Genomic DNA, 144,179 nt, shown 5'->3' on the forward strand with positions numbered 1-144,179 from the left:
GCGCAGTCCGGACCTGCCAGTCGGGGAGTTGCAGTGCGGCGCTACTGCAGTCGGGTTGGAGCAGCAGTGAGGTCTGCGTCGACATGGCTCGCCCGACCGTTGCCGCCACGCATCACTTGAGCCGGGCCACGGTTTTGGTGGATCGTCCGTCGGTCGTCCTACCGGACGCCCCTTTTTGGCTCGCCGGTCGTTCATGAGTCGGCTGTGTGTGTGTGTGTGTGTGTGTGTGCATCTACTCCCACTTTGTCTTCGTGCGTGCTTAGCTACTGTTGGGCATCGTTGAGCTCCTCGTGCAAGAGTTTGTCAGGTTGTGTGTGTAGTTGGCGTTATTTCCACTGACGACTATTGTAGATGTTGTAGGCATTCTGTGGGTAGTCGGTCGGTTGGTGCGGATCAGGGAGGATATCTCTGTGCGGTGCAGTCGGCTGGGTCCGCTGTTTGTCCTTGCACAGTCTCGGAGCTTGTGTGGAGCTGTCCGATGTCTATCTCAAATCCTGTACCATGTCCGTGACACTCTGTCCTTTGTTTCTCTATAATACAAAACGTGTTGCTCTTCACTGAACTTTCGCGACGTACTCCGTTAATCCTGTCTGGTATAGATCCCATACCGCGCAGCAGTACTCCAAAAGAGGACGGCACAAGCGTAGCATAGGCTGTCTCTTTAGTAAATCTGTTACATCTTCTCAGTGTTCTGCCAATAAAACTCAGTCTTTGGTTCGCGTTCTTCACAACATTTTGTATGTGCTAGTTCCAATTTAAGTCGTTCGTAATTGTAATTCCTAGGTATTTAATTAAATTTACGGCCTTCAAATATGACTGATTTGATGTGTAACCAAAGTTTAATGGGTTCCTTTTAGCATTCGTGTGGATGACCACACTTTTCATTATTTAGGGTCAACTGCCAATTTCCGCACCATATAGATATCTTTTGTAAATAGTTTTGCAATTGGTTTTGATCTTCTGATGACTTTACGAGACGAAAATCGACAGCATCATTTGCAAACAACCTAAGACGCCTGCTCAGATTGTCTTCTAAATCGTTTATAAAGATAAGGAATGGCAGACGGCCTATAGTATTACGTTGGGGAACACCAGAAATCACTTCAGTTTTAGTCTATGGCTTTCCCTCAGTTACTACGATCTGTGACCTCTATGACAGGAAATCATGAATCCAGTCGCATAAATGAGACGATAATCCGTGAGCACACAATTTGATTACAAGTCGCTTGTGAGGTATGATGTCAAAAGCTTTCTGGATATCTAGAAATAAGGAATCAATACTACTCATCACTTCGTGTTAGTAATAAGCTAGTTGTGTTTCACAAAGCCGTTGCTGGCACATAGTATGCTCCTCGTGAACAGCTCATCGAGCTTAACGTACCCAGGCGACTGACGGATCACCATCAACAGTTTCATATGCCCTCACTACTTGAGACACTGTGGAGAGGTTTGGGATTTAATGGAGGAATTTCACACAAAGACGTGATCAGGAACCTTACTCTGCTATCTCTCCTTCCTTTTTCGGCCGAATATGGGCAGTGAAAATTTCATCCACCACCAGGATTCGAACCTTCTCTTTCATTTCCTGAGTGGAATGAAGTATGATGCAATGCCCTTAGCCACACGTACTACAACGTCGTGTGCAGCTTAAATATCCTTCTCATTATAGATCAATAAAAATAATTCTCTGCAGCAGTTGCATTGACAGGTGTCATTTGAGTATTAATCGATTGCACAATAATGTCATATCTTTACTCTCCGGCAGTTACATGTGAGCGAGCAGCGATGTTGTAAGCTATATTTCACGCTTAGGTTATCATCTTGGGTGTGCGTGGTGGCGCAGTAGCAGATAGTGGTTAGCTGTATTAAAGTGAGGAAACGACTGTAATGCTATGTTTCAAATGTAAAGTCTCAATTTATCGAAGTGTTTAATTAAGATGATTATGTGATGGTAAATGATCTGAGAAGCGTAATGCAATCTTTTATTTACGTGAAGAGGAATTATAAGGTAATTTTTTTGAAGTCACACTTTTATTATTGCAGCGCCGTTTTTTACATACCTTCCTCTTACAATTTTTTAATTGATCATGGTTTTTTCAAAAGTAGGAAAGGAACCAAGTTTGTTCTGAAAATACCTCGATTTGCAACTAACACAGGACTCATTGCATCTCACGAGCGTCTTTGTGTAGATACAGTAATTTGCAACTTTAGCATAGCGGAGCGCAAGGCAGAGCAGTACTGCAACGCGTTATCCAGATTTTGGCAGAATAGAGGTAAGGACTAAATCTTTTGATGTTTCTTGTATTAAATTAGGGCCAACTTATGTCAATGAGAGACAGATTTTTCTGTGTTGTGTATCAATTTTAGTTTTGGGATCTGGGATCAGTTTTGCAAAACTAATTATTGTAGGTTTTATGTTAAAGTTCATTATTCAGGTAGTTTATATTGCTCATAATTCTTGCAGTCGGATTATTCAATTTACCAGTGCTAAAGGCTTGCCTTCTAATTACGACAGTTCAATTTTCTATTACGATTCAAATACTTCAGCACATCTCTTATTGTTCAAAACAGAATACGTCAGTCATATTTATTATTTAACGAGAACTTTCAACATGTTGTGTTTGTGTGATCTTCCACTGAACTGATTTCACGTCATTGTTGCAAAGCAGTTTCTGGAATACTATAATTAAAACGCATTCTCTGCCTTCCTTATTTGCATTACTGCTTCTTAACGGAACAGCAAATCAAGTCATCTTGACAGTAAAATTAGTAAATAAACGAGAATCTGTGACACAAAATCACATATTAAGAAAGACATAAGAAAGAGAGAGAATTTCTTGACTGGTCTGAACGTTTCTATTGTTATCGAAGAGTTACAACACAATTAAAACGTAATGGAGTTCAGTCAACGATGAAGATGAAGATATTACCCGTCTGGAGTTAAAGCCTTTCCCCTCATAAAGTAAAGGTTATTTTATCTCACAGTCACAGTGGGCTAATACAGGGTATGAGTGCACATATTGTGATCATTATTACCTTAATATGTACCCACTTGAGTGTGTTATTTGTTTTCTCTGTACGTAACAGTGTTCCCACAATCATGTCACATACTTCACTGCTTTATGTTTTCTGAACAGTCCTAACTGCACCACCCACTGAGTGGACTACGCCTGTCAGTACAGACTGACCGTTTTCCTTCCACGTCTCCACACTTCAACACCAGACCTGCTGCCAAGGGGAATACTTGGTGGTACTAACCAGTGTAAAACCATAGTACTACCAATAGCTATAATTATTAGTCTGTAGCTGAAGTAAATACTTATGCAGTGTCGTTGAGCACACCGTCCTCACTCACGAATAAAAGTATCTGCACTGATACCCCTAACACGTGTATATAAATGTTTTTTTCACTCTTTCTTTGAGACTGAATGTTACAATTCTTGAAAATACCTTGACAAAAAGGAGATGAATGGTTGCTATGCTAGGTAAAGGCTACCATACCACTGCTAAATTAATAAATATGTCTTCAAATTTTCGTTCCTTCCGCTGTTCGTTATGCTGTGTTGCGATTCTGCGTTGGAATTCCAAGATCTCTGGTTTTTTCCCGGCTCATTACATACTAGACAGATTCACCAGGTAGCCAAATAACCACACAGTATTTTTTGATAATAAATCGCTTTGCGTCCGGCCGTAGCACCTGTTGGATATGAATGCGCTGAATCGCCGTTCTTGCCATGATATGATAGCAAGGTTTCCTCGAAGCCATCGCCATACTTGATTGGCTGTGCGACGTGTCACTCTGTGTGTTAAGGTGTCTTTTTGTTTACATTTTCCACAGATGGGCGAGTCGATTAGGTGAACAGCGTGTAGCTTCCTAGGCAACTTACTGGATGCCGCGGATACGCGGTGGCTTTGCTGACAAGTAACAGGAGACGCGACCGCCTTCACCTTCCGCCGACGCGTAGCGCGTCAGGGAGTGTAAGGTGACGGCGACGTCTGCACGCGTCACATCCGAAATTGCACCCCTTCCATGTTTTCGGTGTCGCAGTATCAGCCCGAGGCTTAGCAGAGACCTGTAGTAGGGGGGAGTACGCCGCGTCCTGCGATGATAATGGGAACGGAATAAGCCACGAATTTTCACGATGCATTCTTTATTAGGCATTTATACACAGTTGGCGACACGTGAATGACAGGTTACGAGGGTGGCGTCGTGTCGGCGTTCTCGAAGTCCTCCAGAGGGACCGCCCTCTCCTTGTAGATCTGCGCCATCACCGGCACCGAGGCCTTCGCAGTTCTGGGCCGCTCTGGATCATCGTAGTCCACGGAGTACAGGCCGAACTTGATCCTGTGGAGACAGTAATCCATAAACAGCCACTGGAGGAAGCCTGGACAGTTGACAGTCCTCTTAAATAGCAATAACAATTGTCTGGAAGTAAATGAAACCAACAAACACAAAATATCATTGTCGTGACGAAAAAGTTGTAAATTTGTTCACGCTATATCAACCAGGATAAGGTCTGTGACTGTTTTACAAATTTTCGAAGCCACCTTTCTTTCTTTCTTAAGTCTGACACGCCGTGTTTCTGCATCATAGTGCCATCATCAGGTGCACATTGACTAATTATAAATTATTTTCTTTAATTGAATTTGAGATGGAGTGACTTTTTTACTTGACAAAAAATTTTCTATGGTCAAGATCGCATAAATACTTCTTTATTTTAGACAACCAGTTTCGACAGGCTTTGCTGTCATCTTCTGGTCTTTTTACAAAACGTGTTCGTTGTTAGTTGGAACCTCAAGCGAAGTTATCGTATTAGTGGATAGGTTTGTCAGTTAAATTCAAATTCGAGTACTTTAGGTCAAGAGTGACCGTGACCGGTATAAGTATAAGCCGGAGCTACAAATTCCTGTAGCTAATAAATCCACCTAATGGTGGACGTTTTACAGTCCTCCCAAACACGTAGTTTAAAGTATCGTTTCATAAATGTGAATGTTTACAGCAGTTTGTATTAACTGACGCAATTTAATTTATTTTGTATTAAATTTGCAACGAGAACGATGTGTTACTCTTAATTTTTTTTAAACGTTTTTGTTAGTGTTTTAGTGAGGTAATGGTGTCGACGTTTCTACCCAGAAGTTATTGTGAAGTTCAGTACATCATTTTGTACTTTCGTAAGTTTACTTCGTTTCAGTTAAGAGCTACAAAATTACAGAAGGTTGTATTGTAGGTCACAGTAAACTTCTGGGCGGTATCTCAGCCACGTAATGTCACTGGAAGGCCTTTCAACCACAAAAACATGGCACTCATAACAGACGTAAAGACAGAATAATATCTGATGAATAGATACACATGATGATGGCAGCCTGTCAACGAAAGGAGACCATTCAAATTAATATTTGTATTAAAACGTGACAGAACTAGAAAAATTTGTTGTTTGCAAAAAAATAATAAGTCTGCCAGCAATGCGCCTGCTACCTCACAAGAAGAAGAAGAAGTAGTAATACAAGAAGAAGAAGAAGAAGAACGTGCTCTCTTTGAAAGTGTTAGATTTACTCGTTGGATGCCAAAGAGTATCAGTCCTCGCCAACTTCAAATCGTTCAAATGGTTCTGAGCATTACGCGACTTAACGTCTGAGGTCATCAGTCGCCTAGAACTTAGAACTAATTAAACCTAACAAACCTAAGGACATCACACACATCCATGCCAGAGGCAGAATTCGAACCTGCGACAGTAGCGGTCGCTCGGCTCCAGACTGTAGCGCCCAGAACCGCACGGCCACTCCGGCCGGCTCTTCGCCAACTGTTGAGACTGTTAAAGAGTGTTAAAGTTCTCAATACAATTCGCAGCTGCAAGACGAAATTCTTCTTGTTGGTGGTGTCCTACAGCTGTCGCCGCTTCCCACATATGTGTCGCCAAACGTCTCTATCAAGCCATTTTTTCCTCATCCTCTTTTGTTTCTCTTCTCTCCGTCGCCTCTCGGATATCCCTTAGACACCTTTCCCGCGATCTTTCTCTTCTTCTCCTTCAAAAAGATTGCCGTGAAAGTGCTCTTTTTAGCAGTCAGTCTTCTTCCATTCTTTTCACGTACCCTATTTATCCTAGCTGTTCTTCTTCTATTTTATCCGTAATACTGTAATCGGTATTTGTCATTTTTCTTACTTCTGCATTTCTTACGTGGTCAAGTGGGGAAATTCTAGATGCTCTCCTCAAGTAGTCGATTTCCAAAAACTCGAAGTCTCTTTTAATTTCTTTCTGTGACTTCTCAACATTGACGTCTACACCTACATACATACTCCGCAAGCCACTGTACTGTGCACGACAGAGGGTAGCACGTCCCACTACCAGTCATTTCCTTTCAGGTGTTCCACTCGCAAACAGAACGAGGAAAACAAACTGTCTGTAGCCGGCCGGTGTGGCCGTGCGGTTCTAAGCGCGTCAGTCTGGAACCGCGAGACCGCTACGGTCGCAGGTTCGAATCCTGCCTCGGGCATGGATGTGTGTGATGTCCTTAGGTTAGTTAGGTTTAAGTAGTTCTAAGTTCTAGGGGGCTGATGACCTCAGCTGTTAAGTCCCATAGTGCTCAGAGCCATTTTTTTGAACCAAACTGTCTGTATGCATCCGTAGGAGGCCTAATTTCTTTCATCTTATCTGCGTGTTCCTTATCCGAAATGTATGTTGGCAGCAATAGAATCGTTCTGCAGTCGGCCTCATATGTCAGTTCTCTAAATTTCCTGATTAGTGCCTCACGAAAAGACTGTTGTCTTCATGACAGGGATTCCCATTTTAGTTTCCGAAGCATCTCTATAATAACTGGATGGTGATCGAACCTACCGGCAACAAATGTAGCAGCCCATATCTGAGTTGCTTCGAGGTCTTCCGAGCTGTTGCGGATGCCAAACACTGGAGTATTACGCAAATATGTGTCGCACTAGTGTTCTATACGCGGAGTCCTTTACCGCTGAACCACACGTTCCTAAAATTCTCTCTATGAACCGAAGTCGACTGTTCATCTTTCCTGCTGTAGCCTTGCTTTGCAACGTTACACCTTGAAATTTTACCGAAGCGACTGTGTCAAGCAGCAGACAACTAATGCTGTCCTTGACCATTATGAGTTTGTTTTTCCTACTACGTTAGATTTTTTCCTACTCATCTCGTTGACTGACACTTTTCCACATTTAGAGCTGGCTGTCGTTCGTCACAGCAACTAGAAATTTTACGTCCTCCCACAGTCACTCAACGACAGCACCTTCCCGTACACCCCAGCACCATCAGCAAACACACGCAGACTGCTGCTTAACCTTTCCGCCAAAATAAAAGCTGTCCCATCACACTTCCCTGGGGCACTCCTGAGTGTATCCTCGTCTCTGATGAACACTCTCCTTCGAGGATAACGTGCTAGGTTCTGGTACTGAAGATTGTTTAAGAAGTGTTCGAGCCACTCACATACCTGGGAACCTAATCTGTACGCCCGCATCTCCGTTAACAGTCTGTAGTGGGAAACCGTTTCAGATGCTTCTCGGAAACGTGGGAATATGGAATCTGTCTGCTGCCTTTCACCAAAATTTCGCAGTACATCATATGAGAAAAGGGCAAACTGACTTTCACCCGAGGGTTACTTTCTGAAACCATGCTGATTCTTGCACAGAAGCTTCTGCATCTGAAGGAAATTTACTGTACTGGGAACTGACAATATGTTCAAGAATTCAGCGGCAAAGCGCGCAGTTTGTGTATTTTTTTACCGTTTTATTTCACTGTCAGACATTTGCGGATCCCCCCCCCCTTTTTTTTTCATCAGGCTGCTGATTGGTTTGATTCGGCCCGCCACGAATTCAGAGTAGCACTTGCAACCTATGTCCTCTACTATTTGCTGGATGTGTTCGAATCTCTGTCTTTCTCTACAGTTTTTGCCTTCTACAGCTCCCTCTAGTACCATGGAAGACATTCCCCCATGTCTTAACATATGTCCTATCATTCTGTCCCTTCTCCTTATTAGTGTTTCCCACATATTTCTTTCCTCTCCGATTCTGCGCAGAACCTCCTCAATCCTTACCTTAGCAGTACACCTAACTTTCAACTTCTCTTCTGTGTCGGTTTCCCACAGTCTATGTTTCACTACCATATAATTCTGTACTCCAGACGCACATTCTCAGAAATTCCTTCCTCAAATTAAGGCCGTTATTTGATATTAGTAGACTTCTCTTGACCAGAAATGCCTTCTTTGCCACAGCTAGTCTGCTTTTGATGTCCTCTTTGCTCCGTCCATCATTGGTTATTTTACTGCCTAGGTAGCAGAATTCCTTAACTTCATTGACGTCGTGACCATCAATCTTGATGTTAAGTTTCTCACTGTTTTCATTTCTACTACTTCTCATTACCTTCGTCTTTCTTCGATTTACTCTCAATCCATACTGTTTACTCATTAGACTGGTCATTCCGTCCAGCAGATTATGTAATTCTTCTTCACTTTCACTCAGGATACCAATGTCATCAGCAGATCGTGTAATTGATATCCTTTCACCTTGAATTTTAATTCCACTCCTGAACCTTTCTTTTATTTCCATCATTGCTTCCTCGATGCACAGATTGAACAGTAGGGGCGAAAGGCTATATCCTTGTCTTACACCCTTTTTAATACGGGCACTTCATTCTTGGTCTTCCACTCTTATTATTCCCTCTTTGTTGTTGTACATACTGTACACGACCCGTATCTCCCTATAGCTTACTCCTGTTTTTTGTTTGCAGAAGTTCGAACATCTTTCACCATTTTATATTGTCGAACGCATTTTGCTGGTCGACAAATCCTATGAATGTGTCTTGATTTTTTCTTTAGTCTTGCTTCCATTATTAACCACCACGTCAGAATTGCCTCTCTCGTGCCTTTACTTTTCCTAAAGCCAAACTGATCATCTAGCGCATCTTCAATTTTCTTTTCCGTTCTTCTGTATATTATTCTTGTAAGCAACTTGGATATATGAGCTGTTAAGCTGATTGTGCGATAATTCTCGCACTTTTCAGCTCTTGTCGTCTTCGGAATTGTGTGGATCATTCTTTTGCGAGAGTCAGATGGTACGTCTTCAGACTCACGTATTCTACACACAAACGTGAATAGTCGTCTTCTTGCCACTTTCCCAAATGATTTTACTAATTCTGATCGAATGTTATCCACCCCTTCTGCCTTGCTTGACATTAAGTCCGCCATAGCTCTTTTAAATTCTGATTCTAATATTGGATCCATCTTTTCTAAATCTACTCCTATTTCTTCTTCTATCACATCAGAAAAATATTCCGCCTCATAGAGGCTTTCCATGTATTCTTTCCACCTATCCCCTCTCTCCTTTGCATTTAACAGTGGAATTCCTGTTACATTCTTAATATTACCGCCCTTATATGTCGCCGAAGGTTGTTTTGACTCTCCTGTATGCTGAGTCTTTCCTTCCGACAATCATTTCTTTTTCGACGTCTTCACATTTTTCCTGCAGCCAATTCGTCTTAGCTTCGCAGCATTTCCTATTTATTTCATTCCTGAGCGACTTGTATTTCTGTATTTCTGAGTTTCCCGGAACATTTTTGTATTTCCTCTTTTCACCAATCAACTGAAGTATTTCTTATGTTACCCTGTTACCCAGTTACCCAGTTACCCATGGATTATTCGCAGTTATCTTCTTTGTACCTATGTTTTCCTTTCCAACTTCTGTGATGGCCTTTTTTAGAGATGTCCATTCCTCTTCAACTCTGCTGCATCCTAAGCTATTCCTTATTGCTGTATCTATAGCCTCAAAAAACTTCAAGCGTATCTCGTCATTCCTTAGTACTTCTGTGTCCCACTTATTTGCGTATTGATTCTGCCTAACTAATCTCTTAAACTTCAGCCTACTCTTCATCACTACTATATTGTGATCTGAGTGTATATCTGCTCCTTGGTGCACCTTACAATCCAGTATCTAATTTCGGAATCTCCCTCTGACCATGATGTAATCTAACTGAAATCTTCCCGTATCACCCGGCCTTTTCCAATTATACCTCCTCCTCTAGTGATTCTTGAACAGGGTATTTGCTATTACTAGCTGAAACTTGTTACAGGACTCAGTTAGTCTTTCTCCTCTCTCATTCCTTTTCTTCTATTCCTTCCTCTACAACTGCATTCTAGCCCTCCATGACTATTAGATTTTCATGCCCCTTTATATACTGTATTAAGCTTTTAGTATCCTCATGCACTTTCTCCATCTCTCCATCTTCAGCTTGCGGCGTCGGAATGTATACCTGAACTTTCGTTGTCGGTGTTGGCTTGCTGTCGATTCTGATAAGAACGAATCTGTCACTGAATGGTTCACAGAAACACACTCTCTGCCATACCGTCCCATTCATAACGAATCCTACTCCTGTTATCCCATTTTCTGTTGCTGTTGATATTACCCTATACTAACCTGTCCAGAAATCCTTGTCTTCTTTCCACTTTACGTCACTGACCCCTACTATATCTAGGTTGAGCCTTTGCATTTCCCTTTTAAGATTTTCTACTTTCCCTACCACGTTCAAGCTTCTGACATTCCACGCCCCGACTCGTAGAACGTTATCCTTCTGTTGATTATTCAATCTTATGGTAACTCCCCCTTGGCAGTCCCTTCCTGGAGATCCAAATGGGGGACTATTCAGGAATCTTTTGTCAATGGAGAGATCATCATGATACTTCTTAAGTTACAGGCCACATGTCGTGTGGATACACGTTACGTGTCTTCAATGCAGTGGTTTCCATTGCCTTCTGCATCTTCATGCCACCTTTAGGGGCAGTTTCCCACCCCTAGGACAAGAGAGTGGCCTGAACCTCTGGCCGGCCGGGGTGGCCGAGCGGTTCTAGGCGCTACAGTCAGGAACCGCGCGACCGCTACGGTCGCAGGTCCGAATGCTGCCTCGGGCATGGGTGTGTGTGATGTCCTTAGGTTAGTTAGGTTTAATTAGTTCTGAGTTATAGGGTACTGATGACCTCAGAAGTTGTCCCATAGTGCTCAGAGCCATTTGAACCATAACCTCTGTCCGCTCCTCCGCTCTCTTTGACAAGGCCGTTGGCTGATTGAGGGGTGACTTCTTATGCCGGATGTCTTCGGCCAGCAATGCTGACTATTCATCAAAATATAAGCAGCGACGGGACTCGAAAGAAGGACCGAAAACGTTTAATGGTGTATCAAAGACGCTGCCCCTAGACCACGGGTACCAGATGTTGAACATGTATCGATCACTATATAATCGAAAATTTAAACAATTTTTGCATGAAGTTGATGTAGAATAGGGAGACATATTCCATCATTCCGAATTTCGTTGGTTGAGTGGAGGAAAATGTTTAATTCGTTTCTTTCCCCTTAGAAATGAAAGTTCCAGGTTTAAGAATAGAGAAGTATAATCGGATACTACGGAATTTGAAAATAAACTGAAGGATTCACTTTCTTAATCGGAACAGTATTTTTGACAGGTTCTATAAATGTGATTCTTCAATTTCTCCAGGCGTAGTTTACGACGAAATAAATCTCGGGTGAACGGCCTGGTATGAGTGTGCATAGGACACCATATTTCGGCAATCGGCCACGTTGTCATCATCAGGTGCGCTGATGTACTGACCGGCGGTGGGCCGGCGCCAGGTAATATGTGTCCTATGCACACTCATACCCGGCTGTTCACCCGAGATTTATTTCGTCAGGTTCTACAAATGATTTAAATAATTAGAATTTTCGTTCGCAAGGAAAGAAACGCACTATTTGTGATATGTTAATGGATATTAATGGATTGCGTTGAAAACTTACGTTGTTTGAATTACAGCTAAGCGAGGAAAATTTATATTATTTCCGGAGTTGCTGAGACTCTGTGAATTGAAGCAAGAATACAGGGAACCACAATTTTCAAGATTTACTTCTATATTTGTTGAAGTCTTCAATGACTCTAAGAGCCGTTTTAAAGATTTTAAATGTATAGAGCCGGATATCAATTTCTTCGACAATAAAATTAAAACTACCCTTGAAAGTTCTAAAAGTAATCTTCAAGGAGGAGTTTGCAGGTTACTGAATGCTGTCCAGAACAAAACTAAATGCCAAAATTTTGTAATTATGCCACAAGATCGGTAATCAAAAATCAGAAACTTTGCTCTTAAAATAAATACATTTTGTGATCAACATACATTTGTGATGGCACATTTTATTCAATGAACTATATGAAACGTGCTTTACGCAATGTAGTGTCCAGTGATTCGTCGTAACATCAGCTTCGTTTCGTTACAATGGAAATTGCAATGGAATCACAGAACTTTTCAAGACCATGCTAAAGATACCTAACCTAAACATTTAAATATCTCATTAATGTAAGTATAAGAGTTTGAGATACACAGCTTAATAAAAATCAGTATTTTAGTCGTGTATGTCTTGAGTTTGAGGGGGAATCACTCACTGGAGGGGAATGGCCCGCGATCCTCGCTTTGCCGGGCCCCATGTAAACTGTGACGTCAGTTTCTCATTTTACAACGCCGACAGACTGGATGTACTCACGTGTATCCATTCATCCACTCCAGATTGTCCAGCAGGCTCCAGGCAGTGTAGCCAATCACTGGGACGCCGTCATCGTTGATGGATCTTAGGAGGGCGGAGAGGTATCCCTGTAAGCATCGACAAATTTGCTCGTTTCCACTCTGACTGAAGCAAACATGCATCTTAGAGTCTCAACGCTAAGGCACGTTATAACAGAAGAAATGTCAGCACAGTGAAAACATGCTTTATCATCCATGAACTTATCCAGCTGGTTACAGGGTGATTGAGGAGCAGTGGCATGGAAGGAACACTCAGTTTAACTTAGCTCCCAGAAATGTCTAGTCGTTTCCCAATATTGTTTCTACCGGGTCAACATTTACCCTTTCTAGAGCATTTAAATAGCCTTCATCCAATACTGCTTTCTATGAATCAGTATGAACTGAGTCGCAGAAGTACTTGTTGCCCATGGATTACGGCTTTTTCACGTTCCGTCACACGTGTAACGTGAAAATAATGACTGCTTATATACGTCTGTGAGTGTACCATCATGTCCTGTATTTCCTTCACAATCTGTGAGGGAGTGTAACCTGCTGGGCTGAACATTATACACTCCTGGAAATTGAAATAAGAACACCGTGAATTCATTGTCCCAGGAAGGGGAAACTTTATTGACGCATTCCTGGGGTCAGATACATCACATGATCACACTGACAGAACCACAGGCACATAGACACAGGCAACGGAGCATGCACAATGTCGGCACTAGTACAGTGTATATCCACATTTCGCAGCAATGCAGGCTGCTATTCTCCCATGGAGACGATCGTAGAGATGCTGGATGTAGTCCTGTGGAACGGCTTGCCATGCCATTTCCACCTGGCGCCTCAGTTGGACCAGCGTTCGTGCTGGACGTGCAGACCGCGTGAGACGACGCTTCATCCAGTCCCAAACATGCTCAATGGGGGACAGATCCGGAGATCTTGCTGGTCAGGGTAGTTGACTTACACCTTCTAGAGCACGTTGGGTGGCACGGGATACATGCGGACGTGCATTGTCCTGTTGGAACAGCAAGTTCCCTTGCCGGTCTAGGAATGGTAGAACGATGGGTTCGATGACGGTTTGGATGTACCGTGCACTATTCAGTGTCCCCTCGACGATCACCAGTGGTGTACGGCCAGTGTAGGAGATCGCTCCCCACACCATGATGCCGGGTGTTGGCCCTGTGTGCCTCGGTCGTATGCAGTCCTGATTGTGGCGCTCACCTGCACGGCGCCAAACACGCATACGACCATCATTGGCACCAAGGCAGAAGCGACTCTCATCGCTGAAGACGACACGTCTCCATTCGTCCCTCCATTCACGCCTGTCGCGACACCACTGGAGGCGGGCTGCACGATGTTGGGGCGTGAGCGGAAGACGGCCTAACAGTGTGCGGGACCGTAGCCCAGCTTCATGGAGACGGTTGCGAATGGTCCTCGCCGATATCCCAGGAGCAACAGTGTCCCTAATTTGCTGGGAAGTGGCGGTGCGGTCCCCTACGGCAATGCGTAGGATCCTACGGTCTTGGCGTGCATCCGTGCGTCGCTGCGGTCCGGTCCCAAGTCGACGGGCACGTGCACCTTCCGCCGACCACTGGCGACAACATCGGTGTACTGTGGAGACCTCACGCCCCACGTGTTGAGCAATTCGGCGGTACGTCCACCCGGCCTCCCGCATGCCCACTATACGCCCTCGCTCAAAGTCCGTCAACTGCACATACGGTTCCCGTCCACGCTGTCGCGGCATGCTACCAGTGTTAAAGACTGCGATGGAGCTCCGTATGCCACGGCAAACTGGCTGACACTGACGGCGGCGGTGCACAAATGCTGCGCAGCTAGCGTCATTCGACGGCCAACACCGCGGTTCCTGGTGTGTCCGCTGTGCCGTGCGTGTGATCATTGCCTGTACAGCCCTCTCGCAGTGTCCGGAGCAAGTATGGTGGGTCTGACACACCGGTGTCAATGTGTTCTTTTTTCCATTTCCAGGAGTGTATTTACGGTTCTGTAAAACGTTTTTTGTGAGACATCAGGACATTTAATCTGGTGTTTGTCATTTCTGATTTTTCGCTGTTGCAACTGAACTCTTCCGTAAGAGTCATATGTGCACGTAAGTTTTACACATATTGAGAAAGGTCGCTCCAGAATTCGATACACCGAGCGAGGTGGCGCAGTGGCTAGCACGCTGGACTCGCATTCGGGAGGACGACAGTTCAATCCCGCATTAGGCCATCCTGATGTAGGTTTTCTGTGATTTCCCTTAATCGTTCTAACAAATGCCGGGATGGTTCCTTTGAAAGGGCACGGCCGACTTCCTTCCACGTCCTTCCCTAAACCGGTGAGACCGATGACCTCGCTGTCTGGTCTTCTTCCCCCAAAAACCCAATCCAATCCAGAATTCGATACTGTGATAGAATGGATTTGTTACATATGAAGAACGGCAAAAGAGGAAAAAGATTCCAATAACGCACCTACGTGAAATACACGTTTAGCGATACATACAGGGAAAATGAAAACTGCAAGACTTGTATATTTTGGTTAACCGATAAAGAGACACACACAACAGCAGACCTCTGGTCAGAATGACCACATCACAGTCTTAGAGCTGGTAAGAATTTCTTTCTCAGAATGTTCTTGTAGTAGTGAGTTGTTGGCTGGCCTTTCTCTTGAACGCTTCTGTTTGAGTGTAATATGGAATACCGTAAAAGTGGCGAACATTATGTCTGATGTATTACTTTGTGACAACAGAGTACTCCAACTGAAGAAATAGCTGAGTAGGGGAACAGGAAATCAATTAGGTGAGCCTGGGTAAGTTAAAAGAACCAGGGCTGTGGGCGTAAAGAACCCAACAGATGACGATTGGGTAGCTTCGGAAGGTGAAGCAGCAAAAGCAGCAGATGATTACAAAAGGAAAAAGATAAGAGCCGGAACAAATGGTTGTTTAATACACAAGATATTGAATTCAAATGAGAAAATAAAGAAAAGTAAAAAAAAAAAAATGAAGCAGTCAAGAGAGAATCCAGAAGTCTTAAAAATGAGGCTAAATGAAAGTGAAAAATGACAAAGCAGGAATGGTTCGAGATGAAATGCAATTGAATCTGGCGGTACTGAGGAAATCGAATCAGGAAACAAGACACTAAATGAAGTAAGGTAGTGTTGCTGTTGGCGCAGCAAAATAGATGGACAAGGCAAAGAGGTTGTGAAATGTAAACTGACAAAAGCCGGAAAAGCATTTCTCAAAAAGAGAAATTTGGTAATACTGAATATAAATCAAAATGTTGGGAAACCTTATAGCAAAGTATTTGATAGGTGTGAAACTCTGTATGGAATTAAAATCTACACAATGATTACTTTAGACAAAGAGAGAAGTGGTGCTGCAGAATTACATGAGTATATCACATAACTAGTCTTAATGAAGAAACATGTAACTGGGAAGACAACGTTTTTACGAAACTAAACTAGAAGTCATCGGTTGATTAAGACCCACGTTATAGAAATATGATGGAATGGTTCGTTTCGTAATGGACGATTACAGGGTGGGTGTTGGCAGTGTGTGTGTGTGGGGGGGGGGGAGGAGGACGTTATAGATGCAGACAAAAGCTTGACTGCAGCAAGGAAGCTCAAATGGAGATAAGTTGCAATAGTCACGCAGAGATGAAGGGGCTTGCACTGGATAGACAAGCACGGAGGACAGCATCAAACTCGTCTTCGGACTGAAAACGATACAACAACGTCAAAGATGACCATTTGTTACAGATTTACGAAACCGCTTCTATGTTCGAGACGAAAGTCACGGGATAGCGATATGCGCAAATACAAATGGTGGTAGTATTGCGTACACGAGGTATAAAAAGGCAGAGCATTGGCAGAGCTGTCGTTTGCGCTCATGTGATTCATATGAAAAGGTTTCCGACGTGAGTATGGCCACACGACGGGAATTAACACGCTTTGAACACGGAGTCGTAGTTGGGGCAAGGGCATATGGGACATTTCGGAAATCGTTAGGGAATTCAGTTTTCCAAGACCAGCAGAGTCAAAAGTGTGCCCCGAATACTAAATTTCATGCATCACCTCTCACCACAGACAATGCAGTGGCCGACGGCCGTCAGTTTACGCACAAATTAATATCGGACGTACGATGAACGCACCTGTTAGGATAGGGCGCCAAAATCTGGCGTTAATGGGCTACGGGAGCAGACGACCGCTGTGAATGCCTATCCTAAAAGCACGACATCGCCTGCAGAATCTCCTCTGGGTTCGTGACCATATCGGTTGGACCCTAGACGACAGGAAAACCGTGGTCTGCTCAGAGGAGTACGGCCTTGTCGCAGTGGTAACACCGGTTCCCGTCAGATCGCCGAAGTTAAGCGCTGTCGGGCTGGGCTAGCACTTGGATGGGTGACCATCAGGTCTGGCGAGTCAGTCCTTGTGAGGCAAACTGAGGAGCTACTTGACTGAGAAGTAGCGGCTCTGGTCTCGTAAACTGACATACGGCGGGGTGCTGACCACATGCAACTCCGTATTTGCATGTAGTGACCGCTGTGGCTGGGGATGACACGGCGGCCGGTTGGTACCCTGTGCCTTCACGGAGTTTTCGGGTGAAGTTTAGTTTAGTTTTGATCGGATGAGTCCCGATTTCAGTTGGTAAGAGCTGATGATAGGGTTCGAGTATGGCGCAGCCCCACGAAGCCATGATGTCAACAAGACACTATGCAAGCTGGTGGTGGCTGCATGATGGTATCGACTGAGTTTACGTGGAACAGGAGGGGCCACTGACGGGCAGTGGTTATGTTCGGCTACTTGGAGACCGTTTGCAGCCGTTCTAGCACTTCATGTTGCGAAGCTACGATGGAATTTTTCTGGATAACAATGCGGCACGTCACTGGCACAAAATTCTTTACAATTGGTTTGAAGTAAGTTTTGAACAATTCGAGCGAATGATTTGGTCACTCAGAGGACCCAACACAGATTCCATCAAACATTTACGGGAAGTAGTCGAGAGGTCAGTTCGTGCCCAAAATCCTGCATCTTCGCAATTGTTGTTGTTGTAACCTTCAGTCCAGAGACTGGTTTGATGCAGCTCTCCATGCTGCTCTATGCTGTGCAAGCTTTTTCATCTCCAGGTACCTAATGTAGCATACATCCTTCTCAATTTGCTTAGTGTATTCATCTCTTGGTCTCCCTCTACGATTTTTGCCCTCCACGCTGCCCTCCGGTGCTAAATTGGTGACCCCTTGATGCCTCAGAACGTGTCCTAACAACCGGTCTCTTTTTCTAGTCAAGTTCTCACACAAATTCCTCTTCTCCCCAATTCTATTCAGTACCTCCTCATTAGTTACGTGATCTACCCATTTAATCTTCAGCATTCTTCTGTAGCACCACATTTCGAAAGCTTCTATTCTCTTCTTGTCTAAACTATTTATCGTCGATGATTCACTTCCATACATTGCTACACTCAATACAAATACGTTCTGAAAAAACTTACTAACGCTTAAATCTATACTCGATGTTAACAGATTCCTCTTCTTCAGAAACGCTGTCCTTGACATTGTCAGTTTACATTTTACACCCTTTCAACTTGGACTATCATCAGTTATTTTGTTCCCCAAGTAGCAAAACTCATCTACTACTTAAAGTGTCTCACTTCTTAAACTAATTCCCTCAACATCACCTGATTTAATTTCACTACCTTCCATTATCCTCGTTTTGCTTTTGTTGATGTTCATCTTATATCCTCCTGTCAAGACACTGTCCATTCCGTTCAACTGCTCTTCCAGGTACTTTGCTGTCTCTGACAAATTACAATGTTATCGGCAAACCTCAAAGTTTTTATGTCTTCTCCACGGATTTTAATTCCTGCTCCAAATTTTTCCTTTGTTTCCTTTACTGCTTGCTCAATATACAGCTTGAATAACATTGGGGGTAGACTACTTGTCTCACTCCCTTCCCAGCCACTGCTTCCCTTTCATGCCCCTCGACTATTCTGCCATCTGGCATCTCTACAAAAATAGCCTTTCGCTTCCTGTATTTGATGCCTGCCACCTTAATAATTTGAAAGAGAGTATTCCAGTCAGCATTGTCAAAAGCTTTCTATAAGTCTACAGATGCTAGAAACGTAGGTTTGCCTTTTCTTAATCTATCTTCTAAGATTAGTCGTAGGGTCAGTATTGCCTCGCGTGTTCCAACACTTCTACAAAATCCAAACTGATCTTCCCCAAGGTCGGGTTCTACCAGTTTTTCCATTCTTCTGTAAAGAATTCGTGTTAGTATTTTGTAACCGTGAATTATGAAACTGATAGTTCGGTAATTTTCACATCTGTCAGCACCTGCATTCTTCTTAAAGTCTGAGGGTATTTCACCTGTCTGATACGTCTTGCTCACCAAATGGAAGACTTTTGTCATGGCTGGCTCTCCCACGGCTATCAGTAGTTCTAATGGAATGTTGTCTACTCCCGGGGCCTTGTTTCGACTTAGGTCTTTCAGTGCTCTGTCAAATTCGTCATTCAGTGTCTTCGCAATTGTGGATGGCTATGCTGGATGCGTGGCTCAACATTTCTGCAGGGGACCTCCAACGAATTATCGAGTCCATGCGACGTCGAGTAGCTGCACTACGCCGGCCAAAAGTATCGCCGACGTGATATTAGGAAGTAAACCCAGGACTTTTGTCATCTCGGAGCAATTTCCATTTCTGAGTCGGAAACGCTCCTCTACAGGAATCAGTGCGGATTCGTATGGATGCTTCATTTTGTGCAAAAAGCTGTGCTGTAATGTAACGAACAAATAGTGAAGGCAAACAGCCCTGACACCGAGATTCTGTCGAATTGAAAAAAAGTCGTGCCGACCGTAAAACGTAGCACTGCAGTACTAAATGAAACCTCGTGCAGTAACGAGCACTTCCGAGAAGAACCGAACAAAGCCGAGACGGGCGGAGCCTCTCCGCTGCCCGCGCGCGACTCTCACATTCCACTAGCGTGCAGCTTAGCGTCCCGTCGCCGACCCTGGTCTAACAACACCAGTTTATACCAGCAACTACTGCAAGGGCAGCAGTGCACTGAAAAGAAGGATCAAGCTGTATCCAGATGTTTTACAGTCCGTGCTACACAGAAGAAAGGAAATGGCAGCTTACCCTGTAGTAGTGGATGCGTGCCGTGTCGTTCAGAACGCCGGGCGGGTCGGACCATCCGTTCTCGGTGATGAAGAACGGATACCCGGGGTATGATTTGTGCAGCCAGTTGAGCAGCTTACGCAGACCCCACGGTATGTCCTGCAACGAGTTAGAAGCAGTGGAGTTTACATTAGTAACAGCAGTCTCTAGAGGGCGTCTGTTACTAGGTTCGGATACACCATCACGCAATTGCTGAAGTGGTGGCCTTCGAGGGTGGAAGTGTGGTGAAACATTGAAAAAACAAACTCTAAAGTATGCTTAGAAACAAATACATGATGAGACATTGCCCATTTTAGTTGAGTCGAGAGCAGTCATTACTCAGTGATCTTCCTGTTGATGTTCGTCCTTCATTTCATATTGGCTGTATTTGCCTCTGCACTTTGACGTCTGACTTTGACTCTGTTGTCAGACATATCACCTACAACTGCCCAACATCAGCCATTCCGCACATGCCGTTCCGGGGTTACGATGAAATCAGAACAAATTTTTGATTTCATGGAGTGCAAACGATGAAAATAATATGAAATTTAAAACTTCCTGCCAAATTAAAAATGTTTGTCCAATAATATTTTTTACAGACTGACGATTGTTAATATATTTAGTGCCCATTTCATAGGGTTCAAGCTGATCTGGTTTTTGATTCTTACTTACAATTTGTTTTTGCGTAACCAAAATAGTATTCATTTGTGTACTATTTAAAGGTCTGAAGTCCTGGAGCTGGTTTAACTTTATCACCATTATACCGAACTACTGCGACGGTGATCCATCCATTACCACACATCGCAGAAGCAACGTTGGTAGAAGTGAAATTAATTACACATACACACAACAAGAACGGCCCTGCAATATAAATTGAGCTGTAGTAATCTCCAAAGCGTAGATAGCCTTGTAAACAGTCATGCGCGAATGTCTCCCAAATCTCCTGTAATGGGGCTACTCTTCGAACTACACACGCACGCTGCGAGCTATGTGACACGTTGCATAATTCTGCTGGTAGATTCAATCGTGCCGAGGAAAAATCGACTGGTTATGGGGTGGACATAGCCCCAAAGGATAAATGCATACCTGTGTTGGTCCATTGCGCCTTCCATAATGACGAGATGGCCCAACCAGACCATCATGTTGCCTCCTTCTGCTTGTAACCTTGGGAGGTGGCATGCCTTTACGATGCACACAGGATTTACCACCTCATATTTATATCTTACTCTGCGTAATTCGATTCGAGGAAGTATAGCCAAGTATGGTCATTACAAGGCTAGTATTGAGAACTCAGAAGATACGAATATTTTCCTCTCTAATCGCATGTGATGAAAAGTTGCTATTCCTTCACACGCGGGCTTCCCACACCCCGTCTCTCGTCACCCGGGTGGTCCAGTGAGAGGCATGTTTTGCTGATCTAGAAGGGGTTATGCCGACGGGTGTGAGGGAGCCGAGTGGATGCTTCCAGACGCTGACATTGTCATAAGAGCTGGGGCGACACGCCCACAGGGGCTTGAAGGAGTGGCCAAGGGTTAGAGATTCCGTTACTTCGCAGAAACTTAGTGAAAACTCTTTCTGACGGGCTACGAACTAGGCGTGGGAATGACTTGTGCTCCCAGGCAGTCTTGGCGGGCAAATTCCCGCGTTTTCTGTAAAATCATAACTGTGATTGGCTTGCCCAGGGGATAGCTCCGTGACGTAGCAAAATCGGCGAAGAAATTGGCGCCAAGTGTCTCCATTGGTGGAATACTAGTGCTCCAGCTATAGAGTTGAATTGTCCACAGTTTTTCGAGTTGTTGATTGGCACGTTTAACCACGGCCACTGTGGTGGGGGCGGTAAAGTTACGTCTTCGGCTTGTACGGGTGCTCTTGGTGGAGTCGGCTCTCGCCTTTCGGTCGGAGTAGGCTACAAGACTGATCTCTCGCTGCTCTGGACAGCCTGCCTTCCGTTGCCTGTCTAATATACTTTCATTTAATTGTAACTGTTTGACGAAGTTGCTGAAGTTTCGACTTCAACGTAACTTTCCGAGTACAGTTGGCAATTGAGCGTTCTGCTCACAAGCAGCCTATGTTGTCCGTCTTAGGCATTTTCGGCTAAAGTTGACTGTATCGGAGCTACTGTGTGACTTCGCTTGTTAAAATCAATCACTGTACTGTCAGTGATTGTGTGGCGAGCCTTCTTCGTCTCCCTCAGAGGCGCATTTGTATTGATAGGAAGTATTTAGTCTGGAACAACCAGACCAGGATAATTTGTTTCGCGCTATACTCGCGACATTATCATCACCACGACTGGACGTCGAAGCAACCAGCCATCGCCTCCGGTACGCCAGATCGTGTCCTCGCAGTTAAGAAGACAGCTCGGTAATGTATGTCCGCAGCACCGGCAGACTAGGGAATTTTGCTATGTGATAATCAGAGTTCAGCAGAGCGCGCCTGTTCCCGTCTTTTCTAACGTGGTTCTGTCTTGGGTGTTCACAGTCTGAGTTCTCACTAATGTAGCAGCAATTAATGTTGGGTTGGCTGGGTGTTTCTCTTAAAATTTGAGTTGCAAGGAATTGGCTCCACATACCACTTGGTCATAAATGTCACAAGCTAGTCTATGGACAACTTCACTTTCACAGCATTTATTTGAGCAACCAATTTGACGTATTGTAAATGTTTCATGTGTTTTGTTTATCTAAAAAATGGCTCTGAGCACTATGGGACTCAACTGCTGTGGTCATAAGTCCCCTAGAACTTAGAACTACTTAAACCTAACGAACCTAAGGACATCACACACATCCATGCCCGAGGCAGGATTCGAACCTGCGACCGTAGCGGTCGTGCGGTTCCAGACTGCAGCGCCTTTAACCGCTCGGCCACTTGGGCCGGCTTTTTGTTTATCTTTTTGAGTTTAGTTATAATAAATGAAACTTATTTTGGACAGAACGATCATTCTGTAGATAGATAGAGCAACCCTTTGATTTCTCACTGCGCTAATGAAACTTTCCTTTATCAAATTTATTTCTGTCAAATTAAATTATTGCAGGTGTCAAACTCTTTTCTACTCCACTTGCAGGGTCGATTGCAGTCAGTTCGCGTTTCTTCTTAATCCATGTGCAACAGCAAAAGTCGGAGTTAGAGAAGGGAGGGGGTGGGGAGGGGGCTTAGAGCAACATTTCCATATGAAGATTCTAGAAGAATATAGTGTTAAATACACTGCTAGCCCCGGCACCTCGCACCCTCTCGACTGTTGTTGCATCGTGTTTAGTTTCACACGTCTCACGCTGTACACGCCAGCAGCCATCTGCCTGATGGAGCATAGAACGTGATTCATCACAAAGGCTCCGTGTCGCGATTCTGTGGACATATATTTGTGGTATTGGGATGGAAACCAGCCTTCGTTGTCGACGCACAGCAGTCAGCATGGTCGCATGAGCCAGGTGCCCGCTGCGGAGGCCCGTAACCAGCGATGTTCGCTGAACGGTCGTTGTCATCTGGGCGGCCAGTTGCTCAATAGTCGCACGTATGTTCTCCCGTACACGTCTCTGCAACCATCGTTCATCCTCGTCATCTGGGGATATCGCCATTTTACCATTCACGGTATACTTCAACCACTGAAGCACGCGAACAGTTTACAAACATAGCTGTTTCGGAAGTGTCTCAACCCACTGGCCACAAGCCAATGATCATGTCCTTTTCGACGTCGGATAAATCGCTCCCTTTCCTCGTTACGACGGCTGCACTGTTTTCCGAGTCCAACCAACACGCTTTATATACCCTCCACTGCTAGTGCTGCCAACTGCCGTATATGAGTGCTTATTGAACGATGACGCCGAACATAGGTGGTGGTCACATTAATTTGACTGGACGCTGTATCTCCTCTAAGAATATAGGACATCTTTTTTTTTAAATACCTCATATCAAGCAAACTTACCGATATCCAGAAGCTGGTGGGGTATCCCTCGAACATGGAAGTGACGACACCAGAGTCGTAAGTCTTGGAGGGTTCGGAGCCGCTGCTGCCGGACGTCACCAGCGAGGAAGAGTAGTGGTTAATCCCGAAAAAGTCGGCAGTGCCTGTTGAAACGACGTCGGCGTCAGAGAGATCAAAATCAGTCGGCATGTCAAAACTGGCAGCAGAACCGGCTGGTCTCCTGTCTCTCAAGTAAGTACTGAAATTATCTCTCTCCTAAACTCCAGAAGGCTATTGGGATGCTGAATTTCGTAGGATATCTGACGATGTTTCTCACAGAAAGGTCATTTATTCTGAACAAGTGGGCGAGTGGCAAGCGTGGCGGATTTTCGTTGAAAAATTGTAGAGTGAAACACTATAGAGACAGGTTATAATACTTTCTCGCTGTAGGAATTCATGCAGTCCTCCGTAGCACAAATCAGTGGAGATTCTTCATTGAGACCTCGACAAAGGTGATTCTCGGTGTTCAGCGGTAGCCCAGACGGCTCCCTCCAGGAAGTGCGAGTCGGGAGGAAATGGGAACGCGACCAAATCATGGTGACAGCATATAAGGACATCTTTCTCTTTATTTTTCTTGGACATATGCATTGTATAAACTATATTCTCACAACTGTGTAGTAACAAATTACATGGAACCATTTTAACAATTGTTAAGCATTCAATTCGCTATAACCTCAGAGAAATCTTTATATATTATGTTCATTATATTATTTAAAAAAAGTATTAACAACTGTATACCAATAAGACTGTAACAATGAGAAGTCTTTGCTATTTGATTCAGAAGCATACGACACACCTTACATTTCAAGACGGTGGGTTACTCTGTACTGTTAATGAAATAAATAAATAATAAATAAATCCACACAATACACCAAAAAGCAAGTAACTGGTGTTACTGTTGATATCACATCCCTGTCCCATTACATTCTAGACTATTTAGCAAACTGAGGAGTGAGTAATCTACAGCTACCTGTATACTCTGTAAGTCAAGTTGCGTGCTTTGTGGTGGAGGGTACTTTATATACCTTTCTCACTCCCCCCGTTTCCTAATTCAGTCGCGAATAGTTAGAGGGAAGAATGAGTGTAGGCGCTTCCGTCTGGAACCACGCGACCGCTACGGTCGCAGGTTCGAATCCTGCCTCGGTCATGGATGTGTGTGTTGTGCTTAGGTTAGTTAGGTTTAAGTAGTTATAAGTCTAGGGGACTGATGACCTCAGATGTTAAGTCCCATAGTGCTCAGAGCCATTTGAACCATTTTTGAAGAATGAGTGCCGGGACTCGTGAGTGTTCGAATGTCTCTAATTTTATCTTCATGGTCTTTTCGCGAGACGTGCGTACGAGGAATAAATATATTGGCTGACTCTTCCAGAAAAGCAACATTAACAGTAAACTACAGCATTATGCAGAACGCCTCTCTCGCAGCATCTGAGCATCTATGTGACGCTTACGCGCTTATTAAATGAATCTTTAACGAAATCTATATCTGCATCTACATGGATACTCTGGAAATCACATTCAAAGCAAAGGGCTTGAAACACTAAGTTAGGGAACGCCAGAAATCCCTTCTGTTTTACTCGATGACTTTCCGTCAGTTACTATGAACTATGACCACTCCGTCAGGAAATTACGAATCCAGTCATGTAACTGACACGATATTCCATAAGCACGCAATTTCACTACAAGCCGCTTGTGTGGTACAGTGTCAAAAGCCTTCCGGAAATCCGGAAATACGGAATCAATTTGAAATGCCTAGTCAATAGCCTGAACACTTCAGGTGAATAAAGTGCTAGTTGCGTTTCAAAAGAACGATGTTTTCCAAACCCGTGCTGACTGTGTGTCACTAGACTGTTTTCTTAGAGGTAATTCGTAATGTTCGAACTCAATGTATGTTCCAAAATCGTGCTGCATATCGAAGTTAATGGTATGGGCCTGTAATTTAGTGGATTACTCCTAACACCTTTCTTGAATATTAGGGGTATGGATCTTTCGTCGAGCGAACGGTTGTAAATGATTGTTAATATGGAGCTATTGCAGCAGCATACTTTGAAAGGAACCTAACTGGTATACGGTCTGGACCAGAATATTTGCCTTTATTGATTTAAGTTGATTCACTACTCCGAGGATATTTACTTCTGCGTTACTCGTGTTGGCAACTGTTCTTGATTCGAGTTCTGGAATATTTACGTCGTCTTCTTTTGTGAAGGTATTTCGGAAGGCCGTGCTTAGTAATTCTGCTTTGGCAGCACTGTCTTCGACAGTATCTCTATTGCTACTTTTTTTATTTACCTTATTTCCTCCATAAATTCTATGTGGTATGGATCCTGTACTGACTACCAGTATTCGTTGGTCGAACGACGATTTTGTAATCTACCTCCTCTGTTGATGAACTACATGTCCTGATGATTCTTTCAATGAATCTCGGTCTAGCATCTGCGTTTCTTTCGGTCAGTTTTACGTGACCGTTCCTCTTCAAATCGCTCTTGGCGTGCTCAGAGTCCGTGGAAGTGAAGCAGGCAGTTAAGTCGTGTAGTCGGTGTACTGGAGCGTACAATGAAAACAATCAGTCGTGTGTGTCAGAATTGTGATCTGCAGATCTGTGGAGTGGCTTTGCGATAGTTTACACAACTGTAAGCCGCATCAACGAAAGTTTGGTCGTGGATGCAAGAATTTCCAGACAAACTGTGGTGACGTAACTGCGCTACAAGTGCATGTGCATTAATTATCTTGATTATTAGAGACGTGAATAAATTGTGAAATATTCTTTATCACCATCAATTACGGCTGCTTACTGCTGCAAGGCAAAAACTATTGGTATATTCTCATATTTAATAATGTAAAGGGAGTAACAGTCATATATATGTGCAAATTCCGGGATGGCTGCTTTGAAGGGGCACGGCCGATTTCCTTCCCCACTCTTGACACAATTCGAGGTAGTGCTTCGTCTCTAATGACCTCGATGTTGACCGAACGTTAAACTCAAACTCCTTCCTTCCATTCTTTTTTGAGTTGGTCACTATTTACCAAACGATATAGCGGTATTAATGGCCACAATGGAAAACAAAGGTTTGGCTTTGTCGCTTAGTAACTTTCCGAATTTAAATCAGTTTACTCTAAAATATTCAAATTTATCTCAATTTTAAATACTAATTTCAGATCAATACTTCAAACAAAATGGTTCAAATGGCTCTGAGCACTATGCGACTTAACTTCTGAGGTCATCAGTCGCCTAGAACTTAGAACTAATTAAACCGAACCTAAGGACATCACACACATTCATGCCCGAGGCAGGATTCGAACCTGCGACCGTAGCGGTCGCTAGGCTCCAGACTGTAGCGCCTAGAACCGCACGGCCACACCGGCCGGCGCTTCAAACATGGTTGTTGAAAATCTACATAATAAGCGTCTTGATGGAACTTCTCTCTTTCAAGGAATTTTGCTATGATAGAAGAAAAGTTTCCATTACAGTAATTCTGTTCATTAAAATGGTAATTTACAGGATTTATCCCTCAGCACTGGTGTCCGTTCCGGTTGTATGTAAAGTAAGCAAGCTCCAAACCGTAGTCAACACTGTCGCTGTAGCATAGCAATGATAATGTTACCGATAATAGTGTCACTAAAGAGGAGTTACTAAATGCAGTTTTCCAAAATTCCTTGCCAAAGGAGGCGGAAATTTAGAATTCGAATCAAGAACTGCGGCCAACATATCCTTGGTATAATGAAGCAACTCTAATAATTTAGTACTGGCAATTCCTCCGACCCAGACAGAGCACCAAGACTTGTTTCCGAGCATGCTGATATAATAGCTCCGTAATTAACAATCAAATATAGCTGCTCGCTCGACGAAGGATATATACCTACAGACAGGAAAGTTGCGCAGGTCACGCCAATACTCAAGAGAGTAAATAGGATTAATCCGCTGATTTCCAGACCCATATCACTGATGTCGATTTGCAGTGTCATTCTGGAACATGAACTGTATTCGACAATTGCGAAGTACCTCGAAGGAGACGATCTATTAACACACAGTCAGCACGGTTTCAGGAAATATCGTTCTTGTGCAACACAACTGGCTTTTTATCCTCACAATGTGATGAGAGTCTTCGACAAGGGATCTCAAACTGGTCCCATATTTCTAGACTTAGAAAGTGTTTTTGATACAGTTCCTCACAAGTGGCTTGTAATTAAATCATTTACCATGGTGTATCATCCAAGTTGTGCGACTGGATTCGTGACATCTTGTGAGAAAGATCACAGTTAGTAGTAACTGATGGAAGAACATCCAGTGAAACAGAAGCGATATTTGTAGTGCGACGGGACGTTAAGTGCTGACCTCCTCCTCTTTTGGTGGTTTTGGGAGCTGCGGTGTTCAGTCTCGCTACTAAACCCAATGTTCACCAATCCCTATGTCCGTTTTGATGCCCGTAGTTAGCTCAGGATTATTTGTTGCTAAGAGGTCAAGACTGTTTTCACAACCTTTTACTATTTGAGTCGGCTCATGAACTAATTGTTTCAAATACTTTTCAGCGATTGCGTCTGGTGCGTGTTTGAAATAGGATTCAAGGTTTCTTTGAAACTTTCATAAATGGTATAGTTTGAGTTGGAAGGTCGGTGAAAGGGTCGATTTATTCTTTTTTCTGTTACCAACAATAATTTCTACCCATACTAACTCACAGGAACTATCTGCTTCACCTATGCTACATGATAAACCACTTCTAAGAGCAACAAACACGCCACTGCCAACTGCATCTAACCTATCCTTTCTGAACTCCGTTAAATCCTTCGCAAAAACTTCGACTGAACTTATCTCCTGCTTCAGCTAGCTTTCAGCGGCCATAACGAATTGAGCATCGGTGCTTTTTATTAGTGATTGGAGCTCTGGAACTATCACAACACAGCTACGACAATTTACAATTGGTATGTCGACGGTTCCCGTATCTGCGTTCTTCCTATGTTTGACTTGGAGCCTTTGATACAGAAGCCCTTTCTGTATTTCCCCGAGACCCTATAACCTAAAAGAACCACCCAGTCCATGTCACACAGCGCCCCTAACATTGTTGCCGCCACCTGCTTGTAATGGCCTGCTGACCTACACTACTGGCCATTAAAATTGCCACACCACGAAGATGACGTGCTACAGACGCGAAATTTAACCGACAGGAAGAAGATGCTGTGATATGCAAATGATTAGCTTTTCAGAGCATTCACACAAGGTTGGCGCCGGTGGCGACACCTACAACGTGCTGACATGATGAACGTTTCCAACCGATTTCTCATAACCGGCGTTGCCTGGTGAAACGTTGTTATGATGTCTCGTGTAAGGAGGAGAAATGCGTACCATCACGTTTCCGACTTTGATAAAGGTCGGATTGTAGCCTATCGCGATCGCGGTTTATCGTATTGCGACATTGCTGCTCGCGTTGGTCGAGATCCAATGACTGTTAGCAGAATATGGAATCGGTGGGTCCAGGAGGCTAATACGGAACGCCGTGCTGGATGCCAATGGCCTCGTATCATTAGAAGTCGAGATGACAGGCATCTTATCCGCATGGCTGTAACGGATCGTGCAGACACGTCTCGATCTCAGAGTTAACAGATGGGGACGTTCGCAAGAACACAACCATCTGCACGAACAGTTAGACAACGTTTGCAGCAGCATGGACTATCAGCTCGGAGATCACAGCTGCGGTTATGCTTGACGCTGCATCAGAGACAGGAGCGCCTGCGTTGGTGTACTCAACGACGAACCTGGGTGCGCGAATGGAAAAACATTTTTTCGGATGAATCCAGGTTATGTTTACAGCATCATGATGGTCGCGTCCGTGTTTGGCGACATCGCTGTGAACGCACGTTGGAAGCCTGTATTCGTCATCGCCATACTGGCGAATCACCCGGCGTGATGGTACGGGGTACCATTGGTTACACGTCTCGGTAACCTCTTTTTAGCACTGACGGCACTTTGAAAAGTGGACGTTACATTTCAGATGTGCTACGAGCCGAGGCTCTACCCATCATTCGATCCCTGCGAAACACTACATTTCGGCAGGATAATGCACGACCGCATGTTGCAGGTCCTTTACGGGCCTTTCTGGACACATAAAATGTTCGACTGCTGCCCTGGCCAGCACATTCCCCAGATCTCTCACCAACTGAAAACGTCTGGTCAATTGTGGCCGAGGAACTGGCTCGTCACGATACGCCAGTCACTATTCTTGATGAACTATGGAATCGTGTTGAAGCTGCATGGGCAGCTATATCTGTACACGCCATCTGAGCTCTGTTTGACTCAATGCCCAGGCGTATCAAGGCCGTTATTACGGACAGAGGTGGTTGTTCTGGGTACTGATTTCTCAGGATCTATGCACCCCAGTTGCTTGAAAATGTAATGACATGTCAGTTCTAGTATAATATATTTGTCCAATGAATACCCGTTTATCACCTGCATTTCTTCTTGGTGTAGCAATTTTAATGGCCAGTAGTGTATTTAGCGGAACCGAACCCCACCACCCTACTGTGCAAGTCGAGGAATCCGCAGCCTACACGGTCGCAGAACCATCTGAGTCTCTGATTCAGACACTCCACTCGGCTCTGTACCAGAGGTCTCCTACCGTTCCGTTGCATTTCGTTCAGTGTGAAACGGCCTTAAAAAATAGCTGCTGCCCATAAATATCTTGCAAGTTACGGATCGAAGAGGAAGTTGTGGCAGTGTGACGTGGCATTGCACTCACCCCTGATCAGGTTGACCTCCGCTGGGGAGAGCGTCGGCAGGCGTGACCTCGTGCGCCCCTCCTTCCTGCTGTTGGCCGCCACCCTCAGCTTCACCACCTCTGGGAAGTCGCCCTCCCTCGAGAAGATGGGGTGGGCCCACAAGCCACACTGCAAACGTAAGTGAACGCCAACACTTGTCATTCAAATCGCAAGATCCAATGTCAGTTACAATAACACAAAGTGCATTAAATGAGTTGCTCCAATGAGACTACGAAACAAGAAGAAAAGGTGTGAGGTATCACAAGGCTAGTACCTGCAGACTGCACAGAGCTCCTTGACTTACACGTGAGAATACCACTGCCTGTGCACAAACCGCTAGAAAGCTAGGGAAGCACAACAACTAAATCTGTATGACGCAGAATGTATTGAAGAGAATATTCAGGATGACACAGACAATCGAAATGCATAGTGGCAGCCACGTAGAGTTGGCAGCATTGCAGAACAGTGACTTGGCACTGGAAACAGTGTCAATATTTACTAATCAAGGATCAGTGGGACGGTGAGAAGTGTGCTTCTGCCATAAAAATATTTTACATAAACAATGGTAGTTTCGAAAGTGCATAGAGGAAGTCCGAGATTTTTTTCAACTTGGGATGTCATGGTCGCGTTTGCTCGAAAGGCCGTATAAAAACTTGGATTAAAACTGTTCAACAGTCTGGACATGCTCAAAAAACAAGAGACAGAGAGGCAGCGCTCGTACTGCACAGAACATCGAAGCTGTACTCGTTTCGGTCTTATGTACCCCAGGGCGTTCACTTCGTAAACAAGCAGCTGTGGGCAGAGTGTTCCAAAAGAGTGTCTGTCAAATTCTCCAATATGATTTAAAATGCCTTCTGTACAAGCTGCAGATCGTATAACAATTGCAGGAGAACGATTACCAGTTGTGGTTACAGTCCCGTCAGCAAATTACGGCGAACGTAAACGAGAACACTGAATTTCTGGACAAGCACCGTATATCAGATAAGGCCCATTTTCATCTCACAGGTTACGTAAATAAGCAGAATTACCGTTACTGAGCATGCAGCAACCGTAATGAAGTTCATGAAGGCCCTTTACACGTCAGCATAGTGACACTAAGGTGTGCAGTTTCATCACATGGGGTCATAGGACCTCACTTTTTCGAAAATGAAGAGCGGATTACGGTGACTGTCACTTCGGATCGGTATGCTGAGATGTTCGGTCTTTTGTTGTACTTGCACTGAAGAATATTCCACAACCTCACAAAACCTGGTTACAACAGGATGGATTGCACACAGCAAGGCAATCAATGGCGGCTGTGCGATAATTCTTCAGTAACCGTGTAATTCTCAAGTTTCTGTGACGTTCTCTGGTCCCCAAGATCACTGGATTTGGCCGTTTGGGATTTTTCCTGTGGGGCTACCTTATGAGTCAGGTCTACACGGCATGGCCAAGAACACTCGATGAACTGAAACATGGAATTGAAGACGAAATTCGTGGTAACCCAGGGCCACTTCTCATTATCTACGAAAGTGTAAAAAAAATTTACATCTTCGACTAGTAGTATGTAGAGAGGGCTCCAGGCCCTATCAATGAGCGGCAGAACAGGTAGTCTGGGAGACCATTTTCTGGTGGCAGTTATGTCTCTATAGCTGGGGCGAATTCTAAAGGCCCCCATACACAGGTGGACGAGACCGCCAAGTGGGTCTTCCCCAACCAGTTTGTCTGCAGGTAACGATGGATCCAAAGTAGGGGCCATCGGTTCGACTGGTGGGCCCCTACCTGCTAGCCCTGACCGCCAGCTGCCAGCACACACACACCGTCACTGCAGACAGGTATGACCCATCAAGCAGTCGCCGGAGTCCACACACAGTCAGAGGGGTCGGCGAGCATGTCGGCGAACTAGTTGGCAGACCAGCTGGGCTGTGAATGGGCGTCGTAATAGGCGTCCACCCCATGGGGGGCAGAGCCCTTACCTCTTTGGCAGGTCGGTTCTATCGACCACACCGCTTTGTCACTGTGGCGCGGGGCAGTCGTGTGCAGCTCCAAGTCTTCAAAATTGCGTCTTGCCTCTGGAGCAGAGCGGGACTTTCTAAATGGCTTAGTTTGTGAACAAAGCTGTGAGCCCAGTCAATACGAAATAAATTCCCTTACAAGCGACCATCGCTGTCAAAAAGAGCCTCTTGTTAGTATGCTTCAGCAGCAGGTCTTCAGAGAAAACGGGAGAAAGTCGTCCTAGCAAAAGATACAGTCTCACTGCTTACATAGGATAGCTGTCTGGCAGTTATTATTAAAATACTTTTTTTTCTCCTTTTCTAATGGGAATAGGATTGGAACCATCCAGATGCAAAACCACACAAATAGCAGATTTATTTCTCAGGACATGGGAAATCGCATTATTGGGTGGCCTAAAAAATATCCCAGTTATACAGGGTGTTACAAAAAGTTACGGCCAAACTTTCAGGAAACATTCCTCACACACAAATAAAGAAAAGATGTTTTGTGGACATGTGTCCGGAAACGCTTAATTTCCATGTTAGAGCTCATTTTAGTTTCGTCAGTATGTTCTTCCACCTACGCTCAATGGAGCACGTAATCATGATTTCATACGGGATACTCTACCTGTGCTGCTAGAACATGTGCCTTTACAAGTACGACACAACATGTGGTTCATGCGCGATGGAGCTCCTGCACATTTCAGTCAAAGTGTTCGTACGCTTCTGAACAACAGATTCGGTGACCGATGGATTGGTAGAGGCGGACCAATTCCATTGCCTCCACGCTCTCCTGACCTCATCCCTCTTGACTTTCATTTATGGGGGCGTTTGAAAGCTCTTGTCTACGCAACCCCGGTGCCAAATGTAGAGACTCTTCGTGCTCGTATTGTGGACGGCTGTGATACAATACGCCTTTCTCCAGGGCTGCATCAGCGCATCAGGGATTCCATGCGACGGAGGGTGGATGCATGTATCCTCGCTAACGGAGGACATTTTGAACATTTCCTGTAACAAAGTGTTTGAAGTCACGCTGGTACATTCTGTTGCTGTGTGTTTCCATTCCATGATTAATGTGATTTGAAGAGAAGTAATAAAATGAGCTATAACATGGAAAGTAAGCGTTTCCGGACACATGTCCACATTACATATTTTCTTTCTTTGTGTGTGAGGAATGTTTCCTGAATGTTTGCCCGTACCTGTTTGTAACACCCTGTATACGTTTGTTTTGGTTGACAAGTACTGTTTATTATTACTCCATATAATGGGTGTCCCTTTACAGAATTGTCAGATCTGCAGCGAAAAAGCTAACATTAGAATGGATGGAACAGACTTTTATAAAATAACTATGTTGAGAATAATTCTAGTGATACATAAGTTGAATTACATGCCTAATGGGTACACAGCATGCATCACCACAATTACTCCAGATTTGTTGTTTTATGGAAGTCTGTTCTGTCTATTCTAATATTAGCTCTCTGTACAGCAGATCTGATGACGGTGTGAAGTGAAACACGGTGTATGGCGATACTATAAAAACTATCTTATCTTAATCTTTCCCTGCAAATTGACTTTTTATACTGTTCTCGGGTGTCCAGCTGGGTACAGCCGCCCTTGTAACACGATATTTCCACGGCGTACCTTGCCGTCATCTTCAGGTGATACGTTTAGATCGAGCGTCTGCGCTGTATACCGCCTGCTGTGTAATCTGACCGCTGTCCACTCCTTCCCCCGATGCCCGGTCGCACGCCGCATCCGACAGAGCGGTGGGGTGATTGAATCACCGACGGCTGGGTACGAACCCCTGACGCTCAGTGCTTCTGTAGAACCTGTCGGGCGTGGACGTGACTCTCGGCCAATGCTGTGATTTTAGTTTGCTGAACGCGCGGTCCCGAGCTCTGCTTAGGGTGTGGCCACTGTCTCTCTTGATTAACCCGTCGATCACTCCTATGTCAACAGCCTCCTTCCGAGCGCAGTCCCAAAACGATTACGCCTATCTTCATAGTTCCCTTTCTTCACACTTTATTGAGTCCCCTGTAGCTATGCAATGTTCTGCAACCGCAGATTTTGTTGCTTGCTTAACGTCGGCGTGTTTTCCACCTTCCTTGCATCTTTCTTCAATTGTCAGCACAGTCTGCCTGACGGGTGCCTTGTTGCATTTACACGGAATACGGCAAACACCCGGTTTACGGTGCACCAAATCGTCTGTCATCGTACCTTATAGTGTTGATCGTCGGTAAAGCAGATGCCAGACTGAGATTCATTGGAAGAATCCTAAGGAAATGCAATCCGAAAACAAAGGAAGTAGGTTACAGTACGCTTGTTCGCCCACTGCTTGAATACTGCTCAGCAGTGTGGGATCCGTACCAGATAGGGTTGATAGAAGATATAGAGAAGATCCAACGGAGAGCAGCGCGCTTCGTTACAGGATCATTTAGTAATCGCGAGAGCGTTACGGAAATGACTATGCAGGAGAGACGCTCAGTAGCTCGGTACGGGCTTTTGTCAAAGTTTCGAGAACATACCTTCACCGAAGAGTCAAGCAGTATATTGCTCCCTCCTACGTATATCTCGCGAAGATACCATGAGGATAAAATCAGAGAGATTAGAGCCCACACAGAGGCATACCGACAATCCTTCTTTCCACGAACAATACGAGACTGGAATAGAAGGGAGAACCGATAGAGGTACTGAAGGTACCCTTCGCCACACACCGTCAGGTGGCTTGCGGAGTATGGACGTAGATGTAGATGTAGATGTAGATGTACGTGTTTTCGAAGGTGGGCCGAAGGCTGACTTAATGTTACTTCGAGCCAAGATTCTGCCGATTTTGTTCGATACTTTGTTGGCGTATGGCAGATGCACCACACCACTTAGTACGCAATACTAGCTTAAAAAATATTCAGGAAGAAAAGATACGGCGGGTCTGCTTTCAAGGAGAAGGTACGAACCTAGCAAACAGAACACGGCGAGGAAGATAAGAGTGGCGTATCTATCGTACTGCGTCGAGGTGTCGAACAAACTCGGCAAAATACTGGCCCGACGTAACATTAAACGCGTTTCCCGTCCACCTCCGAAAACGCGTGCACCAGGAGACCCTGTGAAAGATGTCACTCTTTATTTGCACATTACGTGCGGGCTCGTGAAGCAAAGTTGAGATTCAGGTACAGTATCTCGATGTTTACCGTCTGTATTTTCGTTTGCTTTACTAGTGTTTGTCTAATCATATTAATATGTGCTTCTTGTTTTGCGTGCGTGAGCACACAAGGAGTGAATGAAACTGTGGTTAATGTGGGCCGAGACTAGCAATTCAGTAAATATGAGGGTGTGGCGAAAAGTTATGCAACCCAGTATTTTAGGTGTTATCACTTAAAGCTTCTTAAACAAACGTTATTAGCATTCATTATTCTTCATGCAAAAGAAACCAAGGAAAAATTAGAAGTAGGAATTAAAATCCGGGGATAAGAAATATAAACTTGGAAGTTTGTTGATGACGTAACTCTGTCAGAGATAGCAAAGGTCGTGGAAGACCAGTTGAACATAACGTAGAGTGGCTTGAAAGGAGACTATCAGATGAACATCAACAAAAGAAAAAGCAGGATACTGAAATGTAGTCGAATCAAATCAGATTCAGTTGAGAGAGTCAGATTACGGAACGAGACACTTAAATAAATGGAAGTTTAGTATTAGAACAGCAAAACAACTGATGATGGTCGAAGTAGAGAGGGTAGATTTACTATTAGAAAGAGTTTTCTGAAAGTATTTGCATGGAGTATGTAAGTGAAACATCGACGTAAACAGTTGAGACAAGATAAGAATAGGAGCTTTTCACATATGGTGCTACAGAAGAATGCTGAAGATTATATGAGTTGATCACTTAACCAATGAGGAGCTACTGAACAGAACTGGGAAGAAAAGAAATTTGTGGCGCAACCTGACTAGATGAAGGGATCGGTTGGTAGGGCATTCTGAGACATTAGGGGATCACCAGCCTAGTATTTGAAGGACGTGTGAGGAATAATAATCGTAGAGAGAGACCAAGAGATGAATACAGTAGGCAGACGTTGGTTGCAGTAGCTTTCAAAGGGTAAAGCAACATGCAGAGCTGCATCAAACCAGTCTTAGGAATGAAGACCACAACAACAACATTCTTCACGATTGCATATTTGCAGCCCTCTACTGCAGCGTGTAACATGGCTGCGTGTAACTTAACTATGTCGGTGCGTGAGAAACAGCGTTCTATTATCGAGTTTCGAATTCGAAGATTTCGTCCACGCTTGGAGCACCCCCTCGCCCCCCCCCCCCGTCCCACCCCCTCCTCCTTCATCATGCCAGTGCCAGAGTACACGGGAAGACTGCGACATCTCCAACAGTCGGACGCCTTGGGTTCACTGCCATTTGCCCTCCCCCACACCGTCCCGACTTGGCCCCATCCGATTTTCATCTGTTTCCATATCTTAGAGAACACGTTCGAGAACTCCACTTTCATAGTGATGACCTGTTGCAAGCAGAGGTTAGTTTGTGGCTCCCTGAATAAGGACAAACGTTCTACAGTGACTTAACAACACACTGGTCTCTCATCGCGAGAAATGTCTTCTGCGTCAGGGTGACTATGTTGAGACATAAATATGTAGACTTGAAGAATGAAGATGTAGAATGTTAATAACGTACGTTTTACTGAAAATGCTTTATGAATTTTGCCATAAAAGATTCGGAGGCATTGCTTTTCAGCACACCTTTTCCCGGATGATGCTCTTCTGTACCTGCATCGGAGTCGCACTAAGTTACATACACGCTGCAGCAACGTCCTCAAACGGAAACTTTTTGATCGCCTCTCTTAAATTCGCAGTAATCGAAGTTGATACAATCAGTCCTGTAAGGTACAATTTCAAGAACTGGTGGCACAAATACAATATGAAAAGTCCTGTACCTACTGAAAAAATACAAGGATCGGGTTAAGATGGTAAACTCTGCAATTATTAAGTTTTCCCATTTTGTGCATCCAGGAGCAGTTCTCACAAGACATTTCATCAGAGGGTTAACTGCAAAAAAACACGTTCATCCTTCGGCACAATTCTATCAAGATCCGTCTCCAAGATTTAATTCCGTATCCAGAAGAAAAACTGTAATTGAAGAAAGGAAAAGTCAATGACGTGAAGAAAATTCTCCCATAGAGTGAAGACAGTTACAATGACATTTATGAAAAAATAATGTATTAACATTCTCAGATTAGCAAAATAAAAGTCTACATTTTCAGTGAAACTATTTATAATTCTGTAGGCTTTCGTGACCTGAGTCAGTTGACATAAAAGTTTTCTGAGTATGATACCGCGTCACATAGCAAAAAACTTCACTGGATTAATCAACGTTTCAACCACGCCTACAGTGGCCTCCTAAGTCTTCTTGACACTGATTAAGTATATCTGACATTGACTACTAGTTGCATTTATAACACTATGTGTGATCTGAAAATGGGAGTTCAGCTACCGAAAGTGGTCATCAGTTTATAAAACACATATTTACTGTTAAATGCATTTGACATGACACATATGAAATTTTTGAATGTTTTAAAAAGTTTTATAGAAGGGATTTAACATTTTTATATTTTTTCATTTCATTATAATATTGATTGCCATTGTGTGTTTTCTTTTGTACACCTTAATTAAATTTTATGTGTGGTTATTTTCTAAAGAAAAATAAGATGTTAATTTAAAAAATACATTTACAATACCTGCTTTCACTTTGTAATGTGTTTTTCAGAGTTCATTACATTTTCATCAGCAAAATGTGGTTTAAGTAACTTTTCAAACAAACATATTTCATTAAACAGCAGTATTTGTTAAAAGGGCAGTCGTCCAAGCGTAAAGTAAGGTTTTGTGTCGTCCTTCAATTAATGTAAACAGTACGAAAATAGTTTTAATAATGAGCTGTAGGCCAAAACAAAATTTTTAAGATCAAAAAGAAAGTTTCAATATGCAAAGTATTGCTGCAAACATCTTTATGTCTCTCTCGTAAAATCAAAATTTTAGGGATTTGCGTTCTTTTAACAAACGGCGATTGAAATCGCCTGGCCAAAAGGCCCAGCCGACTTTCTGCCCCAGCTCTGTGCAATTCGCGCTTGTGTTCCGTTTCTTATAAACTCGCCATCGACGACAGTAGCCTTTGTTCCTACCTGCTCAAGGAGCAGTTTTGTGAACAAAAGACGCAGTGATCAGTTTCCTCCTGAGGAGATGTTGTCCCGGCAAGTTGCTAGGTGACGATGGACGGACGGATGACGTCATACCTCAAACTGCAGCTGGCGGTCCGACGCCTCGGCGTCATCAGCGCTGCTCGTCAGCGGCTCGTACCAGTCGATGTTGAGAGTGATGCCCACTCTGCCTGCAACGTGGACAAAACAAGGGCGTCACCCTGACCAGAACTGCTTACAGGTGTCACCTCGACAAAAAAAAGAAGTAAAATAATTAATTATAAATGTCTGACGTTGTGAATCTGGGGGGGGGGGGGGAGGGGGGAGCGACTATCAGCAAAGTGTGATACATGAAGAAACTTCAAAAGACACCATCGATAAAGAAAAGCATTTTATCGGGTGACTGGTTTCGACGGAGCTGTGCTGCCATCATCGGATCTGCAAGGGGATGAACAGAAGTTGATAGGGAAATATTTTGCAATAATCGTATTACAAACTGATAAAATGTCTCTTTACATAACCTATGGAACTGCAACATATCTCATGCTTTAACACATTGTCCATCAGTGTTGCAAGTCTCTAACATTCCTTATATGTGTCACACTACCATGAGGATCACCAACTTCGGCATGGCAATTATAAAAGTATTACGTACAAACACAAACAAAAATGGTTCAAATGGCTCTGAGTACTATGGGACTTCACTTCTGAGGTCATCAGTCCCCTATTTTTTTTCTTTATTGTGATTTCATTCCCCTGCCCCATATGGGCAGGGGAGGGCTGTCAGCGGCACAATCCACCACTCTTCAGCCGAGTGACACGTCAACTAAAACAAGAATAAAATTATCCATACATAAGGAGATAAAAAGGGGAACATAAAACAGAGTAAGGGGAGAAAATGGAGGTAAAAATACACTGACATGTAGACGTTCATGGGGGACAGTTAAAAAAGTCACCAGAAAGTTAAAAAACACAGTTGGCGATTCGTAAAACACAGAGAAGACACTGAATGCGCATACACAGGTTAAAAGTTGGCCACAGTATTAAAAACACTCTGAAACAACACACTTAAAACCCATTTGGATCACACACGATGAAGAATAAAACTGCCAAGTGGGACCTGCCGAGGGAAAGGTCAGAGAGGATGGAAAAGGAGGGGAGAGCATGGGGCAGCTGGGGAAGCAGCGGGATGAAGAGAGGAGGGGCATCAGTGGGTTCACGAAGAGGCAGGAGACACGTGGGGCGGGAGAGGAAGAGGGAAGACAGGGCAGGAGGGAGCGTAGAGACACTGTAAGGAAGCACAAGAGATGGAGAGGTAGTAGGAGGGGAAAGCCGCTCAGAAGAAGGGAGGGGGAGGAGAGGGAGCCCTGAGGAGGAGGCAGGAAGAGGGGGTTAGAGTTGGTAGGAAGGGTAGATGTCAGGGCGAAGCTCATCATCCGGGAGGGGTAGATGGTGGATGTTGTGTTGGGAAAGGAGATGGAGGGTGTGGAGATGGAGAGAGGGAGGGACACAACGGTAAAGGCGCAGCAACTGGTTGGGGGTGGAGAGGAAGGGAGACACCAGGGGGTGAGGGGGCTCGATGCGGCGGACAATATATAGTGTGCGGATGTGTTCAAGGAAAAGGAGAAGGTGGGGGAAGGGGATGAGGTCGTAGAGGATGCGCGTGGGGGACGGAAGGTGGATGCGAAAGGCGAGGCGGAGTGCATGGTGTTCGAGGATTTGGATGGCTTTACAGAACCGGGGAGGGGCGGAAATTCAACTGACGCTAGCATAACAAAGGATGGGGCGGATCATGGATTTGTAGGTCTGAAGGATGGTGGAAGAATGCCGACCCCACGTCTGGCCAGACAGGAGTTTCAGGAGGCGGAGGTGGTTGTGAGCTTTGTTTTGGATGGTAAGGAGATGGGGAGTCCAGGTGAGGTGGCGGTGGAGTGTGAGGCCATCAGTCCCCTAGAACTTAGGACTACTTAAACCTAACTAACCCAAAGACATCACACACATCCATGCCCAAGGCAGGATTTGAACCTGCGACTGTAGCGGTCGTGCTGTTCCAGACTGAAGTGCATAGAACCGCTCGGCCACTCCGGCCGGCCAAACACAAACATGACTATATTTCGGCGATTACAAGTATTCATGTCCACCACTAGCTGACGAATGACACAGAAATGTTGTAAATACAAGGACCACAAGGTGGTACTGTGGCAGTTGAATTGATTCTCGTCTTGTAAATAGCACAAAACAGAGACACGTAATTCCATAAATTCGTAATACATTATTAAGGACCTTTTTATTTACTTTATTATACAATAAAACTCGGAAAAATATAAAAAATGTACGTATAATTAATGTATGTACCTTTGATAATCTTGTAGGATAAAGTATGTGTGACTTAAGCTAGAGAACAAGAATTGCACTCGCAGTATGGTGAATGTAGACGTGAACATAAAAGGAAATTCTTCATGTGGAATGTCGGTGTTCTGATGTATTCTGTTTCATGTTTATAATTTACATGTTTATAGTTATGTTTCGAATTTCTCATCATAAGTGCTACGCAATCTACGTTTTGTTTCTTTTATGTTTTAAAAACAATGCTTTACACACAATTTACATGCAGATCACAGTTAAAAATTAAAAACGTTATATAATTTTAACCGTGGAATTACAATGTCCGTCTACATCGCATATGTTGGCCAGTGTCTGGAGCTCGATGTCGATAAGAATGGAACAATGTTCATCACGATATATCTCGTCAAATGAAATTAAAATGGTGTTGATTCTTACTTAGCATTTAAATAGGCCGCTACGGTTGCAGGTTCGAATCCTGCCTCGAACATGGATGTGTTTCATGTCCTTAGGTTAGTTAGGTTTAAGCAGTTCTAAGTTCTAGGGGACTGATGACGGATGTTAAGTCCCATAGTACTCAGAGCCATTTGAACCATTTATACAGGAAATAATGTAAATCTAAGAAATACATCGAAATGTAGAACAGTTTTAATAAAAATTGTCATACTGAAAAACAAAATATATTTTCTAGTCATTACGATAAGAAATTCGAAACATAACTATGGGCACTCAGACGTAAATTATGAACATGATACATACGACATCTTGCCGGAAGAATTTCTCTTTTACCTCACCTCCACGTTCAGCATATTGCAAGCCTAATTCTTGTTCTCTGACGTGTGTCATACATATTTTATCCCACAAAGTTATCAATGGGAAATAGTTTAATTGTACTCGTATATAAAATATCTATATTTCCCTTATTTGGATTGTATAATAATGTAAATAAAAGTGATTCTTAATAATATATTACCAATTATCTGTATTTAGTTAGCTATGTTTCACGCTACATACAAGACGGTAATCCAGTCAACCGCCACAGTGCCACTGGCTGGTCGTTGTCTTTACACCACTTCTCTGTCAGTTGCAAGCTTGTGATGAACATGAACACTTGTAAGTGGCGTAGTATAGCTATGTTTATATTTGTACATAATACTTTCATATTTGACATGTCAGTGTGTAGTGATCATCATTGTACTGTGAAGTGGGTGAGGAATCTGAAACTACTTGCAGCACTGACGGAGAAAATGTTAAAGCATGAGGTATTTTGCAATTCCATGGGTTACGTAACAAGGGAGTGTATCAAGTTGTAATATGATTATTGTAAAATATTTTCCTATCAGCTTTTGTTCATCCTCTTTGATTCACAGCGTGCTGAGATCTTACTGACTGAAAAATTATCCTTGAAGATATAAACGTCCTTTAATATTTTATCAAGCATTCTGGCAATTTTACACAAAGAGCGGTGCCTAGAATTAGCAATCGGTCTAACGAGGCTATTTTCTTCGTGTATCTTTAAATGGTACCTAAGCGAGGGAACTTCTGGTTCATCACAGAACAACTCAGAATGACATTTTCACTCTGCAGCGGAGTGTGCGCTAATATGAAACTTCCTGGCAGTTCCGAGTTCGAGTCTCGGCCCGGCACACAGTTTTAATCTGCCAGGAAGTTTCATACCAGCGCACACTACGCTGCAGAGTGGTAATGTCATTCTGGAAACATCCCCCAGGCTGTGGCTAAGCCATGTCTCCCCAATATCCTTTCTTCCAGGAGTGCTAGTTCTGCAAGGTTCGCAGGAGAGCTTCTGTAAAGTTTGGAAGGTAGGAGACGAGATACTGGCAGAAGTAAAGCTGTGAGGACCGGGCGTGAGTCGTGCTTGGGTAGCTCAGATGGCACCGGTACGGTAGCTCAGCGTGTTCGGTCAGAGGGTTCAGCTACCCTCTGTAATAAAATACTGAGTTAATGGATCAATAACGAACTTAAACGGATGTTGGTAGAGCACTTGCCCGCGAAAGGCAAATTCCCGAGTTCGAGTCTCGGCCCGGCACACAGTTTTAATCTGCCAGGAAGTTTCAGAACAACTCACTTTTTCTGTTTCCGTTAGTAACAAAGACGTCTGTTTTAGTAGCTTTAATAACTTTGACTGTACCTTTTTCATTGTGTACGTAGAAATTGTGTTAATACAGTATTGTGTCCCAAAGATAACTTAAATGTTTTGTTGACGTACTGCTGTCCACCAGCAGTGACTGTAGTATTGCACTTGTCAGCCTCAGTGTTGACTGCTTTGACTGTTGTTTTTGCACAAACATTGTGTGCTCCGTTCCCCCCATTGTCTCTCCCGTCCCTCCCTCTCCTCCCCACTTTCTCAGAGAGCGAAGTCGCAGAGTGTGGCACGTTTCCAGAGTTGCTCACCCCTCTGCGTCGGGCGGAACCTCTGGTCGTAGAGTCGGTAGACTCGCGCATGCGCCAGCAGCACCGCCTTGGCCAGCAGGTAGTCGGCGACGCCCGGCGAGTCGGCGCCCGGCGCCAGCGCCGTGGCCGACGAGTAGCCGTTGGAGAACATGTCCGGCTCGTTGAAGGTCAGCCACAGCTTCACCTGCGGGCGCAAAAGTGCCTAGTGGGACAGCTGGCACGAGTCAGGTTGTAACTGTAAGATCACAACACAAAAATATGTCCTGCAGGACTGACTGTCTTCTGAACATTTTGAACAATCAGCTGCAACTCGCGAGCAAGACTTCCTCGGTGGCTGTAAACCGCTGCTCACGGTCATAAAACGTGTTTACCGATCTCCGCTACCATCTGTGAATGTGCCGTTTTTCTTCAAAAGCACTTCCTCTCTAATGTTGAGCTACATAGATTTCGTATCACTGAGTTCAATTTTTCGTGGCCTTTTCAGCACTTGTTCCCAAAGCTGGTATTCCAAAAAAATGTATTTTCCAATTTTTCTGCCTTAGTCTCCGTACAATTGAGCAGAAGGTTCTCATTTTTTATGTTGTTGTCGTAACTTTATCCATTTCACTGTTTCCCCCGACTTTGGTTTCAAAAGTAATTTTTTGCAATATAATTATTTCTTCTGCACGCAAAATTTACGTGGAGTATCACTCTGCTACATAAATGTGTTACAGATAATTATATATTTAATGTATACCTCTAAAATTATTGCATTTATTACTAGCCTTCTATAAGAGATTGTCATTCTGTTTTAATGTAAAATTAAGTTTTTTAATAGCGGCAAGACGCAATGCTTACGGGCATGTATCTTGCGCCCACTGTATTGCAAATTTTCATTATCGCTTAAGATTCCACAGTCTTAAGCGGAAGTTTATCTTCTTAGTGACTTTGCTATATCTCATATTTGCTGTTTCTCTCTATGTATTTGTGACAGTGGTCCTTTGTGAATAGAACTCTAGCTTCTGGACGCTGAATGTACGTACAGTATTATTGTGTTAGCAAATGAATTGTGGATTGATACCTAATGTATACCTGCAAATTTATTGCATTATTAGTAGCCTTGTAGAAGTAATTTTCATACTTACTCTAATGTAAAACCTGTTACATCACACAAGGGAGGCATAGTTCTCACGCGCATGTATTTTCCTTTTCGCTTGAGTCTAATCTTTAAGCGGTTGACCTTTGTGGAATGGTCAATACTTATGTTATGCAGATATTTTGCATTCCTCTTATAATTTTATGCAAGCAATAGCCTTTAACAGTGAACGAATACATATGTGCATTTGTCCTGGCGTACGCTGAGCGTAATCTGGCTGCTGTCTTAAGCCATGGCATGTGATGGTTCTGTCTTTAATACCAATTTTATATATGACAAGAGGCGCTCAGCTTGAGCTAATGTAATTTACTATCATGTGATGTAACAAATGGTTCAAATGGCTCTAAGCACTACGGGACTTAACATATGAGATCATCAGTCCCTTAGAACTACTTAAACCCAACTAACCTACGGACATCACACACATCCGTGCCCGAGGCAGGATTCGACCTGCGACCGTAGCAGCAGCGCAGTTCCGGACTGAAGAGGCTAGAACCGCTCGGCCACACCGGCCAGCTGTGATGTAACAAGTGAACACGCTTACCTCGGAAATATTCTTCTATTATTCATATTTCGTTATGTATGTAAAATAGTTTGTAACAGTTTTTATACATATCTAGGACCCACCACTTCTGAAGAAGATACTTTTATAAATATCGAAATCTAGGTCAGAGGCTAAATAAAACTTTGGTTTTCAATTGGTTGGCTGATTTTTTTAACCTCTTCAAATTTATAAACTTTCTGAATCGCGCCCCTATTTAAGATTTTAAAAATTAGTCACTCCCCCTGCTCATACACAGATGAATTGTTAACTTTTACAGATAGCTCAGCGATCGAGTTATGTGCTCATCCACTCGCGTACTGCCTCAACGGGAGCATAAGGCAGCAGCGATCAGTGAAATTTTTATGTTTCATGCGAACACTGTACTTAATGTGGGTAAAGGCAATGACGTGGCAGATTGGCAAAAAGCGACAATGGCATTTGGCCGTGCCCATGGCCATATGGCGTGTGAAGTTGCTGGATTTGTTGGTATTTCGCGGCGAACTGTTCAACGTGTGTACCAGGGAGTGATGTAACAGACGTGGCCTCGAAACAGGACGTCACAGTTGCGGTCGGAAAAAGATCCTCACTGAAACGGACCAGCACAAAGTCAACGTTTCCTCATTTCCTACTTCTACAGTAGGAAAAATCAGCTGAATAAAACTGAGTTAATGTCATTCATCTATTAACATCTATTTATTGTTCCATGATATAGGTATACTTATTTATAATATACATGTAAAAGTCAAGTATGACGTAAGGGGAAAGAGGGGGATGACTTTATGTGTTGACAGTGCCCCCATTCTGCAGTGCACTGAATTGTCATATTAATTTTAGCAATGAGCTACTTGTCTAAAATATAACTGTAGGCATAAATATACCGAGTGAGGTGATGCAGTGGTTAGCACACTGGAATCGTATTCGCGAGGACGAAGGTTCAAACCTGATTTAGGTTTTCGGTGATTTCCCTAAATCACTACAGGCAAATGGCGGGGTAGTTCCTTTGAAAGGGCACTTTCTTTGAAAGGAGTTCCTATGTTACACAGCTTTTCTTAGTCTAAAAGTGTCCATGTTCAAGCCAGCAATATTCTTGTTACACATAACTCTATGGGTATTTTCAGCTGAAAAAGTCGTCACATGATATTTGGAAATAGTGAGACCCGTTTTCAGGAGTCTGGGAACGACTTTACCATACGAATCATCACTCAGGCAGATTCGTTTATAGAATGTAGACCACCAGACACTTTAGTCGATAGCAGAAGTCAACTTCATTTGAACTATAGAAAACTTGTTATCGTTTTTTGACGACTGTTTTATGAGTTCGTCATACACTGTATAGTGTCTTTCCTCCTTTTTCAGACACGTGTTCTTATGCAAACAGATTTCCTTTTTGCGGTAAACAATGCATTGATCCACTCGGAACCATAATCGTCAAGAAATGGAAATTTATAAATTACGGACTGGTTGCCCTTCTGCAGTACGTGATCCATATATTGTCCAAACTTAACTCAAAAAACCAATAAATGCCTGAGTTGTGGTTTTAGCAATGTTGAGTCATCAGTGTTCTAGCTGACTGAAGTAAACCGCCGCACTGAAAATATATCAAACTGATCAAAAATAAATTTGTTGAAGTCCCACTTAACAAGGGCTTTAAAAAGTTTAAAAAAGACTAAAAAATCCGGCTAGGAAGAGTTATGGATGGTTGATTAAAAAAAGCCGTTGGTGACCAAGCACAATACAACACAATACATTGCACGTGTAACATCTGTGAAGATGAAAATAAATTACTAGATCCCTAACACTGTCCAAAAGAGACGGCAGATTCATGATCCAATTACGCGTTACTCTGCTGCGTATCCCCCCCCCCCCCCCACAAGAGGCGTCACACTGACTGTCGGTATCATAAGCATCTCTGACCTTTGTATTCTCTCCTTGGAGATGGAAGCCATGTATCATGTAACACTGCCTTGTCCAGAGGGGTGTCAGAGGGCTTCACCGTTCATCGGTGGGTGCAAGGAGCTCCATCTTGCACTGGTAGTTTGTTACACCAAACGCAGTGTCTTTTTCGGTCATTTTCAGCCACTTATCCTCCCAACGATGCATAAGAATGTTCTGCAAATGCGGGACCATCGCACGTTCCTACAAAAATACAATGAAGGGAAAAAAAGTCTTGGGATACCTCATAATATGGTGTCGGACCTCGTTTTTCCCGGCGTAGTGCTTCCTCTGTAGCCGTCCATAATTGCGAAAGTGTTGCCGGGGCAGGATTTTGTTCACGAACTGACCTCCTGACTATGTCCCACAAATGTTCGCTGGGATTCACATCGGGTGATGTGGGTGGCCGAGTCATTCACTCGAAATATCCAGAATGTTCTTCAAACTATTCGCGAACAACTGTGACCTAATGGCTTGGCACATTGTCACCCATAGAAATTCCTTCGTTGTGCGGGAGCCCTAACTTACGGATTTCCAGCCAATGATCAGTTCAGCAGGAGCAGAGGACCCAGTATATTCGATGTAAACACAACCAAAAGCGTCATGTTGTCACCACCATCTTGCTCAGTGACCCGTTGACAACTTGGATCCATGGCTTCGTGGAGTCTGCACCACACTCAGACCTTACCTTCAGCTCTTACCAATAGAAATCGGGATTCATCTGACCAGGTCGCGGTTTTACACTCGTGTAGTGTCCAACCGCTATGGCCACGAACCCAGTAGAGGCGCTGCATCGGTGTCGTGAAAAGACACTTGCATCGGTCGTCTGTTCCCACAGCCCATTAACACCAAATTTCGCCGCACTGTGCTAACATATACGTCCGTCCCACATTGATTTGTGCAGTTACGTCACGCAGTGTTACTTATCTATTGGCACCGATATCTCTAAGCAAACACCGCTGCTGTCGCTCGTTAAGTGTTGTCCGCGTGGTGAGAGGTAATGTGTGAAGTTTGGTATTCTCAGCACACTCCTGAGACTGTGGATATCGTAGTACTGAATTCCCTAACGATTTCCGAAATGGAATGTGCCATGCATCTAGCTCCAACAAGCATTGCGCCTTCAAAGCCTGGCAATTCCCGTCGTGGGGACGTAATGACGTCGTAAACCTTTTTACATGAATGATGAGTGACCTGAATACATATGACAGCTTCGCCAATGGGCTGCTCTTTTACACCTTGTGCACGCGATACTACCGCCATCTGTACATGTGTATATAGCCATCCCATAATCTCTGTCACCTCAATATACGTCCGGAAGCCAACACCTGATGAGAATGAGATACGGAGCAATCTGTTCTCTCGTACCCATCCGTATGTCAGATAGAGGCAGACATTACAGGCAAAGGTGCATGTGGTTACTACCCATCCTTGACACAGCCCTCAGCCATTCCTGGCGACGAATTACCCATTCTTTCCAATGCACCAGGCCTCATTCGGACTGTGATACGCCCACTGGCCACACGCTCATGTAACGCCTGCACATTGACTATGGTTTGCAGCTTAAACCAACGGAAACCCAAAGATTCAGGGCCCGTTAGGGTGGGGCGGGGCGGCGTGCTATCCTGACCTCCTCGACCAATCCGTCGCCCAGCAAACGTTACGTTGAGGTACTGTCTCACGAACCGTAGAAAGTAAGTGATCCATAAACCACAGTCCTTGACTGTCTGCAATGATAGCGTCCTCTAATAGCGCTGGTAATTCATCGCCCTCTGAGTTTGTCGCTGACAATTCCCGCCCACACGTTGATATCGAAGCTGTCTTGATGCCTCAAATGATTCTGATGTCCTGCTAATTACAACCATTTCCAGCCATGCGCAATGAACTGCAACAGTAAGGTGGCCAACACCGATGAGTACTATGTGACTCGTCAAAAGTAAATTGTCCCATATGTGATCACTTTGTAGAAGCCCAGGCTTCTGAACAGAGGCTGGAGCAGAGGAATCCGCTGGACACGGAAACAGGGACGCTTCAGTCCGGTCGTCACCCTATAGAGTGGTCCGTTACATCAGACCTCACACTCGGTCCACACCACCTCGCTTTACAGCGCGCCTTGCAAATCAACAAGATTCGCTGCTGCACCCCATATGTCTTAGAATATGAAAATTAAAAATTTGTAACTTTAAATGTTCTTGCATTTTAATTTTGGAGGATTTAAAACACATTCGAGGGTTGTTGTTGTTGTTGTGGTCTTCAGTCCTGAGACTGGTTTGATGCAGCTCTCCATGCTACTCTATCCTGTGCAAGCTTCTTCATCTCCCAGTACCTACTGCATCCTACATCCTTCTGAACCTGCTTAGTGTATTCATCTCTTGGTCTCCCCCTACGATTTTTGCCCTCCACGCTGCCCTCCAATACTAAATTGGTGATCCCTTGATGCCTCAGAACATGTCCTACCAACCAATCCCTTCTTCTGGTCAAGTTGTGCCACAAACTTCTCTTCTCCCCAATCCTATTCAATACTTCCTCATTAGTTATGTGATCTACCCATCCAATCTTCAGCATTCTTCTGTAGCACCACATTTCGAAAGCTTCTATTCTCTTCTTGTCCAAACTATTTACCGTCCATGTTTCACTTCCATACATGGCTACACTCCATACAAATACTTTCAGAAATGACTTCCTGACACTTAAATCTATACTCGATGTTAACAAATTTCTCTTCTTCAGAAAGGCTTTCCTTGCCTTTGCCAGTCTACATTTTATATCCTCTCTACTTCGACCATCATCAGTTATTTTGCTCCCCAAATAGCAAAACTCCTTTACTACTTTAAGTGTCTCATTTCCTAATCTAATTCCCTCAGCATCACCCGACTTAATTCGACTACATTCCATTATTCTCGTTTTGCTTTTGTTGATGTTCATCTTATATCCTCCTTTGAAGACACTGTCCATTCCGTTCAACTGCTCTTCCAGGTCCTTTGCTGTCTCTGACAGAATTACAATGTCATCGGCAAACCTCAAGGTTTTTATTTCTTCTCCATGGATTTTAATACCTACTCCGAATTTTTCTTTTGTTTCCTTTACTGCTTGCTCGATATACACATTGAATAACATCGGGGAGAGGCTACAACCCCGTCTTACTCCCTTCCCAACCACTGCTTCCCTTTCATGTCCCTCGACTCTTATAACTGCCATCTGGTTTCTGTACAAATTGTAAATAGCCTTTCGCTCCCTGTATTTTACCCCTGCCACCTTTAGAATTTGAAAGAGAGTATTCCAGTCAACATTGTCAAAAGCTTTCTCTAAGTCTACAAATGCTAGAAATGTAGGTTTGCCTTTCCTTAATCTTCCTTCTAAGATAAGTCGTAGGGTCAGTATTGCCTCACGTGTTCCAGTATTTCTACGGAATCCAAACTGATCTTCCCCGAGGTCGGCTTCTACTAGTTTTTCCATTCGTCTGTAAAGAATTCGTGTTAGTATTTTGCAGCTGTGACTTATTAAACTGATTGTTCGGTAACTTTCACATCTGTCAACACCTGCTTTCTTTGGGATTGGAATTATTACATTCTTCTTGAAGTCTGAGGGTATTTCGCCTGTTTCATACATCTTGCCCTCTATATACTCCTTCCACCGTTCTGCTTCCCCTTCTTTGCTTAGAACTGGGTTTCCAACTGAGCTCTTGATGTTCATACAACTGGTTCTCTTATATCCAAAGGTCTCCTTAATTTTCCTGTAGGCAGCATCTATCTTACCCCCAGTGAAATAAGCCTCTACATCCTTACATTTGTCCTCTAGCCATCCCTGCTTAGCCATTTTGCACTTCCTGTCGATCTCATTTTTGAGACGTTTGTATTCCTTTTTGCCTGCTTCATTAACTGCATTTTTATATTTTCTCCTTTCATCAATTAAATTCAATATTTCTTCTGTTACCCAAGGATTTCTAAGAGCCCAGGTCTTTTTACCTACTTGATCCTCTGCTGCCTTCACTACTTCATCCCTCAAAGCTACCCATTCTTCTTCTACTGTATTTCTTTCCCCCATTCCTGTCAATTGTTCCCTTATGCTCTCCCTAAAACTCTGTACAACCTCTGGTTCTTTCAGTTTATCCAGGTCCCATCTCCTTAAATTCCCACCTTTTTGCAGTTTCTTCAGTTTTAATCTACAGGTCATAACCAATAGATTGTGGTCAGAGTCCACATCTGCCCCTGGAAATGTCTTACAATTTAAAATCTGCTTCCTAAATCTATGTCTTACCATTATATAATCTATCTGATACCTTTTAGTATCTCCAGGTTTCTTCCATGTATACAACCTTCTATCATGATTCTTAAACCAAGTGTTAGCTATAATTAAGTTGTGCTCTGTGCAAAATTCTACCAGGCGGCTTCCTCTTTCATTTCTTAGCCCCAATCCATATTCACCGACTACGTTTCCTTCTCTCCCTTTTCCTACACTCGAATTCCAGTCACCCATGACTATCAAATTTTCGTCTCCCTTCACTATCTGAGTAATTTCTTTTATATCATCATACATTTCTTCAATTTCTTCGTCATCTGCAGAGCTAGTTGGCATATAAACTTGTACTACTGTAGTAGGCGTGGGCTTCGTGTCTATCTTGGCCACAATAATGCGTTCACTATGCTGTTTGTAGTAGCTTACCCGCTTTTCTATTTTCCTATTCATTATTAAACCTACTCCTGCATTGCCCCTATTTGACTTTGTGTTTATAACCCTGTAGTTACCTGACCAGAAGTCTTGTTCCTCCGGCCACCGAACTTCACTAATTCCCACTATATCTAACTTTAACCTATCCATTTCCCTTTTTAAATTTTCTAACCTACCTGCCCGATTAAGGGATCTGACATTCCACGCTCCGATCCGTAGGACGCCAGTTTTCTTTCTCCTGATAACGACATCCTCTTGAGTAGTCCCCGCCCGGAGATCCGAATGGGGGACTATTTTACCTCCGGAATATTTTACCCAAGAGGACGCCATCATCATTTAATCATACAGTAAAGCTGCATGCCCTCGGGAAAAATTACGGCCGTAGTTTCCCTTTGCTTTCAGCCGTTAGCAGTACCAGCACAGCAATGCCGTTTTAGTTATTGTCACAAGGCCAGATCAGTCAATCATCCAGACTGTTGCCCTTGCAACTACTGAAAATGCTGCTGCCCCTCTTCAGGAACCACACGTTTGTCTGGCCTCTCAACAGATACCCCTCCGTTGTGGTTGTACCTACGGTACGGCCATCTGTATCGCTGAGGCACGCAAGCCTCTCCACCAACGGCAAGGTCCATGGTTCATGGGGGGAGGGGGGGGGGGTTGGAACTTTAATAGTGGCAATTATTTATTTACAGCTCGTACAGAATAGAGACGTGGTTCAAAGTTTTACTGACCTTCAAAGTAGTCAACAGCATTGTGTATAACACGTTACCACCGATGTGGAAGTTGTAGGATACTCTTAGCAGTGCCAGTTGTGTTGACAGTTCGAGCGGAGCGGGTTATTGACCGACGAATTTGTATCGGTTCTGAAGCGAATGCCGTGAAGTGTTTCCTTCAGTTTAGAAATCGAGTTGAACTCACGAGGGCTTAAGTCAGGGGAGTGCAGTAGGTGGTATAGCACTTAGCAGCCCCCTCAGTCAAACAGATCAGTAACAGCTCGCACTGCACGTGCTTGAGCATTGTCGTGCAAAATGATGGTCAGGTCCTGCAGAAAGTGTCATCATTTCTGTCTCTAAGCTGGTCATAGGTTATGTTCCAAAAACGAACAGCATAGAGACAGAAGTGATGACACTTTGTGCAGGATCTGACTATCATTTTGCAGGTCAATGCTCAAGCACGTACAGTGCAAGCTGTTACTGACTTGTTTGACTGATGGGGCTGCTAAGCGCTATACCACCACTGCACTCCCCTCTTAAGTTCAATTCGATTTGTAAACTGAAGGAAACACTTCACGGCATTCGCTTCAGAACTGCTACAGATTTGTCGGGCAGTAGACCGCGCCGCTCGAACTGTCAACACAACTGGCCCTGCTAAAAATATTCTACGACTTCCACATTCCTAGCAACGTGTTATACACAATGCTGGTGACTACTCTGAAGGTCAGTACAACTTTGAAACACGTATCTATTTTGTACGATCTGTAAATAAATACACTCATGCTCATAAATTAAGGTTAATTGCAGAATGTGGTCCCACACAACGTGGCACTACACAAAACTGGCGCTAATAACATATGCACATGGGGAAGACCCACGACACAGATCAGTAAGTTGAGAAAACCGTCCGGAAACACATGTGCTACAAAACGCCACTGTTTCCTGCGCATGTACCCCGACATCAATAGGGGATATGATCACCATGCACACGTACACAGGCCGCTCAACGGGTTGGCATACTCTGGAGCAGGTGGTCGAGCAGCTGCTGGGGTATAGCTTCCCATTCTTTCACCAGTGCCTGTCGAAGCTCCTGAAGTGTCCTAGGGGTGTGAAGACGTGCAGCGATACGTCGACCGACAGCATCCCAGACGTGCTCGATGGGATTTAGGTCTGGAGAACAGGCAGGCCACTCCATTCGCCTGCTATCTTCTGTTTCAACGTACTCCTCCATGATCGCAGCTCGGTGGAGCAGTGCGTCATCATCCATCAGGAGGAATGTGGGACCCACTGCACCCCTCAAAAGGCAGACATACTGGTGCAAAATGACGTCCCGATACACTGGTTACAGTTCTTCTGTCAAAGTTATGCAGGGGTGTACGTTCACCAATCATAATCCCACCCCACACCATCAACGCACGACCTCCATACAGGTCTCTTTCAAGGACATTAAGGGGTTGGCATCTCGTTCCTGGTTCGCGGCAGATGAAAACCTGGCGAGAATCACTGTTCAGACTATACCTGGACTCGTCCGTTAAGATGACCCTGGACCACTGTTCCAATGACCATGTACTGTGTTCTTGACACCAGACTTTATGGGCTGTCCTGTATCCAGGGGTCAGTGTAATGTACCTTGCAGGTCTCCGGGCGAAAAAACCATGCCTGTTCAGTCGTCTGTAGACTGTGTGTCTGGAGACAACTGTTCCAATGGTTGCGGTAAGGTTCCGAGCAAGGCTACCGGCAGTACTCCGTGGCCGTCTGCGGGCACTGATGGTGAGATATCGGTCTACTAGTGGTGTTGTACACTGTGGTCGTCCCGTAATGTAGCGCCTGGACACGTTTCCTGTCTGCTGGAATCATTGCAATAATCTCGAGATCACACGTTGTGGTACACGGAGTTCCCGTGCTACGACCTGCTATTTAACCATCCTCTAGTCGCCCTGGTATTCTATTCCTCATAACGTCATCAGTGTGCGTTCTTTGAGCTATTTTCAACAAATAGTCACCATTAGCACGTCTGAAAACGTCTGCACACTTACTCGCTGCACCGTAGTCTGACATGCAGCACACCTTTGCATATGTGGACTGCTGTCAGCGCTACCGTGCGACGACCGCAGGTCAGATGCATACCGCGATGGTCATACCGCGGGGTGATTTAAGCCCGCACACCGCCCACCAGAGCATTGTTTCACCGTGTATCAGCACTATCCTTAATTTATGAGCATGAGTGTAGCTGCCACTATTAAAGTTCTCACACTCGTAAGTAAATAAATTAAACAAGAGGCCGTATGATAAATGTAATACTTCGCAGAAAGCAAACTGCACAACTATAATGTAGATGCCGTCCTCAGAATACTCGATGGAGTACACAAACGCACAGGTGGAGGCAAAGTGACACCATAATGCACTGTTCGTGTGTGAACGTATCCTGTTACTGGTCGGTGGCTCTACGGGCTTTTGGGTGAGTAACTGCTGCCATCGGGCCGTCGTGGTGAGCAGACGCAGCCACCGGTGCATCAATGTGCCAGTTTCGACCTCAGATGTTGTCAGAGGACGCTGACGCTCTACTCACCCTGTCTCCGAAGTTCTCGAAGGCAATGCGAGCGTACTCGACGAAGTAATCGGCGATGACGGCGTTAGGCCAGCCTCCCAGTTTCTGCAGCTCCTGGGGAAGGTCCCAGTGGTACAGCGTCACCTGCAAAAAGTCGTCAAATCACGCTCACTTCCTGTGCCTTCAGACGGGCACAATCAGCTGCTCTACTGCTGCACCAAAGCAGAATTTTCAGTTTCATGTTCAAACGATTAGTGCATTAGCTTCTGATTAAAACTTGTAACGTGGGTAGGTTTTCCTGGAACTGTCCACCAACATATTTCAGAAGATGACATGCAAATTCCCTCGTTCAGTTACACTAATCCGCAATCTCAGATCTAGACCGGCACCGCCAGTGGCTAATTTCATTCCACTGTTTGTTTTTCTGCATTTCCTTTGTAATTGGTGAAGGTTTCGAAGCGTTGAAAGCTCACAAGCAGGATGCGGGAAATGACTCCTTTTAAGACAAATTTGCAACCATAAAAATGTTTGAGTTTTAGGTAGAGGCACTGTTGCAGGTAATCAGACCACCATTCGCGGTCATCCTCATTCCCCATTTCACTCTCCAAGAGGGGCATGGTACGCCCGTTTCTTATGTCGAGAGAAACGAGGAATTCTTCGCGGAAGCCGTTTAGCAAGAAAAAAAGATCTACAGCAGGCGTGGCTCCCTTATGCCCTGTGAATTTTCGTTACTTCGCTTCGTAATAACGTTCGGTTTTAACGTTCAAGATCCAGCCTTCTGACTGGGTCATACTGTCATTTTATGGAGAGCCCGCATTTTCTCGCTGTGTCTACGTGCAGAGCCCAGTATGTTGTCCTCGACGGTAGTGTTTATCAGAGACAAGGATATCGTCAGGAGAGCCCCAGGGAAGTGTGGGAGGACCACAGCTGCTGTTGTCCTCTCTGTACACGTAAATGAATTGGCGGACAGGGTGGCGAGCAATCTGTGGTTCTTTGCTGATGATGCCGTGATGTGCGGTAAGGTGTCGAAGTTGAGTGACCGTAGGAAGATACGAGACGACTTGGATAAAATTTGTAGTTCGCTTGATAAATAGCACCTAGCGTAAAGCTGAAATACTAAACACCTTTTTCCAAAGCTGTTTCACAGAGGAAGACCGCACTGCAGTTCCTTCTCTAAATCCTCGCACAAACGATAAAATGGCTGACATCGAAATAAGTGTCCAAGGAATAGAAAAGCAACTGGAATCGCTCAACAGAGGAAAGTCCACTGGACCTGACGGGATACCAATTCGATTCTACACAGAATACGCGAAAGAACTTGCCCCCTTCTAACAGCCGTGTACCGCAAGACTCTAGAGGAACGGAAGGTTCCAAATGATTGGAAAAGAGCACAGGTAGTCCCAGTCTTCAAGAAGGGTCGTCGAGCAGATGCGCAAAACTATAGACCTATATCTCTGACGTCGATCTGTTGTAGAATTTTAGAACATGTTTTTTGCTCGAGTATCATGTCCTTTTTGGAAACCCAGAATCTACTATGTAGGAATCAACATGGATTCCGGAAACAGCGATCGTGTGAGACCCAACTCGCTTTATTTGTTCATGAGACCCAGAAAATATTAGATACAGGCTCCCAGGTAGATGCTATTTTTCTTGACTTTCGGAAGGCGTTCGATACAGTTCCGCAATGTCGCCTCATAAACAAAGTAAGAGCCTACGGAATATCAGGCCAGCTGTGTGGCTGGATTGAAGAGTTTTTAGCAAACAGAACACAGCATGTTGTTCTCAATGGAGAGACATCTACAGACGTTAAAGTAACCTCTGGCGTGCCACAGGGGAGTGTTATGGGACCATTGCTTTTCACAATATATATAAATGACCTAGTAGATAGTGTCGGAAGTTCCATGCGGCTTTTCGCGGATGATGCTGTAGTATACAGAGAAGTTGCAGCATTAGAAAATTGTAGCGAAATGTAGGAAGATCTGCAGCGGATAGGCACTTGGTGCAGGGAGTGGCAACTGACCCTTAACATAGACAAATGTAATGTATTGCGAATACATAGAAAGAAGGATCCTTTTTTGTATGATTATGTGATAGCGGAACAAACACTGGTAGCAGTTACTTCTGTAAAATATCTGGGAGTATGCGTGCGGAACGATTTGAAGTGGAATCATCATATAAAAGTAATTGTTGGTAAGGCGGGTGCCAGGTTGAGATTCATTCGGAGAGTCCTTAGAAAATGTAGTCCATCAACAAAGGAGGTGGCTTACAAAACACTCGTTCGACCTATACTTGAGTATTGCTCATCAGTGTGGGATCCGTACCAGATCGGGTTGACGGAGGAGATAGAGAAGATCCAAAGGAGAGCGGCGCGTTTCGTCACAGGGTTATTTGGTAGCACCGACAGCGTTACGGAGATGTTTAGCAAACTCAAGTGGCAGAATCTGCAAGAGAGGCGCTCTGCATCGCGGTGTAACTTGCTCGCCAGGTTTCGTGAGGGTGCGTTTCTGGATGAGGTATCGAATGTATTGCTTCCCCCTACTTATACCTCCCGAGGAGATCACGAATGTAAAATTAGAGAAATTAGAACGCGCACGGAGGCTTTCAGACAGTCGTTCTTCCCGCGAACCATACGCGACTGGAACAGGAAAGGGAGGTAATGACAGTGGCACGTAAAGTGCCCTCCGCCACACACCGTTGGGTGGCTTGCGGAGTACAAATGTAGATGTAGATGTAGATGTGGAAAAATGTAAATTAATGCGGATGAGTAGAAAGATACAGTACTACTAGTGTCCTGCTTGACACAGTCACGTCGTAAGGTTGCAAAGCGGTATGAGGTGGAACGGGCATATGAGGACAGTGTTAGGGAAGGCAAATGGTCGACTTCGGTTCATTGGGAGAATTTTAGATTCAAAATGGCTCTGGGACATAACATCTTAGGTCATCAGTCCCCTAGAACTTAGAACTACTTAAACCTAACTAACCTAAGGACATCACACACATCCATGCCCGAGGCAGGATTCGAACCTGCGACAGTAGCAGTCCCGCGGTTCCGGACTGCAGCGCCTAGAACCGCACGGCCACCACGGCCGGCTGGAGAATTTTAGGAAAAGGTGGTTCAGCTGTAAAAGAGAATGTATATTGCACGCTGCTGCGACCTGTTCTTAAGTACTGCTCGAGTGTTTGAGATCCGTACCACACCAGACAGAAGAAAGACATCGAAGCATTTCAGAAGCGGCCCACTAGGTTTGTTACCGGTAGGTTCGAACAACACGTGTTACGGAGATGCTTCGGGAACTCAAATGGAAGTTCCTGGAGGGAAGACGACGTATTTTCGGTGAATACTATTGAGAAAATTTAGAGAACCGGAGTTTGAAGCTGACTGCCGAACGGTTCTACTGCCGCCAACATACATTGCACGTAAGGACCACGAAGGTAAGACACGAGAAATAAGTGCTCATACAGAGGCGTACAGACAGTCGTTTTTCGCTCGCTCTATTTGCTACGGGAACGGGCAAGGAAATGACAAGTAGTGGTACAGCGTAACCTCTGCCACGCACCGTACTGTGACTTGCGGAGTATCTGTGTGGATATAGATGTAGGCCACTTTGATAATTGCCCCAAATAGTGGGAGACATTTCCTGCCTTTCTCCACACCTAAGATTCCTTTCGCTTCAACACACAGAAAATATACGAGAGAAGGAGATTACTTAACTTCGTCACATGACTTTTACTGGTTGGCACTCGAAGTCCTAGCCAACAATGGTCAGCGCGGCCATGCTCTGACAACAAATAGCCAGTTCCAGAACAGCCAGGAGGAGAACACTTGGCTATTGGATGTTGTAAAGAGTTTGGTCTAGGCCGGTTTGGAGCAATGACTTCGCTTTAGATTTTCGGAGAGTTAAGATTTTAGGCTAGGACAGGAGAGACCGCTGATGAGTCTTGCAGCCACTAGTAGGATGTCCATACTTAGTGCACTAAGTACAAAGAGAGGGCGACATTACAGTCTGCAGTCGCTGGTCCTGCAGGCTTTGTAATCCAGGCTCCGTGCCCTTGGTAAGATAAACCATCGTCGCACCTGCCGATGTTGTTCAGACACAAATTTAATTCGCTCCCTTCAAAAACCGAGCACGCAGTCACGAATACAGATTGTTGCTGTCAATGCATATTTTGGCAGCACAACTTAAGCAGTCACTGGCTGTACAGGCGAAATATTAATGTAACTGTGTTTCTTCCTCCCCACCCACCCATGCCAAGGTTATGCTTGAGACTTACAACCTATTGTTCGTTTGTAATTATTCTTTATGAATATCAATGGATTATTCTCATGTACAAAGATAATGAATCTAATTGTTATACTGACGATTTGTTTCCATTCAAAGCTAGAGGTTCCCTCCTCCCATTAATATACACTACTGGCCATTAAAATTGATACACCACGAAGATGACGCGCTACAGACGCGAAATTTAACCGACAGGAAGAAGATGCTGTGATATGCAAATGATTAGCTTTTCACAGCATTCACACATGGTTGGCGCCGGTGGCGACACCTACAACGTGCTGACACGAGGAAAGTTTCCAACCGATTCCTGATACACAAACAGCAGTTGACCGGCGTTGCCAGGTGAAAGGTTGTTGCGATGCCTCGTGTAAGGAGGAGAAATGCGTACCATCACGTTTCCGACTTTGATAAAGGTCGAATTGTAGCCTATCGCGATTGCGGTTTATCTATAGCGACATTTGTGCTCGCGTTGGTCGAGATGCAATGATTGTTAGCAGAATATGGAATCGGTGGGTTCAGGAGGGTAATACGGAACGCCGTGCTGGATCCCAACGGCCTCGTATCACTAGCAGTCGAGATGACAGGCATCTTATCCGCACGCCTGTAACGGATCGTGCAGCCACGTCTCGATCCCTGAGTCAACAGATGGGGACCTTTGCAAGACAACAACCATCTGCACGAACAGTTCGACGACGTTTGCAGCCGCATGGACTATCAGCTCGGAGACCATGGCTGCGGTTACCCTTGACGCCGCATCACAGACAGGAGCGCCTGTGATGGTGTACTCAACGACGAACCTGGATGCACGAATGGCAAAACGTCATTTTTTCGGATGAATCCAGGTTCTGTTTACAGCATCATGATGGTCGCATCTGTGTTTGACGACATCGCGGTGAACGCACATTGGAAGCGTGTATTGGTCATTGCCATACTGGCGTATCACCCGGCGTGATGGTATGGGGTGCCATTGGTTTCACGTCTCTGTCACCTCTTGTTCACATTGACGGCACTTCGAACAGTGGATGTTACATTTCAGATGTGTTACGACCCGTGGCTCTACCCTTCATTCGATCCCTGCGAAACCCTACATTTCAGGAGGATAATGCACGACCGCATGTTGCAGGTCCTGTACGGGCCTTTCTGGATAGAGAAGATGCTCGACTGTTGCCTTGGCCACCACATTCTCCAGATCTCTCACCAACTGAAAACGTCTGATCGATGGTGGCCGAACAACTGGCTCGTCACAATACGCCAGTCACTACTCTTGATGAACTGTGGTATCGTGTTGAAGCTGCATGGGCAGCTGTACCTGTACACGCCATCCAAGCTCTGTTTGACTCAATGCCCAGGCGTATCAAGGCCGTTATTGCGGCCAGAGGTGGTTGTTCTGGGTACTGATTACTCAGGATGTGTGCACCCAAACTGCGTGAAAATGTAATCACTTGTCAGTTCTAGTATAATATATATTTCCAATGAATACCTGTTTATCATTTTCATTTCTTCTTGGTGTAGCGATTTTAATGGCCAGTAGTGTTTCTATGTGAGTAGTGTGGTAGCCGTTTGTTTTATGCTCAGCTGAGCTACCCCTATTAATATTCATTTAAATAATCCATTTCCATTGTGAGACAGTATCCTTATTTTCAATTAATTTGCATGATCATTTGGGATAGTTTCTATCGATCACAAGAAATTGGTGTTGAGCCTCCTAAGGGTACACACTCAAGTAGAACAAACAGCCCACTAGCAGATATGGGTTCACTCACATCAACAAAATATCTTCCCTTCTCTTCGACTAAATCTCCATTGGCCCAGATATATGTGATTCAAGCTTCGTGGCAGATCAACACTGTATGTCGGACTTCAGACTGGGACCTTCTCCTCTCGCAGGCAGTTTCTCCACCCAGTGTGCTATGGCAGCATGAGCCACAGCCGTGACTCCGCCAGTACCTCCCTGCCACACTGCAACCTTCGCAGCGTTTCCCCTGCGCATCTTGCAGGTTTGCGACCCTGGAAGTAAGGATACCACGAGGAAAACGGATTTTCCATAGTCTAGGGAACTGTTTCCGCATTGAAAATTCACTCAGGGTACATACCTGAACTTTGTACCAGTAAATCTACCGGAGACTGTCATCTGAGACTTAATTTTGGCAGCCAACTCAGAATGAAACTGGTAGCACCCGGTCCCACCATTTCTGATCACGGCTTACAGAAAATACTGGCCTCGGTCATGCGTGTTGAATGACATTTCCAGCAACTTGTGTCCGTATTAATTTTCGCTTGTGACTCAGTGGCTCACATGGAGGCAACAAAGTGTACAATTTCCTCCACGTCCCTAAATCGTTAGTAACATTTCCTAACACATTTTCTATTCACATTATCGGTTTAGTATTTTTTTAGCAATATCTGGCACATCCCAGTCAACAGTATTCACAATTTGTAACAAAACTCAGTGTCATGCGTTATTTTCCTTCGGTAAGGCACGAGTATTCGCACTCGCTGGTTTCGACTGGTGCCAAAAGGAAATATAATATAGGGTTACTAACTGAGTATGCAGTGTTGGCCAGGTATATTTTTATTTCAATCTTCTATTACTCCGTCACCTTTCAACCCCTCTCGTTGTCCTTCTATTCCTTCCACCCTTTCTGTCCGTCCCCGCCACCCTCTCTCTCTCCATTCACTTCCTCCATACTCTCTGACCATGTCCTCCTGCCCCTCCCTCTTTCATTTGCTCCTCCCTCTGTTAATCGTCTTCTTCCTTTTCTATCCATCTCATCTCTCTCTAACTCCATCTCCTCCTTCCCCTCTCAATGTCCATCACCTCATCCATTCTCTTCCGGTTTCTTTCCTCCTGTTCCCTCTCCCTCCTGTTCCCTCTCTCTGTACATTTCCTCTTTCTGTCTCCTTCTCATCCTCCCACCTCTCTCTGCTTATCTCTTCCTCCCCTGCCTCTGTGCATCCCCTTCTCTTACCTTTCTCTGTCCACTTCCTGCTTTCTCCCCACTCTCTGTCCATTTCTCCGTCTTCCTCCTTCTTCCATCTCTGCCTCCCGCTATCTGTATCCACCTTCTCCTCCCCCCCCCCCCGCTGTTTGTTCATTTTCCGTTTCTCTCCACGGTCACCGCAATAGGACGCTGGTGGTTCTTATACCAACCGTATTTCTTCCGAGATGGTCACTAATATTTGTGTTATTTTGGTTGCAATCATTTCAAGAGTTTAGTATGAGCTTTCTACTCGTGGCTTTGTCAGTGTACGCACATGTCAAATATATTTCACATATGTTGAACATATTTCACAAACATTTGTACACAAATTTCACCTGTACGTCTAGCGAGTTTTGCCCTGGATTGTCACTTTCGTGGAGCTCAATAATCATGATGTCGTATCTTCTAAAATGTGTGTCGTACAATGATATAATTTTCAAGGCACATCCAGTTGGATATATACCTACTGTCTGCGAAATGTGTTGTGAATAGAGCTAGTAGTAAAGAAGAAATAAATTAAAACGTCATTTACGATTTCGCAGTGTTTCAGGCATCTCAGTATTTGACGTCATATCTCTTGAACTATGTGTTATGCAATGATATAATTTTGCTGGTACATTCAGTGGTATAAGTGAAAACTGTCTGTAAAATATGCCACGAATAAAGTCAGTAATAAAGAAATAATAAATTAAAGCGGCAGTTTTACTGCATGAGTGCTAAAATATAGGAAGCAATACAGTTGTTTCCTTTCATCATTTTGTGGGGGTTCCAGTGGGCAAAGTTTCGTAAAGGTTTGAAATTATGTTTGAAGCTCTTAATTACTGGATGCCTGAAGTATGGATATTCTCATCTCGTGGGCTATACTGCTCTTTCACCCTCTCCCTTTTGATAGGTAGGTGGTTCTTATCCTCACAACGATGATTTCCAGACAGTAAAGAGAATGTATAACAAGGCTGGCTTAAAACGGTCCAATAATTTGAGAGAGGAGGAATATACATACATATATACGTACATACATGATACATGCATACATAGTGGTATATACGTTCATCCATTTTATATGTGTTGAGTCAAAAGGTGGATCCAATTTCATCATTTTTTTATCTCAGGCTATAGAAATTGAACTGGTTACACACTGTTGGAAAGAACAGCACCTGAATTCTCTATTACCCCCGCTAGAGCGCTGACACGCATAAAAGACCATTGGAGTCTTTTCGCTGAAAGACAATCATTTCGCCTCAGTTGTAAGATGGTAATCATGCAGCATAAGGTTCTCTGCGCTTTTGAGTTCGAAGAGAGGCGGTAGCTTCAGTGCATTTTGTCTACAGTATTGAACCCCAACACGGAAAAATGCAAACCGTTGGGTTAAGCAGTATCAAAAAAGTCGATATTTCTTCAGGAGACACGTGCTGACTTTTTACCTACCGCTTGGATGTTTGCCATGCAGCAGAAAGGGGGCTTACTGACCATTTATAACATGTATTTCTAAATTTTAAAATTCCCTGATTCCATCTGTATGCGCGGTATTCCAGTCCGATTTATATTTCATGAAATAAAAACTGATTAGTTAGTGCCCATCTTTCTCAATAGCCTAGTGTAGAACACGTCTAACGTGGCACAGTTACCCGTAAAAGGACTCTCACATAACAGTTCAGCAAGTTTACTTTTTTCTTTACTTCCTGAGTTATGTGTACGTAACTGTGTCTATATCCTTTTTTTCACTCTAAACCAAAATGTTGTTAAGTGTTTAGGCAGGATTCTGTTGTTTATAAAGAATACGATTTTGTCGTCCGCTGGGAGTTCGTTTTCTGATGCGACACTTGCGGCTTTAGATGCCTCCGGAAGCAGCCGATCTGTTTGAGAGCCGAAGCACGAAAGTGGTGCCGTACTGACCAGGGCACTGTGCCTTGTCGGCATCACGGATCTCGTGCAAATTTATGGCGTATGCAGGGCTTGAACAGAAATGTGACAGAAGTGGGGGCTCCAGGTGGCAAACAGTTTAGAGAAAGAAACGGCATTTTTGCCAAAGGTCCGGCGGGACGTGATTCTGTGACGTTAGTGTCGTTTTCAGGCAGCGATTGGCGTAGCGCAAAGACATCAGACTGGTAACACACCGCTCGTGGGATCGAGTCCACATGTTTTGAATTTTTTATATTTAGGTTTTACTTTACTTATACGGACAATATACAGAAATAATTCTCAATTTATTGTATTTGTCGACGGTTTGATAAGTGGAATGCGAAAGAAAATTCATGATTTCAAATAAGCAGCCAAGGGGAGATTGTAATGCCTACACGTCAACTTCGTATATTATATAGTTACATCATTTTGCAGATGATGATTTACACGTGTTGGAGTAGTATTGATCGTAAAAACTGGGGAAGCAGTAATTTTCTCGGCATCTTGCACAGGCCGTCAGTACCGCATATTTACAATTACACGGGTGTCTTACAGTTTCGATACAAAAACAAACTTGGTTTACGAACATAAGAGATTCTCTCTCACCGCACCGTTTGGCAGCAAACTACTGTAAGTAGGCTGTTTGTGTTTTCTTTATGTAAGTAGGCTGTTTATGTTTTCTTATCGGCAACGTTACGTAGCGCTCTATATGAAAATCACTGGCTGTGCTGTGTGCAGTCTGTGCCTAGTTTGCATTGTTGTCTACCATTGTAGTGTTGGGCAGCGGCAGCTGGATGTGAACAGCGCGTAGCGTTGCGCAGTTGGAGGTGAGCCGCCAGCAGTGGTGGATGTGGGAAATAAGATGGCGGATTTTTGAGTACAGAATGGATATTATGAACTGCTATGTATATTATGCTTTTTCAACACTATTAAGGTAAATACATTGTTTGTTCTCTATTAAAACCTTTTATTTGCTAACTATGGATATCAGTAGTTAGTGCCTTCTGTAGTTTGAATCTTTTATTTAGCTGGCAGTAGTGGCGCTCGCTGTATTGCAGTAGCTTGAGTAACGAAGATTTTTGTGAGATAAGTGATTTGTGAAAGGTACAGGTTAATGTTAGTCAGGGCCATTCCTTTGTAGGGATTTCTGAAAGTCAGATTGCGTTGCGCTAAAAAATATTGTGTGTCAGTTTAAGCACAGTCATTTATAATTTTTCAAAGGGGATGTTTCACTACGTGCACCGCATCGTTCCACCAAATATTGGGGAAAAGCTATCTGGTGACGTACAATGAAATGTATTTTGATGAATCTTCTCAAGATGTGATTTCTTCTTCTCTCTCGATGAGGTAAGTGCAGTTTTGAAGGTTTTTGGTCAAATTCTTTAGCTGACGATGAAAACAGATGTCGTAGGTTTCACTAGTGCTGTGCATTTGCGCAAATCACTTAAACACTGCACGATGATAACACTTCTTCACCTGAAGAAATGTTAGCGAGTAATTGTGGATTTGTTTGTCCTCTCCTTGAGTCAATTAACACAAAAAAATTACTCTGCTGCACATGTGGTTTTATTACATCAAGTACAATATATTACACATTATCTCTATTTTAATGTAAGTAACGTAAAAACTGAAAATGAAAAATACAGCTTTCGCATAGGGACTAGACCACACCACCTCAGGATTTCCGGTCTGCTCTATTTTACCGCCTACCACGCGGGGGGCCCGGGTTCGACTCCTGGTAGGAAACTAGGTGTTGTGTGTTCTTGATCATTGTCATCATCATTGACTCGCAAGTCGCCGATGTGGCGTCACCTAAAGAAGACTTGCAATACGGCAACCAGCTCCCCCACATGGGGCCTTCCGGCCAACAATGCCATACGATCATTCCATTTTATTTCTGCTGCGCCGGCAGCTGCCTGGAAACTACGATAATGTAAATGTCTCATGCTCCGCTCGACTCTTGACAAAACGTTTTTTTAATCTAAACGCTTAGCCGTCTAGAGTTCCGACTTTTCCTACTCTCATTTCTGGCCAAGCCCTGAATATACCAATGGTCTGAATGTAATCTGCCCGCGAGAATGGACAAGACATAGTCGCAGGTGCTCTCGAGAAGTCGTTCCCAGACATCAAGTAACCCATGAAAGATTGCAAGCCGGGATACGTGGAAGAGGTCTGAAGGTAATCTTTTAAGCCTACACAAGCCTGCTAAGAGTGCATGACACAAGGTACTCCATATGTGTTTCACAATTCAGTCTAATCTTAGAATTTTTTAAATGTATTAAATTCAATTTATTGTCGCTTTTATGCCGTGGAACGCCGTATGGAAATCGTAAACCTAAGAAGTAATTTGCGTGCACTCACCATCGGCTGGATCCCATTGGCCAGCAGCTCGTTGATGAGGCTGTTGTAGTAGTCGATGCCGGCCTGGTTGATGTTGTCCGTGTCCCCAGTCGGCAGGATTCGAGGCCAGCTCAGGGAGAAACGGTACACGTTGGCCTGAAAAAGCAGTGCTTAAGCTTAAGTAGTCGTCTTACATGTTTTCCGGTCAACAGTCACGAAGCGGTGATTTACACAAACCCGCAGTGAACTAATTTATACTGCCAGGTGGTTACAATCAAAGCGCAGTTGCTCACGGACGTCGAGTGTGGGCTGTGACTATCGTGTATGGCAGCGATACTTGGTAAGCATGCTAAATCGTTTATGCGGAATTAGTTCTAATTTTGGCCACCAGGTGCAAATTTGGCGCTGTACACCGAGTATCGCCAACTGCGAGGTCTGAGCAGAGGCCCGATGCGTTAAATGGTTTAAAGGAGATGAAATGAAATTCGACATTGGGAGAGCGTGGTGTGGCACCTGAAAGGAAATTGATGCTCTGGTGTGACCACTAGTGCCGGAATGAAGACGAAGAACGCAAGAGAAGAGAAGGCGGTGAAACGACGTCGGCCAATGGTGCGCTGACTAGGACCGTACCACGACGGGAGCGGCCTCTACAAGAGGAGAATATAGGCGCCGCTGCTGCCAGCTTCGGTCGCTCATTATTGGCTCAGTATCGGCAGAGTATAGGGACAGGCCTGGCAGAGAACGCTACGATAGCAGTTATTAGTAATCCACAAACTATGAGTCAAACTTGCATGAACATTGTATATGGAAAGGAGTCGGATTTATGTTGCATGTCGCCCATCGCTTGGGACACCATTGTTATTTCAAACTTAAGTATTGGCAACCTGCTTTATTGAAATAAAACTACAAATGCTATTTGCTTGAACTGTTTTGCCAGCCGGAGTGGCCGAGCGGTTAAAGGCGCTACAGTCTGGAACCGCACGACCGCTACAGTCGCAGGTTCGAATCCTGCGTCGGGCATGGATGTGTGTGATGTCCTTAGGTTAGTTAGGTTTAAGTAGTTCTAAGTTCTAGGGGACTTATGACCACAGCAGTTGAGTCCCATAGTGCTCAGAGCCATTTGAACCATTTGAACTGTTTTATAGCATTCTGAGAACGCAGCATCCCTTAGGCACCCTATACGCGACGACATGTGATTTCAGGCGTTCCCCAAGGTAGTGTTATAGGCCCTTTGCTGTTCCTTATCCATACAAAAGATTTGGGAGACAATCTGAGGAGCCGTCTTCGGTTGTTTGCAGATGAAGCTGTAGTTTATCGACTAATAAAGTCATCTGAAGATCAAAACTAAGTGAAAAACGATTTAGAAAAAATATCTGAATGGTGCAAAAACTGGGAGTTGACCATAAATAACGAAAAGTGTGAGGTCATCCACATGAGTGCTAAAAGGATTCCGTTAAACTTTGGTTACACGATAAATCAGTCCAATCTAAAAGCCGTAAATTCAACTAAATACCTAGGTATTACAACTACGAACAGCTTAAATTGGAAAGAACACATAGAAAATGTTGTAGAGAAGGCTAACCAAAGGCTGCGTTTCATTGGCAGGACACTTAGAAAATGTAACAGACCTATTAAGGAGACTGTCTACACTACGCTTGTCCGTCCTCTTTTAGAATACTGCTGCGCGGTGTGGGATCCTTACCATGTGGGACTGTCGGAGTACATCAAGAAAGTTCAAAGAAAGGCAGCACATTTTGTACTATCGTGAAATACGAGAGGGAGTGTCACAGAAATGATACAAGATTTGGGCTGGAAATCATTAAAAGAAAGGCGTTTTTCGTTGCGACGGAATCTTCTCACGAAATTCCAATCACCAACTTTCTCCTCCGAATGTGAAAATATTTTGTTGACACCGACCTACATAAGGAGGAACGATCACCACGATAAAATAAGGGAAATCAGAGCTCGTACGGAAAGATATAGGTGTTCATTCTTTCCGCGAGCTATACGAGATTGGAATAATAGAAAAATTTTGAAAGTGGTTCGATGAACCCTGTGGCAGGCACTTAAATGTGATTTGTAGAGTATCGATCTAGATGTAGATGTAGATGTAGAATGGGCAGGACCCCACAATTGATGTCCTATCCCGGCGGAAGTTACAGACGGGGCTGCTGTCGCTGTAGCTGACCACGCAGCATGTGTCCGGGGTGGTGTTAGTGCTCAGGCAGTGCCACGAGAACTGTCCATCCCACGGTAAATGCCACGGAAAGTTTTTGATCTCTTTTACACTGGTACCCGTACCAGATAAAGACGGTGCAGTAACTGAAACCTCGCAATCCGCAGCAACATTCTGAATTTGCTCTCCAGTTTATGGTACGGATCGAAGTTGACGACATACAGCCGAACAATATTCTATGCAATGACGAGGCACATTTCACACCAAAGGGTGCAGTGAATACACAAAACTGCTGGATCTGCGGTACTGCTGAACCACTTGTTGTGGACGAAGAGCCGTTGCACCCGTTGTACGTGACTGTGTAATGAGGATTTTCAAGCATCTTCATGCTCGATCTGTTCTCTGAAGAGAATACACCCAGAGGGTCTGTCAGGTGTACCGTGACGACTGCACTTTGCGAGACCCCCTTGAACAGCATATGATTCCTGATTTGGAAGAGCGCAACTGTGTGGAAACCGCTGTTTTCATGCAAGATGGGGCAACATCTCACGTCGTTCGCCAGTGAAAGATTTGCTTAATGCAACCTTCCACGAACATGTTATCTCCAAAGGTTTTCCAGATACGTAGCCCGGAACATCACCTGACCTGAATCCAAGCGACTTTTGCCTCTGGGTAGATCTAAAAGAACGCATTTACCAGGGATACGTCTGCTCTCTACCTGATATGAAGGCCAGTATAAAGGCACGCTTTGCTCAGATTCCTCCAGAACCGCGGCGAGCAACTGCTCATCATCTCGTTTTATTGATGCAGCATCTCATCGACGTCTCCGGTGCGCATATTGAACAAATTGTGTAAAGCAGTGTTTAATAATGAAATCAACATTATGCCCTTCTCACTTGTTTGGCCTTTTCTGCCCACGTCCCGCTGCTAATATAGTACATACGAAAACATTCCTATGCGTATTTCTTGCATTCACAGCGCCAGATTAGTACCTGGTGGCCCAAATTGGAACTATTTTTTTTCAGCGAAAATCAGTTCCTCATTGACGCATTACAGTCTCCACCAAGTTTCGCTACCATTTGGGACCTCTGTGAGTAGCTGCAGGTAATTATAACCACTTGGTATCTGATCAAACGTATCCAGACACCTATTAGCGGACATTAGTATCGGGTATGACCATCATTCACCCGTATGACGCCTTAAACTTTGCTGGGGACACTTTTACTGAGTTATATGAATGTCCGTGAGGAATGGCAGCCCATTCTTCGTCAGTTGCCGAAACCAGAGTAGCTGGTGATGCAGGACACTGGGGCCTGGAGAAATGTCAGATTTCTAACTCATCCCAAAGGTTTTCACTGCTTTCAGGTCGAGTCTCTATTCAAGCTAGTACGTTTCAGGAATGTTATTGTCCACAATCCATTGCCTCACAGATGCTGCTTTATGAAAGGGTGCATTGTCATCCTGATACAAGCCATCATAGTCACCGACCGTTACATCTACTGTAAGCTGCACACAATGGTGTAAATATGTTCCTATTCCTCCACATTTAGCGTTTTATTAAGCACGCCCTAACCACGAAAATCACCACCAAACTGTTACACGAATTCCTCCGTACTTTTCTGTGGGCACTACACATGATAGCGTGTAACGTTCTCCAGGGTTTCGTCAAACCTAACCCATTCCGTCGGATTTCCACATGGTATATCGTTTCCAGCCATTCACTGCCAGTGACGTGGTTCTTCACACCATCTGAAGCATCGCTTAGCATTCTCTGACGAAAAGTCTGGCTCAGGGGAAGCTGCTCGAGTATTTTAGCCCACTTTTAGAGAGGGACTGGAAGTTTAATTATGGATTCATACATTCTAAGACAAAAATGAAGCCGGCTGCGGTAGCCGGGCGGTTCTAGGCGCTTCAGTCCGGAACCGCGCGACTGCTACGGTCGCAGGTTCAAATCCTGCCTCGGGCATGGATGTGTGTGATGTCCTTAGGTTAGTTAGGTTTAAGTAGTTCTAAGTTCTAGGGCACTGATGACCTCAGATGTTAAGTCCCATAGTGCTTAGAGCCATTTGAACCATTTTGAACGAAAACGAAGCACCATGAAGGAATTATCGGAATGGGACGTAAATCGATAGAAGCGATATACATGTAGGGACAAAAAAGATTAAAATTCCAAAATAAATTGGATGATTAATTCAACAGAAAGAACTTCACAAATTGAGCGAGTCAATAAAGCGTTGGTCCACCGCCGGCCCTTATTCAAGCAGTAGGCATTGATTGACAGAGCTATTGGATGTCCCCCTGAGGGATATGTTGCCAAATTCTGTCAAATTGTTGCGTTAGATCAACAAAATCCCGAGCTGGGTGGAGGGTACTGCCCAAAACACTCCAAACGTTCTCAATTGGAGAGACATCCGGCGATCTTGTTGGCCAGTGTAGCGTCTGGCAAGAACGAAGACAAGCGGTAGAAACTCTCAGCGAGTGCCAGTGGGCATAGTCTTGCTGAGATGTAAGCAATGAAGGGCAACGAACCGGGCCGTAGAGTGCCGTCGACGTGCCAGAGTGCTGTAAGGGCGCCGCGAATGAAAACCAAAGGGGATCTGCTGTGGAATGAAATGGCACGCCAGACCACCACTTCTGGTTGTTGGGCCGTATGGTGGGCGACACTCGGGTTGGTACCCCACTGCTGTTCTGAGAGTCTCCAGTCGCTTGTCACCGGGGCCTGATTCGAATCGGGATTCATCACTGAAGACAACTCTAATCCAGCCAATGAGACTCCTGCCCGAAGACATACGAAATTATGAAACGTCCCCTTACAATTATTATACGTGACTGTGCTTAAACTGACACACAATATTTTTAGCGCAACGCAATCTGACTTTCAATAGTCCCTACAAAAGAATGGCTCTGTCTAACATTAACCTATACCTTTCACAAATCACTTACCTCACAAAAATCTTCGTTACTCGAACTACTACAATACAGCGAGCGCCACTACTGCCAGCTAAATAAAATATTCAAACTACTACTAACTACTGATAGGCATAGTTAGTCAATGAAAGATTTTGATAGAAAACAAACAATGTACACTCCTGGAAATGGAAAAAAGAACACATTGACACCGGTGTGTCAGACCCACCATACTTGCTCCGGACACTGCGAGAGGGCTGTACAAGCAATGATCACACGCACGGCACAGCGGACACACCAGGAACCGCGGTGTTGGCCGTCGAATGGCGCTAGCTGCGCAGCATTTGTGCACCGCCGCCGTCAGTGTCAGCCAGTTTGCCGTGGCATACGGAGCTCCATCGCAGTCTTTAACACTGGTAGCATGCCGCGACAGCGTGGACGTGAACCGTATGTGCAGTTGACGGACTTTGAGCGAGGGCGTATAGTGGGCATGCGGGAGGCCGGGTGGACGTACCGCCGAATTGCTCAACACGTGGGGCGTGAGGTCTCCACAGTACATCGATGTTGTCGCCAGTGGTCGGCGGAAGGTGCACGTGCCCGTCGACCTGGGACTGGACCACAGCGACGCACGGATGCACGCCAAGACCGTAGGATCCTACGCAGTGCCGTAGGGGACCGCACCGCCACTTCCCAGCAAATTAGGGACACTGTTGCTCCTGGGGTATCGGCGAGGACCATTCGCAACCGTCTCCATGAAGCTGGGCTACGGTCCCGCACACCGTTAGGCCGTCTTCCGCGCACGCCCCAACATCGTGCAGCCCGCCTCCAGTGGTGTCGCGACAGGCGTGAATGGAGGGACGAATGGAGACGTGTCGTCTTCAGCGATGAGAGTCGCTTCTGCCTTGGTGCCAATGATGGTCGTATGCGTGTTTGGCGCCGTGCAGGTGAGCGCCACAATCAGGACTGCATACGACCGAGGCACACAGGGCCAACACCCGGCATCATGGTGTGGGGAGCGATCTCCTACACTGGCCGTACACCACTGGTGATCGTCGAGGGGACACTGAATAGTGCACGGTACATCCAAACCGTCATCGAACCCATCGTTCTACCATTCCTAGACCGGCAAGGGAACTTGCTGTTCCAACAGGACAATGCACGTCCGCATGTATCCCGTGCCACCCAACGTGCTCTAGAAGGTGTAAGTCAACTACCCTGGCCAGCAAGATCTCCGGATCTGTCCCCCATTCAGCATGTTTGGGACTGGATGAAGCGTCGTCTCACGCGGTCTGCACGTCCAGCACGAACGCTGGTCCAACTGAGGCGCCAGGTGGAAATGGCATGGCAAGCCGTTCCACAGGACTACATCCAGCATCTCTACGATCGTCTCCATGGGAGAATAGCAGCCTGCATTGCTGCGAAAGGTGGATATACACTGTACTAGTGCCGACATTGTGCATGCTCTGTTGCCTGTGTCTATGTGCCTGTGGTTCTGTCAGTGTGATCATGTGATGTATCTGACCCCAGGAATGTGTCAATAAAGTTTCCCCTTCCTGGGAGAATGAATTCACGGTGTTCTTATTTCAATTTCCAGGAGTGTATTTACCTTAATAGCGTTGAAAAATCATAATATACATAGCAGTTCATGACATCCAGTCTTACAAATTTCAAAACTTCGCCATTTCTCTCCCCACATCCACCACTGCTGGCGGCTCACCTCCAACTACGCAACGCTACGCGCTGTTAACATCCAGCTGCCCAACACTACAATGGCAGACAACACTGCAAACTAGCCACAGACTGCACTCATCACAGCCAGTGATTTTCATACAGAGCGCTACGTGGCGGTGGCGTTACCAATATAAGAACCTAAACAGCCTACGTACAAAATTGATGATTCAATGGCATACGTCGGAGGAAAATGTTTTGAATACATATTACAAACAGTATGGCTTTTTTGTATGTACTTGTAAACACAACAGTCTACCGTTCCCGATCAGCCGTGACGTTGACGCGTAGGATTTTCTAGGCATGGTACTGGTCATTGATGCAGTAAGTTTGAGAAGGATATCCGCTGACTGTAAGGAGATATCTTGCTTTCACTAGTTCAGCAGTAACAACAGAAAGTCCTGAAGAGTTGGTATAGAATCATCATAATCTGGCACTCACATTGAGTCCGACGAGCAGCTGCACGTCCTCCTTGTACTTGTGGTACGAGTCGGCCGCCACGTCGCCGTTCTGACCATCTGCTGTCAGGTTGGGCTGTGCGTGCAGCGTGTGGTCCCAGATGCTCTCCCCCTTGCCTGGAACACACATGTGTACGAGCTGTGTTAAAAAAGTAAAGGAAATTTTCTAAAATGACATATTATATTAGTCCGATTCGTGCGATTTATTCGTAGTTGTGTTGGTGTGCTTACGGTCGTACCAAGGGGATGTGCACCCCTGGTAGCTGGGTGGTCAGCGAGACGGAATGTCATACCTAACAGCCCGGGATCGATTCCCGGCTGGGTCGGAGATTTTCTCCGTTCAGGGACTGGGCGTTGTGTTGTCCTTATCATCATCATTTCATCCCCTCCGACACCCAAGTCGCCGAAGTGGCGTCAACTCGAATGATTTGCACCCGGCGAACGGTCTACCCAACGGGCATAAAGGGGATGACGAGATGGATCCCTCGCAAGGGCACAGACACAGAGGAGGTCGAAAGAAGAACAACCAAGGAAAGCGGTTTCAGGATCAACCGGGAGAGGTCCGTGAATCTTCCTAACCCTTGTGCTCCAGTCTCCTGTCCTTGAAAAGAATCCTTTCGCTCGGTCTGTATATGTACATGGTGATTATCATTAAAGTTAAACTTTCAAACCGATGTAGAAATAACTCCATCGGTCAAAATGACATCAAATTGCAAAGGAATACTATCGGAGAAGGGGGAAAACGTATGGCAGAAGAAAAATAAATAGCTACAAAACAAAGCAATAGGTGACACTGTAAGCATCGTAATTTAATAGTAGTCGATTACAAATGACAAATGAATCATGCAACAATGCCTAAGGTTTACGTTTGACGGTAAACAACCTGTACTACTCAGTGTGCATGGGTGGACAGGTGTGATAGTGTTAGTAATGTTGTAAGTAGGCTGTTTATGTTTTCTTATTGGCAACGTTACGTAGCGCTCTGTATGAAAATTACTGCCTGTGCTGTGTGCAGTCTGTGGTTAGTTTGCATTGTTGTCTGCCATTGTAGTGTAGGGCAGCTGGATGTGAACAGCGCGTAGCGTTGCGCAGTTGGAGGTGAGCCGCCAGCAGTGGTGGATGTGAGGAGAGAGATGGCGGAGTTTTGAAATTTGCGATACTGGATATCATGAACTGCTATATACATTATGACTTTTGAACACTACTGAGGTAAATACATTGTTTGTTCTCTATTAAAGTCTTTCATTTGCTAACTATGCCTATCAGTAGTTAGTGCCTTCCGTAGTTTGAATCTTTTATTTAGCTGGCGGTAGTGGCGCTCGCTGTATTGCAGTAGTTCGAGTAACGAAGGTTTTTGGTGAGGTAAGTGATTTGTGAAACGTATAGGTTCATGTTAGTCAGGGCCATTCTTTTGTAGGGATTTTTGAAAGTCAGATTGCGTTGCGCTAAAAATATTGTGTGTCACTTTAGTGAATGTTTGAGTACGATCAGTTTTGCTGAGCTGTTTGAAAAGCAAATAGTGTAAGAGGTTTATCAGCACAGTAATTCAGAAATTGTTCTAAGGGGACGTTTCATATGTCGACCCTTAGCCGAGGATACCTCACTGGAATCTTCTGATTTTTTTCTTGTAGTTTGTGCAATTAGTGCAGCCTTTGTTTATTGCTAGCGCGTGTAATTGTAGAGAGAATCTCCTTTGTAGTTGTAGTTTTTCATTGTTGTACAGTAAAACAGTTGTGGCATGCATGTAGATTTGCACCAAGTATTTCGCAGCTGCGCTTGCAATTAACTAGATATTATTTTCAGTGCTATGTTAATGTGTTCCCTTATTTTTGCTCTTCAAATTGAGTTTTTCTGTGTTGTCGTGTGAAATATTGTGACAATAATGGCATGTGAAAAACGTAATACTAGGCTGCAAAGTAAACTGAGAAATGACAGTGAAGACGAAAGCAGTGTGTTAGCACCACCATGTAATGAATTAACTAATGTTCAAAGTAGTAATTTGGTAATTGTGCATAGGGAAATGGATCGGGCTGCAAATAATGGCGTAGACAGTGAAACAATTAGTGAACAGGGAAGCATTATCGATCGATCGGTCGGCAATAGCTCGCCTCAGGAATCCGAAATGACAGGACACAATCTCGCAAATACTGTAGATTCAGGTTTTGGGTCCTCACCGTTTTCTCAAATAAATCAAGACATATTTTCTGCTTTTCAAAATGTTGTGTTATCCCACTATGTGTTTGTGTACCCTTGTGTATTTATGTTTTTCCTGTATTTAAATGTTTGTCTGATAAGACTTATGTTGTAGAATTTTTCTAATACTTAGCTACATGAACTATGATGAGGAATACTGTTATCCTCAAATATAATTTGCATTAATAATATGTTATTTACTTTGTAAAGATATTTAGACATTATTTATTCTGTTTTGTTTTAATGCTCATGTGTAAAGTTGATGTTTCGAAAGTTATTCTGATCTTTTATGTATGTACTCATGTCATAATTCCTGTAACACTGATGTATATGTTTATTTCTGTTCTTTTGTAAAGCCTGTACTACAAATGTTCTCTGTAATGTTATGTTCTTTAATGATTTATTTTGTACCTTTGTAATTGTATTCTTATGTTATAAAATTGTAATTGACAACAGTTCATCATATTATTAACTTGTAAGTTACATTTCACTGCAAACGTTTCTGTTGGTCATAGTATATGGACAATATGTGAGAAGTAGGGACTGTTAGTGTTTGCACGTGTGTTAATAATTCAGCAAGGGACTGGATAACCGCATTGCTGGTTCTAAGGACAATACCAAAAACTTTGTGAGTGCACAAGTGGTGGTTATGGACTTGCTCTATTATCCACAAGACTCTTCAATGGTGATTGTGCACCTGCACAGTCACAACAGATGGCTGCTGGCCATCTCTACAAGGACTACAGTGGGTCTGCATCTTTGATGACCCAACAATACCATTATTTCTACAAGGACTACAGTGGGTCTACACCTTTACTGACTCACCAGTACCATTATTTCTACAAGGACTGCAGTGGGTCTGCACCTCTGGTGGCCCACCAATACCACAATCGCTACCAGGACTACAGTGGGTCTGCACCTCTGATGGCCCACCAATACCGTAATCTCTACCAGGACTACAGTGGTCTGCTCTGTGATGACCTACCTACCAATATTCTTCAAAACTTCGAATGACTCTGCTGTGGGTTTACTCTGTTGTGGCCCATTACCTGTCTGCATGTCGACAGTCAGCACTGTCTTTCTGTTGTGAGGACAACACTATTCTTTAAGACTGGATGGAGATCCACTACTTCTGTGTGCATTTTCTTTTATTGTTCAGACTTCGAGAAAAACACTGTTATTTTACTGTGATGAACTATCGGGACTGTCTTTATGGACTGTGAGAAAAACTTAGCTTTTGACCAACATTGTATCAATAAGTATGTTCATTTGATTTCTTTGTTATTGTAATTATGAAAAATTTTACCAAATCATTATTGGCCACTGCCCAAAACAATTTGTAAAATTTTTTGTGGGGAGCATGGGGGCTATGTAAGTAAGCTGTTTATGTTTTCTTATTGGCAACGTTACGTAGCGCTCTGTATGAAAATCACTGGCTGTGCTGTGTGCAGTCTGTGGCTAGTTTGCATTGTTGTCTGCCATTGTAGTGTTGGGCAGCTGGATGTGAACAGCGCGTAGCGTTGCGCAGTTGGAGGTGAGCCGCCAGCAGTGGTGGGTGTGGGGAGAGAGATGGCGGAGTCTTGAAATTTGCAATACTGGATATCATGAACTGCTATATACATTATGACTTTTGAACACTATTGAGGTAAATACATTTTTTGTTCTCTATTAAAGTCTTTCATTTGCTAACTATGCCTATCAGTAGTTAGTGCCTTCCGTAGTTTGAATCTTTTATTTAGCTGGCAGTAGTGGCGCTCGCTGTATTGCAGTAGTTCGAGTAACGAAGTTTTTGGTGAGGTAAGTGATTTGTGAAACGTGTAGGTTAATGTTAGTCAGGGCCATTCCTTTGTAGGGATTTTTGAAAGTCAGATTGCGTTGCGCTAAAAATATTGTGTGTCACTTTAGTGAATGTTTGAGTACGTTCAGTTTTGCTCAGCTGTTTAAAAAGCAAATAGTGTAAGAGGTTTATCTGCACAGTAATTCAGAAATTGTTCTAAGGGGACGTTTCAATGTAAGCCCATCCACCACAGCACGGTCATATCGCATCTGACGGGAGAAATCTGTTTTTAATTGTCCTGAGGCAAAAAACCGCATTAAAAGCATCAATCAAAATCAAATCGGATTATTAATTTCCGTGTGGCTGGCGCAAAACATTTTCAATATGCTGTCCACTGTTTTCTGCAACAAGTTGAAATCGAGAAATAGCATGTTCCACAACTGATCGAAGTGTTTCCGGGGTCACGTTCAGAATGTATTGCGCAACGCGTGCCTTCAATGCAGCTAAGTTTTGCAGTCGGAACACCGAACACAACATCTTTCAGACAGCCCCACAGCCAGAAGTCACACGGATTAAGGTCAGGTGATTGGATCGGCGAGGCCGTAGGGAAATGGCGGCTGTTAATCTAGTATTTCCGAAATGGCGCTTCAGCAGCTGCTTAACTGGATTTGCAATGTGCGGAGATGCGCCATCTTGCATAAAAATGATCCCACCCACACATCCAGGCTGCTAGAGAGCTGGAAAGACGTGGTTGCCCAAAAGACACTCACAGCTTACAGTGACGATACAGGTAACAGGACCGGAAGCACCTGTCTCTACGGAAAAACATGGCCCTATGATAAATGACGCCGTAAACCCGCACCGCACAGTGACCTTTTCAGGATGAAGTGGTACTGGTTGATTTGCGTGTGGATTTCCCGTTACCAGTATCCAAGAATTCTGTGAACTGACATATCCTGTCAGATGGAAGTGGGCTTTGTCTGTCCACAGATCTTCCACGGCCAGTCATTGTCCATTTCCATGAGAGCAAGAAGTTGTGAGGAAAAGTTTTCTCTTGCATGCATGTCAACAGGAAGCAACTCGTGCACAGGTTAATTTTGAATGGACAGCAAAGAAGAATGTTACGTAGGATCTTACACAACGTGCTCACAGGTATGTCCAATTTTCGGGCAGTTCTCTGTGCGCTACACGTTTGCACACCACCACTCGTCTCCTCCTGCATTTCTGTGACCACTGCTTCCACTGACGTCGAATCAGTTCGTTTCCTCCCTCTACCAGGTGGCACACCAAAGAAACCCGTCTTTTCGAAAATTTCGGAATCATTTTCTCCAGACCCAGGGCAGTCATCGTACCAACGTCTTTTCTCAAACCCTTCAGTGACCGGAACTCCGGCAGAACGACATATGGCCAGTCATCGTTCTTGTTATACAGCTTTACAAGTACAGCGCGATCCTGGATGGAGACAGTCATGGCGAACGCCGCAACGCGAAAGGAGGAAAAGCCATGTACCGGGCGTGTTTGTACAAACTTCAATGGGTCGTGCGCCTGACACATGTTTTCATTTACGGACTCTGACACATACTGCGCCATCTGTTGATCGATTTTCACACTATTTTTTTTTCTTCTGCAGTACGTTGTCCCCTTCTCCGATAGTAAGCCGTTGCAATTTCACGGCATTCTGACCAGTAGTGTTATTTCTACTGCGTTTTGAAAGTTTAATTGTAATCAATCTGTAAATTCACGCTGTAGTCACAATGTCATCTCTACTCGATGGTTTCGTGCAAACAGCACCATTAAGGAACTGTTACTTCCGGTCAGATGTCTATTTCTAACACCTTTTGTGTGGCGACAGTGCACCGGGTTCAGAAAAGTGCCACCCATACTGCACGCTCATGTTCAACAATGGAGGCTTTCCTCTCACTTTGTTGCTATACTCCATTATCTCAAAGATGTTAGCGCGTGCTGAAACAAATACACTCTTATTTGAAGTCTCCCGATTACTGTCGTGTGAAGCAGGAGCAAGGCACGCACGACCGTGGACGGAGCAAGTGTAAAAGTTGGAGAGGTTACACGTAATTTACTTACTCCTGCAACCAGTGTAAGGTACCCCTACTGTTCAGGCCGCATTTGATTATATATATACTAAGATGGTATATATTCTTTCGGACATGTCCGAAAGAGCAGATACCATCGGTGACCATGCAGCTCGTTAGAATGATATTACAATGAAATGAACACCCTTAGCTGCTTACATACATCAACGAGGACAGATGAAAATGTGTGCCCCGACCAGGACCCGAACCCGAGATCTCCTGCTTTGACGTATGTCAACGCCTGTAAGCAGCTAAGGGTGTTCATTTCATTGTAATTTCATTCTAACGAGCTGCATGGTCACCGATGGTATCTGCTCTTTCAGACATGTCCGAAGGAACAGATACCATCTTAGTATATATGTAGTTAAGGCTCACCGGCCACTTGACCATCTTCTTCTTCTGGGCGAATGCACAAACAGTGCCCGAACTCTTACGGGAATCGGCAACGCGCCTCCAGTAATGAGTATAATGGGCGGGGGCACTACGAATGTAGTGCGGGACAATACGTTGAGAATGTGGGTTTCGCGGGAGGCGTGCCAGAGATAAATCCCTGCAGTTGCGCTATCCTCTGTGTCCTCGGTGGCTCAGATGGATTGAGCGTCTGCCATGAAAGCAGGAGATCACGGGTTCGAGTCCTGGTCGGGTCACACATTTTCATCTGTCCCCGTTGACGTATGTCAACGCCTGTAAGGAGCTAAGTGTGTTCATTTCATTGTAACCGCATTTAATTTCCTTATTTTCCAGTTTTATAAATTTGTATCGCGTCTGCAGGTGTCATGTAGCATTCAATGGGTAGAGCGGTATCGCAAAACGCTCACAGTCGGGAGTAACACTCCAGTTCCCACGCTGGATGAAGGAGCCGGTTGACTGCATGGCGTCGCCAGTGAACGGCATTGTGAGGCGCTGTGGCTAGACACAATAACGCCCGTTACGCCCACAGCGAGGTACTCAGAAAAGCACAGTTATTCTGGAGCGAAGCAAGTACTCTTGCTTAACTTTCTAGTAAAAGTCGTTTTTCTCGAGTACTGATGTTAGGAGACGCCTACAGACCATAAACACTTCCTTGCAACAGTATTACACCGCCAGGAATCGATCATTTAATAAATAAATACATAATGTTTAAGGTAAAGAAAATGTACGAATGGCTACGAAATATCACGAGTGAAAGTACGAGGTACAGGGTGCGCGTTTCGCCTGTCGCCGATAGGATGCCTTATGATCATTTCTTTTGTAAGACCCTGCTGTCAGGAAATTGTCAGTTTTCAGTTAATCATTATTAATTGTACCGATATTATCAGAATACGGTGTTTACTAAGTAAGTACATCGCAATGGTACCCTTTTTGAACGTTACTTCGAGCAATATAGCTTCACGTTTCATCACTCCGAATCTATCGTAGTTCGAACTGACTCCAAAAACGAAAACGAAACCGCTGACATTCGCTGTACAGCACAGTACTTTTTTCTCACAGACGATTTTACAGAAAACACAGTGCACAGTGATTTAAAAAAATATATCGCCTTTGCTTGTCTCAATGTTTATTAGTGCATTGTGCCAAAATTTTAAATAAATCGGTCAAGAACTTTTCGAGATTATTACTAACAACGTTTCCCCTTGCGCGGGACGTAAACTGCGACAGCTTCTCGGCAAAACATATAGAAAAAATCCTCCTCGACGACTTACTAAGGTAGTCCAAGGACGGCTTTTCTTAACCTGTGCAAAACTGGGGTGGAAAAGCACTGCCAATTATGTTGTACGCCTCTTACACAATCCTCTATGGACTTACTGGCTAAATTGAGACATTTCTGGAGGTTTGATACAATTGGAGGATTCTTGCACCCGTATTTTTCGTGCTCCAAAGATAGGATTGAAACGATCTGCTATGGAGAGCCGGCCGGTGTGGCCGTGCGGTTCTAGGCGCTTCAGTTTGGAACCGCGAGACCGCTACGGTCGCAGGTTCGAATCCTGCCTCGGGCATGGATGTGTGTGCTGTCCTTAGGTTAGTTAGGTTTAAGTAGTTCTAAGTTCTAGGGGACTGATGACCTCAGATGTTAAGTCCCATAGTGCTCAGAGCCATTTTTTTGCTATGGAGAGTTCACGAATAAGCCTTCTGTGTCTGATCAATAATAGTAAGAGAGTTTATAGCTGTTGTGCATATTAACAGCTGTACTCTATCAATCTTATGAACTGCTTATCAGAAAATTAAAAATCATAAAAAAAACTGTTTTTAAGTTCGAGTGTAGATGAATTCAGACTCTCAAATTCAGCTATCTCAACGACAGAACACGACACAGATGCTAAACTTTACTTCGCTGATTTTGCTTCGTTCAAAGCAAGGTAATGCAAAGTAAAATCACAATAAAAACAATTCCTCGAAATGGATCTTTTCTCAGCGCTTAATTGTCGCAATTGCTAAATATATATGTGAATTAGATGTACGTCCTAAACTCCTTCCTCCGTCCTTGTCCCCTCTCTCTGTCAACCTCTTCCTCCCCCCCCCCCCCGCCCCTTCTGTTTGTCTGTCTCCTCCTCCTCTCACCTCACCTCCTCCTCCTCCCCCTCTCTCTCCCACCAACTTCATACTCCCCCCCTCTGTGCATGTCTTTTCCTTCCTCCCCCCCCCCCCATCTGACAGATTAGTTTATTGCTGTTACAAATGAAACCTTGATTGGGAATTGAAGTCTTTTAAAACTATTTAGCATTTCGTTTGCTACACAGGGTGTGAGAGAGACCTCCCAAGCTACTTGATCTGTGAGGATAGTAGCTTCAATGACAGTATTTCACAAAGCTTTATCTGCGAATAGGTCGGATTAAGAAGTTTCGGACTATTCAGACACTATAGTAGTTTTGTAATCGTAAGCCGACAACCCATAAGTACAATTTTCATGTTTTCTGTGAAACGAAAGGAAGGAAATAAAACAGCATGTTTCTGTGTAAAGTTGTTGTTTAAAATTATATACAAGGCCAGGGAACACACACTGAGGTGACGAAAGTCACGGGATAGCCAGATGCGCATACGCATATGGCGGCAGTACCGCGCACGTGAGGCACAATAGGGCAGCCCATTGTCGGAGCTGTATTTGTATTTGTGTGGTTTCTGTGAAAAGGTTTCCGACGTAGTCGTGACCGAAAGACGAGAATTGACAGACTCTGACTGCAGACTTGTAGTTGCAGCCAGACGCATGGGACATTCCATTTCGGAAATCCTTAGGGAATTTGTTGCTCTGAAAATCACTTGTCAAAAGTGTGCCAAGAATTCAGATTTCAAGCGTCACTTCTGACCACGGACAGTGTGGCAGCCGACAGCCTTCAGTTGACGACCTTTGGGTAGAGTCGTCGGTGCTGACAGACAAGCAACACTACGTAAAATAACGGCAGAAATCAAAGTGGGAAGAACGATGAGGGTACCCGTCAGGACAGAGCGGCGAAGTTTGGCAGACGACCGACGCGAGTGCCGTCGCTAACAGCACGACAACGCTGCAGCACATCTCCACGGCTCGTGACCAGTGTTTATTTTAAATGACATGACACAACTTCAAGAACTTTATTGGTCACATACAGATATGAGTTTATGTATACAGACTAAATGGCGAATGAAAATTTGTAAGAAGGCGGGAATCAAACCCGCGTCTCCTGCTTACTGGGCAGGTGCGTTAGTCGCTAATCCACCTTGGCCCAACAGCTCACACTATGTAAGGAGGGTGTCAGAACTCTCCATTTCATTGAAAACAACCTAGTCAACTTAACACTATTCTTTGCATTGTGTAAGCACTCAGATATCGATAGTAACAGTCTGAGAGCGAAACATGGGAGCGCGTTTCTAAGCATTGTTGTGAGAGGAGGTCTGTCTGTGAGAGTAGAAGTAGTGGTGTCGGAGAGCTCGGAGACTGAAGACGTGTCACTCTGCCCTCACGTCCGTGATGGAAGATCTCGCCACACTCAAGGCCTGATTTCATTTATATAGCCAGGAGAGGTTCAGATGCCTCAACTACGCTTGAAGATGGAATTCAAGGGATAATTCGGAAGCATAGCACAAAATCAATTGCAGAGTTAGACTCATGATTGTTAGTCCGAGTTAGCCTTAAACACGTGGTCTTTTATCGGTACATGGACGATACTTTCGCGATCTGGCCTCACGGCGAGGACACTCTAACGGAATTTCTCAACTATTTGTACAGCATACATGAGAACATCAATTTCACGATGGAATTGGAAGAAACTGGGTGCCTACCCTTCCTCAATATCCTAACAAAGAATAAAACGGACGGCACACTGGTACACACAGTCTACTGAAAAAAAAAACGCACACAGACCTGTACCTCAACGCCAACAGCTGCCATCACCCAACACAACGGAAATCCGTGCTCACTACCTTGTCCGCAGAGCTCATGACATATCCGACAAGGACAGTCCACCTACTGAGGTTCAGCACCTGAAGAAAACCCTCTAGAGGAATGGACACACCAAATGCAGATTAGACGCGCTCTCAAGATGAGCAAGAAGAAGAAGAAGAAGGACCTAAGGACCTTCAGGAAGAAGAGAACAACAAACGTCTGGCGTTCCTCCCGTACACAGGGCCGCCCACGGCCAATATTGGCAAGAAACTGGAGAAGAACAAGATAAAAACCATCTTCCATCCTCCAGCAAAAATCAGAAATATACTGGGCCCAATGAAGGACAACTTGGGTCTTAGAACACCGGGTTTCTATAGCATTTCCTGTGAATGTGGGAAACAATATATTGGACAGACGCAGCATTGCATGATACAATGCATCTCTGAACATGTGAGAAGCGTTCGCCTCCGACAAGAAGAAAAATCCGCGGTGGCGGAGCACAACCTCAGTGAAGAACACACGTTTCAATCTGAAGAGACCAAGAGACTGTGTAGAGCGGTTTCTGAGACTCGATTATTAAAGAGGCGCGTCAGTGATAACCTGGTCAATCGGGATAGTGGCTTCCAGCTCAGCACCGCGTGGAACACAACATTATCAGGAATAAGACGAGAGAGCGCACCGATAGAGGCAGGTCAGTGGCGGCAGACGGAATAAACAGGCCGCACCGAGATGGGACGCCAGGACCCGGCGCTCGCGGCTCCCCCCCCCTCCCCCCCTCGGGAGAAAAATAAACCAGAACTTATTAGAGATGAGGCAAAGATCAGAAACCTCCAACAAATGTACAGAGTCAAGAAACTGGAAGTTAAAAGAATAGTTGCAGAAGAAAAGACCAAGGCATGGAAGATATTCACTTACAAATTGGAGAAGGACAGTAGAGACAATCAGAAACTGTTGTATAGGGTTGTCAGAGGTAAACGGAAACCAATGAATACCATAAAAGAACTTGAAGATGAAAATGGAAATTTGGTTAGGACAGAAAGTGACATGAGAGAAGTCCTGAAAAACCATTTTGACCACCTATTAAATAGGTCAGTTGAAGAACCAAATACAGAACTGGAAATCTACATTTACAATGAGGAAATTCCCATCACCAGGGCAAAGCTGAAGAACCAAATACAGAACTGGAAATCCACACTTACAATGAGGACCCCCCCCCCCCGCCCCCAAACACCTGGACAGAAACAGGCAGTCTTAAAATCTATGCCTAAAGGAAAATCTTCAGGTGCAGATGAAATGAACGCAGACATGATACAGGCAGCAGGTATCCCAGGCATACAATGGCTGCAACGAGTACTCAGTGCCATAGGGGCATTGGAGCAACGGTGTAATAATTACCCTGTTTAAGAAAGGTAGCAGGCGGAAACGCGCCAACTATGGAGTAATAACCCTATTGTCTCATGGGCTGAAAATACTTGAGTCGATCATAGAAAAGAGGCTGGGAACTATCATAGAAGCACAGCTGGAGGAGGAACAATATGACTTCAGAAGTAACAGATAACAACAGACCTAGTTTTCAGCACCCACATGTTGATGGAAAAGTATTGGGAGAAAGGCTAGAACATGGTCATTGTATTCCTGGATATAGAAACAGCCTATGATAGTGTTATAAAAGATCTGGGAATGCCTGAGGAAAAAGAATATGCTTGAAGGACTAATAAGAAAAATTCAGATGTTGTACAAAGACTGTACTAGCTGTGTACAAACTGGGGGAGGACGATCAAGAGGGGAGTTCGGCAGGCAAGTTCACTGTCCCCACTACTATTCATCACTGTTGTGGATACTATAGTGGAGAACGCCAAGGAGAAGTCAGGTGAACTCAATGCATTTGCCTTTGTTCATGACATCGAATACAGGGTGAAACTGAAGAGAAAGTACAGATCAGACTCGATGAATGGAAATCTCAGTTCCAGAAATATAACCTCAACATCAGCAAGACCAACACAGTGGTGATGGTGGTCAACAGAGATGGACAACCAGCAAGTGTAAAACTAGGAGACCACTAACCAGAATGTGTGGACAGTTGTCCTTACCTTGGAAATGTAATCTCTAGTGATAAATTGGTCAGAAATGAAATCACTAGCAGAGTGCAAAAGCATATGAACTCTACCAACAAGTAAGATCACTTTTATGTGATGACTTGATTCCAAAGCAGGCCAAACTGATGATGTTTAATAGCTATTTCATACCAATATTGACCTATGGTCATCAAGGCTCCAAGCATCAGAGATGAAATTTCTTAGATCAGCCATCCAGAAGACCAAGATTGACAAGTTAAGGAATGAGGAGGTGAGGAAAAAAGCCGGAATAAAGACATCCCTATTAGATCGAATTGGCGCATCTAGATTTCGGTGGTACGGGCATGTGTTGAGAATGGAGCCAACTAGAACAGCCAATTTCAATTTGGAAAGACAGGTGGATGGGAGAAGACCTGAAGGAAGACCTCAAACCCAATGGATGGACTTGATTAAGATCTACATTAGGTCTACATAGGCACGCAATTTTACTACGAGCTGCTTGTGTGATACAGTGTAAAATGCCTTCCGGAAATCCAGGAATACGGAATCGATCTCAAATCCCTTGTCAATAGCACTCAGCACTTCATGTGAATAAAGAGTTAGTTGTGTTTCACAGGAACCATGTTTTCTAAACCCATGTTGACTGTGTGTCAATAGACCGTTTCCTTCGAGGTAATTCATAATGTTCGAACACAATATATGTTCTAAAATCCTGCTGCATATCGACGTTAACGAATGGGCCTGTAATTTAGTGCATTACTCCTACTACCTTTATTGAGTATTGGTGTGATCTGTGCAACATTCCAGTCTTTGGGTACGGATCTTTCGTCGAGCGAACGGTTGTATATGATTGTTAAGTATGGAGCTAATACATCAGCATACTCCGAAAGGAACCTAATTGGTATACAGTCTGGACCAGAAGACTTGCTTTTATTAAGTGATTTGAGTTGATTCAAACTCTGAGGATATTCACTTGTACGTTACTCACGTTGGCAGCTGTTATCGATTCGAATTCTGGAATATTTACTTCGTCTTCATTTGTGAAGGCATTTCGGAAGGCTGTGGTTAGTAAATCTGCTTTGCCAGCACTGTTTTCAATAGTATCTCCATTGTTATCGCGCAGAGAAGGCATTGATTGTTTCTTGTCGCTACCATACTTCACATACGACCAGAATCTGTTTGGATTTTCTCCCAGGTTTCGAGACAAAGCTTCGTTGTGGAAACTGTTATAGGCGTCTCGCATTGAACTCCGTGTTAAGTTTCTAGCTTCTGTAAAGGATCGCCAATCTCGGGGATTTTGCGTCAGTTTAAGTTTAGCATGTTTGTTTCGTTGTTTCTGCAACAGTGTTCTAACCCGTTTTGTGTTCCAAGGAGGATCAGCTCCGTCGTTTGTTAGTTTATTTGGTATAAACCTCTCAATTGCTGCCGCTACTGTTTCTTTGAATTTAAGCCACATGCGGTCTACACTTATATTATTAATTTGGAATGAGTGGAGATTTTCTCTCAGGAAGGCGTCAAATGAATTTTTATCTCCTTTTTTGAATAGGTATATTTTTCGCTTATCTTTCGAGGATTTGGGGATTACAAGATTCAATCTCGCTACGACAACCCTGTGTTCACTAATCCCTATATCGGTTTTGATGCTGGTTATTAACTCAGGATTATTTGTTGTTAAGAGGTCAAGTGTGTTTTCACAACCGTTTACTATTCGCGTGGGCTCATGAACTAACTGCTCGAAATAATTTTCAGAGAATGCGTTTAACACAATTTCGGATGATATTTTATGCGTACCTCCGGAATTAAACATGTATTTTCGCCAACATATCGAGGGTAAATTAAAGTCACCACCAACTATTATCGTTTGAATCGGGTACGTGTTTGAAATCAAACTCAAGTTTTCTTTTAACCTTTCAGCAACTGCATCATCTCAATTGGAAGGTCGGTAAAAGGATCCAATTATTATTTTCTTCTGGTTGCGAACAATGACCTCTGCCCATACTAACTGACAGGAAGTATCTACTTCAATTTCGCGACAGGTTAAACTACTTCTAACAGCAACCAACACGCCACCGCCAACCGTGTTTAGCCTATCCTTTCGGAACACCATTAGGTTCTTCGAAAAAATTTCAGCTGAGCTTATATCCGGCTTCAGCCAGCTTTCAGTGCCTATAACGATTTGAGCATCAGTGCTTTCTATTAGCGCTTGGTGCTCTGGTCCTTCCCAACACAGCTACGACAATTTACAACTGTTGTACCAATGGTTACTGTATCTATGTTCTTCCTGAGTTCAGCCTGAACTCTTTGTGACTGAAGCCCTTCTTGTGTTTTCCCGAGACCCTCTAACCTAAAAAAAAACCGCCCAGTCCACGCCACACAGCCCCTGTTACCCGTGTAGCCGCCTCCTGCGTATAGTGGACACCTGACCTATTCAGCGGAACCCGAAACCCAACCACTCTTTGGCGCAAGTCGAGGAACCTGCAGCCTACACGGTCGCAGAACCGTCTCAGCCTCTGATTCAGACCCCCACTCGGCTCTGTACCAGAGGTCCGCGATCGGTCCTGTCGATTATGCAGCGAATGGTCAGCTCTGCTTTCATCTTGCAAGCAAGACTGGCAGCCTTTACCACTTCTGTTAGCCGCTCGAAACCAGACAGAATCTCTTCTGATCCAAAGCGACGCACATCATTGGTACCGACGTGAGCAACCAAGTCATTCTCCGTGCAAAGTATGTACCAAATAATTTTGCCTATGGTAAATACATGGGGGGCTGTGGTAAGTCATGTACATGCATCGGTCACGCAACTAAGCAAAATATTATTTCACAACCATCGTGAAAAGTGAGGTACGTACCGCCCTCGTTCCAGCCCCCTTCTACCTGGTAGGCTGCTGTAGCAGCGCCCAAATAGAAACCGTCTGGGAAGTGATTGGCAGCTCTCGGCGATGACCCAGAAGACAAGGGGACTCCCCACGTCTCGCTCAGCAGGGCTGCCACCACAACAAGGACGACGGTACGGCTCATTCTGAGGGCGCCTCACCCTTAGGACTGCGCTACTGGCCAGCTGTTGCTCTCGCGTATTTATAGTGGTCACATTAAACCCCGGTGAGCTTCATGTTCCATAAATACCTTGGATTATCTTCCGTCGCGAATCCTCCGTAATTCACACGAATTAACGGTATATCAACGTTATTTACCTCTTCAAGGGCAAGGCTGCCGCAAGGTACTGTGCGAAACTAACTACTCCCAGCACACAAGCAAAGTAATAAGGAAACCAAGTGTCTTCAGAAGTCATAAAGTTATAGCTGTAACGGAGTGGTACGGCCTTCATTAATCGTCTTCTACGCACAGAAATGAACACGATGTTGCCAAAAATAAGAACGTATTCATTAAGCAGGCATATCCTGCCTAATCTTTCTTTATCTCTGGCTTTCCCTCAGTTCTGACGTCGGTGTGTAGCGGGCTTGTCAATAAGTCAGCCAACCACAAACAGATTCGCTCTTTCAGTGCTCTTGTGTGAGAACACTGTTTCTGCGAGCTTTCCACACGCCACACGTATTCAGCGCGGGATCTTCATCATCGTGAGCTACAGCAGTTACTTTATAAGTGTAACGTTACAGGAATGTTATAATTTTGGCAAAAAATAAAGGGAAAACTGCCTTTAGTTTGTACTCGGGCCTATTTCTACAGTTCAGCACGCTGCTTGCTCTACGTGGGTTATACAATATGCGAATCTCGTTTCTAATATGGGACATGATCGTCACCGACGGGAGGGACAGTGGGAGGGGGTAGTAGACATGCCCCAAATAATTTTTCAAAAGAAGTTTTGCTCTTTGAGTTCTGATTGACAAAATATGAGATCGTTGAACGAACATCTCCAAGCTTCACTATTTGCATGTACTAAATCCAGTAAGATTTAACGGTTTGCATGATTTACTAGCATGCCAGTAAATCAAATACTCGTAATTAGTAATATTCACTAAAAAGACGATATTCCAGGTTTTAATGAATTGTGTTGCTATGACTACCAGTGACGAACGACAGCGATGGATAAGCATGAATCTGTATAGTATTGCTGTAAGTTTGAAGGAGGGGTTACCGAGAGGCAGGCGACTCACAATCGAACACCACGCGACAATCACTTCACTGTCCAGTATTGGTGTAACAATAAAGTCATGGTCACTCCGTGTATGAAGAGGAACTGCTATGAAGAGATCTCAAGGAAATTCATCAGTATCGTCTTCCTTTTTCTTTTTAAAGCAAAGAAATGATGGTAAGCTAATATTTGTGGGAAAATATGCATACAATCTATTCAGTTTTACCACTACAATATAGTAGAACACCTAGCTTATAGGAATTTATCAACTGTTTTTTAAACTGATCTAAATATAGCATGTAGTCTCTTATGCTACACATGTTTTTTTCCTTGATTATTTCCCTGCAGAAAGGTTTATAATAAGGTAGCAATTCATCCGCCGCAGCTTCGTCCTCATTGTTGTTGTGGTCTTCAGTCCTGAGACTGGTTTGATGCAGCTCTCCATGCTACCCTATCCTGTGCAAGCTTCTTCATCTTCCAGTACTTAATGCAACCTACATCTTAGTGTATTCATCTCTTGGTCTCCCTTTACGATTTTTACCCTCCACGCTGCCCTCCAATATTAAATTTGTGATCCCTTGATGCCTCAGAACATGTCCTACTAACCGGTCCCTTCTTTTTGCCAAGTTGTGCCACAAACTCCTCTTCTTTCCAGTTCTATTCAATACTTCCTCATTAGTTATGTGATCTACCCATCTAATCTTCAGCATTCTTCTGTAGCACCACATTTCGAAAGCCTCTATTCTCTTCTTGTCCAAACTATTTATCGTCCATGTTTCACTTTCATACATGGCTACACTCCATACAAATACTTTCAGAAACGACTTCCTGACACTTAAATCTATACTCGATGTTAACAAATTTCTCTTCTTCAGAAACGCTTTCCTTGCCATTGCCAGTCTACATTTTATATCTTCTCTACTACGACCATCATCAGTTATTTTGCTCCCCAAATAGCAAAACTCATTCACTACTTTAAGCGTCTCATTTCCTAGTCTAATTCCCTCAGCATTACCCGACTTAATTCGACTACATTCCATTATCCTCGTTATGCTTTTGTTGACGTTCATCTTATATCCTCCTTTCAAGACCCTCTCCATTCCGTTCAACTGCTCTTCCAAGTCTTTTGCTGTCTCTTCATTACTCAGTAAAAAGACCTACGCAATGTGAATCTTTAGAGGGTAATCTTGTAAATTAATGAAGTGATAGATTTGCAACGTTCTCCAAATTTTACAAACATTTTAAATTATTTTCATTTTCTTAAACTAATAATCAGACTAATATCGTATTTAAAAAAGTAGAGGCTTGATCTGTTACTTTTATACTCGATAATCGCTAAATATGTTTTAATCCAGGCTTAAATTGGCACGCTGTAGAAGTTTTAAGTGCCTGTGCAATGTACATTCTGAGGCAGGGATAATGCTCCAAAACGTGGTTTTAGGTCCAGGTTTTCACTGATAGCCGAGTGAACTGGAAACACCTCTCTAGTAACGTATCGCACACCAACATTCGCTTAAATGACAGCATAGGCACATGGTGGCGTGGACTACACGAAACCCTATATGGGATCATATTGATCTTTGGCTGCCTATCGATTAGCAAGAGCGTAAAAGCTTTCAAAGATTAACTGCAGCTGGGTACAAGGTACACCCCCGTCAGTACAAAAAACGTTTCGAGCCTGAATTAATAAAAAAAAAAATAGAACAACGGTAACATGATGGTTTTAACGTTTCAGGTATTCTGCATAGTCAGTCCCCACCTCGCATAGAACGTTCATACGACTATTTGACTCCTTTATCTTACTGTTCAAATCACGAATCACACAGGCTTGAATGTCGGTCACGTCGTCAAATCGTTAACCCTTTGGATGCATTTCTGCACTTTTTTGTTTTGTGATAAGTTCATATTGATAACTCAGCGTGAATCATTTCTTCCAAGAAAGAACTATCCGCGTTTTGCATTTCAGTTAAGTCGCTACAATTGACAATGCGTCGTTGTTTTTGTTCGAGAGTCAGAGGGTGCGATAAAACTTTGCACAGACGTTTCTCTTCTTCATAGCATTCTGGAGAATCTCTTGAACACATGACTTATAGATGTTGCTCCATTGCGATTTATGATACAACAACGTTGGCACACTGTGCCCGGACATGAATTACTTGAAGCTGAATGCTTATAACTGGTCGACTGCACATTCGTTGTTTACAGTTGCTAGTTCAAGTGGCTACCGCAGTTAGTGTACTTACGTCTTATATAATCCAGGGATAAACACAGTCTCGTAGTTTTTCGGTGGATGCACACCTACGTTCAAAAATGGTTCAAATGGCTCTGAGCACTGTGGGACTTAACGTCTGAGGTCATCAGTCCCCTAGAACTTAGAACTACATAAACCTAACTAACCTAAGGACGTCACACACATCCATGCCCGAGGCAGGATTCGAACCTGCGACCGTAGCGGTCGCGCGGTTCCGGATTGTAGCGCCTAGAACCGCTCGGCTATCCCGGCCGGCACACACCTACGTCATTGACTTTTAAAGCAATACTACCAACGTAATATCCTACAAAGACTGATTTCTTTTACGTCCACCACGCATATTTCTTGATTCTTGACTGCTTTACCAACACCACAAAGTTAACAATATTCAAAAACTGACTGAAAATTGATCCATGGTGCACATATTGATTCCCGACTAACTTACTGCTGTCAACAATCTATGAACACGAACTGCAGCTTGATACAAAGTGCGCAAACTTGACCATTGACTGTGCAACCAGACTAACAGCCTACAACCTGTGACGACTGATTGCGGCTGGGTCCAAAAATGCACGAATCTCGATGCCTGACCCGCTTAACAAACATCAGCAACCTTGCAAACCACAGACACATTGCAGCTGGTTCCAAGCTACGCACATCTCTCTCCATGATACCCCAGATGTGGTTAGTAGACGTGAGGTAAAGCAGCTTGTAGACTCACGCAAGTATTTCCGTGTCTACAAGGCCTTAGTCCAAGCATTCCAATAGTTTAGGAGGAATAGGCCTCCTAAAGGCTGCTACACACAAACAAAACAAATGCTCGTGATCACACAGTAGGTGCCTGCATTGTCTGCAAATGAAGAACAACGGTAAACGTCTCAGGAGTCTCAGTGCATACCGTTTAAACGTCCCCCACATGAGAAAACCTTCACCATCTGCCGGAACAGTTCCTTTTTGCAAGAAACATTGCAAGCTACGAGTCTTTTGCGACGTTCACTCTACTTAGTATCGGAATATATTAGAATGTATTGCGCTTCATTGACACAGGCGATTCTTTTCCTACGATCGAACACCAAATGGCGATGTTTCTGTTACCATGATGATCTCTTTACCCTCTGATGTCAAGTTAGCAGAGGTGTGTATGTGGAACGGCAGTTTGTGTTTGTCCCTCTTGGTGTATTCATCAGTTCGAGGACTGGTCTGCTGCAGCTCTTCATGCTAGTTCACTTTGTGATAATCGTCTCTGCATAGCTCTTGGTCTCCCTCTGCTTATTCGTCTTGTAAAGGTCACGTTTCATTTAAAAGCTGATGAAAATTTCTAAATGTGACGTGCATAACGAACGATTACGTAATACGAGGTGCATTCAAGTTCTAAGGCCTCCGATTATTTTTCTAATTAACTACTCACCCGAAATCGATGAAACTGGCGTTACTTCTCGACGTGATTGCCCTGCAGACGTACACATTTTTCACAACGCTGACGCCATGATTCCATGGCAGCGGCGAAGGCTTCTTTAGGAGTCTGTTTTGACCACTGGAAAATCGCTGAGGCAATAGCAGCACGGCTGGTGAATGTGCGGCCACGGAGAGTGACTTTCATTGTTGGAAAGAGCCAAAAGTTACTAGGAGCCAAGTCATGTGAGTAGGGAGCATGAGGAATCGCTTCAAAGTTGTTATCTCGAAGAAACTGTTGCGTAAGGTTAGCTCGATGTGCGGATGCGTTGTCTTGGTGAAACAGCACACACGCAGCCCTTCCCGGACGTTTTTGTTGCAGTGCAGGAAGGAATTTGTTCTTCAAAACATTTTCGTAGGATGCACCTGTTACCGTAGTGCCCTTTGGAACGCAATGGGTAAAGATAACGCCCTCGCTGTCCCAGAACATGGACACCATCATTTTTTCAGCACTGGCGGTTACCCGAAATTTTTTTGGTGGCGGTGAATCTGTGTGCTTCCATTGAGCTGATTGGCGCTTTGTTTCTGGATTGAAAAATGGCATCCACGTCTCATCCATTGTCACAACCGACGAAAAGAAAGTCCCATTCATGCTGTCGTTGCGCATCAACATTGCTCGGCAACATGCCACACAGGCAGCCATGTGATCGTCCGTCAGCATTCGTGGCACCCACCTGGATGACACTTTTCGCATTTTCAGGTCGTCATGCAGGATTGTGTGCACAGGACCCACAGAAATACCAACTCTGGAGGCGATCTGTTCAACAGTCATTCGGCGATCCCCAAAAACAATTCTCTCCACTTTCTCGATCATGTCGTCAGACCGGCTTGTGCAAGCCTGAGGTTGTTTCGGTTTGTTGTCACACGATGTTCTACCTTCATTAAACTGTCGCACCCACGAACGCACTTTCGACACATCCATAACTCCACCACCACACGTCTCCTTCAACTGTCGATTAATTTCAATTGGTTTCACACCACGCAAATTCAGAAAACGAATGATTGCATGCTGTTCAAGTAAGGAAAACGTCGCCATTTTAAGTATTTAAAACAGTTCTCATTCTCGCCGCTGGCGGTAAAATTCCATCTGCCGTACGGTGCTGCCATCTCTGGGATGTATTGAGAATGAACGCGGCCTCATTTTAAAACAATGCGCATGTTTCTATCTCTTTCCAGTCCGGAGAAAAAAAATCGGAGGCCTCAGAACTTGAATGCACCTCGTACGGTCGCACAGTCAGTCTTTGTTGTGCCATCGGTGCGAGGCGCACGTGGGAGAACGTCTCAAGAAAATCCTCTGATTGGTGGAAGTGCTAGGTGAGAGACTTCAGAATTTAAAAGTACAGTTTACAGAAATTATAAAACTGTCTTAGAAGAATCAAACCAAAAAGCCAGTTAGCAAGGTGCTTTTGAATTTAAGGGAACATGCAGAAGCAAGCTAGAGCTGCTTAAAAGAACACCCAATAGCTGGACACAGCGTGTGGCGCTGTGGACTGAAGCGGAGGCGGAGATCGCCAGAGACAGGGACAGGGTGGACTGAGTGTCAGATTGTAACGCCGGAAATGCATATCACCCTATTTCCATCTATTGTACTGTAAATTTGTTTTCCTTATTTTTGTTACCTGAATATATGACATTTCTGTGTCTTTACATATTGTAATTGTTTTACTATTTGTATATATATATTTATGCATTTACGTCGATGTATAATTGGTTTGTTTCGTAAATATTATTTGTATTTTTACCCTGGGTCTTGCCTAGGGAAAACTGCTATCGAACGAATACATCGATAGGTCGTGTGGAGAACCAAAGTGTTTAGGATCTTTGGTAGTGTTAACTCTGTCGCGTGGAGAGTGGGCAGAGGGAGAGTCTGGCTGGGGTGGTGCAGTGGAACAGGTGTTGTGTGACGCTCCCGCGAGTTGCCGCGCTTTCGGGGTTGGGCAGCATGTAATTGCGCTCGACTTGCTATGATAGTTTCTGACATGGTGTCGCGGACGGGAAGCATTAGCTGGCGCACATCAAGAGCACGTAAAGTTTTAGAACTGTATGGCAGACCTCAGCTTTTCAAACTGTACAATTTTCGTAACTATAATTACAGCAACTTAGCATGAACATTTGTTGCTCATTGTCCCAATTGCATTACCAAGCAGGGTCCCTTCCTTTTCCGGAATGAACCCGAGTGTCGTTGAAATTCAAATGCCAGCATTAAAGTAATATTATAGCATTTCACTGCTTTAATTTCAAAGTTCAGTTGAGGTATTCATAGCTGGCTACAATATTTAGATTACACAAGCACAAATTAAGAGTGCGAGTTTTGTTACCGTATTTTAGCTTACCTGTGACTGCAGCTCAGCTTGGTACGTACTAAATTTTACTATTGTTAATTATTCAGAATCATTTAATTCAAGTTCAAAGTTAAATCCCTTATTTCTAAATTGCGTAGATTCAAGTAGCTTTTGAAATGATTGTTGAGGTAGTCCAAGACTAACCGTATTTTACTGAATTTCGATGTGCTTCAGAAAGAAAGCTCACTATTAACTTCAGTCACTAAATTAACTTTCGATTTTCCAGTTTTATTAATTCTTTTGCTAAATTAAGTCAGAGTGTAGCGAATTTTATTACTTCTGACAAACTTTCAGTTTTCACACTACACGTGTCAACCTTCAGTTGCCACGCTTCTAGTGCTAATTATATGTGTAATAATCTTTCTTTTTTAGTTACTATAGTAATTGTCCATAGGACTGGCGACCGTAATTTCCCCCAAATCTCAAATATCTAATTACCGCTAGTTAATTGTTGACGTAACGCCCGCACATTTACTTTCTTTATTAACTCTACCCCCTTTCAAAATTAATCTCCATCAGTTACATTTGCATTTTTCCTTTCATTTAGATGTAACCCTTTCCTCTTTCTTTACCGACAGATTAACTTCGGTGACGATTGCTTTTCCCAAATTTTCATTAGGTACACGCGGTTTCATTTTTCACTGTCATTAAGGTCGATGAGTGAGGGGGAGGCTACAAGGTGTGTTGCCTCGCGAGTGTGCAAAATAGCGTCAGAGCATAAACTTGATTTTTTTTACCGAATACCGATTCCCGAAGTGACGCAAATGCACTACTTCTCGAAAATGTGTGCAAAAATCTTACTTAAACTTGCGAAAAAACGGTAGGCCGGAACCGAGTAAACTGACGCAGTGTGGCAAAAGTGCGGACAATGACTATCCTGACTGAAAAGGATTTTGAGTGACTTTGACATTAGTCATGGACGGTATCGTGACAGTTTTAAATAGCAAACGTTCACACGAAAACATTCCTTGGAGATAACATGCTCCATCGCGTCATTCGACAGATATTCTTTGCATATTGACGGTATACTGTACAATGACGTCAATATAACTGATACAAGATGTCGAAACAAGTTTTTCCTTGCCGTAAACATTACTCCCGTTGGCTCTGAGTATATCAAAATTGTTTCCAGTTCCCAAAAAATGCTAAAAGTAACGTTCTAGCACAGAGATGAAGAAGGAAGCTAGGAAGAATTCCGAGTGACGACATCTGCTGTTCTTGCCGAGATCTGGAAGATACCGCCCATGAGATCTTCGACTCTGACTAACCGCCAAATTACTGTCCAGCGCCCGGTGAGACTATACAGAGATCATCAGCTCCTGGAGGAAAAACAACACTCTCTAATTGACCTAACATTCAATACTGCATTTTAAAGTACATTCTAAATCACATACTTTAATAGACGATTCGTTCACTTACTTCCGTTGAAGACCCACTATAAAAGACACCCGCTACTCATACTGGCCGGCCGCCGTGGCCGAGCGGTTCTAGGCGCTGGGACCGCGCTGCTGCTACGGTCGCAGGTTCGAATCCTGCCTCGGGCACGGTTGTGTGTAATGTCTTTAATTTAGATAAGTTTAAGTAGTTCTAAGTTCTAGGGGTCTGATGACCTTAGATGTTAAGTCCCATAGTGCTCAGAGCCATTTGAACCATTACTAATACTGCTACATTTGAAAGCTTTTGGAGACTAGGACCAGTTTTAGATAGTTTTAGCAAACTAACTGTAATACAGGGTTGTTGTTGTTGTGGTCTTCAGTCCTGAGACTGGTTTGATGCAGCTCTCCATGCTACTCTATCCTTTCCAAGCTGCTTCATCTCCCAGCACGTACTGCAGCCTACATCCTTCTGAATTTGCTTAGTGTTTTCATTTCTTGGTCTCTCTCTACGATTTTTACCCTCCACGCTGCCCTCCAGTACTAAATTGGTGATCCCTTGATGCCTCAGAACATGCCCTACCAACCGATCCCTTCTTCTAGTCAAGTTGTCCCATACATTTCTCTTCTCCCCAATTCTATTCAATACCTCCTCATTAGTTACGTGATGTACCCATCTAATCTTCATCATTCTTCTGTATCCCCACATTTCGAAAGCATCTGTTCTCTTCTTGTCCGAACTATTTATCGTCCATGTTTCACTTCTATACATAGCTACACTCCATACAAATACTCTCAGAAACGACTTCCTAACACTTAAGTCTATACTCGATGTTAACAAATTTCTCTTCTTGATAAACTCTCTCATTACCATTGCCAATCTACATTTTATATCCTCTCTACTTCGACCATCATCAGTTATTTTGCTCCCCAAATAGCAAAACACCTTTACTAGTTTAAGTGTCTCATTCCCTAATCTAATTCCCTCAGCATCAACCGAGTTAATTCGTCTACATTCCACTATCCTTGTTTTGCTTTTGTTGATGTTCATCTTATATCCTGCTTTGAAGACACTGTCCATTCCGTTCAACTGCTCTTCCAAGTCCTTTGTTGTCTGTGACAGAATTACAATATCATCGGCGAACCTTAAAGTTTTTATTTCTTCTCCATCGATTTTAATACCAACTCCGAATTTTTCTTTTGTTTCCTTTATTGCTTGCTCAATATACAGATTGAATAACATCGGGGACAGGCTACAACCCTGTCTCACTCCCTTCCCAACCGCTGCTACCCTTTCATGTCCCTCAAGTCTTATAACTAAAAAGTGGCTCTGAGCACTATGGGACTTAACATGTAAGGTCATCAGTTCCCTAGAATTTAGAACTACTTAAACCTAACTAACCTAAGGACACCACACACATCCGTGCCCGAGGCAGGATTCGAACCTGCGACCGTAGCGGAGGCGCGGTTCCAGACTGAAGCGCCTAGCACCGCTCGGCCACACCGGCCGGCTGTCTTAAAACTGCCATCTGGGTTAGTCTAAATGATTCAACTACGTCCATATGAATACTCAGCAAGCCACCTCACGGAGGGTACTTCTGGTACCTCTAACTCATCCCTGTCCCGCTCGCAAATGGCGCGCTGGAACAACGAGTGTCGGTTAGCCTCTGCAGTACCTGTAATTTCTCGGACTTTCTCGTCTTCGTCATGTTGCGAGATGTATGTGAGAGAAAGTAATATGTTGCCAACACTTCACGCAAAGTGCTCTCTCGACAGTTCAGTATCAACTCTCTCCATCATGCACAACGCCTCTCTTGTAGTGTATGCAACTGGAGTTAGTTCAGCGTCTCCGTAACGCTCTCGCACTGACCAAACGATCCCGTGACGAAACTCGCGGCTGTTCGTTGAATCTTCTGTACCTCTTCTATCAGACCTACATGGGAACGTTACCAGATTGATGACCAATACTCAAGAATGAACATCAAGAGCTCAGATGGAAACCCAGTTCTAAGCAAAGAAGGGAAGGCAGAAAGGTGGAAGGAGTATATAGAGGGTCTATACAAGGGCGATGTACCTGAGGACAATATTATGGAAATGGAAGAGGATGTAGATGAAGATGAAATGGGAGATACGATACTGCGTGAAGAGTTTGACAGAGCACTGAAAGACCTGAGTCGAAACAAGGCCCCTGGAGTAGACAACATTCCATTGGAACTACTGACGGCCTTGGGAGAGCCAGTCCTGACAAAACTCTACCATCTGGTGAGCAGGATGTATGAAACAGAGGAAATACCCTCAGACTTCAAGAAGAATATAATAATTCCAATCCCAAAGAAAGCCGGTGTTGACAGATGTGAAAATTACCGAACAATCAGTTTAATAAGCCACAGCTGCAAAATACTAACACGAATTCTTCACAGACGAATGGAAAAACTAGTAGAAGCCGACATCGGGGAAGATCAGTTTGGATTCCGTAGAAATACTGGAACACGTGAGGCAATACTGACCTTACGACTTATCTTAGAAGAAAGATTAAGGAAAGGCAAACCTACGTTTCTAGCATTTGTAGACTTAGAGAAAGCTTTTGACAATGTTGACTGGAATACTCTCTTTGCAATTCTGAAGGTGGCAGGGGTAAAATACAGGGAGCAAAAGGCTATTTACAATTTGTACAGAAACCAAATGGCAGTTATAAGAGTCGAGGGACATGAAAGGGAAGCAGTGGTTGGGAAGGGAGCCTCTCCCCGATGTTATTCAATCTGTATATTGAGCAAGCAGTAAAGGAAACAAAAGAAAAATTCGGAGTAGGTATTAAAATCCATGGAGAATAAATAAAAACTTTGAGGTTCGCCGATGACATTGTAATTCTGTCAGAGACAGCAAAGGACTTGGAAGAGCAGTTGAACGGAATGGACAGTGTCTTGAAAGGAGGATATAAGATGAACATCAACAAAAGCAAAACGAGGATAATGGAATGTAGTCGAATTAAGTCGGGTGATGTTGAGGGTATTAGATTAGGAAATGAGACACTTAAAGTAGTAAAGGAGTTTTGCTATTTGGGGAGCAAAATAACTGATGATGGTCGAAGTAGAGAGGATATAAAATGTAGACTGGCAATGGCAAGGAAAGCGTTTCTGAAGAAGAGAAATTTGTTAACATCGAGTATAGATTTAAGTGTCAGGAAGTCATTTCTGAAAGTATTTGTATGGAGTGTAGCCATGTATGGAAGCGAAACATGGACGATAAATAGTTTGGACAAGAAGAGAATAGAAGCTTTCGAAATGTGGTGCTACAGAAGAATGCTGAAGATTAGATGGGTACATCACGTAACTAATGAGGAGGTATTGAATAGAATTGGGGAGAAGAGAAATGTATGGGACAACTTGACTAGAAGAAGGGATCGGTTGGTAGGGCATGTTCTGAGGCATCAAGGGATCACCAATTTAGTACTGGAGGGCAGCGTGGAGGGTAAAAATCGTAGGGGGAGACCAAGAGATGAATACACTCAGCAGATTCAGAAGGATGTAGGATGCAGTAGGTACTGAGAGATGAAGAAGCTTGCACAGGATAGAGTAGCATGGAGAGCTGCATCAAAACAGTCTCAGGACTGAAGACCACAACAACAACAACTCAAGAATCGGTCAAACAAGCGCTTGTAAGTCATTTCTGTCGCGTTTGTGTAACATTCCCTTGTGTTCTTCCCATAAATCTCATTCTGCCATCTTTGACCCTATTATTCTTCTTACGTGATCTTTTCACTTAAAGACGCCGTGGACAGTTACTCCTACATACTTTGCGATAGATACTGTTTCCAAAAAATTGTAATAAATTGTGTAGTTGTACAGTAGTGGATATCTTTTCCTATGTACGCGCAATATTTTACATTTATTTACGTTCAGTGTTTATCTCCTGAGCCTGCACCATTCATCAATTCTCGGCAAATCGATACTCTCTCCTTTCTTCTTTCTTATAGATAACCATATCATCTGCGTACACCTTCAAAGGTCTTCTGTCGCTTTCCACTAGATGATTTGTGTATGCAATGGTCCTCTCACACTCGGGAAATTAAATTTACATCTGTCGATTTTGTTACTTTATGGGCTATGTGCCGAGTTCCGCCTGCAAGGAAGGCTTGATCCAGTCACAACTCTGGTAAGCGGTAAGCTTGCATTTACTACTAAGACTACAACAGATTGACCTCAACTATATAGTCCTATAATTATGTGCATCTGTCCTACGACCTTTCTTGAAAACAGGAATGGCCTCCGTTTTCTCCTAGTCGCTACCCATCGTTGCTCCAGCGAACTACGATAAATATTTGTAGAATCTTACAGATATCTCTTCTGGTCCTGGTGTCTTTCCACTATTAAGCAAGCGTAGTTGCTTTTCTATTCCGCTATCGATTATCTCAGTATCTGTAATTCGAAGTTCTTAAGACCGTAGTACGATCTTCCACGGTGGAACAATTTCGGAAGAGCGCGTGCAGTATTTCAGCATTCGCTCTGTTATCCTGCGTTTCTCTTAAAACGGAACTTGGTGTCTCGTTCCATATTTTTCTCAATGCATTCCGGTACACGAGAATTATGGCGAGAGTGTTTTTACTCTGCAGAAGTAAATCTGTGGGTAACAAGCAGGAGAAAATGGACCAATCGGTGTTTATTGATTTGATTGATTTTTATTTCGTGTGTGTCACGTTTCCCTGCATCACCGGCCAGAGTGGCCGAGCGGTTCTAGGTGCTACAGTCTGGAACCGCGCGACCGCTACGGTCGCAGGTTTGAATACTGCCTCGGGCATGGATGTGTGTGATGTCCTTAGGTTAGTTAGGTTTAAGTAGTTGTAAGTTCTAGGGAACTGATGACCTCACATGTTAAGTCCCATAGTGCTCAGAGCCCTTTGAACCAATTTCCCTGCATCCTCTCCCTTGTGCACCCTGGACTGTATGAATAAGATAATATGTGAAGTAGCAGAAAGCCTTAGAGGTAGTACCACTGCATCAGTAGAGTGGTTGTGTGGTAGGGTAGTACCAACCCCCTAAACACGAACAAGTTAGGCAAAGAAGTGGGCAAGACAGGTCAGAGGTCGCGAGGGCACGAGTATTGGCATTGTTACGTTGGCGAACCATCCCCTCCACCACGTTTTTAACGAACAACAGTTAGGCGATGTGGCCGCAGGTTCACTTGTTCGGTAGCGGCCCTGGACAGATGTGTAGACGAAGCTCTTGACTTTGGTAATACACTCCTGGAAATTGAAATAAGAACACCGTGAATTCATTGTCCCAAGAAGGGGAAACTTTATTGACACATTCCTGGGGTCAGATACATCACATGATCACACTGACAGAACCACAGGCACATAGACACAGGCAACAGAGCATGCACAATGTCGGCACTAGTACAGTGTATATCCACCTTTCGCAGCAATGCAGGCTGCTATTCTCCCATGGAGACGATCGTAGAGATGCTGGATGTAGTCCTGTGGAACGGCTTGCCATGCCATTTCCACCTGGCGCCTCAGTTGGACCAGCGTTCGTGCTGGACGTGCAGACCGCGTGAGACGACGCTTCATCCAGTCCCAAACATGCTCAATGCGGGACAGATCCGGAGATATTGCTGGCCAGGGTAGTTGACTTACACCTTCTAGAGCACGTTGGGTGGCACGGGATACATGCGGACGTGCATTGCCCTGTTGGAACAGCAAGTTCCCTTGCCGGTCTAGGAATGGTAGAACGATGGGTTCGATGATGGTTTGGATGTACCGTGCACTATTCAGTGTCCCCTCGACGATCACCAGTGGTGTACGGCCAGTGTAGGAGATCGCTCCCCACACCATGATGCCGGGTGTTGGCCCTGTGTGCCTCGGTCGTATGCAGTCCTGATTGTGGCGCTCACCTGCACGGCGCCAAACACGCCTACGACCATCATTGGCACCAAGGCAGAAGCGACTCTCATCGCTGAAGACGACACGTCTCCATTCGTCCCTCCATTCACGCCTGTCGCGACACCACTGGAGGCGGGCTGCACGATGTTGGGGCGTGAGCGGAAGACGGCCTAACGGTGTGCGAGACCGTAGCCTAGCTTCATGGAGACGGTTGCGAATGGTCCTCGCCGATACCCCAGGAGCAACAGTGTCCCTAATTTACTGGGAAGTGGCGGTGCGGTCCCCTACGGTACTGCGTAGGATCCTACAGTCTTGGCGTGCATCCGTGCGTCGCTGCGGTCCGGTCCCAGGTCGACGGGCACGTGCACCTTCCGCCGACCACTGGCGACAACATCGATGTACTGTGGAGACCTCACGCCCCACGTGTTGAGCAATTCGGCGGTACGTCCACCCGGCCTCCCGCATGCCCACTATACGCCCTCGCTCAAAGTCCGTCAACTGCACATACGGTTCACGTCCACGCTGTCGCGACATGCTACCAGTGTTAAAGACTGCGATGGAGCTCCGTATGCCACGGCAAACTGGCTGACACTGACGGCGGCGGTGCACAAATGCTGCGCAGCTAGCGCCATTCGACGGCCAACACCGCGGTTCCTGGTGTGTCCGCTGTGCCGTACGTGTGATCATTGCTTGTACAGCCCTCTCGCAGTGTCCGGAGCAAGTATGGTGGGTCTGACACACCGGTGTCAATGTGTTCTTTTTTCCATTTCCAGGAGTGTATTAACAATGGTATCAGAATGTGTCAAATCTGCTCGTTAATAAGGTCCAGATGTTGAAATCTGGTGTGATATTACCACGAAAGCCCCATAAGGCAGTTTATTTTCATAATTTAGTCAAATTTCAATACAACTTTGTGTTTGTGCCTTGGTCAGGCCACACACCATGGACGTTAAGCTAAAGGTCATATTATTGCTCTGTTCTTAACAGAAATTAACTCATTTAATGTATTTTAATGTGGTCTTTCTTTCATAGTAATATTTTGGGGGATTTTCTATTTTTCATATGTTTTCTTTGTGTACTTGCTTTCCCGCCACGTGGTCGGTTGGAGCAACCGCCACATTGGTAAGATGCAGTTTCGGTCTGAAAACGCTTAGTAGACGAGTGAATAACCATACGGTAGTGAGTGAGTGTAAGATAGGGAAGGGATAACCTGGTCTGTCTGTATTTTTTGCATTTCTGTTGGCTACCGCAATTTGGCCACGTGTGTGGAATAGTATTAATGTGATAATTAGTTAATGTTTCTTGTCCCCCCATAATTATTTGATTTGCGGGCAATGTGGCACCTTACATAAAATATATGGGTTAAACTCTTGTATCTAGGAAAGTTCAGACTTTAATGCCCATTGGTGGAATAAAGACTTACAAAATTTTCCGCTCATATGTTGGTAAATGTTCTTCCCCACAGCTCAGTAACGTAGTGTTGTATCGGAACGCAAGATTATACCAAAATTGGCAGCCATAGTCAAGTGCACCACTTGCTACCCCCTCTTCACCTTACGTTTTTTAATGAAAATTGAAATACTTAGGCAGATACTCTTCCACCATGGCCGAGTTCGCTTGTAGTGTCTTTGCTGAACTTGTTCTGGGTGACCTATAGCAATAAAATGTAATAAGCATGGGTTTAGGTGTAATTGTGTGCCTGTGTAAAATTTCATTGAAGCCAGGTCTTCGCTCCACTCTCCCTTTCCATAATTACGTGGCTAAAGTGAATCATGTTAACTAGAGAGACCAGCTGTGATGATGTGTATTCCAACAGACAGATGGCTAGTTGTTGAAATGCCATCGGTATTGAATAAATGTTAATTAATGTATAACCTCGACTGATTATTTCCTCCCCTCATCATAAAGAATAGGTGAAAGTTAATTACTACCACAGTAAAATGCTGGGTTTACAAATGAAAGTAAATAAAAGCTCTATGCTGCCTAATAAGCCCTGCATAGGTGCCTTCTGTAGTGGTTCTAAAAATATTGCGTTATCTCTTGCGTTCAAATTTTTACCAGTTGGTTAAACGCACCCGCTAGAAATTGTTTATACTCCAGCAGTAACTCTCAGGGGCCTGTAATTTCGTGGACCAGACGAATTTGTTAAACCATTACTACAGAGGGTAGCTTGCAGGAGCTGTAGGACACGATAAGCAACGGTAATTTTCCTACCAGATCGAGCTCTAACGAAATTGCATCGTAACGTTCACTGGTGATCGTTTCTCGTTTGAAGAAAGGGCCAGTAATGCCTCTGGTGCATACCGCAGTGCAAAAAATAACTTTTTCAGAATAAAATGGTTTAGCTTCACACAAATGAAGATTTTTCGTAACCCCAGAATCTCCCGTTTTGTTAGTTCACGACTTAATTCAGGTGGAAGCGTGCTTCATCTATGATCCAGATGCACTCAACATCAGATCCTTCTTTATCAGTCGTGAGAATCTGGTTCACAAAGTCAGCGCTCTGTCGCACAGCTTGTGCAATGTGTGGTCTGGTGGCCTTGGATTTTTTGAATGAAAAAATGTGTCGGAACTGTCGTAATTTCTGCGTGTTGGAACGCTTCAAGCCAGTCTCTGCTACAGTTCTTCTGACAGGTTTCCTTGCATTTTGCTGAATGATTCCAAAAACTGTGGCGATCTTGTCAGGAGATACTACACTTTGCATGGGACCGGCATTTCTCGCTGGATCATCAGCTACGCTCTGTCCTTTGGAGGTTGCGAATGGTTTTAGCATCGGGTCGTTGTGTGAAAATTGATGCTTGTTACCGTACGACCGTGTTCTGATATATGGTATTACACTACCAGAAAAACACGTTGTTCAATGGAATGCATGATGGTAACCTTTCCCTTTGGTAAGATAACCTTATTTCATGTTTCAAAGCTGGAAATGATGCTCTGAGGTGCGGCATACTATTTTACAGGCGCTATCTGTTAAAATTACATCAGCATCTGTTAGCAGCTTTTCGAACGCTTCCGAAAACTCTGGATAACTTCTACACTACTGGCCATTAAAATTGCTACACCACGAAGATCACGTGCTACAGACGCGAAATTTAACCGAAAGGACGATGCTGTGATATGCAAATAATTAGCTTTTCACAGCATTCACACTAAGTTGGCGCCGCTGGCGACACCTACAACGTGCAGACATGAGGAAAGTTTCCAACAGATTTCTCATACACAAACAGCAGTTCACCGGCGTTGCCTGGTGAAACGTTGTTGTGATGCCTCGTGTAAGAAGGAGAAATGCATACCATCACGTTTCCGACTTTGATAAAGGTCGGATTGTAGCCTATCGCGATTACCGTTTATCGTATCGTGACATTGTTGCTCGCGTTGGTCGAGGTCCAATGACTGTTAGCAGAATATGGAATCGGTAGGTTCAGGACGGTAACACGGAACGCCGCGCTGGATCCCAACGGCTTCGTATCACTAGCAGTCGAGATGACAGGCATCTTATCCGCATGGCTGTAACGGATCGTGCAGCCACGTCTCCATCCCTGAGTTAACAGGTGGGGACGTTTGCAAGACAACAACCATCTGCACGAGCAGTTCGACGACGTTTGCAGCAGCATGGACTATCAGCTCGGAGACCATGGCTGCGGTTACTCTTGACGCTGCATCACAGACAGGAGCGCCTGCGATGGTGTACTCATCGACGAACCTGGGTGCACGGATGCCAAAACGTCATTTTTTCGGATGAATCCAGGTTCTGTTTACAACATCATGATGGTTTTGGTGTTTGGCGACATCGCGGTGAACGCACATTGGAAGCGTATATTCGTCATCGCCATACTGCCGTATCACCTGGCGTGATGGTATGGGGTGCCATTGGTTACACGTCTCCGTCACCTCTTGTTCGCATTGACTGCACTCTGAACAGTGGACGTTACATTTCAGATGTGTTACGATCCGTGGCTCTACCCTTCATTCGATCCCTGCGAAACTCTACATTTCAGCAGAATAATGCACGACCGCTTGTTGCAGGTCCTGCACGGGCCTTTCTGGATACAGAAAATGTTCGACTGCTGCCCTGGCCAGCACATTCTCCAGATCTCTCACCAACTGAAAACGTCTGGTCAATGGTGGCCGCATAACTGGATCGTCACAATACGCCGATCACTACTCTTGATGAACTGTGGTATTGTCTTGAAGCTGGATGGGCAGCTGTACCTGTATACGCCATCCAAGCTCTGTGTGACTCACTGCCCAGGCGTATCAAGGATGTTATTACGGCGAGAGGTGGTTGTTCTGGGTACTGATTTCTCAGGATCTATTCACCCAAATTGCGTGAAAATGTGATCATATGTCAGTTCTAGAATAATATATTTGTCCAATGAATACCCGTTTATCATCTGCATTTCTTCTTTGTGTAGCAATTTTAATGGCCAGTAGTGTATGTAAAATTTTTACAGCTTTCACAAAAAAAAGACTGATCCTTTCTTACACTCAGTTATCGTCCTGAGTTTTCGAGATATTAAATTTTATAAACCAGAGAATCCTTAGCTGGACGCCCTGTACAAGTGTACGATGTACATATACGCGTGATAGATACAATTAGCATCTCCATGATACACTCCACAAATGTTCTGTGTGTGCGTTCTTCCGCCCATACATTCACTAGCATGTTTCAGTGTCCGTCGAAGTACCAATGATGCGTTTCTGCAGTTCTTGAAGCGTTGTTGGTATTTGGGGTAAATAAACTTTCTCTTTGACATAACTCCACAGGAAGAAATCACATGACGTGAGATCTGGCAACCTGCTGGGGGGGGGGGGGGGGGGCATGGCAGCAGAGAAACGTCACCCAGACCAGCGCGCCCAATACAGCGAAGGTGCTGTCACTGTTGAGAAAGGCGTCAACAGTTGTGCTCCAGTGAGGTGGAGTCCCATCCTGTTGAAAATGAAAGTTGAGTAGTAAGCAATCAGTTGTGGTAACAATCACAACTGCAGCAGATACAAGTCGCCATATGTTCGACGAAGAAAAAGGGGCCATACAACTTTGTCTCTGATGAGGCACATGAGACATTCACTTTTGGCGAATACCCTTCCAACTCCAGACGAACAGGCGGGAGTTCAGTAGCACACACTCTCACACATTTCACAATAGATGGAAATTTCTTCTGCATTCTCATCATCTTGTAGAATGCCGTCACAAGTCTGCCGCCTACCGTGCACGTCAGTCACCAGGCGGGCTTTCAAGCTTGCTGAGAGTGTCCTTTCTTTTCATATATCAGCCGTTTTTGTACGTCGTATACTTGTCAATACTGGTGCTTTGAAAGCCGCATATGGTGCATCTGTACGTATGGCTGTAATAACTAGACCTGCTCCTTGTATACTGTTCTCGTGTTTCTTTCTGTATGATACTTCTAGACTTGCAGACCTACTCAGTTCTCTACCCGCAGCTTCGAAAACAGTTTTTACAGGATACAAAAGAACATTGAATTGCCAGTTTAGATAGGCCCTACATAGTTATTAATAAGAGATGAATTGGGAATATCCCAATTGCATACCAATGTCGATTTATCATGGCTCTGAGCACTATGCTACTTTACTTCTGAGGTGATCAGTCGCCTAGAACTAATTAAACCTATCTAACCTAAGGACATCACACACATGCATGTCCGAGGCAGGACTCGAATCGCTCTATCTGACTTCATACGTGTAAATCCGGAGTATGGCACGAAAACTACCCCGCTATCAAACATCTATACTATTCCAAAAAGGAAAATTATGCTTTGAAAGAACAGGGTGCTGAGAAACATATACTGGAGCGCTATGCCATAGCAGCGAATACCTCAGCCTCCTGCTGGTCAGGGCATCACACAACGATGCGTTCAGCTACTGAAGTCATGGACGGCTGCAATCTGTTATTAAAGGCGCGCGCTCAAAAAATGCAAGTAAGCAGTCTCGCGTTCGGTTAATTCAGAACGCAGGTACTTCCCTATGAGCCTCTGAAACCCCGGTGGATTCCAGTGTGTAGGTGGACCCGTCTGCTGGTCAGCAAAACCAGTTTGACCCTGTACCATAACTATGTGTGACGGAATGTGTCAAATGTTTAAACGGCCGGCTCAAGACAAATAAGTACACCCACACGTCACTTGTTGTGTGTGTGATGCTATAAGCAGTACCTCTGATGGTTCAGAAGGTAACTGCCACAGGTTCTAAGTGGCATACTAGCAAAGGACACAAGTCTTACCATTTAGATAGAGACTTGCAGTTCTTTGCTACTGAAGCGCCAGTACAAGAGTGATCTTCTCTTTCTGTCCTCTTTCCTCCTCAACTTGATAGCAAAAGCCCATTTACATCTTAGACTTCCCCCACTTTCGCACAAGCCAATCACGAGCTGGAGCGCAGCATTCGAAGCTTGGACAGCGCCCCTTGTTCTGCATACACTGATTTGGCCAATCAGAGACCTTGTAGGGAAGCAGCCTACTCACGCCTTATAAAATTCTCATCAGTCTTTCCATTGTGTACAAGCCTAGTCCGCTGTAACTAGCTCTGACGTCATAAATGTTGCGCAATACTTATAAAATCGAGTAAATAACCTGAAACGATTCTACCATGTCAGGAGTAATACTAAACCAATATGTGTTGAGTGTCAGTTCGATAACTTTAACCATTTTCTAAATTTGGACTTTTTCTGTAAAAATCATTGGCGCAACAGAAAAGAGCTAGAGACGTAAAAATTTATATTTAGATTCTTGTTTCATAATAATTTAATAGAGAAAGTACTTTGGATCTCACAAATTAAGATTTTAGTTGAAATTCAATATTTTCTGGTTTTTGTCTTAAAAATTAAGGAAGCAAGATAGATTAAGTAGGCTAATAAATAAAGCTAGGATGTTTAAATTTAAGTAGAATGGAGATCCACTATAATCATAAGGATGTGAGAAATTTAAATTGAATAATTATAAAACTATAGCGATAGCGTATCTGCAAAGGGCAAGTTCAGAGCTCGTCTACTGCGTGTAGTGTAATTAAATCAATTCTCTCTCCCAAAATAATTGACTTAGCCATGTCAGACTTTTATTATGATTACTTACCTGTGTGCTGGATGCACATTTAAATTGAGAACTTCATCGGCCATCAGTAAAAGAAGCTGTGATTTATTCAATGACTTAAAGTGGTGCGTTACTAGCCCAGCGGCTAGTTGGGAGAGCCGATTTGATCAGGCGTTCCCTTTGCCGTCCGCATCGCGGCTTTATATATAAGAACGCTGCGCGAGGAAGAAAGGCCCCAGTTCTCTCCAGACGCTGAATAGCACACCGCCTGTGTCGGGAGTCGCGTCGCGTAGGTATCATTGCTATAAACAACCTCGGATGCCGTACTAAGTTACTCGGGATACGCATAACCATGAAATCATTTTCGAGTGAAGTGTTAATTCTGGGATGACTTTAATTATCTATCTTCAGTTTGCGTATGTCGTATTTTCACGTGCCGCCGCTGGACAGATATTCTACCATTATTTAGCGTGGCGTTTGATGAGCATATCATCAAATTATGGCGAGCATTCATTTAAACATTTGATTTGGACAGTTATAGTTGCATCAGCGCATTAGACTCTGAACTGCTCTGTTAGTTAGGTTGTGTGGATTCTTTTTTTTTTTTTTTCGTCTGTGACTTTCAGAATACAGAGAACGTTTTTTCACGATCGTTTTTGATTATGAATCCCAGACAATCTCCTAATTCCTAAGAGCTATAAGCTGTAGCTATAAGTGTATTTCTCAGATGAAGTGGGCACTAGGAATTCTAATCACAGGCTTCACGTTTTGCTAATAACTTTCTGGTTGCCAATATTGTAGTTAGAGAGCCAGTGTTGAGAACGGCAAAAGACAGCATAAATAATAGGAACATTTAACAACAATTAATTCCACCTGCCGCCCCACATATGGTTAAACGGCCGGGAAATGCATCTATTCTACATTAAATTCTAAATATAATTAACAATTAAATTCCAACCAGCCGCCCCACAACCTTAAAGTAAATTTCGAGAAAAGGAAAAAAGAGTCAGCTTCGCGGCCTCTTCCCCACGCATTTACGCTGTGTCTTTTGCTAGCAACATGGCCAGGATGGAACCACACCCCTCCATAAAATGCTTGTTATCTCCCCTGTTGCATCCATTTCGAAGTCTCCAAAGAACAGCCATAAACTCGCTAAAAGCCTCGTGCTTTCACAAATATGTTTTGTAACACAGTCTGGACGTCTGGGCGCCAGTGGCGTGTCCCACGGAAGTTCGCAGAACGCTCGCAGTCACCTCGCCAGCTTCCTGCCTGACAAGGGCCCACCCTCTGCTTTACTGCCAGTCTACAATGCGCCGGCCATTGCAGCGGGACTTCTCGGCGCTGGCCAGTCTACGTGGACGCGGATGCCGACCGCTCGGCGCCAACCAGCGTGTCTGCACAATGAGACCGCGGAAATCGACCGTCCGGAAATGTTTCCACCCAGATTCCGCAGAAAAAACGCGCTTCCCTAGGCCCACAACCACCGTGATTTTGCTGCAGTAATTTAAATCGGCACTCTATTCCTGTGAACGCAGGTAAAGCTTACCGTTATTCCTTCCCTAGAGCATGCAAGCAAGAGCGTTAATTACCGCCCACCATTTCATCACGCTGTTTGAAGCCAAATCGTAATAAAGATCATCTTCCCTAAGAACATGAAGTGGCATAACACTGAATCAAAAGTGAGAGTGCCCTGTGATCTCTCAGTACTATGGAAGTAAAATTTGTTTAATGTTGCAGTCTGTCTTTTATTAAACCTGTGTAACTTCATACTAGCATACAAGTTAAATTAATGTATACTCTGAATTGTCAAAATAAATTGTAGTACTTACAACATTTCCAGTCTTGAGATGACCCTCTCTGCATGTTCCGAAAGCCAATAAATAACAAAAAAAAATCTTGGCCGAAAATTACTTCAGATTATTAGAGAAACAGCTCGTGAAAATAACATCTTATACCTTTTAGCAACAAACAGACCTCAACTTATCGATTCACACAACTCTAATAGTAACTATTACTACAGGTATTACAAGGAATGTGAAGAAAAGCAGGAAAAACTTTTTATTTAGTAAGAGTGACAGGATACAAATTTTATGAGGATCTCAGTAGTCAACAGCAAATATTCGGCACTCAGGTTAAAATGGTTCAAATGGCTCTGAGCACTATGGGACTTAACTTCCGAGGTCATCAGTCCCCTAGAACTTAGAGCTACTAAAACCTAAGGACATCATAAACATCCATGCCCGAGGCAGTATTCGAACCTGAGACCGTAGCGGTCGCGCGGTTCCAGACTGTAGCGCCTAGAACCGCTCGGCCACTCCGGCCGGCCAGCACTAAGGTCGAAGGTGTGGGGTACAAATGGAAGTAATTCAAAACCATCGTTCCATATGCCTTAGAGAAGTATGTTCAGAGCAAGGTTTTAAGAGATGTGAAAGACCCACGGTGGTTTAACAGCCATGTTAATTAAACTGATACGTGAACAAAGAGAGCTTCATCGTAGATTCGAGAGAAATGAAAATCCGGCTGAGAAACAAAAGCTGAACGAAACGAAAATGAGCTTAAGGAGAGAATGAGAGAAGCGTTCAGTGACTTTGAAAGTAAAATTTTGCCAATCAGTCTGAATGAAAACCCTACGACATTTTGGTTTTATGTGAAATCTGCAAGTGGATGGAAATCATCTACTCCCTCACTAAGTGACTATACAGGCAGAGTGCAACGTAACCTTCTACTAACGGCGGTATGGTTAATGTCGCGGATTATAGAAATTAGAGTTAAAAAAAATCAAGTATAATGTAGGCTTGGAAATTGTTGTTACTAGCGAAGCGGACGTGACCGGACGTGGCTTATGTGTAGTGTTGACTCTGCTAACAAGAGCGGACTATGCCGCTTCACGAGGCTCGACAGCCGCCGCAAGACGCAACCCTCGGACAGCGGCGTACGGCCTGTTCGTCACGTGGGCCTCACGTGCTGCCGCGTGACGCACACGCAATGCTCAGAAGTACTGGAAACTTGTAGAACAAGTGGTGGCGGGTGCACTACCGCTATAAAAGGGCTAGCCGCCGTATTGTTGGGAGAGTGATGGAAGTGATGGAGCAGCAGGTCGGTGTGTCAGACGTGGTTTAGCTGGAGTTCTGATGCTGTGAGATCGCAGCGCAGTGCAGTGCAGTAACTACGAGCAGACTTGGAGTTATTTCCATGTAGTCAACACTCAACTCTGCTAAATTGGGCCTTAAACTCAGGGAACAATGAGAAGTTACACTACTAGGAAGGCAGTTCGTCACCTTTGTATATAGACCTGTTTATAAAACGGATGTGCCAGGGTGCTTCCAGTGTACATGTCCCCATGCACTGGTTCATCATTCCATCCAGTGCACTCTGAGATCCCAGCCGAGTTCCGTGTTCTGACTCACCCTGCAGCCCTCTTTTCAGTGGAGTAGGTGCACAGAAAGCAGCCCACGACCACGAGACCTCCTGTCAAGCAAGTTCTTCGACGAGCATCCTTGCAGTCCTTCCACTCCGTCTCAGGAATCGTCAGCGGGGCACGACAGGAGGAGAAACAAATTTGGTGTCAGATGTGCGGTAAGGGTGGAGCATCAGCAGAAACAGAGTACAGGGATAGGCAGAGCAGGGTCGCAACCAGAGGGTGGGCGCGCCGCTTCTGCGCAGAGGGTCGTCGCTTCGCGCCAGCGCAGCACCAGCGTCACATCTCGCCGTCGCGGAATCGGAGGGTCGCCGGTCCGTGCCACCCCGGCAGCTGACCCGCCTCGCTGCGCGCCGAGTTCGCCGTACACGCCACAACAAACAAGGCTAGTGAAAATGGGGGAAACTCTGACGCAGTAGACTCAGGTGGGCTATAGAAGTAAACCACAATGACAGCAGATTATGTCTAAGTTATAGTGAGGTCACCAAGTTAGTGCCGCATAAATTTGAGGGGGACAGGGAAAAACTGTACGAATTCATCGGTAATTGTGACAACGCTTACAACTTAGTAGATCCTAGTTATAAGCAAGTATTTTTAAGGTCGGTTATCAGCCCGCAGTAAGCTATTAAAGATCACACAGAAACTTGGTCTGACGTGAGGGCAATTTTGTTAGAAAATTACGAGAGTAAACGCACTATTGACTGCCGTGCCCTCACCATGTTCAATAGTAGGCAAGAAAAAGGGGAAAGTGTGGCTCAATGGGGCTCTCGCGTGGATTCCATGCCATTCCATTTTCGAGAAGCAGTGAAGAGGGTCATGGAGGACGAAGAAATTACGGGATGCAGTGCGCCGATAGGAAAGATAGGACGGGCCGTGTTTATACAAGGGTTGTATGATGAGGGGATAAAGACAATAACACGGGCCCAGGGTGAACAGATCACCCTGTCCGAAGCTATTGATTTAGCGACTACGGGGTGTGAAATAAACTTGGAAAGAGGAAAAGCGCCGCGTAGCGACTGTAGCTCGGCCGGAGAAAAGAAGTAGTGCGAAATGTTTTAACTGCGGGAAAGAAGGACACATATTGCGTGGGTGCAGGAAAAAGTGTACTGTCCGGAAGAAAGACACTGTAAAGGAGGTCCCCCAAAAGACAGAATGTAGCCGGCTGCCCATCAATGAAAACAATGTTCGTGAATTCAAAGGGACTGGATCGCGGGCACAGTGTCCCCCGCCAGTACGGTGTACGGCATGTAATCTGACGGGGCACTCTCCCCCGTGTACAAAGGCCAGCCATTGACATGGTTCACGTGTCACCGAACGGCACACTATGCTAGTCGGTGGGCTAAACGTAGGAAAAACGTGCAGGGAAACGAGCAGCGGGCGTAGTGCCGCAGTTCCATTACGCTGCGTCAGGAATCATAAGAGCTGCTGACTGCACAGGAAAAAATGATTACATATGCGTACAGAGCGAGAACGTGAAAGGTTCTGAAACAAAATTATTGATAGATAGTGGAGCCCATATTAAGCTTATACAGTCCAAGGTTTCTGAAGGAAAACGTGAGGTGGGATCCTAGAAGGGCGGTGACGATAAGAAGTGTCGTAAACGAAGAGGTCAGGACAGGACAGAGGGTGCTGCGGCAATACGTTTAAGCAACGGCGAGGGAAGCAACTTGGTCACGCAGTTCCGAGTAGTGAATGAGAGTACTGATGCAGGTGCGAGGCGAATGGACAGAGTCGTGGGAAGAATGCGAAGAAGCAACCGGCAGTAGATTAACTGTACAAGATGATAGAAACAGGAAGACTCTACGAGCAAGTTACGCAGCTGTAACGAGTTTTGGAAAGACACCGGGCAAGGTTGCTGCGCCCACACAGACAGTCGCCGCAACGCAACCGGACTATAGAGGCCCACCCCGCATAGATAACGTGGGTATCGGTCAAGTCAATTACACGGCGAGGCGCTTCAGCCGGCCGCCGCCTGCGCTGTCCCAAGAGGGCTGTACGAAACAAAAGGAAAATGAAACTAAGAGAAGTAAATGGCCACCCCAAAGAGCGAAGAATCAATGTAAGGTCACGACGAGTAGGAGTGATATGTGACATGTCTCCAGCCCCGGAGGATTCGGAAGAAATAAGAATAGCGCCGCGAGAAGAAAGATTTATAAAAGTGCGCTTGACACTAAGACTAGGGAATGAAGCGGTAATTCCGAAACAAGAGATTAGACCAGGGGTCTGTATACCATAAGCCATTAGTGACTATCCGGGACGGGATGTGCATAACATCTGCATCTACATCTACATTTATACTCCGCAAGCCACCCAACGGTGTGTGGCGGAGGGCACTTTACGTGCCACTGTCGTTACCTCCCTTTCCTGTTCCAGTCGCGAATGGTTCGCGGGAAGAACGACTGCCGGAAAGCCTCCGTGCGCGCTCGAATCTCTCTAATTTTACATTCGTGATCTCCTCTGGAGGTATAAGTAGGGGGAAGCAATATATTCTATACCTCACCTAGAAACACACCCTCTCGAAACCTGGGCAGCAAGCTACACCTCGATGCTGAGCGCCTCTTGCAGAGTCTGCCACTTGAGTTCGCTAAACATCTCCGTAACGCTATCACGCTTACCAAATAACCCTGTGACGAAACGCGCCGCTCTTCTTTGGATCTTCTCTATCTTCTCTGTCAACCCGACCTGGTACTTTTCCCACACTGATGAGCCATACTCAAGTATAGGTCGAACGAGTGTTTTGTAAGCCACCTCCTTTGTTGATGGACTACATTTTCTAAGGACTCTCCCAATGAATCTCAACCTGGCATCCGCCTTACCAACAATTAATTTTATATGATCATTGCACTTCAAATCGTTCCGTACGCATACTCCCAGATATTTTGCAGAAGTAACTGCTACTAGTGTTTGTTCCGTTATCATATAATAATATAATAAATGATCCTTCTTTCTATGTATTCGCAATACATTACATTTGTCTATGTTAAGGGTCAGTTGCGTATCCGTAGCAGATCTTCCTGCATTTCGCTACAATTTTCTAATGCTGCAACTTATCTTTGTACTACAGCATCATCCGCGAAAAGCCGCATGGAACTTCCGATATTATCTACTAGGTCATTTATATATATTGTGAAAAGCAGCCGGCCGAAGTGGCCGTGCGGTTAAAGGCGCTGCAGTCTGGAACCGCAAGACCGCTACGGTCGCAGGTTCGAATCCTGCCTCGGGCATGGATATTTGTGATGTCCTTAGGTTAGTTAGGTTTAACTAGTTCTAAGTTCTAGGGGACTAATGACCTCAGCAGTTGAGTCCCATAGTGCTCAGAGCCATTTGAACCATTTTTTTGTGAAAAGCAATGGTCCCATAACACTCCCCTGTGGCACGCCAGAAATCTGTAGACATCTCTCCATTGAGAACAACATGCTGTGTTCTGTTTGCTAAAAACTCTTCAATCCAGCCACACATCTGGTCTGATATTCCGTAGGCCCTTACTTTCTTTATCAGGCGACAGTGCGGAACTGTATCGAACGCCTTCCGGAAGTCAAGGAAAATGGCATCTACCTGTGAACCTGTATCTAATATTTTCTAGGTCTCATGAACAAATAAAGCCAGTTGGGTCTCACACGATCGCTGTTTCCATGTCGATTCCTACAGAGTAGAATCTGGGTTTCCAGAAATGACATGATACGCGAGCAAAAAAAAAAAAAAAACATGTTCTAAACTTCTACAACAGATCGATGTCAGAGCTATAAGGCCCGCATCTCGTGGTCGTGCGGTAGCGTTCTCGCTTCCCACGCCCGGGTTCCCGGGTTCGATTCCCGGCGGGGTCAGGGATTTTCTCTGCCTCGTGATGGCTGGGTGTTGTGTGCTGTCCTTAGGTTAGTTAGGTTTAAGTAGTTCTAAGTTCTAGGGGACTGATGACCATAGATGTTAAGTCCCATAGTGCTCACAGCCATTTGAACCATCAGAGCTATAGGCCTATAGTTTTGCGCATCTGCTCGACGACCCTTCTTGAAAACTGGAACTACCTGTGCTCTTTTTCAATCATTTGGAACCTTCCGTTCCTCTAGAGACTTGCGGTACACGGCTGTTAGATGGGGGGCAAGTTCTTTCGCGTACTCTGTGTGATTAATACCAGGGAACAAGAGTTCCGTTTTATTGTGCCGGAGGTATTCGTGGAACGAATACCGCCACCAAGCAGTTGTAAAATCCGACGTGTACCACAGGGAAAGAAAGACGGGAGAAAACCGCGGCAGAGCTTGTTGAAAGAAAACATGCGCATAGAGCACTAAAACCAAGAAGAGCAAGAAGCCATACAGCAGTTGTGTTTGGCGTACAATGATGTCTTTTATTTACCGGGAGGCGTGCTCACCTGCACCACTGTAGTGAATCACCAGACTCAGCTAGTACCTGAAGCAGAAGGGACAGTCGTAAATTGGAGGCCTTACTGAATCCCTCCAGCACAACAGGAAGCACTGAAAGAGGAAATAGATGGCACGCTGGATGACGGCATAATATCGCCGAGTACCAGTCCATTTAACTTACCTCTTTTATTACTACCAAAGAAGCTTGATGCTAGCGGCACACAAAAATGGAGAGTGGTTGTCGACTATCGGAAATTAAATGATATGTCGTTCAATACACTACTGGCCATTAAAATTGCTACACCACGAATATGACGTGCTACAGACGCGAAATTTAACAGACAGGAAGAAGATGCTGTGATATGCAAATGATTAGCTTTTCACAGCATTCACACAAGGTTGGCGCCGGTGGCGACACCTACAACGTGCTGACATGAGGAAAGTTTCCAATCGATTTCTCATACACAAACAGCAGTTGACCGGCGTTGACTGGTAAAACTTTGTTGTGATGCCTCGTGTAAGGAGGAGAAATGTGTACCATCACGTTTCCGACTTTAATAACGGTCGGATTGTAGCCTATCGCCATTGCGGTTTATGTTATCGGGACACTGCTGCTCGCGTTGGTCGAGATCCAATGACTGTTAGCAGAATATGGTATCGGTGGGTTCAGGAGGGTAATACGGAACGCCGTGCTGGATCCCAACGGCCTCGTATCACTAGCAGTCGAGATGACAGGCATCTTATCCGCACGGCTGTAACGGATCGTGCAGCCACGCCTCCATCCCTGAGTCAACAGATGGAGACGTTTGCAAGACAACAACCATCTGCACGAACAGTTTGAAAAATGTTCAAATGTGTGTGAAATCTGCTAAGGTCAGTCCCTAAGCTTACACACTACTTAACCTAAATTGTCCTAAGGACAAACACACACCCATGGCCGAGGGAGGACTCGAACCTCCGCCGGACGAACAGTTCGACGACGTTTGCAGCAGCATGGACTATCAGCTCGGAGACCATGGCTGCGGTTATCGTGCATCACAGACAGGAGTGCCTGCGATGGTGTACTCAATGACGAAACTGGGTGCACGAATGGCAAAAAGTCTTTTTTTCCGGATGAATCCAGGTTCTGTTTACTGCATCATGATGGTCGCATCCGTGTTCGGCGACATCGCGGTAAACGCACATTGGAAGCGTCTATTCGTCATCGCCATACTGGCGTATCACTCGGCGTGATGGTATGGGGTGCCATTGGTTACACGTCTCGGTCACCTCTTGTTCGCACTGACGGCACTTTGAACAGTGAACGTTACATTTCACATGTGTTATGACCCGTGGCTCTACCCTTCATTCGATCCCTGCGAAACCCTACATTTCAGCATGATAATGCACGATCGCACGTTCCAGGTGCTGTACGGGCCTTTCTGGATACAGAAAATGTTCGGCTGCTGCCCTGGCCAGCACATTCTCCAGATCTCTCACCAACTGAAAGCGTCTGGTCAATGGTGGCCGAGCAACTGGTCACAATACGCCAGTCACTACTCTTGATGAACTGTGGTATCGTATTGAAGCTGCATGGGCATCTGTACCTGTAGACGCCATCCAAGCTCTGTTTGACTCCATGCCCAGGTGTACCAAGGCCGTTATTACGACCAGAGGTGGCTGTTCTGGGTACTGATTTCTCATGATCTATGCACCCAAATCGCGTGAAAATGTAATCACATGTCAGTTCTAGTATAATATATTTGTCCAATGAATACCCGTTTACGATCTGCATTTCTTCTTGGTGTAGCAGTTTTAATGGCCAGTAGTGTATGATCTTCCCACTGCCCAGAATTGATGAAATACTGGTCAGCCAAGGCAAAGTATTTCTCAATCCTAGATCTCACGAAAGGTTATTATCAAGTCCTGATAGACGAACGGGATCGAGAAAAGATGGCATTTAGCACACCTACAGGCCATTACGAATGCAATAGGATGGCGATGGGCCTGAAGACGGCTCCTTCCACATTTCAACGGTTAATCAATATCGTTCTGACGGCTGTACAGGGAAATGAAGTGTTCACTTACCTAGACGACATTGTCGTCGTGGGTGCGTCACTTGAGGACCATAATGCGTGACTTGAAGAAGTATTTGATCGCTAATGTAAAGCCAACCTAAATTGCAAGTCGACAAGTGTGAATTCCTAAGGACAGAAGTTACGTTTTTGGGGCATGTTTTGACAGCGGATGGTCTGAAACCCGATCCCACTAAAGCAGAAGCAATAGAAAAGTATCCGCAGAACAACCGCTGACTGAAAAAGTTATGTCGGCATGAACGGATACTACCGATGGTGTTTGAGCAACTTAAGCAAAATTGCAAAACCCCTACACGATCTATTAAAGAAAGGAGTCCCGTATGTTTTGGTGGAAGTGCAGGAAGAGGCGTTTCAAATATGAAATTAACCAAGCCACCGATAGTACGGTATCCACGCTTCACTAATGAGTTTTTATTAACGACTGACGCAAGTAAGAACACGTTAGGGGCATATTTGAGTCAAGGTCCAATGGGAAAGGATTTACCAACTGCATACATATCACTTACTCTCAACAAGGCAGAGTCGAATTACAGTAGAATAGAGCGAGAGCTGCTTGCCATAGTATGGGCAGTTAAGTACTTCTGGCTGTATCTCTTCGGTAGGAAGTTCAAGATACTCACGGACCTTAAACCACTGATGTGTTTAGGTAGCATTACGGATCCATCGTTGAGATTAATGAAGCTTAGATTAAAACTGGAAGAATGCGATTACCAGATCATATATAAGGAAGGAAAGCAAAATCGCGTGGCCGACGCGCTATCACACATTGGAGTGTGCGAGACAGCGACAGACAAACACAGCAGGTTACAAAGAGGGGCACAAACGAGACTGACAGGCACGAAGATAAGAGAAGGGACGCAGCTACCAAGGCCTCAGTCAAGGACTCGAGTAGCGACGAGATATGGAGACAGAGGTGACAGCGGAGATAGCAGACCCCGAAGAGACAGCTAACGCGACCGAGATAAGCGGAGACAGTAACACATCCCAGATAAACAGAGATTAGGTTCTGAGCGCAGAGAGTAAATTGGCAATTCTAAAGCAGATGCACGTATCTCCCATAGGAGGCCATCAAGCAATGGCAAGGACTTATAAACGAATAAAACAGTACTATACATGGCCGCGTATGAAAGCTGTGAAAGCTGACATAGAGCAATTCATAAGGGCGTGCGAAAGTTGCCTAAAGTACTAGATCACACAAGCTAAGATTAAGCAACCCCGGAATTTATATTTGAGCGCTGTGATGTGGATATAGTAGGTCCATTACCCAGTCCAGGCACAGATATATTTTGAGTTTTCAAGACTCTCATGAAATATCCAAACCAATAGCTCGACAAGACGCGGATACGGTTGCACGAAAATTGGTGGAAAGAATTATTTTAAAATTTGGGATCCCGACGGCTCTGTTGAGCGACATGGGAAGCAATTTCATAGGCGATACCATGAAACGAGTCTGCAAATTACTGAGAATAGAGAAAATACAAACCACTGCATACCATCCGCAGTGCAATGGAGCGCTAGAACGTTCACGGCGTACCCTGACGGAGATGCTGCGACACTGTGTGAACCGAGAGCAGACAGATTGGGACGGATGGGTTGCATTCGCATGTTTTGTGTACAGTACTACTCCTCACAGCACTACGGGACACACATCATTCGAATTGTTAGGCAAGAAGTGCAATTAGCCGGGATGGCTACAAAAGAACCCAGCAGACGCAATCTAAAATTATGACGATTACGTGACGGAGATTCGACAGCGACCACAAATGTTACACCAAGACGCCCGTGAGGCAACACAAGCAAGCAAAGAATGAAACAAGAATAACAATGAAAAAACACAAAACCCGAGGGAATTTAGAAGGAATGATCGCGTATTGCTGTATGACGATAGCGTGCGTCGGGGACTATCGAAGAAATCAGATAGCCAATGGCGAGGGCCGTTTACTGTGGTCGACGTGCACAAACCTAACGTAGTAATTAGTCTATGCATGCTAATAGGTTGAAGGAATTGTACTGAGCGGAAATGTGGACATTCTGTCAGAAGACGTCATGTAAAAAGAAGGACCGCAGGCGATAAAGCAGGAGAGCCCGAGAAGAGTGACAAGCACGTTTCTATTACAGATGTCAAGGATGAAGGCGCTGTGGGTGGCGGCGACAGTCGGGACTGTCTCGCAGATCAGCCTCGTGGGACGAGAAGCGCCACTGCAAGATGTACGAGTGCAAAAATTCCAGTCAGCGCCGGGAATTTACTACGAAAACTAGGGCAGCGTGAGTTTGCACAGCACTACATGGAGAGTGGTGAGCTATTTTGACCTCAAGGAACTGCGCGACAAATTTGAGGACACACAAGTGGCTGCCATTACAGCGGTAACACATTGCATGGGTAAGCTGGATCAGGCAAAGTTAAGCACTGGAGAGTGCGAGAATGTACAGCAAAACAGTGAAGTGGCATGTGAGTAAAATCTCTAGATCGAAAGAGTTGATTGATCACTTGGCTAGGCATGAACAACCGAGGGTCAAAAGAGAAATATTAAATTTTATAGTGGAGGCAAGTAAGGCATTATTTGGCACGTTAGACGAAGATGATGCGGCATTCTTCAAAGCCGAAATAGACGTACTCGGAGAACAGCAGAGAGAGCTGTTACGATTGTCCAAAGAACAAGTGACCATTGTGAGAGCGTCACTGACAGGGGTGAATCAAACACTTGACGCAGTAACTAGGAATACTCAGAAAATAGCAGACGGAATAAGAAAACTAAGTATCCATGTAGAGGATTATGAGAATAGCAGTAATAGGAAAGTACAGCTTGCCCTGATTCTCTTAACTATTACAGAGCAAATAATGCAGATTACTGGTATGTTCAATGAACTCGAGAGGGAGTACGACTTATTAGTCTCTGCACTAGTGAACGTACAGAAAGATCTATTAGAACCACACTTGATTAACCCCGTACAGGTGGTCAAGTATTTAGAACTGATAAAAGAAGATTTAAGAGACAGAAAGTTCACCGTTGAACTCACGAAGGACCAAGGGTATCTGTTACTACCTACTGTATAATAGATATAGATGTAGTTCTTGCCGGCACTACATTAAGTTATGTGTTAAATGTAGCTCTAGTGGATAGTAACATATATACGTTATAGAGAATATGCCCACCACCCGTGAAGTATGAGCAGGAAAAGAAAATGTTGGCCTATATAGAGCCTGAGAAAAACTACTTGCTTCTTGATGATGTGAAACCATAGTACGCGCTACTGTCCCGTGACCAGTTACAATACAAAACGGTCACGCTAAGAAGTCAGATTTGCAAGCAGAGGTTTGTTTTAATGTCCACCTATGACCACGAGCGATGTGAAGCTCATATACTGCAGCCTATAAGAGAAGTTCCAAAAGATTGCAATCAAAAGTATATTATATTGAATGAAAGTATCTGGACACAGATACAAGACAATGAATGGCTGTATGTCGCACCCAAGGACGAGGGTTTGACGATATTGTGCAATGAGTTACTCCCTAATAATCTTATCATAAGAGGTACTGGTAAATTAACATTTACAAGCCAGTGTAAGGGATATGGTGCGCAAGTCATGCTACAAGCTGACCACGTAATTAGAACTAATGTAAGCAAGAATGACATAGTGTTAAGTTTAGATACGGACTATTGTATGATAAATGAGGAGAAGCAGGACGTCACAAAAATACCTGTATCGTTACCCTTAGAACATATTGTAAGACACATAGATGACCTAAAGATGGCAAGTCACAAAATAGATGAACTACAAAGCGAAATAGAATACCAGCAACGGACGACTTTCCGAGGATGGTCACACAGTATGTGTTCCGTGTGGGGATACACAATATGTTGCTCATGTATCTATTGTAAGTGTTGTCGAGGGTGTGGCAGAAGATTTTGCGGAGGAAATTGTTATGCTAAAGTGTGTATGAAAAATACGATGGTAACAAATAGGCGCCAAGAAAGAAGTGTCCGATATGCTCCTTCCCTCGATTCTGCACAGTGTGGAGAGGAGGAAGATAGTGGAGAGTATGAGTTGCAGTATACACGACGTACTCCTCTTCCCGATCGAGTGCAGTGGAGAGAGCAAAGTCAATCGCCACGAGTCACTTAAGAAATCGAACCACATTTTATTTATTTATTTATTGTTCCGTGGGACCAAATTAAGGAGAAGTCTCCATGGTCATGGAACGAGTCAATACATGAAATTATAACACGATATTAGAAACAGATAAAATGAAATATAAAAAAACATATTCAGGTGACAAGTCGTAAGTTTAAATGAAGAAAATCAACAATGTAACACTGGAATTTCCTTAATTTTTTAGCTCTTCCAGGAGCTCCTCGACAGAATAGGAGTGAGCCATGAGGAAACTCTTCAGTTTAGACTTAAAAGAGTTTGGGCTACTGCTAAGATTTTTGAGTTCTTGTGGTAGCTTATTGAAAATGGATGCAGCAGAATACTGCACTCCTTTCTGCACAAGAGTCAAGGAAGTGCATTCTACATGCAGATTTGATTTCTGCCTAGTATTAACTGAGTGAAAGCTGCTAACTCTTGGGAATAGGCTAATATTGCTAACAACAAACGACATTAATGAAAGTATATACTGTGAGGGCAATGTCAGAATTCCCAGATTTTTGAATAACGGTCGACAAGACGTTCTCGAACTTACACCACATATAGCTCGAACAGCCCGTTTTTGAGCCAAAAATACCCTTTTTCAATCAGAAGAATTACCCCAAAAAATAATACCATATGACATAAGCGTATGAAAATATGCGAAGTAGACTACTTTTCGTGTTGTAGTGTCACTTATTTCAGATACTGTTCTAATGGTAAATAAAGCAGCATTTAGCTTCTGAACAAGATCCTGGACATGGGCTTTCCACAACAGCCTACTATCTATCCGAACGCCTAGGAACATGAACTGTTCCGTCTCGCTTATAATATGGCTATTCTGTCTGATCAAAATATCGGTTCTTGTTGAATTGTGAGATAGAAACTGTAAAAACTGAGTCTTACTGTGATTTAGCATCAAATTACTTTCCACAAGCCATGAACTTATTTCATGAAGTACATTATTTGTTACTGTTTCAATGTTACACACAAGATCCTTCACTATCAAGCTGGTGTCATCAGCAAACAGAAATATTTTTGAATCACCTGTGATACTAGAAGACATATCATTTATATAAATAAGAAACAGCAGTGGCCCCAGCACCAACGCTTGGGGAACGCCCCACTTAACAGTGCCCCATTGGGACTGAACATCACTACCACTCTCAATATTGCGGAGAATTACCCTGCATGCAAATGCAGTGGAGTCGTTGGTACCCAAGACAGATGGGAGATGAAAATACAACTTAAAAATTATGTACAAGTGTAATTTGAAGTTGAATGACGAACTATGTTGTATAAAATTGTTTGTAACCTTTTCCCTTTCCTTTTATTTTGTGTTGTATTGCAAACTAGGTTTATGAAATTTTAAAGTGATCCTACATAAAACAGAGGTCTGTACTATGTGTACTATTTTGTGAAAATATTCAAATGCGTGTGAAATCTTATGGGACTTAACTGCTGCCGGCCGGAGTGGCCGTGCGGTTCCAGGCGCTGCAGTCTGGAACCGAGCGACCGCTACGTTCGCTGGTTCGAATCCTGCCTCGGGCATGGATGTGTGTGATGTCCTTAGGTTAGTTAGGTGTAATTAGTTCCAAGTTCTAGGCGACTGATGACCTCAGAAGTTAAGTCGCACAGTGCTCAGAGCCATTTGAACCATTTGAACTTAACTGTTAAGGTCATCAGTCCCTGGGAGCTTACACACTACTTAACCTAAATTATCCTAAGGACAAACACACACACCCATGCCCGAGGGAGGACTCGAACCTCCGCCGGGACGAGCCGCGCAGTCAATGACTGCAGCGCCTGAGACCGCTCGGCTAATCCCGCGCGGCAGACCTGTAAACTACTTCTAAATAAAGCTCTCCAGACACGCGAACAACTCCTAATTTACAGAAATAATTTCAGCGCAGACATGCAAACTCCTCCTGAATAATGCAGTACACTGAGGTGCAGACACAAAATCGTAAACTGTCGAAATAATGCATAGCACAGCCTACAGACCTGCTCACAAAATAATCCAACAGGCACACAATCAACACGTGCAAGTACCCTCTGCCACCCCCTGTCCACTAGACTGCACTGGAGGCCACCAGTGAAGTGACGCAGCTGTCAAACCACACACAGACGACAGACGCGCAGGCCCTCATAGGGGCGAGCCGCCGGAGCAGGTAGGTGAAAGTTGCCTCTATTTTCGAGTATACAGTCACTGTTATACTGACGTCACAGAACTCCAAGGCGCACTCACGCAGGCCCCATATGCGAGACAACTCCAGGCAGCAAGTGTTTTTACCGTTGATGACAGAATAGCACAGGTTGCTTTCGCCCTAGCAATCCCAGCGGAACATAGGAGCTCCATCCAGCCGTGCATACCCGCCCCAGCATGACTGACTCCTCACCGCAAAATGTCCATATGGTGACTAACCATCTAAAAGGTTCTCAAAGTTATTCTGACATAAGATGGCTTTGTAAAAGATAAGAGCCAAGTCGACCTCGCGGAAATTGTATAGTGTCCCACAAATAGTTAACACTCGCTTTCTTGATGTCACAGCATGCATGAACGGAAATTCTTGCACTAACAGAAGCTGTTTACGAAACTAGCGCAGAATAACATCCAGTGCACTCTTCCCAGGGCTACTAATGAGATACCCCAGTACATCACATGCTACCCTTCCTGTTTTCAACACACACAAACGTTATCTCCGCTATGTAGACGCTCCTATATCCCAGCACAAAGGATGTGAATGAATTGAGCATTATGATTGGCTCTTATCGAATTTATCCACCGAATTACCGATGCTGCTGGTATCGAAGCACCATCCACCTTTTCTTTCTGTGACTTTAAGCGGTAAAATTACTTTGCACAGATTGCTAAATTGCATTGACAATTAAACCCATCAAGTTTTCTACAGATTGTCAAATACATACGAGACTCATGAGAATTTTGGAAGCCAGAAGCATATTTACCAGTGTAACTACAATTAAATATTACCATAGGTGCTACAGTCTGACACCGATAGACGTACATGTAATGTTTCCTCTCAACAGCTGTGCTTCTAGAACGAATCTCAGTATCTATAGTGCACATAATTTCCACATAAAAAATCTCTCTCATACCCCCGCGGTTATCAATGTCCTGAAACTATATGTCCCTCACGGTAGGACACACAGTCATCCTCTCTAGTCATGCCACAATATAAAATGTAGTAACTTTACAAAGCAATACATACACATTTTACACAACATAAGCCACAGTAACTTTACAATACAATATATACACATTCTACACAAACAGTGCTGTTATCTTTTATATCTGTACAGCACCTGACAAAATTATGGGATAGCACTGGCTATATGTCACAATGGTCCTCAGTCCTAGTGAAGCGTTGTCGGCTTTCTTTTATTTCTATAGACGTGACATTCAGTGGCAATAAACTATTGTACACTGATCACCATATTGCACCGACAACTAAACCTCACAAAGTGCTATACGTATCATCAAATACAGAAAGACTCTAACTCAATTACATTGCTCTCCCACTGAGGACAGGAGCCTGATTATTAGAGCGTGAAACTGATCTCCAACCCGGATATATATCACCACATACCGTGTTGATGTATTAAACATACAATTCATGTCCACCATACAAAACCATCCATTTTACATCACAGCACCCTCAGCAGACCAAAGTCACTCTTAGAGCTGTTCTACAAATTTGGGATTGTTTCCCCTCGCATTACTGTTTCAGCTCAGAACACACTCTATGCTGCCATCTTGAATAACAGTAGTTGCACCATCAGATGACGACACAGACAACAGCGCCCACTGCTGTTGGTAGTGTGTGCTAAGCCAGTTGGGCTCTGGACCTCATGGCAAACACACACACTGGATGCCGGTTGTGGCTCAAATTGTTTAAATAAAGACTGGTGCATGATTTCGACAGTTGACGCTTAGGAAGCATGTTTGCAGAGTCTTTTACTGTTTTGCATGTCTGCAGGCTGTGTGGCATGACCCCAAGCATGTCAGAGCATATGTACTGTATCACTGTGATAAATATATTCCATACCTAAATAAATTGTTCCAAAATAAATAAAGTACACTCCTTCCTTACTCTCTCCAGTAGCCCAGTGCAGGCTGAGTCTGTTTCTCACCAATCCCTAGGGAGAGGTGGTGGTCAGGTGACTTAGGTTAGTGGAGGTAACCCAAGTGACCTATCTTCTTGCGATTTTTCTTAGGTGTGATGCAATATCTTGTTGGAATTTGAACTTCCTGCCATTTTTCTGGGAGGGGGGGGGGTTAGGTTAGTGGACATAGCCCAATTACCTATCTTCGCGCCAAAATTTAAACTTCCCGCCAAAATCCACCATCTTCAATGACATCACAGCCACCATGTTGGATGAAGTCATGTGCTGTTGCCAAGTCTACACGCCGCCGTCTTGGATGACGTTATCGCCGCCATATTGGATACATCTGGCAACAATGGAATTTGGGGTGGTGTCTGCTTTGTCCCCCTACTCATGCTGCCCAAAAAGGTAAGCTCCTCCACTGACCTCCTTGCAGCACGGGCATGCTGCCGTCCCACTTTGCTGCCACCCTCTGCGGTCACTCGCCGCACTCGGCTTTCCACCATCTGCCTGCCACCTTAAGGTGATGCTCCTAAGCCAAACGCCAGTAGAGTATATAGTCAACTGAACAATAGGAGATAAAAGGACGACCACCTCAACTGCGTCTTGTTCGTTTAAAACATAGCAACAGAGCCCCACACGCCCCCCCCTCCCGCCCCTCCTGGACAGAGATCGGCTGCGTCCGGCGACCACCACAGCAGACTCACGGCCCCCTGCCCCCTCGCCCGCCGCAGCCCATTGTTCGGCAATTGAGAACAATTGTATTTGACATCAATGCACCTATAATCAAATATCTTTTAAAAAAGCAACACCCATTTTCTACCAGAATAAATGTCTTCTTTCCACGAAAATGTGTAAGGCCCATCTCCTTTTAGTTTTATGAGCAGAATAGGTATAGATTTTATGTTCGAGTGCAGTCGCATCTCATTATTTTGTGACGTCCAGTGAAGTGTACCGCCACCGACCACAAGTGATCAACAGAGACATGCCCACCCTGCGTCAAATCAGGAAAAAAATATCGATTATTTTGATGCGAGAACCACCGATCACCACACAATGTCTGCGTTATTTCGAAACCGTCATCAGAGAAAAGAAAAAACGAGAATTTAAACTTCAAAGAAAAAAGAATTTATACTAATCAATTTCTTCCAGCTTGTTAAACAAATTACATGACCTGAGGGAATCTCTCGCTTTCAGTGTGTGCAAATAAACTCTCATGCACGTGTGTATTACAAACATTTCAGACAATCTTTCACGTCATTGGCACACATGTCGGAAAAATAGACATTCATTTAACGTTTGACAACAAGAACCTATAATTCAAGAGAACGTAGCTGTTTTGTACGCTATAACAGGCACCCTTTTACCAATGCCACGCTGTATCATACTAGCATTTACGAAACAATTCGTGAGAGCTATCTCGCCCTGCGTTGGTGGGAGATTGAAATTTGGTCAAAATATATGGCCCAACAGAAAAAAAGAACAAACGATTGCCAAGAATCATTCTGTGGTGCACTAGCCATCTCTTCCACCCACCAGGCGGCACGCCATTGATTCCGATTTGATAGGCTAATTAATAAAAAAGATCATGAGAGCCACTTTGTACAGTGAGTAACGTTTTTTTTTTTCGAGCAGTCGGATTACACTCGGCAAGTAGGACAACTGGGAATCCATGGAGGCAACACGATGTTCTTTCCAAGGAACACCATTCAGAAATGACCTCTGAACCTGACCACAGAGGGATTGTACAACCCACAACATACGATTCGCGCAAGGTCCGTGCCATTAAAAAGACGACCATAACGCCTATGTTACCATCACCCTGCATAAAAAGCAGTCTTGAGTCTATAGGCACACACAGTCGCTGAGAGTGTTACGTTTTCAGGCGAAAATGCTGTAAAAATGCTATCTACAATTTGGAATCAAGTCTATCCATTCAACCATATATTTGCGTTCAATCCTGTAGAGACATCTTTTAATGATTACAGCCACTGGTGAATTATGTTCTTACCACTCTCGTATCTCGAAACAACTCAACTTTTTTTTTGCTAGGGATCCCATACACCTACAACTCCAGCCCTGTTTTTAGACAGTCCCTCTGCATCTTGTAACTGCTCCTAAGTCTCTGTCCCGCCCTCCCTGCAGTTTAGTCCATGTGATCGTCCCAATTTAATTCTAACCTGTATGGAAGTCAGAGAGACCTTCTGAATCCTGTGGGGAAACAGGATGAGCTGAGTTAATGCGACAGGACCGCGTTTTGACTGCTCTGTGCAAATGAGAACATAGTGTTATAGCTCAGCCAACCGAGTACAGTGTGCAAGGCCAGCGCCAGACGAAGCACTCCCCTGCCACAAGAGGTAGTAGAAGAAATAGATCGAGCAGTTATGGTGGTGTTTCTTGTTTGGAAAATTAGGAAGACTACACATTATACATGGCACGGAGGTTGGATGAAGGTTTTTTGACACATCTCCAAACTACATACAGGTGGTCTGAAGGAGATCTGTGTCTCTCACAGTTTTATGTTTCTGAAAATTTGAAGAAGTTGACAATTTCTGCACCACTCTGAAATCTTATCAAGGTGTGACTACGCATTTGTGCAGCATCTTTCAGACAGTACTTCATTACAGATGAGTGCGTCTCCTGTGCAACATTTGAGGTTAAAATTAATATTATGTCCATTATAATTATCCGGGTTGTTATGCCGTGGTCGGTTGATAAATTCTGTGGTGATTCCCAACGTTTCGTCTCCGACTGCGGGAGACATCTTCAAGGGGGTCCGTAGCTTGATGGAAGGTCCAACACACACACTGGCTCGCTACTGACTGCCGCTAAATTCCGTGTCCGCGCGCTCCCGCGCCGCGGCGTGACGTCACGTGTTTTGAAAACGTCAGTGCAATTGGCCGCTGTCCGTCGCCGTCGATCGCCGTTGCCATCACCCAGTATTGGGCGAGTGGTACACATGTTCTTTAACACCGGCATCCATATACCGTTTAAATTGATGCCCTCCTCCTTTCGGTTGAAATTATTTGGGTGTTTAGCGATTTCGATTGCCTCCCTGTAGAGCCTTTCGTAGTATCCGCTCGTTGCCGCTAGTACTTGCGTCTCCTCGAAACGAATATTGTGGTTCCCTGGCTGGAAAGCATGCTCCGCAACAGCTGATCGTTCCGTTTCTCCTCTTCTACAATTTCCCTTGTGCTCTTCCAAACGTGTAGAAACAGTTCTTTTGGTGGTACCGACATAAACATCACCACAGCTGCATGGGATCCTATACACTCCAGATTTTTCCAATGGTTTGCGAGCGTCCTTGGCAGGCCTAAGGTATTCCTGTATCTTCCTGGTGGGCTTGTAAATTACGGTAATATTCCGCTTCGTCAAGATCCTCCCTATTCTTTCCGTTACATTTTTAACAAACGGCAGGAAAACCTTAGATTTTGCAGTAGCCTGTACGTCAGTATGATTTCTGCGTGGCTGCCTCAACGCACGTTTTATTTCGGCGGACGAATATCCGTTCTTCGTTAGTGCATTGTGGAGATGTTCCATCTCAGCGTCGAGCAAGTCAGGTTCACAAATATTTCTAGACGTTAGCGGACAGAGCTAGAAATATTTGTGAACCTGACTCGCTCGACGCTGAGATGGAACATCTCCACAATGCACTAACGAAGAACGGATATTCGTCCGCCGAAATAAAACGTGCGTTGAGGCAGCTACGCAGAAATCATACTGACGTACAGGCTACTGCAAAATCTAAGGTTTTCCTGCCGTTTGTTAAAAATGTAACGGAAAGAATAGGGAGGATCTTGACGAAGCGGAATATTACCGTAATTTACAAGCCCACCAGGAAGATACAGGAATACCTTAGGCCTGCCAAGGACGCTCGCAAACCATTGGAAAAATCTGGAGTGTATAGGATCCCATGCAGCTGTGGTGATGTTTATGTCGGTACCACCAAAAGAACTGTTTCTACACGTTTGGAAGAGCACAAGGGAAATTGTAGAAGAGGAGAAACGGAACGATCAGCTGTTGCGGAGCATGCTTTCCAGCCAGGGAACCACAATATTCGTTTCGAGGAGACGCAAGTACTAGCGGCAACGAGCGGATACTACGAAAGGCTCTACAGGGAGGCAATCGAAATCGCTAAACACCCAAATAATTTCAACCGAAAGGAGGAGGGCGTCAATTTAAACGGTATATGGATGCCGGTGTTAAAGAAGATGTGTACCACTCGTCCACTACTGGGTGACGGCAACGGCGATCGACGGCGACGGACAGCGGCCAATTGCACTGACGTTTTCAAAACACGTGACGTCACGCCGCGGCGCGGGAGCGCGCGGACACGGAATTTAGCGGCAGTCAGTAGCGAGCCAGTGTGTGTGTTGGACCTTCCATCAAGCTACGGACCCCCTTGAAGATGTCTCCCGCAGTCGGAGACGAAACGTTGGGAATCACCACAGAATTTATCAACCGACCACGGCATAACAGCCCGGATAATTATAATGGACATGATATTTCCGGCCGTGAAAGTTTACATTTTAGTATAAAATTAATATTGTCTGCGAAGTCATTAATATACAAGATGAACATCAGAGGTCGCAACACACTTCCCTGGGGCACACCCGAAGATGCATCTACATCTGTCTCTGACATGATGCGTCCCCCATATCAAAAAAATGTTCAGCCCCGTCAGAAATCTCGCTTGATGACCCATATGTCTGCATTTTTGATAGTAAACATGTCTATGGCTCTGAGTCGAACGGTTTTCTGAAATCGATGAATACTGCATGTACCTGAATATCTTGACCCATGGCTTTCTGTATGTCATGTGACGTAAGAGAGAGAGTGGGCCTTCACATGATACATGTTTTCGGTTCCATGCTTGTTGGCATCAAGGAAATATTGTGTTTGAGATACCTTATTACTTTTGAGTACAGAATGTGTTCAAAGATTCTGTAATCTGTGGATCACTTTTGCTACCCTTCTTCTAGACGGGTGTTTTCTTCCAACTACTGGTCAGCAATTCTGCTCGGGAGATCTGCGGTAGATTACAATTTCAGCGTAGAATCTGGCAGGGAATCCGACATCTCCTGAAGCTTTGTTCACTTTTAACGATTTCAGCTTTTTCGGGACACCATTGGCACTAACATCGCTTTAACTCACTTTTTAAGTGGTACGAGAATATGGCCAGCACTTCCGGGTTTCCCTTTGTAAGAGAACATTTGAAAACGGAGTTAAGCATTTCTGCTTTAGCTTTGCTACCCACAATTTCCGTTCCGCAGGTGTGTCGCTCGTTACGTACAGGTGCAAACCTAGATATTAGCAAACGTACTAAGTTTTTCTAATCCCTTACACCACCTTAGGGCAGTAGCGCACTAGTGCGGCCGCAGCTACTGCCACCAGGACTGCGGCTGGCCAACATGGCTGGTAGTCGGTTGGCCGCAGCTCAGACGCACGATGGTAGCAGAGGCTGTGTACCTCTGGCATCCTCAGGCGAAACGGAAGGAGAAAAGATACGCGGTGCATCCTATGCTGCAATCCCGCTCTATAAACGGTAGCGCGTAATTTTTTTTTTTTATGAGTTAAACTGAATACTGCTTCATACAACGATAACTGTGCCGTTATTCCTGTTATATGAAATGGTTTTGAAAGTACTCTTTTATGTTTCTTAAAAGGCACGGCTATTTTTTTTCAGGGCGCTATCGCCAGAAAAATCTTACATATCGCCGCGGGGGATTACCCGAGCGGTCTCAGGCGCTGCAGTCATGAACTGTGCGGCTGGTCCCGGCGGAGGTTCGAGTCCTCCCTCGGGCATGGGTGTGTGTGTTTGTCTTTAGGATAATTTAGCTCACGTAGTGTGTAAGCTTAGGGACTGATGACCTTAGCAGTTAAGTCCCATAAGATTTCACACACATTTGAACATTTTTTGATCATACGTATCCCAACGTGAAGACATCCATCATACTCAAGACGGATTAAAAATCTTTCTTTAATATTTCGCGATTAATTGTTCCGTGAGACTAAATGCTCCTTGGTAGCTGCCTATGTGCAATGGTAATGTAAGCATTTATAGATCTTACTATTAATTAAAAAAACTGTACCTCTGACCTATTATGAATTGGAAAATATTACAAGACGCCGTTTTCAGTTTATTGAGATTATTCTTTTTAATTCTTTTAGCATTAAATGACTGTTACAAGAACTTATATAATTTTTGCCATCAATGGCTTCGCTACAACAATGAGCCTACACAAAATGGCCAGGGCAACATTTAATTATTACGTACTGAATCATATGCAGGACAGGTACTCACTACTGAGAAAAACACATATTACAACTATTAATTTCATATATATTCAACAAAATTCTATTACTGCTAAAGATAATTGTATCAGTTACAGACCGTGAACAATTAGCGTCCGTCAGCTAGAACATCAGAATCGATAAGATAATGAAACAAAAAAATACGCTCATTCTTCTTGTACAGAGGGGCAAAGATGATAATAATTGCGATTCTAAGAGCGCAGATAGCGCTTCTTTATTGTAAACTATCGATAACTGGTTTATACTCTTTTTCACCGAAGGCTATGCTATAACGGAATGCTTCTTACTTTTTTTGTAAACTTCGTGAACACGAAAATAAACTCTTCAATTTCACTAAAATGTCTGCAAAAACTTTCGAGGAAATATTAAAGAAAGCTTGAGGCAGCATAAGAGGTGTAGACACAGAAATGCGACAATGCATAGGATATGAAGAGAAACTGCTTATCACATTAAGGTAAGTTTTATTCCAGAAAATTTTTACCAATAATGACATTGTTTATGATATATTATGCAGTAAGTAAAATTAACTTGATGATTCACCGTAGTGCTGATGTAACACGATTATCAGTACTTCCATAATCGGTGGTTTCTTGTGGAGACTGTGGTGAATCATTATACACTCCTGGAAATTGAAATAAGAACACCGTGAATTCATTGTCCCAGGAAGGGGAAACTTCATTGACACATTCCTGGGGTCAGATACATCACATGATCACACTGACAGAACCACAGGCACATAGACACAGGCAACAGAGCATGCACAATGTCGGCACTAGTACAGTGTATATCCACCTTTCGCAGCAATGCAGGCTGCTATTCTCCCATCGAGACGATCGTAGAGATGCTGGATGTAGTCCTGTGGAACGGCTTGCCATGCCATTTCCACCTGGCGCCTCAGTTGGACCAGCGTTCGTGCTGGACGTGCAGACCGCGTGAGACGACGCTTCATCCAGTCCCAAACATGCTCAATGGGGGACAGATCCGGAGATCTTGCTGGCCAGGGTAGTTGACTTACACCTTCTAGAGCACGTTGGGTGGCACGTTGGGTGCGGACGTGCATTGTCCTGTTGGAACAGCAAGTTCCCTTGCCGGTCTAGGAATGGTAGAACGATGGGTTCGATGACGGTTTGGATGTACCGTGCACTATTCAGTGTCCCCTCGACGATCACCAGTGGTGTACGGCCAGTGTAGGAGATCGCTCCCCACACCATGATGCCGGGTGTTGGCCCTGTGTGCCTCGGTCGTATGCAGTCCTGATTGTGGCGCTCACCTGCACGGCGCCAAACACGCATACGACCATCATTGGCACCAAGGCAGAAGCGACTCTCATCGCTGAAGACGACACGTCTCCATTCGTCCCTCCATTCACGCCTGTCGCGACACCACTGGAGGCGGGCTGCACGATGTTGGGGCGTGAGCGGAAGACGGCCTAACGGTGTGCGGGACCGTAGCCCAGCTTCATGGAGACGGTTGCGAATGGTCCTCGCCGATACCCCAGGAGCAACAGTGTCCCTAATTTGCTGGGAAGTGGCGGTGCGGTCCCCTACGGCACTGCGTAGGATCCTACGGTCTTGGCGTGCATCCGTGCGTCGCTGCGGTCCGGTCCCAGGTCGACGGGCACGTGCACCTTCCGCCGACCACTGGCGACAACATCGATGTACTGTGGAGACCTCACGCCCCACTTGTTGAGCAATTCGGCGGTACGTCCACCCGGCCTCCCGCATGCCCACTATACGCCCTCGCTCAAAGTCCGTCAACTGCACATACGGTTCACGTCCACGCTGTCGCGGCATGCTACCAGTGTTAAAGACTGCGATGGAGCTCCGTATGCCACGGCAAACTGGCTGACATTGACGGCGGTGGTGCACTAATGCTGCGCAGCTAGCGCCATTCGACGGCCAACACCGCGGTTCCTGGTGTGTCCGCTGTGCCGTGCGTGTGATCATTGCTTGTACAGTCCTCTCGCAGTGTCCGGAGCAAGTATGGTGGGTCTGACACACCGGTGTCAATGTGTTCTTTTTTCCATTTCCAGGAGTGTATTAATGGCCGTTTGTGATGCAAACTATAAATTTGTCGCCGTAGATGTGGAATCGTATCGTAAATGTGCTTACTCAACGATATTTCTACAATCAGTGTTCTATAAGCGAATACTGCTTATTAACTTAGGCCATCCCGCAAGACAAACACGTTTCAGACGTAAACAAAAAGCTTGTGCCTTATGTATTTGTTGCTGACGACTCATTTCCGCTGTCACACACAATTATGTGTACATACGTAGGTCTGCGACTTGATACAAAAAAAAAGGATTCGACTGTCGTCATTCTCGATCAAGACGTTTCGTAGAATGGGCGTTCGGGATAATGGCAAATAAGTGGAGGATCCTTCACAGACACCTGGATGTGGGCGTTGATTTCGCCATACACATTGTTAAGGCATGTCGTGATCTACACAACTATATACAAAAGAGTGATGGTCTTCAATATTTAGATACACTGTGTAGATATCCTTCATTTCATGAGGATATTCCACAACGAATACTTAGACGTGCAGCCAGTTCGTAATAGAGAAATGTTTTTGCCGATTAATTTATACATGAAGGTGCTCTGCCATGGCAATTGGATTACATGCTCTGACTCCTGAATTATTATTTTTTTCTTTAGTGTCATATAAACACCCGTACATAAGGTGGACTGGCAGCAGCATACTACGCTACTCTTCAGCCACAAGTTTAACAATTGAAAAAACAATGGAGACACAGAATAGATAGAGGAAAATTGTGGGCCAAAAAACAGTAGACACATAACCAAAGCACACATAGCCGTTCACACGCGAAGACACAGAAAGAAACTGTTGGCACTGCACACGGACACTGATGAATTAGACGGTACAGGCGAACGAAGGAGCGTGGCGGCGAAAAACACTGAGGCACAAACGGGACGGCACACACACGATAAACTGATGGCGATTATCTCCGGCGCGCAAATGTCCACTCAGCGTGTGGGAGCCCAGGGACCTGCCAGGAGGGAAGGAAGGTGGTGGGGGTGGGAGAGGGAACAGCAGGGATGCCAATGGCAGGGGGGATAGGGGAGGAATGAAGGGAGGAGGGCGTAGGGGAAGCCCGGGGGAGGAGCGGGGGAGGGAGGGAGGATGGAGGGAAAGGAGAGAGGGTGCCCTAAGGAAAAAAACACAGGAAGTGGGAGGGGAGGATCAAAGTTGATAGGAGGTGTAGATGGAGGGGAGGAGGGCATCATCAGGGAGGGGGAGCTGGCGGAAGCCACCTTGGGAGAGGATAAAGAGGGTGGAGAGATGGAGAGCAGGTGGGACGTGGAAATACAGGCATGGCAGCGGGCGGGGGTGGGAGAGGATGTGAGAGACAAGCGGGTGAGGGGGATCTAGTTTATGGGAGGTGTATAAGATCTGTATCCATTGAAGGAGGAGGAGGAGGTGGGGGAAAGGAATAAGATCGTACAGGATGCGCGGGGGGGGGGGGGGAGGGGAGACGGATACGATAGGGATTTGTAAAAGGTAGGAGGGGCGGAAATCCAGGCAGGGTGGGCGTAGCAGAGGATAGGGCGGATGAGGGATTTGTAGGTGTGGAGGATGGTGGAGGGGTCCACACCCCATGTACGGCCAGAAAGAAGCTTGAGGAGACAGAGCTGGGAGCGTGCCTTGGCTTGGATTGCCTGGAGATGGGGGATCGAGGAGAGGCGACGGTCGAGGGTGACGCCGAGGTACTTAAGGGTGGGGGTGAGGGCGATAGGATGGCCATAGATAGTGATATAGAAATCGAGGAGGCGGAAGGAAGGGGTGGTTTTGCTTACAATGATCGCCTGGGCTTAGGAACGATTGACCTTAAGCAACCACTGGTTGCACAAGGTGGTGAACCGGTCAAGATGGGATTGGAGAAGGTGTTGGGAGCGCTGCAGGGTGGGGCGAGGGCAAGGAAGGTGGTGTCATCAGCGTACTGGAGAAGGTGGATGGGGAGTGAAGGCGGCAGCATGTCCGCCGTATACAAAAGGTACAGAAGAGGGGAGAGGACAGAACCTTGGGGCACACCGGTGGAGGGGAAAAAGGTGTAGGAATCCATGTTATGGATGGTGACGTAGGAAGGACGTTGGGAAAGAAAGGAGCCAATCAGACGGACATAGTTAATAGGAAGGGCGAAGGTTTGGAGCTTGAAGAGCAGACTGGAATGCCACACGTGGTCATAGGCTCATTCAAAGTCAAGGGAGAGGAAGATAGCGGAGCGAAGGGAATTAAGCTGTTGGGAGAGGAGATGAGTGAGGTGAAGGAGAAGGTCATCGGAATAGAAGGACAGCCGAAAGCCACACTGGGTAACGGGAAGGAGGCGGTGCTGACGGAGATGCTGGTGGATGTGTCAGGTTAGGATGGATTCCAGGACCTTGCTGAAGACCGAGGTAAGACTGATGGGATGGTAGGAGGAGACAGCTGACGGTGGTTTACCGGGTTTAAGGAACATCAGGATATGGGAGGTTTTCCACAGGCCGGGGTAGTAGCCGGTGGACAGGACTACATTATAGAGCCTGGCCAGGGTGGAGAGGAAAGAGGCAGGAACTTCACAAAGGTGGGGATAGGTGACCAGGAGCGGTGCTGCGTTTTGTGCGGAGTGTAGCGATGAGATCCTGTGTAGTGATAGGGACATTGAGTTCCGTGTGTGCAATGTTGTCCAAGTACTGGAAACCAGGTGTGAGGGGAGGGACAGAGGTGTCAGTTCAATCACGGACACCCGGGAAGAGGGAGTAATCAAACTGGGGATTGTCGGGGATGGTAAAGACATTGGAGAGGTAGGAGGCAAAGTCATTGGCCTTACTCAGGTTGTCAGGGAAGGGTTGATTATCATGAAGCAGAGGATAGTATGGGGGGGGGGGGTTGGATCCGGTAAGGCGGCGGAAGGCTGACCAGAATTTGGACGAGTTTACAGGAAGCGTAGCATTTAAACGGGTGCATGTCTGTCGCCAGTCCCGGCGTTTCTTAGCCACGAGCAAGTTTCGGATGTGTCGCTGGAGTTGCCGGTGGCGTCGTAGTGTGTCCGGGTCATGCGTGTGGAGGAAGGTATGATAGACAAGGCGGGATTCACGAAGGAGGAGGACAGCCTGTGAGGGTAAGGTAGGATGGTGGGGGTGGATGGTGACAGAAGGGACGTGGGTCTCCATGGCATCAAACAAGGTCTGCTGGAGAAAGGAGGCGGCATGGGAAATATCATCAGGGTAGCGGTAGGTGAAGGGGTGGCCATCGACCTGGGTAGATAGGGTATCCCGGTAGGCATTCCAGTCGTCATGGGAATAATCATGGACGTACTTCAGGGGAGGTTCATTAAGAGGGTTGGGGTGGGGGCAACGACCATCTGAAATGGCGAGGAGGACAGGGAGATGGTCACTACCAATGGGTTACAGGACATCCACCACTATGTGGCCCAGGTGGTTAGGGGAGGAGAGGATGAAATCAGGAGTGGAGTTGGATTCAGGGCGGGTGTGCTGAGGAATGGGGATGAGGTCGCCTTGGAGGGAGGAGAGGAACTGATGACACGGCCATAACTGGGTGGCGGAACGACTATGGATGTTGAGGTCAGTGGCGATCATGTAAGGAGAAGGTACGGTCAATGTGGGAGAGGAAGTGAAAAGGAATAGGGGCGTTAGGGCAGACATAGATGGTGGCGCAGGTGATGGTAAGGCCAGGGAAGAAGAGACTAAGGATCAGGTGTTCGGTGGGGTCAGGAAGGAGAGGTTTGAGCCGAACTTGGATCTGGCGGTGGTGACCAATGGCAACTCTGCCATGCACTATCGGGAAGGGATTATCAGAGGTGAAGGAGGTAGGACGAGGTGTGTATGGTGTGGTGGGGCTGAAGAAAGGTTTCATTGAGGAGGAAGGCATCCATGCAGTGGGAGGCGAGGGTGTGCATGAAGAGGTTCTTGTTGGCAGGAAGGGAACGGATGTTGTTGAACAGGATACGGTGCTGTTGCGCCATGACAGGGATTTAGACGAGGGTGTCGAGACAGGAGAAGGTAAAATGGGCCTAGTCGTGAGAGTAGGTGGCATACATTTTGAGGTGGAAGATGGAACGGGCGGCGAGGGATATCTGCTGGAGGGTGTGAGGGCGGTAGAAAGGGTGGAAATTTTGGAGAACGATGGTGAGGAACCTGATGATGTCCTCAGCGGAGGGGGAGGGGTACCAAGGGAATTGCCAGGAGGGGTCGAGGGGTCAGGGCGTCCAGAGGGTGGACAGGGACGGTGAGTTCAGGAGTGGTGAGAGGGGGTTGGGCCTTACATTTTTGGGAGTACGTGGGATGTGGGAGATTACAGGTATTACAGGAGGGAGGGGACTGGAGGTTGGGGCACTGACGAAGGAAATGCACTTGTTTACAGTGCGGGCAGATGGCGGCCTTGCGGCACTCAGATGTTGTATAGTGCAGACACCTCTGGCAGCAGAGGGATTGAGGAGGGGAACGGAAGGGGTCAAACTTGTAGCGTTGGTTGAAGAGGAGGGCACCCTCCTTCAGCAGATGGTCAATGGAGGGGGTGTATTCAGAAAAAACACACATAACGCAGGTGGGGCCGGCTGAGTTGAAAATGCGGTGTACTGCCCATACATCCAATGAGGGATGCGCCTTGAGCTCCACTAGCACCTCCTCCTCCGTGATTGTCGGACTAAGCCGAGTGATCATGGCAGTGAGGGGCGGCAGGTGATGCGGCGGTTGGGGTTGGTGGGAGGGAGGTGGGTAAGGTGCAGGGGTGAGGAAGGCATTGGGGCCAAAGCGGGTGACGGGGATGTGGGAAAGAATGACTGTGTGAAGGGTAGGGCTGGGGGAGGAGATGAGGATGGAGCCACGGTGAGGAGTGAGGAGGGAGATGGGGGTGCCGGGAAAGTGTTGGCAGAAAAAGAGAGTGAGGTTCCGGGCCTCGAGGAGGGGAGGTATCAGGACGGGAGAGGAGGTATCTGCAGGAGGAGGAGGAGGGGGAGGGGGACGAGGGAGTAGGGACAGGCGGGGTTACGTCCATGGAATTCTGGGGGGGGAAGGAGGACAGGGCTGGGTCTTTTTAGGAGCAGAGGAGGCAGGGGTGCCACTGGGGCGTTTGATGGCGTCGGAAGGATGAGAGGATGTGTGGGGAACAGGTGCAATGGGAAGATGGCAGGAAGTGGCAGGTCCCAGCGTGGGCGCTGGAGCCGGCAGTGGAGATGGCAATGGTGAAGGCGATGGCGATGATGAGGGTGACAATGATGGTGAAGGCGAGAGCGGGGCGTGGGCCGTGGCCCTCCGGGACACCACTCTAGCGGGGGCCGCAGAAACAGATGGAGCAGAGGGAGGGAGCGGAGGGAGTGGGTCAGAGGAGGAGGCACGGGAGGAAGGAACTGGGGAAGGGGTAACAAATATCGAGAGTGAGGAGTGGGGGGATGGAAGAGGGGGGGAGGTTGGGCACACCACGTGATGGTCGTGGTGGTGGCGGCGGATGGGGACGTGTAGATTATGGCGGTTGTGGTGGCAGTGGTAGTGGTGGTGGGAGTCGACATGATGAGAAGGAAAAAAGGCACAGGACAGGACAAAAACGACAGAAGAGAACAAGGGACTTACAAGGTGGACATAAACCAGAGGAAGGCAGACGAGGACCGATGAAAAGCCAACTGGGCCAAAGCCCCACTCTGCTGCCGCTGGCTGGGGGCGACCGCAAGGCAGGAACTCTGGCTGGCTGGCTTGCTGGCTGGCAGGAACGCTGGCTGGCTGGCTGGCTGGCACCTGCAAATCCCTAACACTTCGATTAATGACGAATGCCACTATGGAAGGGCAGTATTCATAGCAAAGTATTGTCGTAGATGACTCCTGAATTATATGTACATGTTGTGTTAATAAAGATAAATAAAAGTAATAGAACTTACACAACGTATTTTGTTCCTGTGGTGTTGCATACTCTCTGCACCCCAACATCATAGTCACTTCCTCCCACACTTCATTTTTCACATTTTTGTCAGCATATAGGGTGGTCCATTGATCGTGACCGGGCCAAATATCTCACGAAATAAGCGTCAAACGAAAAAACTATAAAGAACGAAACTTGTCTATGTTGAAGAGGGAAACCAGATGGCGATATGGTTGGCCCGCTAGATGGAGCTGGCATAGGTTCAAAAAATGGTTGAAATGGTTCTGAGCACTATGGGACTTAACATCTGAGGTCATCAGTCCCCAAGAACTTAGAACTACTTAAATCCAACTAACCTAAGGACATCACACACATCCATGCCGGGGGCAGGATTCGAACCAGCGACTGCAGCACCAGCGCGGTTCCGGGCTGAAGCGCCTAGAACCTCTCGACCACTCCGGCCGGCGCTGCCATAGGTCAAATGCGTATCAACTGTGTTTTTTAAAATAGGAGCCATCATTTTTATTACATAGTCGTGCAGTACGTAAAGAAATATGAGTGTTTTAGTTGGACCACTTTTTTCGCTTTGTGGTAGATGGCGCTGTAGTAGCCAAAAACATATGGCTCACAATTTTAGACGAACGGTTGGTAACAGGTACGTTTTTTGAAATTAAACTACAGAACGTAGGTACGTTTGAATATTTCATTTCGGTTGTTCCAATGTGATACATGTACATTTGTGAACTCATCATTTCTGAGAACGCATGCTGTTACAGTGTGATTACCTGTAAATACCACATTAAGGCAATAAATGCTCAAAATGATGTCCGTCAATCTCAATGCATTTGGCAATACGTGTAATGACATTCCTCTCAACAGCGAGTAGTTCGCCTTCCATAATTTTCGCACAGGCATGGACAATGCGCTGACGCATGTTGTCAGGCGTTGTCGGTGGATCACTATAGCAAATACCCTTCAACTTTCCCCACAGAAGGAAATCCGGGGACGTCAGATCCGGTGAACGTGCGGGCCATGGTATGGTGCTTCGACGACCAATCCAGCTGTCATGAAATTTGCTATTCAATACCGCTTCAACCGCACGCGAGCTATGTGCCCGGACATCCATCATGTTGGAAGTACATCGTCATTCTGTCATGGAGTGAAACATCTTGTACTAACATCAGTAGAACATTACGTAGGAAATCAGCATACAGTGCACCATTTAGATTGCCATCGATAAAATGGCGCCCAATTATCCTTCCTCCCATAATGTCGCACCATACATTAACCCAGCAAGGTCGGTGATGTTCCACTTGTCGCAGGCATCGTGGATTTTCCGTTGCCCAATAGTGCATATTATGCCAGTTTACGTTACCGCTGTTGG

At 44.8% G+C, this 144,179-nt stretch overlaps 1 protein-coding gene across 1 annotated transcript; it reads right to left on the minus strand.

The window, feature by feature from the left end:
• Positions 1-4,194: 4,194 nt before the first annotated feature.
• Positions 4,195-89,096, minus strand: LOC126095711 (myrosinase 1-like). The gene is made up of 11 exons (XM_049910461.1): positions 88,928-89,096; positions 73,591-73,724; positions 66,360-66,494; positions 54,860-54,982; positions 43,302-43,485; positions 38,643-38,737; positions 30,368-30,515; positions 23,604-23,746; positions 19,670-19,807; positions 12,530-12,636; positions 4,195-4,345 (listed from the first exon to the last, which is right to left on the minus strand). The coding sequence occupies exons 1-11, from the start codon at positions 89,094-89,096 to the stop codon at positions 4,195-4,197; spliced, it is 1,527 nt and encodes a 508-aa protein (XP_049766418.1).
• Positions 89,097-144,179: the final 55,083 nt, after the last annotated feature.

This window comes from Schistocerca cancellata, chromosome 8 (genome assembly GCF_023864275.1).
Source record: "Schistocerca cancellata isolate TAMUIC-IGC-003103 chromosome 8, iqSchCanc2.1, whole genome shotgun sequence".
Classification (NCBI taxonomy): Eukaryota; Metazoa; Arthropoda; class Insecta; order Orthoptera; family Acrididae; genus Schistocerca; species Schistocerca cancellata.

Coding starts and splice junctions, on each gene's coding strand:
- LOC126095711 (XM_049910461.1), bottom strand. CDS start 89,096: ATGAGCCGTACCGTCGTCCTTGTTGTGGTGGCAGCCCTGCTGAGCGAG. Junction 54,983..66,359: donor CCAATGGGATCCAGCCGATG/GTGAGTGCACGC, acceptor GACTTTTTGCAG/GTGACGCTGTACCACTGGGA. Junction 30,516..38,642: donor ACCGCCAGCTGCAGTTTGAG/GTATGACGTCAT, acceptor TTACGTTTGCAG/TGTGGCTTGTGGGCCCACCC.